This window comes from Silene latifolia, chromosome 4, assembly GCF_048544455.1.
Source record: "Silene latifolia isolate original U9 population chromosome 4, ASM4854445v1, whole genome shotgun sequence".
NCBI classification, from domain to species: domain Eukaryota; kingdom Viridiplantae; phylum Streptophyta; class Magnoliopsida; order Caryophyllales; family Caryophyllaceae; genus Silene; species Silene latifolia.
Genome location: NC_133529.1, coordinates 110,761,630 through 110,905,808, shown reverse-complemented (window position 1 = coordinate 110,905,808; position 144,179 = coordinate 110,761,630). Strand labels below are relative to the sequence as shown.

The 144,179-nt window shown below is 38.7% G+C and overlaps 10 protein-coding genes across 12 annotated transcripts in view; 3 read left to right on the top strand and 7 right to left on the bottom strand.

Moving 5' to 3' along the window:
* Positions 1-63,880: 63,880 nt before the first annotated feature.
* LOC141651928 (uncharacterized) lies at positions 63,881-64,683 on the bottom strand. Its single transcript, XM_074459618.1, has 2 exons — positions 64,548-64,683; positions 63,881-64,230 (listed from the first exon to the last, which is right to left on the bottom strand). Exons 1-2 carry the CDS (start codon positions 64,681-64,683, stop codon positions 63,881-63,883), a joined length of 486 nt encoding a protein of 161 aa, XP_074315719.1.
* A 10,516-nt stretch (positions 64,684-75,199) lies between these two features.
* Positions 75,200-78,548, top strand: LOC141653826 (uncharacterized). The gene is made up of 3 exons (XM_074461689.1): positions 75,200-75,382; positions 77,707-78,205; positions 78,440-78,548. The coding sequence occupies exon 2, from the start codon at positions 77,733-77,735 to the stop codon at positions 78,174-78,176; it is 444 nt and encodes a 147-aa protein (XP_074317790.1). The 5' UTR covers positions 75,200-75,382; positions 77,707-77,732; the 3' UTR covers positions 78,177-78,205; positions 78,440-78,548.
* Positions 78,549-79,345: 797 nt separating this feature from the next.
* Positions 79,346-79,756, bottom strand: LOC141651927 (uncharacterized). Its single transcript, XM_074459617.1, has one exon. It carries the CDS (start codon positions 79,754-79,756, stop codon positions 79,346-79,348), a length of 411 nt encoding a protein of 136 aa, XP_074315718.1.
* A 7,025-nt stretch (positions 79,757-86,781) lies between these two features.
* LOC141653824 (uncharacterized) lies at positions 86,782-91,283 on the top strand. Of its 2 annotated transcripts, none has more exons than XM_074461687.1 (8): positions 86,782-87,607; positions 87,888-88,008; positions 88,121-88,228; positions 88,600-88,772; positions 88,866-89,186; positions 89,497-89,619; positions 89,742-90,288; positions 90,728-91,283. In XM_074461687.1, exons 1-8 carry the CDS (start codon positions 87,011-87,013, stop codon positions 91,003-91,005), a joined length of 2,268 nt encoding a protein of 755 aa, XP_074317788.1. In that variant the 5' UTR covers positions 86,782-87,010; the 3' UTR covers positions 91,006-91,283. The 2 variants fall into 2 exon arrangements, with proteins under 2 accessions (XP_074317788.1, XP_074317787.1); XM_074461686.1 differs by having other exon boundaries at positions 86,933-87,607; positions 90,707-91,283.
* A 44-nt stretch (positions 91,284-91,327) lies between these two features.
* Positions 91,328-92,354, bottom strand: LOC141653825 (uncharacterized). Its single transcript, XM_074461688.1, has one exon. It carries the CDS (start codon positions 92,309-92,311, stop codon positions 91,619-91,621), a length of 693 nt encoding a protein of 230 aa, XP_074317789.1. The 5' UTR covers positions 92,312-92,354; the 3' UTR covers positions 91,328-91,618.
* A 7,392-nt stretch (positions 92,355-99,746) lies between these two features.
* LOC141651926 (uncharacterized) lies at positions 99,747-101,832 on the top strand. Its single transcript, XM_074459616.1, has 5 exons — positions 99,747-100,202; positions 100,301-100,655; positions 100,741-100,760; positions 100,974-101,453; positions 101,767-101,832. Exons 1-5 carry the CDS (start codon positions 99,747-99,749, stop codon positions 101,830-101,832), a joined length of 1,377 nt encoding a protein of 458 aa, XP_074315717.1.
* A 2,268-nt stretch (positions 101,833-104,100) lies between these two features.
* Positions 104,101-105,295, bottom strand: LOC141653827 (uncharacterized). Its single transcript, XM_074461690.1, has one exon. It carries the CDS (start codon positions 105,252-105,254, stop codon positions 104,319-104,321), a length of 936 nt encoding a protein of 311 aa, XP_074317791.1. The 5' UTR covers positions 105,255-105,295; the 3' UTR covers positions 104,101-104,318.
* A 1,140-nt stretch (positions 105,296-106,435) lies between these two features.
* LOC141653828 (bifunctional protein FolD 2) lies at positions 106,436-118,240 on the bottom strand. 2 transcript variants are annotated; one of them, XM_074461692.1, is made up of 6 exons: positions 117,999-118,240; positions 115,952-116,135; positions 115,298-115,455; positions 114,945-115,157; positions 113,817-114,065; positions 106,436-106,664 (listed from the first exon to the last, which is right to left on the bottom strand). In XM_074461692.1, the coding sequence occupies exons 1-5, from the start codon at positions 118,107-118,109 to the stop codon at positions 113,835-113,837; spliced, it is 897 nt and encodes a 298-aa protein (XP_074317793.1). In that variant the 5' UTR covers positions 118,110-118,240; the 3' UTR covers positions 106,436-106,664; positions 113,817-113,834. The 2 variants fall into 2 exon arrangements, with proteins under 2 accessions (XP_074317793.1, XP_074317792.1); XM_074461691.1 differs by lacking the exon at positions 106,436-106,664 and having other exon boundaries at positions 113,576-114,065; positions 117,999-118,232.
* Positions 118,241-119,168: 928 nt separating this feature from the next.
* Positions 119,169-125,850, bottom strand: LOC141653823 (F-box/LRR-repeat protein 17). The gene is made up of 11 exons (XM_074461685.1): positions 125,232-125,850; positions 124,645-124,746; positions 121,833-121,977; positions 121,566-121,750; positions 121,170-121,274; positions 120,963-121,060; positions 120,427-120,635; positions 120,202-120,268; positions 120,023-120,108; positions 119,819-119,914; positions 119,169-119,583 (listed from the first exon to the last, which is right to left on the bottom strand). The coding sequence occupies exons 1-11, from the start codon at positions 125,744-125,746 to the stop codon at positions 119,521-119,523; spliced, it is 1,671 nt and encodes a 556-aa protein (XP_074317786.1). The 5' UTR covers positions 125,747-125,850; the 3' UTR covers positions 119,169-119,520.
* A 17,142-nt stretch (positions 125,851-142,992) lies between these two features.
* LOC141651925 (uncharacterized) overlaps positions 142,993-144,179 on the bottom strand; it is a 1,755-nt gene continuing 568 nt past the window's right edge. The window contains exons 1-3 of the mRNA XM_074459615.1: positions 143,921-144,179; positions 143,603-143,760; positions 142,993-143,513 (exon numbers count right to left, since the gene is read on the bottom strand). The exon at positions 143,921-144,179 is cut by the window's right edge and continues 568 nt beyond it. Of these exons, the coding sequence (XP_074315716.1) occupies positions 142,993-143,513; positions 143,603-143,760; positions 143,921-144,179 (938 nt within the window). The remainder of the gene's footprint in view (positions 143,514-143,602; positions 143,761-143,920) is intronic.

The window sequence follows — 144,179 nt, the reverse complement described above, 5'->3', positions numbered from 1 at the left end:
AACCTGACGACTATGGCGACGCGAGGCGGCTCAAGGGGTCTGAGCCAAGGACCTGTCGTCGGGAACATTTTAGAGTATGTCGACTTCCGGGGAGGGTCGTTTAAAGTCCATTAGACTACGTAAGGAAGCTCGCCAGCCATAAGAAGAGACCATACCTGAGACTTCTTTCTCGAGATGCTTCTGGAGGTGCATAGGAGCTAAGGGTAAGCGTAGGAGCTAAGGGTGAGACCTAAAAGTTATGTAAGGATTTGTGCTAGGGTGTGGGGCCCTAAAGGAAAGCATCGACGGAAAGGAGGCCAAATATAAGTTCAACTTAAGGGGTAATCAAGGTTTGGGTGTAGGAACTCTAAGGAAAGGTGATCCTAAAGGAATATGATCCTAAGGGTAGAAGTGATTCTAAAGAATATGATCCTAAGGGTAGAAGGTGATCCTAAAGGAATATGATCCTAGAAGGTATAAGGTGATCCTAAGGAATATGATCCTAGAAGGTATAAGGTGATCCTAAGGAATATGATCCTAAGGGGAAAAGTGTATGAACTCTAGGGAGTTTGGGAACCTAAAAGAAGCTAAGTGTGTGAACCTGGGTATATGAAACTAAAAGGACGGCTGGTATGGGAACTTAAAGGCTTGTGAACCTAAAGGAATTGGGATCCTAGGGTTAAGTTTAGGAACTGCTGGGTTACTAATTCTTGTTTTAAACGCGTGCGCTTAAGCTTTCTGAGGTATGAGAACTCCAAAAGGATTTATGGGTTTATGAACCTAAGGATGTTGGTGTGGGAGCTTAAAGGTTTATGAACCTAAAGGAAGCCATTTTGGGATCTAAGAATCTAGGGGGTAAGAATCCTAACTTTGGGTTTACGAACCTAAGGAAGGAGGCGCAGGTTTGGGAACTTCTGGAGAACGACACCTTTGTCGCACTCCGCGGGGAAACAAGAAATATCAAGGGTAGCAGGACATAGGCAGGAACTGCTGGGGAAGCTGCTTGGGTCGTCTTCAAACAAACTTCAGAAGAATGTAGGGTCGATGGTGATCTCCATGTCTCGAGAGGAAGTGACTGTCGGTCGTGAACTCTCGTTGGGGAACATAATCGGGATTTTATTTCCATGTCTTGAGAGAGATTGTCTATCCGCTTACTCTCGCTTGGGGAAATATAATGAAGGCGTGTCGAAACACCTGTCGGGAAATACTCGCTCGTTGTGACAAGCAAGGTCTTGATAAAGTACTGCTTCTAATACTTACCTGCATGGTTAGTAGCCACACAAGAATACAATCTAATATATGCACGTAAGCAATTATCACATGGACCTCGAATGAGGAAACACTACTACAAATACAGGCAACCACAAAGGCCCTTTAACAACGCTTATTCACGAAAATCATCAAAACACGTTGTAGAATTTATTCCGCGAATTTTACCAAACTTAATTACAACGGTTATGTGTTGTTAACCGTTGTTATTGGTTTTAACAACGGGTCATACTTAAACAACCGTTGTTAATGAAAAAACTAATAACAACGGTTAAATTTTAACCGTTGTTAATGGTTTGGCGCCAAATTAGTGAAAAGTAATCACAACGGTTATATTAGAACCCGTTTTTAATACGTTTTAACAACGGTTGTAGACTCAATAACCGTTGTTATTAATATTATGAAAATCTTAAGAACAACATATTGCTTTATTCTGCTATACGCTACAAACACAAGCTAATACTGCTACTATATCATCCTCCATTCCTCCCGATCGTCTCTCTGTCTTCATCTCCGCATCCTTTGTCACGTCTTCTCTCCCTCATCGCGCGTGTTTATTATCAATCAGGTATATATATGTTTCTTAGCAACGCTTATAACTAGATATAGGATTTTTTGGGTTATTATCTAATTTGTTGATAATTTAGCTTAATTGCTTTCCTGAATTTCGTTTATTTGTTTGCCTATTATTGTATTTTCTGAATTAGTTGCCTATTATTACGAATGTAGAATAATGACTCGAACTTGGATGATTGATGCAAATATGAGTGACCGCACCTACAAGGATGGTTTAGCTGAATTTTATGAATTCGTTTCGAACAATTTGAAAGGTTCTTCTAGTATTGCATGTCCTTGTGAAAGATGTGGTAATATTAGCTATATGGCTTTTCCGGACGTTAAAATACACCTAGAAAAGTGGAGATTTAGTCGATCCTATACACTTTGGATTTTTCATGGGGAATCATTAGAGGAAGAGAATAACTCAAGAAGATGATGTTGAGGTACACGAAAGGCTAATCGATGATCCCGAGTTTGCCGAGTTTTTTGAGTTGGAAGAGTTGGAAGTAGAGAAGTTGAATGTTGGGTCTATAGATAATGAAGAGAATGATGATGAGTCCATTGCTTTTGAAGATGTAGGTGATGACACTAGTAATTGGGATGACCTTAACAACATGTATGAGAAGTTGTGTGAGTCTGAAGCACCCTTTATCCTGGTTGTAAGTTCACAAAAATGTCGGCTGTGGTGAAGTTGTATAATATCAAGGGGGCAAATGGGGTGAGTGACACGTGTTTCACTAGTTTTTTAGCCTTGATAAAGGAGTTGCTTCCTGATGGTAATGTTCTACCTGTTAAGACATATGAGGCGAAAAAACTAATAAGAGGAGTGGGTATGAAATATGAGAAAATACATGCTGTAGATACCTCATTTCTGCACCTCCCGCAAACCACCCGGTGATGATTGGGCCGCATGTTTAATGCGCGGAACGATTTGTGACAGTTCGTAAGATTATCGTCAAGTGATTGCTCAAACATTAATGTCTACCTCTTAGTTGTTATCTACGTGCCGTTACGGTCGTTTTGGCAGTAATTAGAGTACATTTGGAGTCCGGGTCAAAAACCGTCCCCATTTTCTCGATAATCATTAAATCCAAGCGAATGTTCTGGAATGTTCCGGATATTTCTATTCCATATTTCTCAAATTTTATCTTTTGGCAAATAATATCCCGTAATATTTACATAAGATATTAAAGATAATCGAATTAATTCCGTCCTACCATAACTTAAACACGGAAATCTTTCTTAAGCAGGAGGAAACCTCCTGGGAATAGACGCAGCAGTCTTTGCGCCTCTTCCAAGAGACGCAGATGGCTGCTGCGCCTTTCCCGTGCCCTTCTTTGCATGATTTACGTATCTTTTTATATCTTTCCGAGATTCACTTCCAAAGAGTCTCCGAAACCCTATTCCTCCGTGTGATTAGTATAAATAGGAGCTTTCGTTCCTCATATTTCTCACGCGAGTGTCCGCCCTTCTCTTCTCCCTTTGCATTCTAGACTTTGTTCTTACTAATTGGCGCCTACGTGCTTGGACTTCCGACCACGTAAGCTCGGATCTTCCGGTACCACCTCCTCTCGTTGCATGACCGACCAATTTGACCACTACACTCAATCAATCTAATTAATCAACTTGTTAAATCGTTTTCCTCTTTCGAGGGCACTCTTTCCTTGCATTCGCGTCGAGCATCACTAATCGATCTTCTTAGTTCATCTCGTTCCGTCAACATGTAAGTCTGAGGGTGTATTAATCTCTCTTTTATTTATTGTATTTTTAATTATTGTATAACAATTGTAAGGTTTATGCCGAAAGTACCTCATTAAAACCGATTTCTAAAACCGTCTTTCAAACTCGTTTTTACGGATTTCCGAGAGATGAGACGTCGAGAAAAGACGCAGCAATTGCTGCGCCTCTTCTTGAAGGAGCGCAGCTTCTGCTGCGCCTCTTCGTGAGGCCGCCGCAGCTTCCTTTCTTTTCTTCTTCCTCCGTCCTCTCGTAATTCGTATCAAATTTATTTCTTTTGTTTTGTTAAATCATTAATTCTTCATCATGATAGTTTAATAATTCATATGTATATTAACCATCATCATTAACATGTTTAAATCGTCATAAATCCGACTCAAATCCCTAATAATCAATATTTGCGGGTTTTCGTCATTAAATTCAATTCGAGTTTTAGGGATTCAATTAGTTCATGTTGAGTTTAAGGATTCATCGTTGGTATATTTTCACCTGTTTGTTCATTAATCCGTCGTCATTCATCATGTTTAGTCTAATTCGTTTAGTTAGTTAGTTTAATTAATCATTCATTAACATCGACCCTTCACATAATTAATCCGTTTATTTCCGTCTCATCCATGTTTTACTGTTTTATGACCTCAATCATATGTAAATAATTCATTAATCACTTTCATCCGAGTCTAATATCGTAATCAATCCTTAAAATTAACAAATAACATTAACGGTTTGCGCTTCAAACTTCACACCTGAACTCACCCTTGAATGACGCAAGAATCGCCGCGCTCTTCCAAAGGGCGCAAAGTTCTTTGCGCTGTTCCAGGGTGAATTCTGTCCCTGAACTCCTTTTCTGCCTTGACGTAGTTTAATTAGCTACGTATTAATCAACTAATATCTGTATTATCACCTTCTGATCTATTCGTGTTTTATTCTTATTTCTTTCCTCAAATTATCCGTTTTAAAGGTATTTTCGATATAAATCGCCCATTCCAATGTAATTATTGTAATTTATATTTATTATTATTGTATTTTGTATCATTTGTATGCTTCACATGTAAATGAACCTTAAATCTCAACTTCGACCCAATTGTTTGCTAATTACATGTCAACCGACTTAGTTAATTTTCACATGCTAGGATTAATCTATGGATGTTGCATTGCATGCATATAGCCGACGATATATCGAGTATAAATGACTTCCCTAATCATTAGTAGAGGCCGCTATCGAGGCGGGCGGGATTAGGTGTTCGATCAAAAGAGCTTCCTAATACGTACCCTCACCCCTTACTCCAGATCTCCGTGAGCACCCGTGTTCATTGGCATCCACGAGAGTCATTCTAGACATAGAATGCTAAGGGTAACGATTGCTTAGTGTTCATGTCACTACTTTGTGTCTTGACATGATGCGAGGTATTCGAACGGTTCCAATTTCCCATAAAAATTGGTGGCGACTCCATACAAAATGCAAACGCTTGTTTTCGAGCCCCTTCACCAAGCGCCCCCGTGGGCGGCCCGCTGTCCACGCTTTGGCGACTCCATGGGAAATACACTTACGTGTAGCTAAGGGTGAAACTTGAACAAGGTTAGGGAATAAGTTTGTACAAGACAATTGTCGGTTTTCATAACTCGGTCTTCCTAGACCGTTTAAATCGGCCTTCCTAGGCCCAACCCAACCCATTCGACCAATCGTCCCGTCTAAACGGTCCTAATTCTTATTTGGGCCTAAAGATGGATAGCGATTGACGTCATCCATACCATGATGCTTACTCTTGTTTGTATCAAGGGCCTTCACTACTTGAGGAAATGGACTAGGAATCGGCCTTACTCTTGTTTGGCACGAGCCTCTCCACAGACTTCGGGTTTGATGGTTCGGTATGGCAACCCACCCTTTAAACCAAAACCCTTCTAAATGCACTCAGCATCCCGTTATAATGCTTGTATAAATATGTAAACCTTACATGATCACCATTTCAAAACAAATCTTGACGAATTTTCAAAAATCAAAACCCAATTTCAATCAAGAATTTCGAAATAGGGCCTTTAATTAGCACAAAATCCGGTCAAAACTCTGTCCGTTTGTCGTGTCAAAATTCGGGCCACAAGCCCATTTCAAACCTCACCTCGAGTCCACTCCTACAACTACACTACAGTTGGCTAGGACACACATTTTCAAAGACCTTGTCTTTCTTCAAAACTCACTCAACACAAGTGGCACACACCCACTTCACGAGTCAAGTCTTTTCCTCTTTTAGCAAGTGTGATGGAATGGTCGATCGTGTTTTGATTCGTCGCCGATCTCTTATCCAGTTTCCAAGATGCCTGGTCAAGTGATGATACGAACCTCCAAAGAAATTCAAGAAAGTAATGATCGAATCCTAGTCGCGATAGCCCAAATGCAAATTACCCAAAACCAAACCTATGACCGCCTTGAGCTCATCGAAGGCCGTATCTTTGATGTAGAGGGAAGGTTGCCTCCCCTCAAAAGTGAAGTACTACGCTTTTCCGATGACGAGTCTAGAGACGAGAATCCTATCATAGGGACGACTGCAGCTGAGAAAAGGCTCCAATACCTAGAGGAACAATTAATGTACCTTAAGGGGGATGACATTTATAGGGAAAACAATCGCAAGTATGAAGCCGTCAATTCCAAGTTGCCAACTAACTTTAGCATGATGGATATCCCTAAGTTCAAGGGGCACGAGAACCCTTTAAACCACATCCGAGCTTTCAAGGATTACATGTCTATCAAAGGCATCAAACCCGAGATGTTCTTAAGGATCTTTCCTCCATCTCTTGACACCATCCCGAAGCAATGGTTCTACACTTTAGATAACAAGAAGGTCGCTACTTGGGAAGATGCCGCAATCGAGTTCTCAAAGCAATATGCGGATAATGCCGAAATCCAAGTCAATATGCGTACTCTAGAGGTTCTTACCCAAAATGACAAGGAAGGATTCACCGACTTCCTAAGTAGGTGGAGGAAGACTAGTACTCAACTAGTTGAACGCCCGGATGAGGCCACTCTTGTGAAGAAGTTCGTGGACAATCTCAAGCCCATATATGCCAACCATTTGAGATATCAAAATATCAAGACTTTCAAAGACTTAACCGTGTTAGGGACACGAATTGAAGATGACATCCGCAAAGGACTCCTGTCCAAAACGGTAGGCCGAGGATATCAAGGGTCCACAAGTCGTTCATACGGCTCTACTAGCAAGACCGACGAAGTTAACCTTCTCGAGCCTTCCAAGAAAACTAGCCCACCAAGGAAGTTCACAAACCTTGGGGATACATACTCCAATGCTCTAAAAAGGCTAATGAAGCAAGGCAAACTCCAACCCTTTGGACCTACTCCCGAACCCGAAAGGAAGTCCAAGTTTTGGGATGAAAATTCCTACTGTGAATACCATAGGGGCAAAGGGCACGACACAGAAAAATGCTACAAGCTGAAACACGTGCTTCAAGATATGATTGAAGATGGTCGACTTCCAATCCCACCAGGAGGTAAGCCCAACAACACTGAGAATCCTCTTGGAGTTCTAGTGATTACAAGTGACGAATCTACCTTAGATTGCTCACACCTCATCTCTCCCACCGAAAACGAAATCCATGCAATTGAGAAAGAAAAGCTTTACTCCACTATCTCCCCTGCAATCTCCGACTTCATCGCATGGGCAAGGAGTGTAGATAGGCAAGTGTGGGAACTAGAAAACATGGTAATAGTCTTACGCAATCCCAATGCAACACCTAAAGAACGCGTACCATTGATCTTCTCTCCAAATACCACTATGCAAGAAGTAGTCACCGCGGTCGATAAACTAGTCGATCAAATCATACGACTAGAAAGCGATATCATGAGAATGAGGGAACTAGCTGCAGTTAATGGGGTTTGGGCCGATGACGACGAGGACGAGTATCTCATCGAAAACTCCTTAGTCAAAGAAATAGTCCAAAATGGTGAAGACCAAGATGTGGATCACCTAACTCGCTCGGGTCGTCCATACCAAAGCACTACTCAAAACGGTCCAACCAACGTCATCACACCAAATGACAACGAAGATGACCCCACTGATCATTTGCTCAAGCAATTACAAAGAACCAAGGCTGATCTTTCAGTCTGGCAACTAGTGGCAAGCTCCTTTCCACACCGCCAAGCTTTACTGCAAGCTTTGGCCAAATTAAATGTAGCACATAACTCTACTCCTGAAGATGTAGTCAACTTGGTCTTCCAAGAATCCCCCAAGCTAAGTAATCCTATTACTTTCTCAGACGAAGACTTGCCACCTTTCGGCGCCAGTCACAACCTTGCTCTATACATCACTATCATCTGTCTAAAGAAAAATGTGCCAATGACCTTGGTAGATGATGGCTCCGCGGTCAACGTCATACCCCTCAAAACGGCATACAAACTAGGCATGAAAGAGTCGGACTGGACCCCTACAAATCAAGGTGTACGTGCATATGACGGTACACGACGAAAAGTGGTAGGACTTGCTAACCTAACCATAGCAACGGGACCAATCGAACGAAAGGTTAACTTCCAAGTAGTGGACATCGAAGCTTCATTCAACATACTTCTGGGAAGGCCTTGGATTCATGCTTCCAAAGCAGTAACATCCACCCTTCATCAAAAGATTAAGATCCCACTAAATGGCAAAGTTGTGACGATCACTTCGTCACCCATCAAGGCCATAATCGAGAAGCAATTAAATAATCAAGTCCTTGCGGATCCCATATACGAACTTGGGGGCTTCCAAAGTGTAAATGTCATAGAAAGTGAGTTGGCACCCTTATACTATAATCCCTACTCTAACTTGGTGGTCAACCACATACTCAAAAATCGGGATACTTCCCGGAATGCCTTTGAACCCGATTCGGAAGAACACCTTCGCGCCATACAAGAAAGGCAACTCATCGAGAATACCACTTGGACTAGGTACAAACCCACAACGTAAGAAGTTCTCGAAATGCTTGCCCAAGTCCAAAATCGCAAGTATGTAGGAGTCCAAATGAGGCCATATCTCCCTACCTTGAATGGATACTTCGTTCAAGAAGGAAGTTCGGAACTCTTTCATGGATTTCCCGAACCTTGGCATTACCTCGAGAGGAAGTTAGCCGGAATCGAGATCTTTCACGATTGCTACTTCATCCCTCCAGAAACGGTTCCTACCGTCAAAACCCGTCAAGCACCTTGCTTAGACGAGCAAGCTGTTAGCCTTTTGTTTGGAGAGGACCGATTTGTTAAGGCCGCGCAGGATGAGATCATTACTACGATACTTCAAGACGATCGCTTCAACCCCACCGCATTGATCACGAAATCGACACAAAGCAAAGCGTGAAAGGATGGAGAAAATCAATCAAATGGACCAACAATCAAGGAAGACTCTTCAAGCTCACCACTTGAGAAGGAGAGATGTTCAAAGAAGAACCAGAAGACGACGAGTTCGAATCGAATCGAGTCGGAGTCGGTCGAGTCGAGTCTAGAGAAGTCATTAGAGAGTCTACTCCCGTCGTCATCCCCACTCCCTTCGTTTCTCCTAGCTTATTTTCAAGTAGCCACGAGTTCGGGAAATGCCCCAATTATCCCTTTACCACCACTGACCATGGATCAGTTGGCTTCTTTGTTTCAACTTTACTCGAATCTTAATATGAATAAATCAGGTTCTGCTTACTCTTCGCGTTATCTTGAGTGCAATTCTGTTTATGATGATACTGAGGATGACCAAGACCCAGACTTGACCGAAATACCTCCCTACGTAGCCAAAGAAATACTACAGGAAGGGGAAGGGGGACCAGTAATTGAGGACACCGAACCCATCAATGTAGGAACCGAACTAGAACCCAAAGAACTTAGGATAGGGACTACCTTGAGCTCTACCGAACGGGCCGACCTCATAGACCTCCTAAATGAATTCAAAGACGTCTTCGCTTGGTCCTACAAAGACATGCCAGGGATCGACAGGGATATTGCCGAACATAGAATTCCGATTAAGCCAGGTTTCAAACCTGTGAAACAGAAGCTCCGACGAATGAGAACAGAGTGGGCTCTAAAGATTAAGGAAGAAGTTGACAAACAATTCAAAGCCGGGTTCATCAAAGTTTCCGAGTATTCTGACTGGGTAGCTAACATAGTACCCGTACCCAAAAAGGATGGGAGAATCCGAGTTTGTGTTGACTTTAGGGATTTGAACAAAGCGAGTCCAAAAGATGACTTCCTCCGCCTCACATCGACATATTAGTGGACAATACCGCAGACCACGCATTACTATCCTTCATGGATGGATATGCGGGTTATAACCAAATCAAAATGGCCATGGAAGACATGCATAAGACCGCGTTCGTCACCCAATGGGGAACCTATTGCTATACAAAGAATGCCGTTCGGATTGATCAACGCCGGAGCTACATACCAACGCACCGCAACTACACTCCTACATGACATGATGCACAAAGAAGTAGAGGTATATGTAGATGACATGATCGTCAAATCCAAGGAGAGAGAGGGACATATTGCGAACCTTCGCAAGTTCTTCGCAAGGCTACGGAAGTACAACATGAGACTCAATCCTCAGAAATGCACATTTGGGGTAACATCTGGCAAACTCCTAGGATACGTCGTTAGCCAACGAGGTATAGAAATAGATCCTTCCAAAATCAAAGCTCTGATTGAAATGCCACAACCTCAAACAGAAAAAGAAGTCAGAGGATTCCTGGGAAAAGTTCAATACATAAGTCGATTCATATCGAAACTTACGATGATTTGCGAGCCTATCTTCAAGAAACTCAAGAAAACAGACCACACCATGTGGGATGATGATTGTCAAAAGGCGTTCGACCGAATCAAGGAAATATTGGCTAAACCACCAGTGCTCATGCCACCACAACAAGATCAACCTCTTGGTTTGTATCTCACGGTAACCGAAACCGCCATGGGTGCCATGCTAGCTCAAACCATAGGAAGTGAAGAAAGAGCTATTTACTATCTAAGTAAGAAGTTCTTGGAATACGAGTGCAAATACTCACAACTCGAAAAGACATGCCTCGCTCTTGTGTGGGCAACGAAGAAGCTACGTCACTACATGCTTAGCTACTCTGTCAAGATATTCTCCAAAATGGATCCAGTCAAATACCTCTTCGAGAAACCCGTTCTCAACGGACGTCTGGCAAGATGGACCATGATGCTCTCGGAATTTGACCTCAAATATGTGCCACTGAAAGTTATAAAGGGTCGCGCCGTCGCCGAATTCTTCGCAGAAAATCCCATCAACGACGCACAAACTATAGATACTTGGTCATTCCCCGACGAGGATATACTTCAAACAGATGTAGACTCCTGGGATCTATACTTGATGGGAGCATCAAACCTAAGAGGATTTGGGATAGGAGTGTTGCTCATTTCTCCCGAAGGTGAGCATACACCGATCGTCACAAACTCGACTTCGAGGTGACAAACAACGCCGCAGAGTATGAGGCTTGTCTAATTGGACTACAAGCAGCAATAAGCTTAGGCATCAAAAACCTCCGAGTGCATGGAGATTCATCACCGATCATCAACCAAGTTACGGGATCCTGGAAAATCCGAAGTGAAAGCCTAGCACCCTATCGGGCTAGGATAGACCAAGTCGCTCAATTCTTTGATCACGTAACCTACTTACACCTACCTCGAGAAGAAAATCAATTTGCAGACGCTCTTGCGAAACTTGCATCTTTGATAAACATGCCAGATTACATGATGGAAATGCCTTTGTGTATCGAACGACGGTCGGAGCCGGCTTATGTCCATCAAATTACCGATGAAGAAGAAATCGCACAGGAACCCTGGTTCCAAGCAATCCTGAACTTCAAGCTTAATGGTACCTATCCACCAGATATGGACAAGAGGGGACAACGAGCTATACGCCTATTGTCTTCACAATACGTTCTCATGCAAGGAGAATTATACAAAAGAACACCTCTTGGTGTAGTCCTACGTTGCCTTGATCATTCACAGGCACGAAAGGTGATGGAAGAAGTCCACGACGGGGAATGCGGTCCTCACATGAGTGGACCTATGATGGCAAAGAAAATCACACGTCTAGGGTACTATTGGACCACAATGGAATCCGATTGCATCAAATATGTGAGACATTGCCACAATTGCCAAATCTTCGGGAATGTACAACATGTCCCTCCTTCGTTACTATACACAATGACATCTCCTTGGCCATTCTCCGCATGGGGAATTGACATAATTGGGAAAATAACCCCAGCCGGAACAGGAGGTCACTGTTTTATCCTAGTAGCAATTGACTACTTCACCAAATGGGTAGAAGCGGCTTCCTACACCGCTCTCACGGCTAAAAATGTGGCAAAATTCATACAAAACAACATCATCTGCCGATATGGTTGCCCACATGAGATCATTAGTGATAATGGGTCCCACTTTCAAGCCGAAGCAGAGCAATTGCTAGCCAAATACAAGATTAAGCATCATCACTCCTCGCCCTATCGACCACAGACTAACGGCGCGGTAGAAGCGGCTAACAAAAATGTCGTCACGATCCTCAAGAAAATGACTGACAATTATAGAGATTGGCCAAGCAAAATACCCTTCGCTTTGTGGGGGTATCGTACATCAGTTAGGACGCCCACTGGGGCTACTCCTTTCTATTTGACTTACGGCATGGAAGCCGTACAACCAGTCGAGCTAGAAATACCATCCTTGCGTATTCTGCTAGAAAGTCAAATCCCGGAAGCCGATTGGAAAAGGGATAGATACGAAGAACTCATCCTCCTGGATGAACGTAGGCTACGTGCCTTACATAATGTCCAAACATATCAAGCACGTATCAAACGAGCTTTCAACAAAAGGGTTAGGCCAAGAAACATCAAAGAAGGGGATTTAGTTCTCAAATCGGTCGAGCTCTTTTACCCGACCCAAGGGGAAAATTCAAACCTAATCTGGGCCGGTCCATATCTAGTCAAATCAATACTCCCAGGGGGTGCGGTTAGAATCACAGACCTAGACGGGAATGAGTTCTCAAACCCCACAAATCTCGACCAACTGAAACGATACTATGCCTAGAATAGGAACAAAAACGCGCCTCGCGTAAACCTACGTGTCGCTCTTGTGGCACTAAATAAACGGCCCCTGGCCCATTTGAATGTCACTATGCTCTTGCATCTTGGCAAACTTGTCATCCTCATATCATCAAACAAACTAAATTCGCACCTCCCGAGTAAGCAAAAGCTCATGCTTATTTTCTATGTTCATTACAAGCTCTTGCTTCGAACAATCATTCTTTTACATTTACTCGAACTACGCGCAAGGGTTTGATTTCGCTTTTTTTAAGTGAATACGTAGGCAATCCTTCACGGGATTCAACCCACCATTATATTTAAAATGTAAATAGAAGGACATTTGCATTGCATTTGAAATTCGACAAGAATAATTAAAGAAAATCACAACGGTTTCATAACCACTTAACCTTTTTACTTCATTCAATTTCTAATAATAATAATACGGCAAATAATAAAAATAGACTAGGCTAGGATTCTAAAAATCCCTCCTTTCTTATTACAACAATAATAATAATAATCAAATAATAAATAAGACTTGGGCTATTCCTCCATCTTTCCCTTGCCCTTGTCGTTCTTGTCACGACCTCGAGCCGGGCGCTCTTGCACCACTTCAGACCTAATCACCAACGGTCTTTCTCGAGGCCTGACTCTTCCATTCTTGCCAACCACCATCTCTGCGACAGGAGTAGTCTTCGATTTCTTCGAAGGATGAATGACTTGGAACCCGGCTTCTTCTTCTCCTTCATCGAGATGCTTCTCCTTCTCTTTCTCTCCCTCGCGCACCTTGTAGTCAACGGGCTCGCGTTTCCTCGATCTTTCGCGCTCTTCCGGCTGCAGCCTTCCTCCACCTCAGATAAGAGTCCGACACCCACAAGGCATTGGAGGAGAAGTTCAAGAACCACATGTTTCTTTGGGCCCACTTCATAGCCCACTCTCTTCGGCTCTCTGTAGTAAGCGCCATAGCGATCATGAACGGTGTCAAGCCTAGGGATCATCTCGCTTCAACCCGACTTGCCTCATCAATCTCTCGGAAAGATGTATACCATAAACTCCAATCCAAGAATGCGCACGGACCTAGTAGGATCCAAAGAAGACACTCCGGTGACAGACTTGAGGTGCCACCACGGAACGACCCACCGGATCGGGGGCCATCATCATTCTTGACTTGTTCTTCCAATAGTCGCAGGACCGGGTGAAGTCCACCATGTACAGCCGTGTCCTCATCGAAATCATACGGGCATGATAGGAAAGTGCATGAACTGGGGGCTCGAGCAATCGGAGCCGTTCCATAAGCCAAACCTACCAAAAAACAGGTATTAGACACCCGCAAAAAAAAAAAAAAAAAAAAAAAAAAAAAAAAAAAAAAAAAAAAAAAAAAAAAAAAAAAAAAAAAAGAAAGAAGGGTGTCTTTTACCTGTAGGATAACGGGACTCCCCAAAAATGGAAGATCGCGGTTGGATTTCCTATTGTCCAAGCCCAAGATAATCTCCCTAAGCATAGACAAGTCGGGCTCTGCTGCTCCATTTGCTCAATAAGACCCAATAGACGGGGATCACCTCGCAGCTTCTTCATCAACATGTCCCCGAAAGACATAAACATGAAGCAAACGAAGCCAAATGCTCTCCTCCTAGCAACATAAGAGACAGAGGGTCGGCCTGTTGATGAATCGGTCTATAAAGTCTAACATTCTCACGCCTTTCGGGGTAACTAAGCGATCCACCTCAAGTCTGGTAAGTCCAAGCAAATCTCTAAACTTGCTCTTATACCCTTGAGCAGTAGAAGGGATGGCAGGTAAATGTTCGGGGTCCCACCCGCCAATAGCAACAATTTCCTCCTAAAAGGACAAATATCACCTCCCGGGAACGCAAAAACATGATAATTTGGGTCCCAATAATCAAGGCAAGCATCCAAGAACGGTTTTACAACCTTAATGAGTTTCAAACTCAATAAAGACCCAAGGTTATAAGCACCCATATCATGTTTCTCAATGTTTGAAAACTCATTAGTCCATTCCTTTAAGCGAATCTCCAAAGTATTCATGATGATAATTTTCTCTTGAAAATTTATTGGGAGTTTTTATGTGTGAATCGACGAAGAAGAGACGGAAGAATTATATGATTTAAAGCTTCGTCGACGCTTCTATTTATACTAATTCTTTGTTTCCAAAAATCCGTCGAACCGACACTGCTTGGGAACAGGCGCGGCACTGGCGCCTCTTCAAAGGGACGCGACTCATGCTGCGCCTCTTCCCCACCTCACTTCACTGTGATTTCCGCGTTTGGATCTTTCCTAATTCTATAAACGAATAATTTCCTATTCCTACGGGATTTTATTTTGGTAAATCCGAGAAATTTACCATGCTTCAGGTTTCCTTAATCCGCGAACGCGCATTTCGAGGCGACATCGACATTTTCCGCCATTTTTTCTCACACTTTTATATTTAGTTTTTATTTTAATTCTTTTTTTATTTCAACATTTACTTAGTCATTTCATTTTCTTAATTTCTATTTTTTCCATTTTCTAACTTATAGATTTCTCTTTTTCTTTTTTTTCGGGGGTAACCCTCCCTACCGTCCGGTCATTTCCGACAAAATTTTTGCATTTTCACGTCCTTTCGAGTCTCATTTTGCACTAATTAAAGGCCCTATGTGTATATAAAAATGTATGTGTTACGTGATTTTCTATGTAAATTCCTGACATGACGGCATAGACCGTTGTCTACCAAACCTATTCAAAAGCTAACCCACAGTACAAACAACACCACCCGAAAGAAAAGGCACTCGGGCCGTCGTGTATACAACAAAAAAGCAAATATACAAGCAAACCGGGAGGCTTCGCCCAAACAAGTCCAAATGTACAATCGGGGCTCCGCCCAAACAAATCCAAATCCAGAATAAACTGGGGGCTTGCGCCCAAAAAAGTCCAAAATGTTTCAAAAACAGATGTCCAAATGTACACAAAAGCTACTGCCGGGCACCCTCCCGGCTCGCAACCCTCGCCATAAGAGCGGCAATCTCGGCGTCCCGAAACTCGAGCTCCCTCGACAAACGAGCCGTCTCCTCCCGAGACCCAGGTAAACTCTCGCTCCACTCACGACCGGCCTGTGGACAACAAGAAACTGGCTCATGTCAATCAATTCAAACAAAACTGAAAAACCAAAGATCAAGGAAAAACAAGTGAGGTTCATACCTGACGACCCCGACCACCGATGAGTGCCTCGATGGCGGTAGCTCGCAGCCGGTTGGCCACCCTCCATAGTGCCACAAACCGAGATGGCGCGACCTGCATTTCAAAAGAATTCTCAGTAAACTGAACAAGTTCAATCAAATGTGTTCTTACACGAAAACTATGCAAAATGGGAACTCACCCTCCGAATCGATCTTGCCGATCATTTAGGCCAAAGATCCGTCACAGCCACGTCAAAGTCACGCAGCTCGGAGATCGTCGTCCTCCCAGTAGCGTCAGTGTACTCAAGGGTCTCGGGGTACTCTGGGGGCTCGATGCCCGCCGCCTCAACCTCCTGCAAAGACAAATGGCCCTCGTTAATCGATGATCTTTCGTCGCAATTCTCGAAAATCAAAATCCAACAAGAAAACAAAAGATGCTCACCACTACCGGCCAATACGCCAACCTCCCGTAAAGGAACGCCGAGTAATCCTCGTCAGGGAGAAGAAGGTCGTCGCCACTAGCACCGCCCAAGTCCGCCTCCCTCTCGGCCTCGAAGGCTCCTAAACATCGTCTGGGAGGATCGACGGAACCGTCAACGCGCCCCGAAAGCACCGACGAGCTAACCGCTTGCCCGGATACCACACAGACCCATCGACGTCCACAACGAGCGGCCGACTCGAGCTCCTAGGTCGAAGGACCTCGGCGACGAAGGGAGGCGCTCCAGCGTACTCCGCCCAGTGTCCGGCACCCACTACGACAATATGAAGGTAAAGGTCATTCCTATGATCAATTAAAAACAAAGTATGAGAAGAATAAGTGCATACAAATAGGATACTCACGCTCGGTGAAGAGCGTTCACATCCCGCCGGTAGACATTGTGAGAAGAACGCTTGCTCTTCGTCCGGCACATGACCCAATCCCTTACCACGGGGTAGGCCCTCTCCAACGCTCCGTCCTCTTGGGCGCGAGGTCCTAGGAAAGTAAGAGTACACCCACGCCCGTAAAATGCAGAATAGTCAATGACGATCTTTCGATCTTTGATAAAAGAAAGGAATTTACTTTGGTCTAAAGGAAGGTTCATACCTCCAACAAGAGCCTGTGTCCGACGGCGCCGGGAGAAGTCCCCTTCTCCATCAACTCCCGACGAACCATGGCCCTCATGAAGCGGATGAGGACCGCAAAACCAGCATGACCCGGTCCAACGCCCTAGGGAGCTCGGTCGAAAGAAAGGGGAGAAGCTTCGTCGACAACCTCTCACCCTTGTCTCCGAGGTAAATCGAAGACAAGAACCACCAAAGCCACGACGAGCCCTCCGCACTGTACAAGGAGGAGGAGCCGTCTCCTCCCATCGATCACCACCGATCTTGGGGTCTTCCCCGCAAAGTAATCTCGAACGTAGGAACGGGTACCAAACCCGCACCGCAACGGCCTTCCGGCGACGGTTCCACCGATCAACCTTCGCGCCTCGGCCGAATCCGCCCTCATGCCGCCTCCGGCCACACCATCTCCTCGGTCCCACACGGACCCGTAAATCATGCCGTAGTCCTCCAAGGTGACTCCCACCTCACCAAAAGGCAGGTGAAACGTGGAAGTCGTATCCCAAAATCGATCCAAGAAAGCGCGGACCAGGCTAAGGTTGGCCCGCAACTTCCTCTTCACGATATCCCTCCAGACCTGAACCAGAGGACCGAACGCTCCACGCTCAATCATGGCCCTCTCCTCCGCCGACAGCCGCTCGTAGTGCTCCATCGCCGTCGTGTACCCCGAGAACGACCGGATGTTCCCAGCCTCCTATTATGATTCGAAACAAAGCTATCATTAGTTTTGAGTAAATTTGAAAGAAAATTTGAACAAAGATAGAAAAGGGTAGGTAATGAGTTAGGGAATTCCTATTTACCAAGCTCTTCACCGTCCTGTAGGACAAGTGACCCTCTGCGCCCACACAAGGTGCCTACTCTCCCGGTCTCGGCCACGCGGAGCTCCTCTCGGTGACGACCCCCTCGTCCGAGGTGGGCCCGTCTCGGAATCTCCTCCTCATCGCGCCTCCTCCTCGGGAACCTCGTCTGCAGCGGCCATCACCGCGGCGGTGAAGGCACGCTCCAAAGCCTCCTCAACAACGGCGGCGTCTATGTCCATAGGATCTCTCCCAAGTAGAAGCATCGTCACCGCAAACGTTAAAGCAAATTCAGGCCGCGTCCCATGACGACAAGCCTTTGTTAAGAAGTTTTCGAGCCTTCAAGGCCCCGGAATTCCCCATTTCTGGCCATCCTTGGCCATATTCCCACCAATTCAATCACTCATGTGATGAGTTGAGTCAAGTCAAGACAAATTCAAGGCCTAGTCTCGGGCTCGAGTCGAAAATTCGGCAGCATTTCGCTATAATGGCGGTTATGCCCTAAAAAGTGTCCTGAAAAAGTTGTCACAAACCAAAATTCCAAGATGGTAGAAAGTTTACCCATCATCCAAGGGTCCCAAATATCAAGTTTCATCACAAATGGGCAATCCTAAGGCCATTTTCGAAGCAATTTATGATCTAGTTGTGAAACCGTCTCAAAATTCGCTCAAGGGCTCAAAACTCGATGAAAATTCAAAGCAAATACATGGTTATGTTCCTAACATTACCTATTATCCATTCCTAGCATCAATTTGGCAAGACAAATCCATTTGGGGGAAAAGCCCTAAATTTTCGATCAAAAGGGTCGAAAACCCTAATGTTCGCGGCTCAAAATTCGACAAATATGGAAGATTAATGCAAGATTAAAACACATACCTCGATTAGTCATGTTTAAAGCAAGCTTTTGAATCAAACCTTGGCGGAAATGGTGAAGATTTGAGAGAGAAATTGCAAAAATTGTGTTTCGAATAAAATGAACATAAACCTTCTGACTTTCGCGTTTTTACGCGAGTGCTTGAATTGGGAAAAGACGCAGGCGGAGTCTTTGCGCCTCTTCCAAGAGACGCAGATCTTGCTGCGCCTCTTCCTTTGTTTCCCTCCATATGGATTTTCAAAAATCCGTTATGGGTTCGTTATTCGTGGGCCCATCTTTGGTGCGCCTCTTCCTCGATGACATTTTTATCATTTTGGTCCGTTTCGACGATTTCCTTTCGTTCCGGCCCACGTTATGTCCAGCGCAGTAGTATTTTGCAGTACTGCTCACTCAAGACTTTCTTTCGCGATGATTAAGATGTTCCTAGTCGTCTGTCCCCAGCGCAGTAGTATTTTGCAGTACTGCTCACTCAAGACTTTCTTTCATGACGATCAAGATGTTCCTAGTCGTCGACATATTCTTCAACCTAGAGTCCGCTTGAGACCGACGCAAGCAGATTCAACCTCCAAATTTCGCCAGAGTTCGCTTGAGACCGACGCAAGCGGATCTCCGGCGAGCTTTCTACCGACGTCCTGCTTGTTTTCAATATCTCTTGTTTCCCCGCAGTTCGATTAAATCTCGGTATGATCTCTTCTTATGGCTGGCGAGCCTCCTTACGTAGTCTAATGGACTTTAAACGACCCTCCCGATAGTCGACAGACTCTAAAATGTTCCCGACGATAGGTCCTTGGCTCGGACCCCCCTTGAGCGCCTCGCGTCGCCATAGTCGTCAAGTTGTAATCTTCGATTGACCTGATGGCTATACTTTGACTTTCGCCTTGTCCAAGCCTCAGTCAAAGTGGGGGCTCTGTAGATACCTCATTTCTGCACCTCCCGCAAACCACCCGGTGATGATTGGGCCGCATGTTTAATGCGCGGAACGATTTGTGACAGTTCGTAAGATTATCGTCAAGTGATTGCTCAAACATTAATGTCTACCTCTTAGTTGTCATCTACGTGCCGTTACGGTCGTTTTGGCAGTAATTAGAGTACATTTGGAGTCCGGGTCAAAAACCGTCCCCATTTTCTGATAACTGTTAAATCCCGAGCCAGAATGTTCTGGAATGTTCCGGATATTTCTATTCCATATTTCTCAAATTTTATCTTTTGGCAAATAATATCCCGTAATATTTACATAAGATATTAAAGATAATCGAATTAATTCCGTCCTACCATAACTTAAACACGGAAATCTTTCTTAAGCAGGAGGAAACCTCCTGGGAATAGACGCAAAGGCCAGTCTGCGCCTCTTCCAAGAGACGCAGATGGGCTGCTGCGCCTCTTCCCAGGCCCTTCTTTGCATGATTTACGTATCTTTTTTATATCTTTCCGAGATTCACTTCCAAAGAGTCTCCGAAACCCTATTCCTCCGTGTGATTAGTATAAATAGGAGCTTTCGTTCCTCATATTTCTCACGCGAGTGTCCGCCCTTCTCTTCTCCCTTTGCATTCTAGACTTTGTTCTTACTAATTGGCGCCTACGTGCTTGGACTTCCGACCACGTAAGCTCGGATCTTTCCGGGTACCAGCCTCTCCGTTGCATGACCGACCAATTTGACCACTACACTCAATCAATCTAATTAATCAACTTGTTAAATCGTTTTCCTCTTTCGAGGGCACTCTTTCCTTGCATTCGCGTCGAGCATCACTAATCGATCTTCTTAGTTCATCTCGTTCCGTCAACATGTAAGTCTGAGGGTGTATTAATCTCTCTTTTATTTATTGTATTTTTAATTATTGTATAACAATTGTAAGGTTTATGTCGAAAGTACCTCATTAAAACCGATTTCTAAAAACCGTCTTTCAAACTCTGTTTTTACGGATTTCCAGTAGACAGACGTCGAGAAAAGACGCAGCAATTGCTGCGCCTCTTCGAAGGAGCGCAGTTCCTGCTGCGCCTCTTTGTGAGGCTGCCGCAGTTCCTGCTTCTTTTCTTCTTCCTCCGTCCTCTGTAATTCGTATCAAATTTATTTCTTTTGTTTTGTTCGTCTGTTAATTCTTCATCATGATAGTTTAATAATTCATATGTATATTAAACATCATCATTAACATGTTTAAATCGTCATAAATCCGACTCAAATCCCTAATAATCAATATTTGCGGGTTTTCGTCATTAAATTCAATTCGAGTTTTAGGGATTCAATTAGTTCATGTTGAGTTTCTGAGATTCATCGTTGGTATATTTTCACCTGTTTGTTCATTAATCCGTCGTCATTCATCATGTTTAGTCTAATTCGTTTAGTTAGTTAGTTTAATTAATCATTCATTAACATCGACCCTTCACATAATTAATCCGTTTATTTCCGTCTCATCCATGTTTTACTGTTTTATGACCTCAATCATATGTAAATAATTCATTAATCACTTTCATCCGAGTCTAATATCGTAATCAATCCTTAAAATTAACAAATAACATTAACGATTTGCGATTCAAACTTCACAGCCAGAACTCACCCTTGGAAACAGACGCAAGAATCGCCGCGCTCTTCCAAAGGGCGCGATGCTCTTGCTGCTGTTCAGGTGAATTCTGTCCCGAACTCCTTTTACTCGCCTTGACGTAGTTTAATTAGCTACGTATTAATCAACTAATATCTCGTATTATCACCTTCCTCGATCTATTCGTGTTTTATTCTTATTTCTTTCCTCAAATTATCCGTTTTAAAGGTATTTTCGATATAAATCGCCCATTCCAATGTAATTATTGTAATTTATATTTATTATTATTGTATTTTGTATCATTTGTATGCTTCACATGTAAATGAACCTTAAATCTCAACTTCGACCCAATTGTTTGCTAATTACATGTCAACCGACTTAGTTAATTTTCACATGCTAGGATTAATCTATGGATGTTGCATTGCATGCATATAGCCGACGATATATCGAGTATAAATGACTTCCCTAATCATTAGTAGAGGCCGCTATCGAGGCGGGCGGGATTAGGTGTTCGATCAAAAGAGCTTCCTAATACGTACCCTCACCCCTTACTCCAGATCTCCGTGAGCACCCGTGTTCATTGGCATCCACGAGAGTCATTCTAGACATAGAATGCTAAGGGTAACGATTGCTTAGTGTTCATGTCACTACTTTGTGTCTTGACATGACGCGAGGTATTCGAACGGTTCCAATTTCCCATAAAAATTGGTGGCGACTCCATACAAAATGCAAACGCTTGTTTTCGAGCCCCTTCACCAAGCGCCCCCGTGGGCGGCCCGCTGTCCACACATGCATGTCCAAATGATTGCATATTGTATCGGAAATTATATCAAAACTTAACCAATTGCCCTAAATGTTTGGAGTGGCGTTATAAGGATAAGGAAGGGATCCCGGCTAAGGTGTTGTGGTATTTTCCATTGATACCAAGAGTCATAAGGATTTATGCGAATCCCGATGATGCAAAAATGTTAACTTGGCATGAAACAGGAAGAATAAATGATGGAAAGCTAAGACACCCGGCAGATGGTAAGCAATGGAAATCGTTCGACGCTAAGTATCCCGAGTTCGGCAATGAACCTAGAAACTTACGTCTAGCGCTGTCCACTGATGGAATGAACCCACACGGAAACATGAGTAGCCAACATAGTACTTGGCTAGTAGTGTTGGCTATTTATAACTTACCTCCATATGTGTGCATGAAAAGAAAGTATTTGATGTTGTCGTTAATTTCCGACCTAAACAACCTGGAAATGATATAGATGTATATTTGGAACCTCTTCTAGATGATTTGCGATTGTTGTGGGATAGTGGGATAGAAGTATTTGATGCATATAAGAACGAAACTTTCAATTTGAGAGCGATGTTATTGTGTACAATAACGACTATCCCTAACTTATGGCGACCTTTACGGGCACACGGTTCATGGGAAAGAGGCTTGTCCATTATGTGGGGAGGATATCGAGTCTGAATACTTGAAGTCTTCTCGTAAGTATGTGTATATGGGAAATAGGAGGTTCTTGTCTCATGACCATTGTTATCGCAAGATGCAGAAAGCATTCAATGGAAGACAAGAACTTCGTCAACCTCCTAGAATTTTGAGTAGGCATGAAGTTTATCAAAAAGTAAAGCATATTGAGATAGATTATGGGAAGAAGAGCGGCTCTAAATTGTCTACTCGTGGGTATAAGAAAAGATCCATATTTTTTGATAAACTTCCATATTGGCCGACACGAGGTCGAGGCATTGCCTCGATTTCATGCACATTGAGAAAAATGTCTCGTGATAATATTATCAATACCCTTCGAATGTTCCCCGGTAAAACAAAGGATAACGCCGCAGCTAGGGAAGATATGAAAATGATGGGTATTAGGCTAGAGTTGGCACCACAGAAGAAAGGTAATCGTACATTTTTACCGCCAGCAGCTTTTACCCTTTCACGGAATGAGAAAAAAGAGTTTTGTGCATGCTTGAATGGAATAAAAGTGCCACATGGCTATTCGTCGAACATCAAAAGCCTAGTGTCGATGCAAGACCTAAGACTCACCGGGTTAAAGTCACATGATTGTCACACTTTGATGCAACAATTACTACTGTGGCTATTCGTTCCATTTTACCTGAAAAGGTAAGATATGCTATAACTAGAATCTGTCTCTTCTTCCAGTCCATATGCGAGAAAGTCATCGATCCCGATGACGCGGATTCATTGCAGGACCTCGTTGTAACCTCTCTTTGTCAGTTGGAAATGTATTTTCCACCCTCTTTCTTCACTATCATGATTCATCTGACCATTCACTTGGTTAGGGCGATTTTGTACCTTGGGCCCGTGTACTTGAGATACCATTATCCTTTCGAAAGATTGATGAAAGTCTACAAGGACTATACATCTAATCGGTATCGTCCGGAAGGCTGTATTGTTGAACGCGCTATTTTAGACGAAGCTCTTTCATATTGTTACGCTCATCTCTCCCCTGAGGAGTTGATTGGCGTTCCTAAGAATCGTCATAGTGACTGGATGACCGGAAAAGGTATTAGGGGCCGGGTTGAAAAAATTGTGACACGTGAAATGTTGCATTTAGCACACATGTATGTGCTAGACAACGAAGATGAGGTGCAACCTTATATTCAACAACACAAAGATGAGCTCAAATACGATCACCAAAACAAGACCGAGAAGTGGATTGCGAACGAGCATATACGAAGACGTTTCCAGTGGTTTAGGATTATTGTCTTACGATGTCTTGATCAAACTGGTGATGACATCTCTCCTAGGTTACTACGTCTTGGTTTAGGTCCAAATGCCATGGTCACCTTTTACAACAGTTTGCCATTAATGGATATACTTTTTACACCCGCGAGCAAGATGAGGTGAGCACAATGCAAAATAGTGGCGTGAGTTCTGAATTTGAGGCAATGCACTTTGCTACTTCAAAAGATAAAAAGCCTATTTGGGGAAAATGCCTTTATTATGGTGTTATTCAAGAAATATTGGTACTAGATTACATTGATTTCACAATGCCTTTGTTTCGATGTAACTGGGTTGATAACAACATGCATTGTGTCCGAAAGGATAAGATGGGATTTACGTTGGTAAATCTGGGTAAGGTTGGCAATAATAAGGATGATCCTTTCATAATGGCATCCCAAGCTAAACAAGTGTTCTATGTCACCGATCCTATGGATAAGAAGTGGTCATTGTACCGTCTATAAGGAAAAGAAGGAGTAGTCCATCCGATAATGATGATGATGATCGGGATGTCGTTTTTGAGGGAATGGATCGAGTCTACCACTTGTATCTTATTTCGACGATGTTGACACTGATCATGAGGACACCGAAAGCATCTATATGCGTGATGACCATGGTGAAGGTATTTGGGTTAACGAAGAAACTATGACATCCAAGAAACGTCCCCGATCCCGAGATAGTTCATCGGGACACATACGATATGCATGCATCTTTGGTGTAAGTTGTCTTATTTTCTTGATCTTATTATTAGATGTGGATCTTTGGTGTTGAAATTGCTTTGAATAATGTTGCGGTATGTATTGTTACAGTTTGGACCGTAATGGAATTCTGATAATTTAAAAAAAAGAGGTTCAACAATAACAACGGTTATATTTAAATTACCCGTTGTTAATACTTTCAACAACGGGTGTAGTACCTCTACCCGTTGTAATTATTTTTTTGACATATTTCATTTTGGCGCAAATTTGGTGAAAATATATTACAACGGGTATATTTTAACCGTTGTAATAAACTTTTGACAACGGTTTACTTTTATTGACCCGTTGTTATTAACATATAACAACGGTTCTTCTTTGAGCACCCGTTGTCAATAGTTTGTCTTAATAAAAAACTAATATAGAAACCCATACAGCATGCCATACACAAACACACACAACATTATTATTAGTTCAACCGTTGGTATCCTGAGTTAATTCTCCTCTCTTCCTCGCTTTTTACATTCTCGTCGCGGGCCGTCGCCCGATTTAAAGCCCGATTCCGTTGCCTTCCCTTATCATCCTGCTCGTTCTCTTTATCATCATCATCAACAGGTATGTTCACTTTAATTTTGTGTTTCGTCATTAGGGTTTTAAGACGATCATCTTGTTTCTTTTTCATGCATCTGTTTGTTTTTCGTCTTCTTTGTTATCTTTATCATCCCGCATCATCTACTTTACTCCTCTTATCAGGGTTTAGGATTTTAGAAGCTCAATCTGTTGTTTTAAATTTTCATTCCTATTAGGGTTTAGGGTTTTAGATAATACTCTGCATGTACTTTGTTAAGTTGTTCATTTCCAGCTATATCATTCATATTTGGGTTTTAGGATTATCATGGGTGAAAAACGTAAAAGAAGTCAAAAGAATAATGAGCCTGGTGATAATAAGCCTGGTGAGAGGGGTGCTACGAAGTGCAAGAAAGTCCGTGCAGCTATAGCCGCTAAACAGCCGTTCCAAATAACATGGAGTGAGATGGGTTTCCCTACTGGTCCAAATGCGGGTCTTTTCTCCACTTGGCTCGTGTAAAGGAAGGCTTTATTATACCCGATAAAAGCCATGATGAGTATTTAATGCATAAGGCAGCGGATGTCCACAGGTAGTGGAAGTGTGGCGTTGCTAGGGATTGGTTGTATGTGGACAAGGCAACGGGGGAGATGCGTAAGAGCCACCGGAAAACAAGTGTCCCACCATCAAGCAGGAAGAATGGGATCTTTTCAAAAAGATGAGAACTACTGAGAAGTTTCAGGTTAAATATCCTCGCCTTTTAACGATTTACCTATCATTTTTTTAATTAATGAGTCCTTTATATAATCTTTTTATTATCTCATCTACTTGCGCTTTTATATAATTATTTGAAGGCCGTTAGCAAAAGAAATCGTGCTAACATTTCATGCAAGAAGGGGAAATTCTATGGTTCTCGAGGGATTCTGAAAGATAGAAGAGGACCTCGTAAGTAGCATGCATTATTGCCCCGTGAGACTTTATTTTTTTAATCACACTTGGACTTGCATTGATACACATTTACGTGTATAAATGTTACCATGTTAATGTGTAGGTGGCAAAGGGAGTGAAAGAGGTGGATCGGCATGTAACTTATAAACATGGGCACACGCCTAAAGGATCCCGGTCGTCGCATGACAAATACGATGAGGAAGTTTTGGCCAACATAGTAAGCATTATTTTATTAAGACGAGTTCATTACTAACTTTATTATTTTAGTCACAAATGTAATTTGAATTTTATTTAATATATTATAGGATAACGTATTGAAAGAGGTAGAAGAAGGGAAATTCACTCCCAATGGTCGTAATGACGTTCTTGCTAGAGCGATCGGCCGACCCGAACATCCGGGTCGTTTGAGGGGCGTCCCGTTACGAGGTTGGAGTAACGAAATATTATGGGAAAACGCCGATAAAGAAGAAAAGGAAGACTAAGTCCGAGAACGCGACATGGTAACATTTATTCTATTATTTTCATTTAAGTTCAATTCACATGTTATTGTTGGGATAAAAATTGCTGACACATTACATTCTTGGCAAGCGACTTGATTAATGGCATCCGTACTACTAAAGCTGAATCTTTGGAGGTAAGCTTTCCGAAGAAGAAGTGAAGATGATGGAGGATGTCATTTCTAAAGGGGGTAATAATAAGGTACAACAGATTGGTGAAGAGGCCGCTACTACCTTGGCAATACATGAGAAGGAAGTATCGGTCAACGAGATTCGAAAAGATCGGTACCTAATAATGCTTCGAAGTTGTAACAACTAAAGCCGATCAGGTACCTAATACTTCCTTATTTTTCTTTTGTTTTTTTCTTTGGGTAAGATCGGGGGTGTGTTCACTTTGCCAACTTCGACATGGTGCCATTGAATTGGTTAATTTTATTAGGTAAATAATGGGTCCGAAAAGGAGATGCAACTTGATGAGAAGACGGTGATGGAAAACGAAATACATCCCCTTCAAGTCGGTTCCTGTTTTACGATAAGGTATGCATGAAGTGTTTAATTAGTTAAATTTATATGAATGCTTGAAGTTTGTGCAAAAATCGGCCGAGACAAAAAGCGTTTTGCAAAATCTTTTGAATTTTGAAGCGTTTTTGCAAAGATATAATAATGTATGTGTATATTCTTCAGCCGTAAAAACAAGAGGCCGATTATTCTTGTTGACCCTAATAGAATCGAAAAGCCACATGTGCGTGTTGGCGGGGTCTCGTAGAAAAAAATCTGCGGCGTGAAATCGTAGTTCATGGCGAAAAACTTTTGCCGAATCATAGAATAGTAGAGATAACTACGGTCAATCCAGGCCATGAAAACTTTCAATTGCTGTCCCGATTCGTGACGACATTACCATTACTGGGAGATGCGCTTGGAAGTTTCATCCAATGGCTCGATACTCACATCTACTTGGCGAAGATATCTCCACTTGCTTTGAGCAATGAAAAGCGATTGGGGTTAGAAGAAATACCTTTATATATATATATATATATATATATATATATGTTACATTTTTAATTGTTGAATGTTTTTATATGTTAAATTTATATGTTATTTTTTTTTTTTTAGGGAACAAAAAAGGCGGCTTTGGCGGATAAGCCTAAGTCCACAGACATGCCAACGACCTCGACTTCACAACAACTTGATGAGGTATTTAATTAACTTCTCCATTTTTTTAAAAATTAACCTCGCTCCCTTTATTTATATTTTGTCTGTATTTATAAAAAGCATGGTAATTTTGTGTAGGGGACAAAATCAAAGACTCATTCTTTCCCGGACCAGAAAGTTATTAGGACTTTAAACTCCACACAATATAAAGGGAAGGATTACATGCAAAAAGTAAGAACGGTGATGATGAAGAGACTGCATGAGGAGGCTGGCCATCGCATAGCCACCGAGCAATTGATAGTTATTCCGCTCGAAGAGGATATTCTAGGGGCTGAGCGCCAAGCACATGTATCATGGGATGTGCTAGCCGTATGGGTAAATTTGCCTAGACAGTTGATGTCCAACACATATTTGTTTGGATGAAGTAAGTTTCTTAATAAATAATTTCATAGTCTAATATTCTGACTACTAGATAGTGTTTTAAATACCGGAATTAATACCGTAATAATGTAGGATATTGAAATTGAGAGTGATCCCCGAGAAGAATATTCCATCTGATCTATACGGATTCTTGTGCCCCTATGTTTTATCTTTATTTATTCCGGATTTCACATTCCAACAACGGGTAGATTATATTGCTCAGCAATTGGCGACAACCAAGAAGCTGATTTTTGGCGCTTATAATGAAAAAGGGTAATAAACAAATTAATATTACGTTTCCCCCTACAATTGCATTTTCATACCTAATATATGTACTTGTTATTAATAATGATGATGTCTCTTGATGTAGGACTCATTGGGTGCTAGCGACCATCATGCCGACAAGGAATAAAGTTTTACGTTGGACTCTTTACATCATCAACCAAGCGAGACTTTTAAGCACTTGATTAATATGTAAGTTTATAATACTGATTTATTTATAATAACATTTTCATTTTTTATTTATAGAAAAAAGCTCTTTCATATTTTTGCCCCTAAAAAAATTAGTTTATGCCTCCTTTTTTATTTTTTAAAAAAGGGCCTTTAAGAAGAAAAGAGCAAACGAGCGGGGATCAACCCACGGAAGATTCGATGTTGGCCCGATTTTATTACGATAACAAGGGTACGTGCTCAAATACAATAACATTAAGTGCAAAATCTGTGTTTAATACTAATTAATACAATACCTAAAGTTCAAGATTCCGATGTGAGCCTTCTCTCGTCTGTTTTTTTTATGTAATAATAGGCCCCTCGCTTGACCCGATAGCATACAATGTGGATACTACGCTTGTCGGTTCATGTTGGAGATTATTAGGCGAAGATATCTCGTTATTCCGCACAAGGTTAGTAATAATTTAAACATGTGTTTATTAATTTTTTTAAATTAGAGCTAATGTTGTCTTGCTTGCTTATATATACCATAATGTTGCTAATGTTGTCTTGCTTTATTGCTATATATACCATAATGTCTTCTCTTTGTTTTTTCCGCAGTATGCAATCAACCCGTCACAACAGATTGAGCAGTACTCAAGTGTAGATATAGACGAGGTAAGAGACATGTGGGGCAACTACGTCTTAGAATATATTTAGAAATGCATGATACTCAGAGTTTAGATTAACTTATTAGTAAATTTTTTGTTGAAGTTAGGGAATGATTATTAGTTCATGTAAATTCAACTCCTTGTAAGTATATATATATGATGCAGCTGCTGCTGTTGTGGTTGAATTGAATCTATTGAGTTCTGATGAACCCGGTTGTGATTTATCTTTGGTCTTTGGTGGTATATGGTGTCACTTCTTGACATATGCGAGTTTTTGAATGGCATGAAACAAATTTATTTTTTCAAAACATTAGGAGTTTGTAATAAAAACGGTTACTAAAAAAAACCGTTGTGAATACCTTTCACAACGGTTAATAAAAATAACACCGTTGTGAATGACATTCACAAATACCCGCGCATAATATTCAACAACGGGTATTAAACAAAGAACCGTGGTTAAAAGTCTTCACAATTTTGGAGGTAAAATTACAACAATGGGTATTAAACATAGAACCGTTGTTACAAAAAATTTCAACAACGGGTATGTACCATAAACCCGTTGTCAAAAGACTTCACAATTTTGGAGGGAAAGTTACAACAACGGTTATACATACGACAACCGTTGTTATATTATTCCCTCCAAAATTTTGAAACACTTTCCACAACGGAGAACACCCAACAACAACGGCTTTTAACCGTGGTGAATACTTTAGACAACGGTTTCACTAAATAAGCAAACCGTTGTAAATACCTTCTACAACGGCCGCTTTAACAACGTCCGCTTTTTTATTTTACAACGGTTTTTACCCGTTGTTATAGGCTGTATCTGTAGTAGTGAAACACATAGGCTGTCTCTTTATAAAAGTTGTTTAAAACTTGTTCAAAGAAGTTTGTCGTTTGTAATGCGTTATGCATATTCAATGGGCTTTAGACACGTGACTGACGCGACGTAGACCTTATGCGGACGTGAAAATTTAGACTTGGCTTGGACTGACGCGACACAGGGATGACTCTGACAGACTTTGCTTAAGTATGCGCAACCCCTAGCCAAGTGTGGGTGACAACGCGTATCAGTTCCAAAGGTATAAAAATTGCGAGAAAGATGGGGACACATAAAAGCAAGGCATGAGCCATAGATCAGCTGTCTACTTGGGCATCTTTCACCACCGTTTGCTGTAAGGGAGACACCTCTTGAGGCACGATGACTTGGAGGATCGATCTAATATCTTTGTCATTGTCTGGACCGAGTAAAAGCTAGACTTAGAGGAATAAAGGAAGGGTGGCATCTTGGAAGAAAAGCCCCCAGGATGAGAAGATGACTCTGGACTTTGGTAAAAAAGAGACTGGGCGACAATAAGGAGCCCCCAGTATAGAGGTGTTGGTTGTGGAAGGGATGTTAATTGAGGTTGGAAGGTTGAAAATTGTGATGGTTGAGATGGTTGTGTCCTTGAAGACTGCCTACGTATTCACGTGAGGTGAAATCAAACCAGATCGTAGTTCTGAGGTTTGGTTAATTTTATTTGGGTGTTGTGGTTGTATCCTTCTTGTGTAAGAAAGGACTGCCTACGTATCCACTTGAAGAGGTGAAATCAAACCATGCTCGTAGTTCAAGTGTGTGCCTAAGCTATGTTGTTAGGACCTTAAAGTGCAGGGGTCACAAGGGTATATCCTTTGGTGACTCGAAGAATCGATTTGAGATAACTCCCTCTGATCATAGACCAAAGAGGTATAATTAATTTTGTACAAATTTCCTTGTTATGTGAGCACACCTAGTGGACCCTACGGATGAATATGGGTATGTCCCGTCCTAGGTAGCAAAGTATTTGAAGACTCAGTGTCTGGGTTAAGGTAAAACTGGATTGGATATTTGGAATGTGGAGCTCGGCAATAAGAGGCTTTGATGAACAAATCTCTGGAGCTTGATTTTGTGGAGTTAAGGCTTGATGGGGTTATGGCTTGTAATGTGGCTTGGAAATGGGGTCTCTTGGCTTGATGTAGCCTGAGCACATAAAGGTAGGTTAAAATGACGTGGGATCAAATTTCCATGTCTTGGCCCTAAAGGATGGGTATACTTGACGAGCTTGAGAGGATTCTCAAAATTCCTAACTATCTCCCTGTAACGGTCTCGAGAAGGACTTAGGGTGTGTGATGTGTGAAAGGCTAAGTGAGGGTGCTAGCTAACCATCTTGATTGATGTCTTGATTCTATATAGACTTCAGCAGTATTTCGTTCAGCATTTGATTTCAGACTTGTTCTTGATTCAGACTCAGATTCTTGGTCTAGGGTATATCTTGGATTTCTGCTCAGATTTTTGATCAGGTTTTTGAGGATGACTTTAACTTTGGATATTGACACTGACTCGCTTGATTGAGCCTTGTTCTTTTGACTCTTTTGTCTTGGATTACGGGTATAACTACGGCCTTGGATATTGGTCTTGGGTTCTCTTTATTGAGCCTTTGTCTTTGATCACGGCTCGTATCGTCTTGGATTTGCTTGTTACCATGGATTCGGGTTAGACTAGCACCTTTGGGTGTGAAATGGGTTGGTCTTTAGTAACACAGGTTGTTTATTGTGGGGATTGGGCTTGCCTTCCGTCATGGATTGTCAACAAGGGAGACGGTCTGGATTCGTCCTAGAATCTCTTAAGATATGCTCGTCCTAGACTAGGGTTATATTGTGGTTTCTATTGCCAGACATGGAATAGGTAAGGAAAGAACACGGAGTTTCGGGTCCTCTACAACTTTGAACGGATCATCATTTAAGTGCACTCACATTGACTGGGAACGTGTGGTTATTGTCATTTTAAAAAATGTCTCAAACCAATTCTTGTTGTCACAGGAAAAGGGTAGAGGAAGAGATATGATAGAATATGTGGATTGAAAAGTGTACTTTTATTGAAATGAATAATGAATGTATTTAACATAGACTCGAGAAGACATGTGACTCGTGGGACAGCCCCCAGGTTGTCACTAAAAATGGAAATGGACACAAAAGAGACATTAGAACAAATATGAGATAGAAAGCCTAAGACTCGGACTCGGACTCGGACTTTGACGCGATCTTAGATCCAGACTCGTAATCATCGGCCCATGCTTGAACATTTTCTTTTCCAGCAACTGGCTTCGGCATCTGGCTTTGAGCATTCATCCATTTGAGCTCCTCATCCTCATCATTGGGAACACTGGAAGGGTAAAGGCCCAAGAGACCTTCCTGTCTTTGAAGAGTAAGACACCCACGAGGGTCATTCTATTCTCTTAACGGATCGAGGGTCGATAAAGATATCTTGCCGTGATCGAGCATATAATGGATGGTATATTTGAGTTTGGAACATTCTTCAGTGTCGTGTCCATTACCCCTATGGAATAAGCAATATTGAGAACCGTCCCAGAAGCGACCTCTCCTCTCGTACCTAGGGTCTGGGGTTGGACCGATTGGTTGGATCAGTCCTTTGGCAAAGAGTCTTTTAAAGGCTACCGTATAAGGCATGCCTAAATTGGAGTATGACCTTGAATGTCGAGTTCCTCTTTCTGGTGAAGGTTCGATAACCTTTACGTCGGTAATGTAGATTGTTTGATTGTTGGGTACCTGCGAGTCTGTTTTCCTTCTTTTCACCAAATGATTGGTGGATCGCTCCTCTTCTTGATTATCTGCGATGTTGAATTCCTTATAAGATCGCTTAACTTCTGTACCCAAATAACATTTCAGGAGTGAGACAGAAATCCTACCATCCTCAATCCTATCTTGTATGACATGCTTGAGATTATAACAATCTTCTGTACCATGCCCCCTACCCCTATGGTATTGACAATATGAATTGCCATCCCACAATTTAGATTTCTTTTCTGGATCTGGTGTGGGTACTATTGGTTGAAGAAGACCTAGAGAGGATAATTTGTTCAAGGCTAGGGCATAAGGAATTCCTAGATTTGTGAATGACCTGGGAGAGTTGTTTAATTTCTTTGACGAAGGCTCCATGAGGTTGCCGTTGATTTTGACTCCTGGATGAGAAGAACTAGGAATAGATCGCTCACTTTTTGCTTTCTCCTCGAGACCATGAGGTTGAGGGTTTGTCTGGACATTCTTCATCTTGAAAGATTGGGTCTCAAGCTTCCTATCCATTTCAGTAAATTGATTCCCCATGTGGGAAAGCCGAGAGTTTAGAGTATCAATGGCTCCCTCTATCTTGGAAAGCATGAGCATTCCACTTTGGACATCGTCCTCCTTCGGCGCTTTGATTTTTTTGTCATCACGCGGATCGAGGAGATGAGAAAAGTCTAGGAATGATCCTTCATCGTATTTAGTGTTGTTAGACCCAAGAGGGTCGGTCCCATCGAATTGCTCCACAAATGCTGGCGTTGGAAGCTTGCCCTCTTCTATCATATCTTCGATGGTGTGTTTCAAGAGAAAACACTCTTCAATATCATGGCCTCTACCTTGGTGATATAGGCAGTATTTGTGGCCCTTCCAGAGGTTCACCTGTTTCTCCAATGGTGGATCCGGAGTCGGCCCTATTGGATGTAGCATGCCTTGGGCAGAGAGTCTCTTCAAGGCATCGGCATAAGACATGCCTAAATCGGTAAGCACCCTTTGATGCCTCCCAGGTTTCCTTTTAGCTGTTTTCGGCTTTCTAGGACGATGGTTATTGCAAGAGGTAAGCTTTAGACGACCTAGACTAGAGGTTTCTCTAGGTGGTGTGTTCTTTTCCACCATTCCATTTTCAAGGGTGAGGACGCGAATGCTCAAATTTTCCACTGTAGCTTGAACTCCTAGGACCATGGCATAAAAGTCTTGGAGAGACACGGTGATTGTGGCTTGATCTGCTTTGTGACCTTGCTGATCGACAGGACTTTGCTGGATTCCTACTTGACAGAAATGACGCGCATTACACTCGGTTCGACATGGGATCACGCATACTAAGGCAACAAACAAAGGAAGGGACAAGATGACAAATATAGACTTGACTTGTTAATTCGTGAAAGGTCGTGAGCGACTTCTCGTGCTTGAATTCACGGTGCTTGACTTTAATTTTAGACTCGAGTGTTAACTTTGACGGAGTGACATTTATACAGTTGACCTTATTGACGGGATTGAAGACACGTGTTGATTCTGGACTCGAGGTTTGCTTATAGGTGTTAAGAAGACTGCTCTAGTTTAGACTCAAATATGAGGCGCATTGAGACTCGTGTGTTGAGCCTCGGAACGTGTGAGTCGAGTGTTTAGATCCTAACGGAATTGGGGTAGGGGGTCCAAAATGACGGCGTGACGCCTTAGGACTTGACTTGAATTTTGAAAAGACCCAAAATGTAAAGGAAAACGAGTTTATGACCCGACAGAGTTCCGACATAGTCGGTTTGAACTTTGACTCTAACTTAGCCCAATTGAATTTACATACTTACATTTACACGGTTTGAAAATATTTTGAATAAAACGTTTTTTGGTTTTTTTTTTTGGATTTTTTTTTTCGGACTTTTATTTGTTTTTTATTTGTTTTTTTTTTTTTTTGAAATGGGTTTTTAGGCCCGACGTTTGACTCGACATATGGACAGAGTTTTGGCTTTGTCTTGCGCTATTTTGAAAATGTTTATATTTTAAAAAGGATATTTGATTTTACAAAATGGTTTTTTTTACAAAATGGTGATCACGTATGATACAAACATATATACGGGCATTATAACGGGATGCTGAGTGCATTTAAAAGGGTTTTGGCTTAAAGGGTGGGTTGCCATACCGAACAATCAAACCCGAGGTCTGTGGAGAGGCTCGTACCAAACAAGAGTAAGGCCGATTCCTAGTCCATTTTCTCAAGTAGTGAAAGTCCTTGATACAAACAAGAGTACGTACCATGGTATGGATGACGTCAATCACTATCCATCCTTAGGCCCAAATAAGAATTAGGACCGTTTAGACGGGACGATTGGTCGAATGGGTTGGGTTGGGCCTAGGAAGGCCAAATGAAACGATCTAGGAAGACCGAGTTATGAAAACCGACAATTGTCTTGTACAAACTATTCCCTAACCTTGTTCAAGTTTCACCCTTTTGGCTACACGTAAGTGTATTATCCCCAGCGGAGTCGCCAAACTGTGGACAGCGGGGGCCACGGGGGCGCTTGGGAAACAAGCGTTTGCATTTTTGTAAGGAGTCGCCACCAATTTTTATGGGAAATTGGAACCGTTCGAATACCTCGTGTCATGTCAAGACACAAAGTAGAGACATGAACACTAAGCAATCGTTACCCTTAGCATTCTATGTCTAGAATGACTCTCGTGGATGCCAATGAACACGGGTGTTCACAGATATCTGGACTAAGGGGTGAGGGTACGTATTATGAAGCTCTTTTGATCGAACACCTAATCCCGCCTGCCTCGATAGCGGCCTCTACTAATGATTAGGGAAGTTATTCGTACTCGATGTATCGTCGGCTATATGCATGCAATGCAACATCCAAGTTTTAATCCTAGCATGTGAAGAATTAATACTAAGTCGGTTGACACGTAATTAACAAACAATTGGGTCGAAGTTGGATTTAATGCTCATTTACATGTGAAAACATACAAGCGATAAAAGAAATACAATAATTATAAATTACAATAATGAAAATTACATTAATTACATTGGATTAGGTGATTTATGTCGAAAATACCTTTAAAACGGATAATTTGAGAAAAAGAGATAAAAGAATGAAATAAATAAACGAACGGGAATTAGCGTGATATTACGGATAATAGTGAATTAATACGTAAACTAATTAAACTATGTCAAGGCAGAAACGGAGTTCAGGGACGAACTCGGCCAGAACAAAGCGCAGCAGAGCTGCGTCCTTTGGAATAGGCGCAGCAGACGCTGCGTCTGTTCCTTGGCTCAGTTCTGGCTGTGAAGCCGTAATTGCAAGCGTCTAATGTTAATTGGTGAATTTAATGATCGATTGATGATATTTACTCGGATGAAAGTGATTAACATGTTATTTAACATATGAATGGGTCGTGAAAATAGTAAAACATGAATGAGACGGAATCGAACGAATTAATTACAAGATGGAATAATGACAGAAGTGAAAAATATTAATGAGTCGAACAAATTGATGAAATTAATTAAGTTAGATATGATGGATTAATGACGAATATACGACGAACGTGTGAATAAACAGATGAAAACTATATCAAAGACGAATCCCAGAAACCCAATATTGATGAATTGAATCTCTACAACCCGGAATTGAATTTAATGACGAAAACCCGCAAATATTGGATTATTAGGGATTTAAGTCGGATTTGTGACGATTAAAACATGTTAATGATGATGATTACAATATACATGTGAACTATATGTTATGATGATGAAGAATTGACAAACAAACGAAACAATCAAAAGAATTTTGGAACGAATAACAGAGGACGAACGAAGAAGAAAGGAAGCAGGAACTGCGGCAACCTCACGAAGAGGCGCAGCAGGTACTGCGCTCCTTCGAAGAGGCGCAGCAGTTGCTGCGTCCTTTCTCGACGGTTATCTACTGGAAATCCGTAAAAAGTGGTTTTTAAAGCATGGTTTTAGAAATCGGTTTTAGCGGTATTTTCGACATAAACCTTACAATTGATGATACAATAAGTAAAATACAACAAAATAAAAGAGAGATTACACCCTCAGACTTACATGTTGACGAAACGAGAAGGACTAAGATATCGATTAGTGATGCTCGACGCGAACGCAAAGAAAGTGCCCTCGTAAGAGGAAAATGATTAATTAATTAAGTTGATTTTTGTGTAGTTGGTCAAATTGGTCGGTCATGCAAACGGGGAGGCTGGTACTCAGAAGGATCCGAGCTTACGTGGTCGAAAGTTCAAGCACGTAGACGCCAAAAAGTAAGAACAAAGTCTAGAATGCAAAGGGAGAAGAGAAGGGCGGACACTCGCGTGAGAAATATGAGGAGCGAAGGCTCCTATTTATACTAATCACACGACGGAATTATGGTAAGACTAGGATACGGAAGGAAAGATCCGGAAATAACCGACTTAGGTTAAACACGGAAACTTGGACAAAAAGAAAACCCCGGAAAAGGCGCAGAGCATCGTCCCTTGGAAGAGGCGTAGCACCTGCTGCGTCCTTTCCTGAGTAGGTTCCTCTGCGCGTAGAAAACGCGTTTGACAGCCTATCGTATTTTAGGCATAACTTTCTCTACAAGACTCGGAATAAGGTGATTTCGGTGGCGTTGGAAAGCTAAAAGAAAGATCTAGAACTTTCTGTGAAATAGGCCTGACCCAAAAAACTCGTTATGACCTCGTAAAACGGGCCTAAAACTCGAGTTGTCATTTTAACTAAATGAAATGCACATTTTGTAATGTAAACTTTAAGTTTAGCCTAATGAAGTGACATGTGACCCAAAATGAGATATAATCTCAACATTTTATGACATAATAACCTTAAGTAGACAAGCACATTTCTTTTGACTCGGGATTTGACGGTTTTTAGGAAATGAAGACGGTTTTTTGACCCGGACTCCAAATGTACTCTAATTACTGTCAAAACGACCGTAATGACACCTAGATGACAATTAAGAGGTAGACATAAATGTTTGAGCAATCACTTGACGATAAACTTACGAACTGTCACAAATCGTTCCGCGTACCAAACATGCGGCCCAATCATCACCGGGTGGTTTGCGAGGGGTGCAGAAATGAGGTGTCTACAGAAGCCACTCCCGCAAGTGACTCCACTCAGCCGAGGGCGCACCTCGCGAACCACAGACAACCAATCACAACCAACCATATTATACAACAACAATTACCAATTACCAATTCCAATATAATACAAAGCAACAACAATGATCAACCATCAACAATACTATATAAACAATAACCGAGTAGGGAAACCCTACCTGGAATAAGCAACCACAAGACCGTCACACGCAGCTACTCAGTAATGTTCCTCTACGAATCTTCCTCCTATAACACATATTCATATAATTATCACCTAATCAACATAATACTCCCAAAACCCCCAAATATAGCCAATTAGGGTTTTAAACAAACTCAACGAAACATTATAAAAATTATACAAGAATCTTACCCTTAACGCGACGAACTCAACGGTGTAAAGAACACGACAATCCGACGATCCTAGCCCTTAGGATTTGCTAATAACGCGACGAATGAAAGCTACGTAACTTCTTTTTCTCTTTGAAAGGTTTTAGAAAAGTTAAAACTGATTAAAAAGGGTGACGGAACCCTTAAATACTAATCACGCGTTATTAACAAAACCCGACTAAAAGAACCCGTGAGACCAACTTACTCGATCGAGTAAGTGACTTACTCGATCGAGTACCCAATAGGCAGACTACTATTTTATATAAAAACATACTTACTCGACAGAGTAAGCCTCACTCGATAGAGTACCCATAGACATAGAAAACCGTAGTATTACACGAACGAGTACCACTTAGGCAGATGATAATGATTTAGTCGTATGGTCTATATAAAAACAATTCTAAATTACTACTAACTGGTAGCTAGTGGCAAGAAAGGGTCGAATCCACAGGGAGGCATTAACGTTCTAGTTCGTTTTTATCTAAGTTCGTCTTAAAGTAGCAGTTTTCTTGAAGGGATTTGTTTGTTGATTTCTAAACTAATTGCAATAAATTAAAAGACAAATTCAATAATATTAAAGAGTCTAGGGATTGTGTTCACTAGGTCAGCCATCCAGAGGTGAGATCTAATTCATTGATTGGGCAATTAGATTGTTTAAGGTCATAAGATCGGTCGATTCTATTATGTCCTTTATATCTAAACTTAACATGCGGTCGTTATCATTAAGTCAGTCTATTCAATTGTCGCAGCCTATATTAGTCTTAGCCCGTTCGGTGAAAATCCTAGTTTGCAAGACTTATTAACTAATTCTGATCAGTAATTAATCAATTAGAAGTAAGACAACTGTAATACCCGCCCTATATAGGGACCCGTTGACTGACCTTTTGACCAAAGGAGAGCCTTAGCAAGGGATAGGGGAGAGGTTAGTAAGACCAACGTAACTGGTTACTCGACCTAGTTAGGGTCACTCAGCCGAGTAGCTAGAATACTCGACCGAGTAGGGCGTACTCGGCCGAGTATGCCTATACTCGGCCGAGTATGCCTATACTCGACCGAGCACCACGTCTGTTAACACGTTATTATAAAACGCGAGATCGTAAACCTCATTTCATTTTCGACGGTTCCTTTCTCTTTCTAACCCTAATCTCCCTCTCTCCCATTTATCCCTCATTACCCTACACTCTCACATGGCCTTGACACTAACCCAAGAAGGGAGATGGTTCATACTTGAAGTCATCGAGTGGGATTGTTGCCATTGTCGGCATCGGTCTGCGTCTCAAGGTGAGTTTGTGTTTCGTCGTCATCTTTCAGTAGGTCTTGAATAGTCTAGTAATAGCATGTGGTTGATACTTGTAGGATTCATCTCGGAGTCTTGCTTGACTTGTTTGTTGGATGTACTCTCATGGAATAGCGAAAAGGTAGGGTTTCCCTACTCAGTTGATTGCATAATTAATTTAAGATGTGGTGATTGTGATTTTATTGGCATGTTTAGCATTGTTGTTGGTTTGTATTTCTTGATTGTTGGAGTTGTGGTGGTTTGGCTATGTTGATGAGGTGCGTCCTCGGCTGAGTGGAGTCACTTGCGGGAGTGGCTTCACACCCTTGATTCGCCCCTTGTGGAACTCGCCACTAGGGGATGTGCACATTAAAGGAACATGGGTTGTTGCTTGTTATGATGAGCGGGGCTTAGGTGGGCAAGACTGCGGTCCCCCACTGGCGGTGTGGAATAACTGTTGCGGCGGTAATTTGGCAGGACTACACACTTAAGTGTGTAGTCAGTTATGAGACATGATTAGAAATGGAGAATGATTGTGGAGTTGTTGTCATCGTTCTCTTGTATATTGTTTATCTTAATTACTCAGTGAACTGACCCCGTGTTGTGTTTTCAAAACCGTGGTGATCTATTCGGGGATGCTGAGCATTTGGCTTAGCAGGTACAGCTAGTTACAATGCTTGCAGGACATGAAAGGGAATCGAGTCATCACGCTACCGAAATAGATGTCGTTGTCACTCTTGTCTAGTAGTTCTTCCAGTTGTATATGTTGTATCTTCTCACGTTGATATATATTGTGTAATACCACTCAAATTTTACTTTGTATTTATTTTTTAAACTCGAACTTCGGGGACGAAGTTCTTTTAAGAGGGGAAGGTTGTAATACCTCAAATATTTTTATTATTTTAGAGTGTTATTTTTATAATAGGTATTTTTACGAGTTTCAAAATAATTATATATTTGATCTTTAATTTGAAGTTTGGAAAAAAAATATGTTTTATTAATTTCTTAGGGAGTTATTTTTTTTAAGCGTCTATTTTCCTAAACACCTAAGGAAACTAATTATAAAAACTAGGTATACGTGTTGGAAACCCTTTATTAATTGCCTTGATTCCCTTTCAATTTGCTTTGCGGCTAACCTTGTGCATTACCTTCAATAATTTACTTTTGCTTATAAACCCATCCTCTCTATTAAATCATACGTGCTCATTATCACATACACAATTGTTATCCACATGTTGAATAATTGTTGGAGCTTTACCATAGCGCTTTTTCGCCGAACCCTTATTTTTGCACCTTTATATTTTAATGGTCTGATTCATGGCATAATTTCAGAACGTCTTTGAGGTAACACGATTCTACCGATCCTAGTACTCTTATTATTGTTCGGGGTTATGTGGTATATTTGGTAATTGTTACACTACAACAAATAAGGTAATTGGCGACCATATAAGGCGACTGAGAACAGTCGCCATTAAGAATAAAGCGACTAAGACCCGTCGCCCGCACTTCGTAGCTGGGTTTGGTCGCTTTTGGCGACAGGCGTTCGTCGCCAATTTTGGCGACTGAAATTGTTTAAATCGGGCGACCAAAATTCGTCGCCAAATTGGCGACTGTCATGAGTCGCTAAAAAGGCGACTGCTATTAGTCGCTTTCCTAAAATCCACGTCATCTCCATATTTTTTAAAAAGGCGACGGATTTTAGTCGCCATTTTGGCGACAGATGTTGGTCGCCATTTTGGCGACAGCTTTTGGTCGCCAAAACCACTGTTCCCCGTCGCCAATACCCATAAAATTAATTCATGATCAAGACTTAGCGACGGTTTCCCGTCGCCAAATGCCCAGTATCCGTCGCCAAATTTACATTTTTTTTAGCGTAAAAATCGTTTTTGACCTAGCCAAATACGTAAAAACCTGCAAATAAACCAACATTTCCAGCAGAGAACACATGGGAAGCCAACACAACCAAACTTGATAAAGAAAATCATGTTCCATACACACAACTACGAGTTCTACGAGTTTTGGTCATCTAACATTATCCGGGAATAACATGTTTTCTAAAAAACTACATAACAGAGAAACTTGCTCCCGCTCCACTACCACCTCCATGATTAGGATCTCTAGGATCCTTTGGTTGCGGGCGCCACCCAGTGTTGCAATTGGCGAAGAAGGAGTTCATCCGTTCCATTTCCTCCTTCGTCCTCCGAATTTCAGCATCTCTCTCGGCATCCCGCCTCTCCCTCTCGGCATCCTGCCTCTCCCTGGCGGCTAATTGAGCTTGGAGCACACTCACGACACTTGGGGTATAAGGTTGTTGTTGGGAGGAAATTGACCCTCTTCTTCTTGTAGGAGGGTAGAAAATCTCCTTTGCCGACCCGGCTCCATACACATCTCCTCTTTGGAACCCCTCAACAAGATCAAACCATAGCTCATTGTCATCAATTTCCGGGTTGTTCTTCCTACGGACAAGGAATTGTTCCTAAAAAATTGATAAAACATTAATGGTTAGAGGTTACTTATCTAAAAATTGATAAAACATATACTTTAAAAAGCTAAGAAATTTTTATTTTTGACACTTACATATAATCATTGATCTTTTTCCTTCGCGAAGATCAACTTGCCCTTGCTTGTCTTCTTTGCGTGAGTGTCAACAAAGAGATCAACAATCGTGGGTACCTTACCCTTATTCTTCTTGGTCTTCCGTAAAAAAAACAAGGAAATTGTTACTCAAACATGATAATTAATGAGACTAATTAAATTAGAAGACTATTAAATTAAAAGCTAAGACAAATAACTTACATCTAATACCACACGATCATGAAAAGATTGAGACCCTCCATAATGAGTAGGCTCAACTTCCGTATCCTTATCTCCTCTTTTCCCGTTGATCTTGTTCCGGGCCGATGCTTCCTTGAACTCAGGACTGTTCCGGTACTTGGTATATTCCTCATATGACGAACCCGTAATCAATAAAATAACAATTATTAATTAATATATTTTCAAAATATGTAATGAATTTTAACTAATTACGGGTATAAAAAGAAACTAAATACCTTTCATGAAAGATGGCGCCTTCTTCCTCTTAGACACCTTATACATGTTGTCCCTTAGCCTCTTCTTGCCAATGTCATTATACCTTTGCCAAACTAGGCGCTCAAGGTTGGTTGGCCAATAGAACACACGCTACAAAAAGTAAACACATAGATGAGAAACAAATTAATAATAAGGTAAAAAGAATAAATAAATTATATTTAATAATATATATTTTATAAATAGATATCCGGAAGTTGTTGAACCACATCTCCTTATCTTCATCACTAGCGTTACTCCAACAAGTAACGCCGTGTGTCATGTTCTCTTGGGTGCTATTAGTCACACCACGAACAACTGTTTGACTTCTAAACCTGAAATCAAACATGTTAAAAACATAATTATATAGGAAAAAAAAATAATGTATAATTAACATATGTCTAAAAAAAGTCATTTATTACTAAATAAAAAAATTACAAAATATAATGAATAAAAAATTACCAAAGACCATTCGGATCAAGGATCATCCTGTTGTCGGTATGTCGGGTATAGCAACCTCCTCCTCCTCCTCACTCACCTCCGTAGTAGAACGGTCAACGTCCTCCTCCCGCTCTCGGAGCTACTACCTCCCTCACTATAGCCTCCGCGCTGCCTACTTCCTCCAGGAGCCATGTGTACTACAATTGAATAAAAAGTGTTAGCAAATATTACAAGATAATTATTATAAGATACAAAAAAATAAAACCTAATAAACAAGTATAAAAGACAAAATAAAACGCTAATAATTGTTTCCAAATTTTGATATGTATACTTTTAATACCTTCTCTTACTCATCATCATCATCATCCTCATCTTCTTCTTCTTCTTCTTCTTCTTCTTCTTCTTCTTCCTCTTCCTCCTCCTCTTCTTCTTCTTCTTCCCCCTCTTCTATCCCATCCCTCTCCTTATCATTCTCTTCTTCTTCCTCTTCTAACTCCTCCTCCGCTTCTATCTCATTTGCATAAATAATTTCATCATGATCAACTGGGGACAAAATCATTTCGATACAACCTCTTCTTGGAAAAAAGATGTATCAACTTCTGATCGTGCCTTTGTTTTAAAAACGGCCCACCATTGCTTTTGTTGTCTATCATTGCTTGTGCTCGGAAGAGATGCAAAATAAACTTGATGAGCTTGTTGTGCAAGTATAAATGGGTCATATTGAGAGTAGGTTCGAGTATGATTCACTTCCACGAGTTTGTAACGATCATGGACTCTCGTTCCAGCTACGGAATTATCCCTCCATTGAATCTTGAATAAGACGGTTTTATAACTCCTATCCCGGCCATTGTAGCACAACTCAAAGATATCCTCTAATATGCCATAATAATCATTGCCATCAAGAGAAGAAATAGTAACGCCGTAGTTGCATTTAGCCTTACTTTTGCCATAGTCAAATGTTTGAAACTTAAACCCATTAATTGAATATCGATTCCACGTCACAACCTTTCGAGAAGGACCCAAAGCCAAGCTTCTTATCACATCATCTTGAATATTTAGCTTACATACATGCTTCCGAAAACCAGTGCTGAAATTGATCCTCATGCTTATGCCAAACATCCTCTCTGTTCACATTAGGGTGATCTTTAATGAAATCTGTCACAAATTGAGCTTCATATGGCTCCAAAACCTCACAATTAGATAGCACATAAAGGTGGGCACGGTTATACTCCTTGTCATCCAGAAATCTTGTTCCCCCAACTGATGAACACCCTATTTCATCCTGCATTTGGAAACACTTGGGTATACTTGTGTCTAGTTCATCCGCTTCATCAATATTCAAGTATTTTGCTTTGGTCTCAATATGTTTTTCAAAATAAAGAGAGCAAAAATTGGCAATCTCTTCCGTTAGGTAGGCATTGCATATAGAACCTTCCACACGAGCTTTATTACCAATTTTTTTCTTCACATGATTAAGAAACCTTTCGAAAGGATACATCCACCTATATTGGACGGGTCCACCAACTTGGCGACTGTAGTATGTCTGTCGCCTTTATCGTGTTTTCTTGTAGTGTTATTGTCTTAATTGATTTATATGCTGAAATTTGGGTGGAGGTATATCATTGTTGTTGCTATTACTTACTTTATGTTATTAGTTATGAGTATATATTTTGTACCCAGTATACAAGACTTTTTGTGAGATGGGTTATTGAGAAAGTTAAGGATTTCACAGGTTAGAAGGGATTTAAGTTGTGTTGGCAGAATATAATGAAGTAATGGTTGGAGAGGTTGGTTCACTAGATGCACGCACGTCAATATATGCATGTGTCGAGGAGCGGGTGTTATTTTAGGCGTATGTTCATGATAAACTTTAGAGTGAGTAATGGTGTACATAGTATTATACGTTGGAATGTGGGTGAAAACCATAGGCTGCAATCTTTATCAATGCATTAAATAATGGAATTCGAGTTAGAGATTTGGATAATGGATTTTCGTATTGTATTTAAATTGTTGTTTAATTTCCTTTGATCTTGACTCGCGGGTGAGTAGCTTAGAGGAATAGTCTAAGTGTTGAGCAGTTCCTTTAATGGAATATTTGACGATATTGATATTGAAATTGAGATGGAAATTGGTTACTGGTATTGAGTTATGAGTTATGGGGCCTTTGTACCGAGTTATGTTTACGGTCCAGTGTGACCATGGTTACTGAGTTATTGAGTTATTTGAGTTTGAGATCGATATTGAGATAGAAATATTGTTTTGCGGTCTTATTCGACGGTTCACTCACCCCTTGTCTTTGTCTTAGGATCGACGATGAGAATTCGATACGTGATTACATTGGATTATTATATATGAGACGAAGTAATGGGTGAGACGGAGTAGTGAGATGAAGCGTGGTTAATTGTGGAGGAATGAGATAAGAGTTGTATTAAAGGAATAATATGGAATAAGTTAGAGGTTGAGATTAGTTTATGGGGAGTGTTTTTATTATTCTCTCTGTTTATTTTTATTTTTTACATGTCTGTGTTTCCACGCCATGACCAAAAACTATTCTGCTTATATTGAGGTATTATCTATTACTCAGCTTTCCGGCTGACGTGTTTTCTCCCTTTGGGGCTACTCGTCATGGGGGTAGTTCCTTTCTGTCTTCGGATTTTCTTTTCAGGTGACTTCCGCTGCTGTTCACAAGGATTTTATTTCAAGTCAAGATTTATTAAAAGTTTTGTTAAAGTTTGTTTACATTTTGTATTATTTCATATTTAAAAGGATTTGTAATAAGAGACTTTGTATATTAATTATAATATCCTTGTATTTCGGCCATTTTTGTATGTAAAAGTTAGTTTTAATTTAGCTGAAAATCAGGGGTGTTACAATTGGTATCAGAGCGGGTTCTTTCTTGGTTAGGTGTTGAGATCGTCACATCTTGACGCCGCTAGTTTCACTTTTAAAACTCTTCTTGAATTTTTTTAGTCAAATTATTTTGAATTTTTAAAGTTCGAGGACGAACTTTGTTTTTAAGGTGGGTGAATTGTAATACCACTGAAATTTTACTTTGTATTTATTTTCTAAATTCGAACTTCGGGGACGAAGTTCTTTTAAGAGGGGAAGGTTGTAATACCTCAAATATTTTTATTATTTTAGAGTTTTATTTTTATAATAGGTATTTTTACGAGTTTTAAAATAATTATATATTTGATCTTTAATTTGAAGTTTGGAAAAAAATATGTTTTATTAATTTCCTTAGGGAGTTATTTTTTTTAAGCGTCTATTTTCCTAAACACCTAAGGAAACTAATTATAAAAACTAGGTATAAGTGTTGGAAACCCTTTATTAATTGCCTTGATTCCCTTTCAATTTGCTCTGCGGCTAACCTTGTGCATTACCTTCAATAATTTACTTTTGCTTATAAACCCATCCTCTCTATTAAATCATACGTGCTCATTATCACATACACAATTGTTATCCTCATGTTGTATAATTGTTGGAGCTTTACCATAGCGCTTTTTCGCCGAACCCTTATTTTTGCACCTTTATATTTTAATGGTCTGATTCATGGCATAATTTCAGAACGTCTTTGAGGTAACATGATTCTACCGATCCTAGTACTCTTATTATTGTTCGGGGTTATGTGGTATATTTGGTAATTGTTATTGTCTTAATTGATTTATATGCTGAAATTTGGGTGGAGGTATATCATTGTTGTTGCTATTACTTACTTTATGTTATTAGTTATGAGTATATATTTTGTACCCAGTATACAAGACTTTTTGTGAGATGGGTTATTGAGAAAGTTAAGGATTTCACAGGTTAGAAGGGATTTAAGTTGTGTTGGCAGAATATAATGAAGTAATGGTTGGAGAGGTTGGTTCACTAGATGCACGCACGTCAATATATGCATGTGTCGAGGAGCAGGTGTTATTTTAGGCGTATGTTCATGATAAACTTTAGAGTGAGTAATGGTGTACATAGTATTATACGTTGGAATGTGGGTGAAAACCATAGGCTGCAATCTTTATCAATGCATTGAATAATGGAATTCGAGTTAGAGATTTGGATAATGGATTTTCGTATTGTATTTAAATTGTTGTTTAATTTCCTTTGACCTTGACTCGCGGGTGAGTAGCTTAGAGGAATAGTCTAAGTGTTGAGCAGTTCCTTTAATGGAATATTTGACGATATTGATATTGAAATTGAGATGGAAATTGGTTACTGGTATTGAGTTATGAGTAATGGGGCCTTTGTACCGAGTTATGTTTACGGTCCAGTGTGACCATGGTTACTGAGTTATTGAGTTATTTGAGTTTGAGATCGATATTGAGATAGAAATATTGTTTTGCGGTCTTATTCGCCGGTTCACTCACCCCTTGTCTTTGTCTTAGGATCGACGATGAGAATTCGATACGTGATTACATTGGATTATTATATATGAGACGAAGTAATGGGTGAGACGGAGTAGTGAGATGAAGCGTGGTTAATTGTGGAGGAATGAGATAAGAGTTGTATTAAAGGAATAATATGGAATAAGTTAGAGGTTGAGATTAGTTTATGGGGAGTGTTTTTATTATTCTCTCTGTTTATTTTTATTTTTTACATGTCTGTGTTTCCACGCCATGACCAAAAACTATTCTGCTTATATTGAGGTATTATCTGTTACTCAGCTTTCCGGCTGACGTGTTTTCTCCCTTTGGGGCTACTCGTCATGGGGGTAGTTCCTTTCTGTCTTCTGATTTTCTTTCCAGGTGACTTCCGCTGCTGTTCACAAGGATTTTATTTCAAGTCAAGATTTATTAAAAGTTTTGTAAAAGTTTGTTTACATTTTGTATTATTTCATATTTAAAAGGATTTGTAATAAGAGACTTTGTATATTAATTATAATATCCTTGTATTTCGGCCATTTTTGTATGTAAAAGTTAGTTTTAATTTAGCTGAAAATCAGGGGTTTTACAATTGGTATCAGAGCGGGCTCTTTCTTGGTTAGGTGTTGAGATCGTCACATCTTGACGCCGCTAGTTTCACTTTTAAAACTCTTCTTGAATTTTTTTAGTCAAATTATTTTGAATTTTTAAAGTTCGAGGACGAACTTTGTTTTTAAGGTGGGTGAATTGTAATACCACTCAAATTTTACTTTGTATTTATTTTCTAAACTCGAACTTCGGGGACGAAGTTCTTTTAAGAGGGGAAGGTTGTAATACCTCAAATATTTTTATTATTTTAGAGTTTTATTTTTATAATAGGTATTTTTACGAGTTTTAAAATAATTATATATTTGATCTTTAATTTGAAGTTTGGAAAAAAATATGTTTTATTAATTTCCTTAGGGAGTTATTTTTTTTTAAGCGTCTATTTTCCTAAACACCTAAGGAAACTAATTATAAAAACTAGGTATAAGTGTTGGAAACCCTTTATTAATTGCCTTGATTCCCTTTTAATAAGCTCTGCGGCTAACCTTGTGCATTACCTTCAATAATTTACTTTTGCTTATAAACCCATCCTCTCTATTAAATCATACGTGCTCATTATCACATACACAATTGCTATCCTCATGTTGTATAATTGTTGGAGCTTTACCATAGCGTTTTTTCGCCGAACCCTTATTTTTGCACCTTTATATTTTAATGGTCTGATTCATGGCATAATTTCAGAACGTCTTTAAGGTAACACGATTCTACCGATCCTAGTACTCTTATTATTGTTCGGGGTTATGTGGTATATTTGGTAATTGTTATTGTCTTAATTGATTTATATGCTGAAATTTGGGTGGAGGTATATCATTGTTGTTGTTATTACTTACTTTATGTTATTAGTTACGAGTATATATTTTGTACCCAGTATACAAGATTTTTTGTGAGATGGGTTATTGAGAAAGTTAAGGATTTCACGGGTTAGAAGGGATTTAAGTTGTGTTGGCAGAATATAATGAAGTAATGGTTGGAGAGGTTGGTTCACTAGATGCACGCGCGTCAATATATGCATGTGTCGAGGAGCAGGTGTTATTTTAGGCGTATGTTCATGATAAACTTTAGAGTGAGTAATGGTGTACATAGTATTATACGTTGGAATGTGGGTGAAAACCATAGGCTGCAATCTTTATCAATGCATTGAATAATGGAATTCGAGTTAGAGATTTGGATAATGGATTTTCGTATTGTATTTAAATTGTTGTTTCCTTTGACCTTGACTCGTGGGTGAGTAGTTTAGAGGAATACTCTAAGTGTTGAACAGTTCCTTTAATGGAATATTTGACGATATTGATATTGAAATTGAGATGGAAATTGGTTACTGGTATTGAATTATGAGTTATGGGGCCTTTGTGCCGAGTTATGTTTACGGTCCAGTTTGACCATGGTTACTGAGTTATTGAGTTATTTGAGTTTGAGATCGATATTGAGATGGAAATATTATTTTGCGGTCTTATTCGCCGGTTCACTCACCCCTTGTCCTTGTCTTAGGATCGATGATGAAAATTCGATACGTGATTACATTGGATTATTATATATGAGACGAAGTAATGGGTGAGACGGAGTAGTGAGATAAAGCGTGGTTAATTGTGGAGGAATGAGATAAGAGTTGTATTAAAGGAATAGTATGGAATAAGTTAGAGGTTGAGATTAGTTTATGGGGAGTGTTTTTATTATTCTCTCTGTTTATTTTTATTTTTTACATGTCTGTGTTTCCACGCCATGACCAAAAAATATTCTGCTTATATTGGGGTATTATCTGTTACGCAGCTTTTCGGCTGACATGTTTTCTCCCTTCGGAGCTACTCGTCATGGGGGTAGTTCCTTTCTGTCTTCTGATTTTCTTTTCAGGTGTCTTCCGCTGCTGTTCAAAAGGATTTTATTTCAAGTCAAGATTTATTAAAAGTTTTGTAAAAGTTTGTTTACATTTTGTATTATTTCATATTTAAAAGGATTTGTAATAAGAGACTTTGTATATTAATTATAATATCCTTGTATTTCGGCCATTTTTGTATGTAAAAGTTAGTTTTAATTTAGCTGAAAATCAAGGGTGTTACATATTGTAAAAGATAAAGTTAATTAATAAACATTCTATTATTGTTTATTTGATCTACTCACCTCGGGCAACCGAGATGGTACCATCTTTCTCTACTGGGGTAGTCCTTGGTAAGGCACCTTGGTATGTGGGGGTGTTACAAAGTGGTATCAGAGCGATGAATTTGGAACCTGAACCAATGAACCAAATGAATGTAGGGTGTCAAATTAAAATGTACCTGGTGTATGTGTGTTGGGAGCCCCTTATGTCGGTTTTGGGTGAGAAGGCGCCCTCATCTCAGTATAGACTACTCGGCCGAGTACCCAAAAATCGCGGTCCAACTCGTTCTTTTTCCGAAAACCCTATCACTCCTTTAAACTCTAATTTCCGCCTCCTACCTTCACTTTTATACAAAAAGTCTTCAAAATTTCTCTCTCAAAAACACACTTGGGTGATTTTTTGTTGAACTTGATCTTGGATTTACTCTTGCTTTGTTCTATCTAACCAATCTTCAACTAAGGTAATGTAACTAATCAACTTTCCTTGCTTTTAATTCAATCAATGGAATACTTCCCCCAAAATCTGAAATTTTACTCTTGTAATCCAAGAATTTATATTTCTATAGTGATATTTTGGTTGTATTTGCTCTTGAACCGTAATACTCCGTATTTAATAATTATATAATAATAATATTTTATTGTATTTATACGAGTTATGTTTAGACAGAATAATATAATAATATAATAATCATAAGATACATGTATTATATACTCCCACCTACCATTCTACCCATATATATATACCCCCACCCATACTACCTTATCCCTCATCTATTTCATTTGCATTTTTCACCACACAAAATTAGAGAGAATCTTAGAGAGAAAGAAGAGAGAAAAAGATAAGGAAAGGAAGATCGTCTTTTGTCCCTCCGCCTTGAGATCGTAAGGTAAACCGTCTTATACTAGCCTTTATATTATTATTTTTATACCATTCACCCATTCCGACCTTGACCCAAATTTGACCCGCCTTTGACCACCAATGGACTGCCGTTGACCGCCCATATAAGGCTTTGACCGAGTAGAAAAAAGGAGTTTTGGGGGGTTTTGGTGACTCGGGTTAGGGCTGCTGTTTTGAGGGTGTTATAGGTCGGTTTAGGTCCGGTTATGGGCAGGTCTGGGTCGAGGGTTGAGGGGTGAGTTGAGGGGTGGTCATGGGTGGTTGATAGGGCGGCTGTAGGTGGTGGAAATGGGGGAGAAAAGGGAGGTGTCGGGTTGAGGTTGTTGTTGTTGTTTGTTGATTGTTGTTGTTGTTGGGTCAGGTATTTAGGGTTGTTGGCGGCGCGTGGGGTGGTGCCATGGTGGCCGGGAGTGGCTGGGCCACCGTGGTCAGTGGGGGACTCACGGTGGTGGGTGGGTGGTTGTTGTTGTCGTGTTGGTTGGTGTTGTTGTTGCTTGGTGCGGGTCGTGGGGTAGGGCGGCCGTAGGTGGCGACTAGGGCTGACTTGGGCAGGACGGACCCACCATGGTTGGGTGGTGGCCCACTGTGGGGAGGTGTGGCGGTGGTAATTGAATTTGAGTCGCGTTTTGGGTAGTTGTATAAGACAAATTTAATTAGTCGTATACGTATTTGTATATGTATTAGATTAGTATATTTATACATATTTGTATACGTATTAGATTGGTATATTTATATGTATTTGTATTATTATCGTATTTTAGGAAATGGATTTTGTGAGACGGTTTTACGAGATGGGCGTAGCTTGTGTTTGACGGATGGCTTATACGGATTTGCTGTGAGGTAGGTTTATCCTACTCAGTTTCATTGTTGTATTTATTTATTAAATGAGTATTTTATCATTTAGTTGCATTGAGTGAGTCGTATCTCATGTTATTGGTTTCAACGACTCGACGAGTCGGGATATTTGAGGAAATGGTATCCATGGCATGTTTGGCATGTCATGGTGTATATTGTCTGTCATGCATTTCATATTGTGACGGCTGTGATTGTATATGTTGGAGGATTTGTGTTGTTGTGTGGAGACGTAAGACGGTTGGGAGACCGTCTTACACTTAAATCACCTCTTGGAGTTTCCCACTCTAAGAGGGATTTGCACATTAATGGCTTGAGTTACGGAGGGACTCGTGTGGTTGAGACAGGACATCTGGCAGGGGATCCGGTTGGCTTCCGGACCAGGTACTTCTGGGCGTGTCCCGGACCTGTTTGTGGTTATCGGTATGTTTGGGCGTGTCCCGGTACCAGTGTGGTTGTCGGTATGTCTGGGCGTGTCTCGGTACCGTGGTAGTGGTCATTTGATATCATGTCACACACTCGAGTCGAGTCACACTTTTTTTATTTATTGAAGCCGACGTTTGTTGTGTCTGTGTAATTGTCACCTATTTCCGGGGTGGCCTGTGTCGATCCATATGATATTTCCGATCATATGGGGAGCAGGTTAAGTACAAGTTGTTTGGATAGCACGCGGGAGAGGGGACGAGCTTGATGAGTCACGAGACGAGTCTAGTTGGCTAGAAGAGTATAGATGTCACGAGTTGTACTTTTATTCATTTGTTTATGTTTATGTAATTCATTAAACATTACATTAATAAAATGTTCTTTGATTGAAGTTTTGAAACCCTACCTCAGGAAACCAAGATGGTAACGCTCCAATTATCTTGGCCGGATAGTTGAGATGCTACATGAACATCGACTTAATAATGCAAAATACAGATTTTAAGCTCAAAATCATCGATTTAATGTCGAAACTTTTCTAGGGTTTTACCTCAAAGTGTTATTTTCGGTCACCTAGATTGCCTCTAGCTAGGAGAGGCAGAGAGGTGAACCGGCGGTGGAGGCTACTCATCTGGAGCATATCAGGGAGCAGGGACATCTGGTACCAGGGGTGGAGAGGATATGGAGAAGGATGCAATGCGGACATTTGAGCTCCGTTTTGTTTTCTAGACTTGTTTTTCCAGACTTGTTGTCGGATCGATATTTGTTAAACTTTTATCGTACTTCTTTTCTTTTTGGGTGCTTGTAATTGGCCATAAGGCCACAACTTGTTTTCTTCGTATTGCTATTAGGTCACCAAGACCATGAACGTTGTGTTGGTAGGGGATATGTAGTGTGTTTTGCAGGTTAATATTTTCATGTCATAAACAAGGATTGCGAAAATCGAGTTCTGGATTCGAAAATTCGGCCGGGCAAGCTGATACTCGGCCGAGTATCACGTACTCGACGGAGTACTCTTAGATACTCGACCGAGTATCTGGATGTTGCATTTGTTGTTGTTTAAGCTTGTTGTACAATAAACTTTAGTATTTGTTTTCCTGTGTATGTATCCTCGGGTGTCCTAGTATAGGTTTGAATCTTGAGTGGTATGAACATGGCTTCTATGGTGACGATACATAGTTTGACCTGGTGTTGAGACATTAATGATATAGGAACTGGTGTGGATGGCGGCATGACAATTGTATCATAGTAGTTAAAGGAGGTTGATGGGCGAGGGTATAGAAATGGATTGTGCCAAAGCACGAATGGATATGTGAGGCTAAGACGGTAGTCGCAGCTACACTGCTAACCAAAACCAAATCTATAACATTGAGCATAAATGAACACTCACTAGAGAAATCATCTTATCTTTGACAACATATGAGAGATAAAAGAACCACTCTCCAACAATGCATTAAACTCTAGTAACCATCCTTCTGTTCCCTTAATAAATGACAATGAAGCAACTCTTTTTTTTTTTTTTTTCTCTTTCTTTTTTTTTTCTCCTTTTTTTCACTTTTATTTTCGAATTTTTTTTTTTTCCTTTTTGTTTTGGTTCATATTTTTCTTCCTTTTCCTACAAAAGAGATACAACACAATTGCTAATAAATTCTCTAACCCACAAATTACAATAATAGTCTCAAGCCCAACCATAGTAGCAAAATAAACATGATAAACAAGCAACTGTGACTGTCCCGATGAGGTAGGCAAATTCTAGGAGTGTAGTTATTAGAAATAGGATATAAAATGGCTACAAGGGTTCAAACGGGCTAAACAAAAGGTAATGTAAGACTTATTTGAACGGTAAGAACCGCTTATCCTCATGTATTTCATCATATGAACGCGTAAAAGCACTAAGAAACTAATGTCACACTTATGAAGTTTGATATTACATATTCCACAAGGAGAACCACACTCAAGCCTAATTGACAATGAGACCAGTTTATTGATGTTTCTGGTCTAGGAAGCTCTGTAGACCTCAGAATTTAAGTAGTTTACCAACATAACTTTGTCAAATCTAATTAATATAAGGCATGTCCGATCAAGACTTGAAATATGAGCTTTGTTTTCATAAATAACGGGTCAAAACAATGTAAATGCACAACTAGATGGGATTCAAATACAAAAACAATGCAAATTATCATCACTGTTATTCAATTCATCAAGACTTAACCTAAAACAAAGGAAAAACATGTTTTTGATTTTGAAATTTTTAATTTTTATGAATTTTTTGTTTTTAAATGCACACAACAATAATTAAAGCACACAACTGAAATTAAATCACACGGCATAAATAAATACTCCCCCAAACCTAAATATCACAGTATCCTCACTGTGACATCTACAGCATAGCAATCGCACATAATAAATCACCATCAACCTAAAGGACACATCTAACACAAGGAAAGGAAAAGAGCTAGAGATAATACAATAAAAGTAGATACAAGGAAAGAGAATACCTGGTAAAAGCTGAGGAGTTGCCCCAAACCAGCTGCAAAAATAGGGGAAAAGGACCAACCGCGCAAATCCATTATCATCAGACCAAAAACCAATGATACTCGATCGAGTAGGGCTGGACTCGATTGAGTATTCAATAGACGGACCAGTTTCTACACTTTAAACCAAGTGCTCACCCATGGCACGGTCAAAACAACTCAAAGCTCGCATTAGTAAATCGAAAAGTTGCGCATGTGCTACACAAAGACATGAGTAGCACCAAAAGATAATACAAGCAAATAAAATTAACATTGAATAATGTTAGGGCTCGTCAAACTCAAAGTCTAAGATAAAAGGTAAACACGGTCGAGTTTTAGAGTTTTTATTTCGGTATAGAGAGGAAGGAATTTTAGAGTTTTTATTTCTCTAAACTTCTCTAAGTTTTTGGTTGTGCAAAGAATGAATAATACACTAGAGAATGTCTTAGTGTAGATCACAATATAAATTGTAAAAACCCTTTGCCTTTGCTCTAGGAAAACCGGGTATAGGGGGTGGCAAAGGCCAATGCATGACCAAGATGCTCTTCACAAAAGCAACTAGGTTTGCATGGCTATCAATTAGGTTTAATGATTATGCTTCTTATATAATATAAAACATAATACAAACCCCAACCCACCCCATTATTTCGGTACATATATTGTAAAATGGAAAGTCCATTTTACAATTTATTTGTCAATTTGTCACATATAATATGTTCCATGACATTATGTGTATAAAATGTATTTTTAACAATTAAAAATCAACATATTAATAAAATATGTCACTTATAAAATTAACCTAGTAATTCATAATTACTTGTACCAAAAAGTGTTTCCGAATTATAAACTACAACATTCTGTATTTATAATAATTTATTCATTCCGTTTCAATTGTTTCCGTAAACAATAATTTCATCTAAGTAATAAAACAATTCGATCACTTAGACCGTATCTTATTTAATCAAATTACAATGAGACACGTAAATATTACTTCCAAAATCGTGCGTCAATTTTAAGTAATTTAATTAACTCGTATCGTCATACGATCAATTAAATATTCAATTAAGAGTGTTACCCTTTAGGTATGACCAAAGGGGATCAACTGATCACCACCGTCGCACGACAGTAATGTCAAACTCTAGTCAGCCAATCATTACCGATATGTGTGGACCAGTTGACTGTAAAATATTACATCCCACATGTATTCTTAAAATGAGATTTAAACATGTGATCAACATGATCGACAGTTGTGATCGCCTTATTGTCGGAGGACACATATTCCAACAATCTCCCACTTGTCCTCGACAAGTGTGCGTCACCAATTCTCTTGTCCTACTACTATCTCCCACTCAATGCAAGGTGTCTTTCGGGTCGTACTTGCAAGTGATTATATCGAGAGTGGTTTCCTCGATCTGGAGAATAACTGATTGACCGGAATTATCTACCATAGATACTTTCCGAGCGTGACCACGCATTTCCAGTTCATTACTCCTCGAGTGGCCCTAAGATATTGTTATAACCCTGACAAGGGGTGGACAATTCCTATCGCACTTATTCCCTTTGACTAGCCACAGCCATCATAACCCAAGATATGCCCATTTGACCCCATTTACGAAGGTCGCAGTAACATAAATCAAAGTTAATCTGAAACTGTGCCACCTTAGGCGAACAGTCTTTAGTCAAAAGAATCGACTCATTAGAATACTATAGTAGCTCTAGCCACGACCAGGCTATATAAATTTGCCAGAACTCTATAAGCGGTCATTAGCCCGACAAAGTGTTCCTAACAGTTTGCCTATGTGATCGACTAGTCATCTCACATGACTCCATGGCACTTGAACTTGCCATCAATAGCATCACACTCTAGTCACTTCGAGACGTCACTTCATGTAAGTGACTATGGGCGAATACAATGCTAATCCGTGTTCACTTTAACGGGGTTCAATTGTCTCTACAACCCGTTTGGATGTAACAAAGTATAAGGTGAGTTAATAATAACTCAAACGACGAATGTCGACATCACATTTGGGTAGTCAATGTCATATTACACCCTTGTGATGTATATCGTGAGTGTGTAAACACTAGTCGATTGCAATAGAAGTTTAACATACCATGTGTCCATGTGTTCATACTTCTTGTATTGCACTTTCCTTTACATTCATATTATCTCTCATAGCATGAACCTTACCAAGTACACATCTAGGTTCCCAACCTAGGTTAAGGTTCTTTATCTTGAAAGAACTTTCTTGTTGTTTATCACATAACCAACAAATTGTGGTGGATAATATAACTTGCACTGGTCAAGTGTTCTACCAACTCGCAAAGTACTAGGTATACGTTTTGTAGGGTCTTGCAACAATTGTCATGACAATTAGACTAGCACTTCTCATAAGTCCTAGCATATTAGAAAATACTAGTTTGAGTAACTTCTTACTATAACTAAGTATCTTTCCAACTTCTTATTTCTCTTTAAGCTTAAATAGCTTAGGATTTTCTTAAATCCTTACGTGTTTTCGAATTTCAATATGTGAAACTTCTCGTCACATAACAGAGTGTTCTGTCAAACACTAGAATAGCTCATTAGTTCTCCTCGAGAATTCATGACGATTCTTCTATGGCTTACCAATGAGTCATCATGCTCTTAAGCATATGATTCATTATTGGACATGTGCATGATTATTCTAATGGCGGAAACATTAGTAATTTTAATCATGTGATCAATCACTCTTAGGTTCATTGAATGACCATGACTGCTTATGGTAATTCCATTTTCATCGATATGAACAACCTACGTTTCTCGTTGATTTGATGTGTATATCTCAATACCTATCCAACATCTCATGATGTGATTGGATTCATCATAGTCCATTTTCATCCAGAATTGAAAACTCAAATACTTCTTTGTAAGGATAGTACTAGCTCATCATTCTCAATGAGTAATGAGTTATAAATTTTACAAGATGATTGCTCCCACTAAATTCCATGTCTTCACATGATAATTTCAAACTCCCACTCAATTCCACATGTTTCGCAATTTACTACTCAATCGAACATTTCAAGAATTGAAATACATTTTGCTTTGCCAAGTTATTAAGATTAAAATCATATATGTTCCCAGCATATCCTTTCAAGATATCTATTTTGAAAAGGTTTCAGTCTTAAACTTATGGAAAGAGATTTTAATCTCTAACTCATTCATTTTTATAATGATGCGTAGCAATCTCATTGTTTAAAAGTGAAATCCCATTTAATGTATGTCCTTCTCAAAATACCCTTTTCAGAAGGAGGTTTAACCATTTTATTTTCATAATGAGGTTAAGTAATGACACTAGCGTGGTTAACAATTAACTTAGCTTTTGTGGATATCGGCATATCTTCCTTTGCAACTTTTAATCATAAATCTCATTTATTTTCAAGGATGCAACTTTGTTTCATTTAGGCTCTTAAGTAAATATCAATATTGAAACTCTTGGTCATATGTTGTTCATAAACTAGTTAAATCTCTTGTTAAGACTTTCCTTTAGTCATTTTCTTTCAAAACTTTCTTTTTGTCTCCTCGTGTAGTTATCTTAGGAACATATTCTTTTGATTACTTCACTTGGTCTCTTTTGTCATGTAGATCTCATCTATTCGAGACCATAGATCTCATCTATTCGTGTATACTTTCTATTTAGGTATACAAATCATTCTTTCTTTCATAGATCTCATTTACTAAAGTATACAAATTATCTTTGTATTCTTTGTGTCTTCATTTTTCTCCCACTCTATCTTTAGAATAAATACACTAGATATTCAAAGATAGCTTATGAGACACAAATAATGATTTTGAAGTATAAGGAGGACTATCTCATAGATTGACTAATAGTTTTTTATGAGTGTACTTGGTAATTGACATTCCTTTAGAAGAGTTCATCAACTCAACATCACTTTATAATTGATGATACACAAGCTTTAAGCTTGTGGACATATAATGAATCCCATCATTATAGTTGTCTATTGGATCACTTTAAGTAGATGATCTTAGGTTTCTATGTGCAAGCATATAAAGACGAATTTTTAGAACAAACAAATACGATAAAAGGGGTGACTTGGGTTGCAAACCAAGCCACCATAATCCAAAATACAACCATTGTTTAGAAAGGATCAACCATTTCCATGTCGAACACGGAAATCAAAATAGTTCTAAAAATCTGAAACTCAACTTAAAATAAGACAATAATAAAAAGCCAAGCTTCATTGGTAGCTACTCCTAGCTCCTTGATGATTTCTCAAGCTTGCTTTTCCTTTCCGTTGTCTTTGCTTGGAGGAGGCCCTATTTACAACAAAAAGGGGATACATTATCACAACTTTGTATCAAAATACCATAGTTGAATTAGAAACATAAAAGAAAGGATAGTCATTTACCTACTGGAGTGATTTTTCCAGCTTTGATGTCACCAAGGTACTTGGAACAATTCCTTTTCCAATGTCCAACACCATTACAATAATGACATTTATCAAGAGGATCCTTCTTGGCCTTGGAAGTGCTAGCTTCAAAAGTCTTAGCCTTGGTGGACATGGGAGCTTGCCTCTTACCCTTTTTCCCATTCTTCTTGAACTTCTCCTTGCTCTTGGTGCTTATGTTAAGCACATCCTTAGGTGGGTTAACATTTAACCCCATGTCTCTTTCGGCTTGCACAAGTAACTTGTGCAACTCTTCAAGAGACACGTCCTTGTCTTGCATGTTAAAATTCACCCGAAATTGAACATATGCTTTGACTTTGGATAAGGAGTGTAGAATCCTATCTACAATGAGTTCTTTGGGGATTTCAACCTTTTGAAGTTTCAATGTCTCGACTAGCTCCAACAATTTGAGCACGTGAGGGCTAACCTTTTGGCCCTCCTTAAAATCGAGATCAAAGAATGCCGAGGCCGCCATATTGGACGATCCTCGGAGCTTGCGAAAACATTGTCACAAGTTTGGAATAGATTTCATAAGCGGTGCCCATTTTAAAGGCTCCTTTGGAGATCCGCCTCCATCGCAAAAATTAACACATTTTTCATAGCGGCGGACTCTTTGTGGTAAGCCTCATATGCTTCCCTAGTGGCGGCACTCGAACTAGCATTAGGTTCGGGTGGAGAGGCCTCGGTGAGATAACGAAGCTTGTCGTCACCTTGGGCGGTTAATTTGAGTTGGGCATCCCAATCGGAGAAATTTGACCCATTCTTTTCAAGTTTACAACGATCCATGAAGGATCGGAGCCATGAAACATTAGTGAGAGGTGCGGCGTTGGTGTTTGGTGCGGCCATTTGTTATGAGAAATAAAAGTGGTCTACAAAACGAAAATAGAAGGAATAAAACATTTGTCGTTTTCACAATAATAATAATACTTGTAAATTTAATTTAAACAAGTTTTATTGCATTTATCTAGTGACCTCTACCCAACTTGATAAATGATTCCAAGACCCAAATTCATATCAACTTGAGATACGGTGTGCCGAAATACCCTTTATTAACATAACTTGGTGGATTAACTCTTTAATCGATTCTACTTTTAGAACTCTTGGTCGATAAAATTACATTAATGTTTATCTCTAGCCCGAAACACATCCGGAAATCGTCGTGAATACTTTCGTTGAGTTCAATCCAAATTTCGAATAAATGTGTCCATGATCCAAACTCATATTAACTTAGGGCACGGTGTGCCGAAATACCCTTTATTAACATAAATTCGGTGGATAGACATTTATCATCCACTTCCCCTACGTAGCAAGGTTTGTACCCCGGTAAGGCTGAGTGCACTCCCTCACGAAATAGGTTTTCATGGTTTCTACTTTTTGGTAAGGCTAAGTCTCAATTGTTTATTTTAGCGAGAGGTCATGTCAATTTATTATCTATCACGTTTTAAGTGAACTAAAGCGGTGAACTACGATAATTGTAATTGACACGGTCGATAAACTCGATAAAATGATAATGCATGTTTTAGTTATGGCGATTTAGCGATGCATGCAACATATAAATAAAATGCAAAGCATAAATAAAATCCTAGTATGGCCTTCCTAAAATATTAAATCTAATAAACTATTACAAATTCGAAAACCAACTCCTTTGGTCCCTTGAACTTCGGTCTTGGCACGCATTTTAAGGCAACACTTTCTTTGATGAATCGCCTTCTCGAGTGGCACCGTCTTCAAGGAACTCCGGAATAAATAAATTACATAATAAATTACATAATTTCCTATTATACATTTGTAATTAAAAATAAAAATAAATCTATTAAATTACAAAACGGTGATACGAGATCACAATAAATTACAACCGAATCGATATTCCCATACATTTCGGGTAATATCAATTAAAAACTAAGGCCATACTAAGTAAAATTACATAATTCAAAAATTACATAAAATTAAAATATGACAATCTTAAATAAAATGCAGCATTATAATATGTATGAACATGCCCAATTTTATGCTAAACCGCCTTTAAGGAGCCAATATCGTATATTAATCGGTTTTTACGGATTTGCGTGATTTAACCTTTTAAAATCACAATAATTACATAAAATCATATTTATGTACAAGTTAATTACCCTAACCATATTAGGACTCAAAATTAGTCTCCACTAACATTTTGACAATAATTAACCTAGATTTCTTAATATTGTTCATAAATGGACCCAAAATACAAAATTATGCCATAAACTTCAAATTAAATCATAAAAATTTTAAATAATTTCAAAATTTGAAATTTAAACTCATGAACATTCTGGAAAAATACCATGACACTCATAATGCTCAAAACCATAGGTTAAAAAAAATCGAAAATTTATCGAGAAAAACAATGTTGTGGTTTATCGGATTTATCAATTATTACCATAAAAATATGAGAAAAAAAAATTTTTATTAAATTTTCACTTTTAGATCTGAAATATATGATAAAATGCAACATGTGACATTTTTCCTTAGTCATGAAGTATGTTTTAGCATTTTTTACTAATTAAAGTCACTATTTATGTGATTTTTCATCAAAAATTCATAAATCATGCATAAAGACTTCATTATAGCCAAATATTTTACACACATCTTGTAAAATTGCATGTGACAACATACTAAATTTTCATGACCAGATTCGAAATATAACTCATATTAACCTATTTTCTTATTTAAATACGATTTTAATTTGAAAAATCTATATTTCGAGCATAACAACTCATTTTATTATGAAACTTTACAGGACATCAGCAGATAATATATGTGAAAACATATCCAAAAACCACTGAAAAAATCGAAGTTTAGCTATTTTTAGTCCAAAAATGACATTTTTATCATAAAAATCACATTTTAATGCCATTATTATATAAAATGAACAATAAAATCCATAAATAAACCAAAATATCCTAAATACATTTTAGGACCAGAAACTTTAACATTCAAATAAATTTCGTGATATGTCATAATAAACACAAACTTATAAGTTTTGTTTGTTAATCTTATAACTCGGAAAAACAATAACCGATTCGCATGCAAACAACCTAAGGCTCTGATACCACTTGTTATAATTATTAATCTCATTATTTGACATATTCATATATGTTACAATTTAATTTAGTCATAAAATTAAATCTAGATCTTATGCATGCAAACATAAATAGAAATAGAGAAGAAATCGTTATTCTTACTATGGATTTTCGGATTAAAGGGCACAAGTAAGATCTCCTTCTTACTTGTTCTTGAGATTTCCTTATATGGATGAACAAAGATTCAAGCTTAGAATCCCTCCCAAAGATGAATACCCAAGATAACCTCTTAAAAGACTATTATTACTTGATCTAGAATAATTATAATCTTACTAAAATGACCCAAAACTATTATTTTGATCTCTATTATTTCGGTATAGAGAGGAAGGAATTTTAGAGTTTTATTTCTCTAAACTTCTCTAAGTTTTTGGTTGTGCAAAGAATGAATAATACACTAGAGAATGTCTTAGTGTATATCACAATATAAATTGTAAAAACCCTTTGCCTTTGCTCTAGGAAAACCGGGTATAGGGGGTGGCAAGGGCCAATGCATGACCAAGATGCTCTTCACAAAAGCAACTAGGTGTGCATGGCTATCAATTAGGTTTAATGATTATGCTTCTTATATAATATAAAACATAATATAAACCCCAACCCACCCCATTATTTCGGTACATATATTGTAAAATGAAAAGTCCATTTTACAATTTATTTGTCACATGTAACATGTTCCATGATGTTATGTGTATAAAATGTATTTTTAACAATTAAAAATCAACATATTAATAAAATATGTCACTTATAAAATTAACCTAGTAATTCATAATTACTTGTACCAAAAAGTGTTTCCGAATTATAAACTACAACATTCTGTATTTATAATAATTTATTCATTCCGTTTTAATTGTTTCCGTAAACAATAATTTCATCTAAGTAATAAAACTTATTTAATCAAATTACAATGAGACACGTAAATATTACTTCCAAAATCGTCCGTCAATTTTAAGTAATTTAATTAACTCGTATCGTCATACGATCAATTAAATATTCAATTAAGAGTGTTACCCTTTAGGTATGACCAAAGGGGATCAACTGATCACCACCGTCGCACGACAGTAATGTCAAACTCTAGTCAGCCAATCATTACCGATATATGTGGACCAGTTGACTATAAAATATTACATCCCACATGTATTCTTAAAATGAGATTTAAACATGTGATCAACATGATCGACAGTTGTGATCGCATTATTGTCGGAGGACACATATTCCAACATCTATCTCATCTACTTCCTTGCTCTATGGTCCTGACGCAACAGCAGGGGCGTCAGACTGATTCCTGTCCAAACACAAAGCAAATGAATCATCAAAAATATAATCAACAGTGTTAATCATATGACATGTAGCTTCTAAATTGGGATGATAGCATATGCCTTTTCGAGAATTAAAGTGATAGTGTCATCCCCAATCTTTAGTGTAAGACTACCATCCCTAACATCTAAGACCGCCCTCGCTGTGTGTAGGAATGGTCTTCCTAGAATAATAGGGACTTGGGAGTCCTCAGCCATATCCATAACAATAAAGTCAACTGGAATAAATTATTTACCCACTCTAACTGGAACATCCTCTAAAACACCTAGAGGGCGTTTAAGAGATCTGCTAGCCATCTGCAAGGTCATGTTAGTAACACGTAGTTGACCCATATTTAACTTCTTACAAATAGAATACAGCATAACACTAACGCTAGCCCCCCAATCGCAAAGGGCTTTATCTATAACAATACTACCAATATGACAAGGAATAGAGAAACTCCCTGGATCCTTAAGTTTAGGAGATAAATTGATTTGCAATGCGGCATTGCACTCTGCAGGGAACGTGACCGTCTCCACATCATTAAAAGGCCTCTTCTTTGTCAATATCTCCATTAAAAACTTCACACAAGCCGGCACTTGAGTGACCAATTCAGTAAATGGCACACTAACTTAAAGATTCTTCACTACTTCCATGAACTTTCCAAACTGCTGATCAAGCTTGGATTTCTATAATCGGTGTGAAACAGGTAATGCAATTTTAATCGGCTCGGCTTCTTTCGCTTTACTCGATGTTTTTGAACCACCGTCATCAATCAGGGGGGTTACTCGATCGAGTCCAGGGGTCACTCGATCGAGTACCCTATTTTCTCCAATTGACGTAGCTGAAAAACGAGAAACAGCGTCATCAGGGTGGGATACTCGATCGAGTTCAGGGCCACTCGATCGAGTATACCCGGTATTTTCAGCTTTTCGACTTTCTTCTTGCCTCGTGTCTTAGCTTTGCTCAACTCATTCTCGTCATCACTCAACTCCAGGTTACCCAATCCCTTAGGATTCATGTAGAGGACCTCATCTTCAACAATAGGCATCTTTGGACTTTTATAAGTAGTACCGCTCCTCAGAGAAATAGCATTAACTTGTTCATGTGCTTGCTTACCTTGAGGTGGAAGCGTTCCAGGCTGTTTTGAAGGATTTTAAACTGCCAATTGAGCAGCCTGCGTATCCAACATCTTATTATGAGCCACAAGTTCGGCTTTTGAGCCGTCTACTTTTATTGCATCATCAAGGTTTGTTGCAACATAGCCTTCATCTCTGCCATATCATTATTCGGAGGTTGCATCTGCTAAAATTATTGACCTCATTGGTTTTGCTTAACAAAATTCCCTTATGGTTGATAACCACGATTCTGAGGAATAATATAGGCATTCTGCTGCGAGGTTTGATTAAATACTTTCTAACTTCTTTCAGGGAAGAAGCCGGAATAGGGAGTACCTTGCTTAAATGATTAAAAGGCATGCACTTGTTCAATTGTACTCATACATCTGGCCGCAATATGACCATCAATACCACATCTTTCACAAGGCATCTTCTATTGAACCATGGCATGAACCATTTGCTGCTTTCCCAAGGACCGGGATGTCTTCAATTCTGCTACTTAGGCAGTTAAGGCCTCCAACTGTGCTGCAACTGCACTATCACAACCATTCCCTCTCGTACTTCTCCTTGGGTTACCATACTCAACAGTGTGAGTAGCCATCTCATCTATCAATTTCCAAGCAGTATCATCATTGGTGTTGTTTTGGAATCTCCCATTGGTAGAGGAGTCAAGAAGGGCTCGGTGATCATCATATAACCCATTGTAGAATTGGTTGCAAAGGAACCAGATCTGAAAGCTATGGTGGGGAACATAACGAACCAACCTTTTGAAACGGATCCATGCCTCATTAAGGTCTTCAGTAAAACCTTGTTTAAAACTTGTAATCTGACTTCGTAGTGCATTAGTATTTTGAGGTGGGAAATATCTCTTGTAGAATGCAAGAGCTAAGGTATTCCAATCAGTAACACCATGTGATTCCATGTCCAAGTCTCGGAGCCATTCGGCCGCCCCACCTCGCAAAGAAAACGGGAAAAGGACCTGCTTCACTTGATCTTGTGTTACTCCAGCAGTTAGTGGAATGGAGCAACAATAATCAGTAAATTTCTCCATATGCTTGGCATGATCCTCATTAGCTCCTCCTCCAAATAAGTTTCGCTCCACTAAGTTGATATAGGATGGACGATTCTCAAAAGTGCCTTTATCAGTAGTAGGAAGCTTGAATCTCTTGGGGATAGAAGCCAAAGTGGGCTCGGAATGACTAGCAAGAGTAGGCATATTTATTGGATTTGTGGCATAAATTGGCTTATCCTCTTCTAAGGACTGATCTTCTGCAATTGTAAAAAGCTCGTAATAGGCATCAAGTGTACTCAAGTCTTCCACCTGACTAATTTCTCTCTGAAAATTCCGTCTGTACCGAAAAGTCCTCTCTGGTTCGGGATCAAAAGGTATAATCTCTGACTTGTTAGACATGTGCATACACAGAACTAACAAGAAAAATATCAAACTGTCTTAAGGAACTGATGCTCCTTATGGACATGGGCCACCTGCGACGCCCATCCGATCTGCGGACATGGCAGCAGTCTGAAAGCCACGCACGGTGGCATAAAAATGCTTTCGACCGGATCATTTTAGATCGGTCGGTTTCGTTTCGGCAAGGGTCTCGAAACGATGTAAGAGACGTTCGGAGTCGCCACCAAGCATTTGTGGGATGCTTGGAACCCGTTCGAATCCACTTTATACCTAGGTCAACCAAGGCAAAAAGCGGTGTTTGACATAGGTACTAAAGATAAGGAGTCGTCCCTCTTTAGCATCCTATCTTTAGAATGACTCTCGTATGCCCTGGATAAGGCCGTTCACTATCCAAAATTTATGAGTAAGAGGTGAAGGTACATATTGGGAAGCCCTTTAATTGAACACCCAATCCCGCCCGCGGTAGCGGCCACTACTGATCGATCTTGGTTGGTTAAATGCAAAAGTTGATAAAACGGGTAAATGCATGAATGCGCATCCACAAGTTTAAACCTAACATGTGAGCTTTCTATGTCAGTTATTTATCCAAATATCAAGTAATTAATGTCAAGTTGGATTAATGTTGATTTGCATGCAAGACGGAAATTAAACATCCATTTACCGAGTTAGGTTTATGGTGCATAACGTGATCCATTTATCTTAGAAAGGCGTTTTGCAAATACGGTATAAAAAGGGCAGACTTGTCATATGATCCGTCCTGTATTCGGGTTAATCGAAGTCGGGATCGTCCTAGACAAGTGCTGGAAAAGAAGCAGGGTCTGCATCAGGCAGCCTATTAAGGCGCGAGCCGTCAGGCGATGTAAGCAGACCTGTCCTGGTTTGAAAACTGGAAAATAGTTGGCCTGTTTAGGCGCGAGTCAGCAGATTGTCCAAGGGACGTCTTATGCCTGTTAAAAACGTTTTTAAAATGGTTTGTAAAGAGGGTGTTTGAACCCATCTTTGTTTGAAAAGGTCGTTTAGACCGCTTTTGTGTTAATGTGAGAAACGGGACTTGAATAATCACCATTGTATTGACGATATTCGATGTCGGGTTCGGTTTTGCAATGACATGAATAGTTTTGAAAAATAATTATGAACTAATTGTATTAAGTTCATTTTTTTGTAATTAGTCAATGTTTACCATCGTACTCGGATTTAAACCGACATGGTATGTGGAACCAAGGATGACTTTGCATGTATGACTAATATGTTGGTTTTGAAATGTAAAGAAATGAAATAAAAGGTTTTAAAATACCTTTTAAAGTGTAATTAACCAAATATTATTACCGAAACACGGATTAAACCGTCATGGTATAAGGAACCAAGGGTGAAAATATTTTATGGTTAAAAATATTTATCATAAAAATGATTTGAAATGGTAAAAACCGGTTTAAAAAATGGAAAGAATGAACTCAAACACGTTTGAGTTCTGACCAGGGCACCCCATTGAGGCGCGAGGCACCTAGTGGTGTTTAGGGTCTTCTGTTTTCGGTCAAAACTCGATTTTGGCTCATTCGATCCGTATTTTAGACCATGTTATGCATGTTTTAGCATGTTAAGGTCATAAAACAGATAAGAGACATGAAAGCAGAGGATTATTACACCTCATACTTACTTGCTAGGCTTGAGACGAGAAATCGACAAAAGTGTAACAACTTGTTAGGTCGGAAAACTCGGTTGAAAACCGTTTTAGCAATGTAAAGAGTGTTTTGTTAAGTTTAGTGATGGTGTAGTTGGTCGAGATGGTCGGTCAAGTGATTTAATGCACGATGACGGTACCAAACAATGTGTATGGCTTGTATTTTCGATCGGTAGGTCGAAAATACGTGTCGGTTTGTGACTTAAGAACACTACAACAAAAACGCGGCATAGTGACGGTCATACCGACGGAAAAAACAAGTCGTCAGAAAACTTGGGATACTGACGGATTTTTGACGGAATTTCCGTCGGGATCAATTACTGACGGATTTCCCGTCACGAGTAATTGGTGCGTTGACAAAGTCAATGGCGCTAAAAAACATGTGACGGAATATCCGTCAGTATTTCCAAAAAACTGACGGAAATTCCGTCATTGGCTGCCACACCCAACAGTGCATGACAGCTGTATGGCAATTGGGAAAACTGACGGAAATTCCGTCAGTAAAACACAAAAACTGACGGAATTTCCGTCACATGTTTTATTTTTTTGAACACAGGTGTGTGACAACCTGTCACAATAATTGTCCCAGTGACGGAAATTCCGTCAGGATTTTGAAAAAACTGACGGAATTTCCGTCAGTAGTCTAAATTAGATGACGTGTAAAATTGATGCGTTATTGGTCTGGTAAAGTGCGCCTATGACGGAATTTTCGTCAGTTTTTTAGAAATCTTGACGGAATTTCCGTCAGGAATCCTATTTAACTGACGGGATTTCCGTCAGTCCTTCCTCTTGTCTCAAATACGGGATCCATTCAATATCACTTTACCAATTTTCCCCCAAAATTACAAATCGCCAAACCCTCCTCCACCACCTTAAAACCTGACACCACCACCACCCTCCTCCACTTCCGGCGCCGCCACCACCACCAACAACACCACCACGCCGTCGCCATCAATATAAGGTAAGTTTTTGTGTTTTTCTTCTTTTCTCCTTTCTCTTTTTCCTTTTCCTTTAATTGTTTTTTTTTTCTCCATAGCCTCCCGCCGCCACCTCCTGCCGCCACCACCCCTGCCGCCGCCCCTCCTGCCGTCGTCACCTTTCCTCTTTCTCATCCTTCTTTTTCATTTTTTTTCTTTGTGGAGCTAATTAGGTATTTGTCTTTTATTTTTTTTTTTGTTTAATTATCTTAATTGAATTAGAATATTAGTTATTGTTTTAATTATTGTTGAATTATTGTTGATGTTGATGCTTGCTGACTTAGGATAGAAGCCAATTTTATTTAAATGTTGATTGTGACGGTTTTAATGTATGCATCTAATTTTTTTGTTAATTAGATTATTGTTAAATTTTGTGAAATGTTAATGTTTTTAAAATGATAATTAGACTAGATATGTAAATTGAAAAATTATTCATGTTAGTTTTTAAAATGATAATTAGACTAGATGATATGTAAAATGAAAAATAAATCATGTTAGTTTATGTTAATTGAAAAAGTAGTCATTGATGTATGTTTTGTTTTTAATTCTCTTTTGTTGTCTATTGATTCCCGCATTAGCGGTCGACGTGAAAATGGATTCCCGCATTAGCGGTCGACGTGAAAATGAATTCCCACTTGGCGGTCGACGATTGTATGTGTTTTGCAGGTTTTGGTTATATTTGAAACGATCCAAATAGGCATCGTGGCTGTATTTGAAACGATGCAAAAAGCATCGTCGTGGGGCAAAAGTCAGTTTTTTTCCAGCCTGGTTTTTATTAAAACCGACAGAATTTCCGTCAGTATTTTGTAAAAACTGACGGATTTTCCGTCACTACCTATTTTCCCCATTTTTCCAGAAATCACATGAAAACGCCACGTGTCAGCAAAAACCGACGGAATTTCCGTCGGTAATGCAAAAAACTGACGAAAATTCCGTCAGTTCTATTCTTTTAATATGATTTCAGAAAAACACATGAAATGCCACGTGTCAAGGAATACTGACGGAAATTCCGTCAGTAATGATAAAAAACTGACGGATAATCCGTCACTTCCTAGCTAGAAATAAAGACGGAATTCCCGTCAGTGATCCGTCAGTGTTTTGAAATACCGACGGAAATTCCGTCGGACGGGTTTTTCTTGACGAAATAAGCGACCACTTTTCCGACCGAATTTCCATCAGTAAATGGAAATACCGACGGAAAAGCCGTCAGTATGGCCTTAAATTTTCCGTCGGTATCCCGCGTTTTCGTTATAGTGGAAGTCGAGTCGAGAATTTTAAGGGAGAGATGAGGGGCGGATACTCGCGTAAGGATTATGGTGTGTGAAGGTGGGTATTTATAGAGAAATGGGTGGTTGTGTGCGTTTTGGGCGACGTGGCCGCATTGGCTACACGAAGAGACGCGAGCCATTTTGCGAGTCTTCGAGCTGTCTTGTCACTATCACGCAATTGAAATCATGATTTGTTCTATCCTATGTTTTGGATGGCATGATTTGTACTTAACCATTCAAGTATTCCGGAAATACATAACATGGAAGCTTTGTGATGTTTGTTTTTTGTGTTTGACTCGGTTTGACTCGTTGTTGGAGTCGGGATTTGAATTTTTGAGTCGGTTTTTGATCTGGTGTCTGTTTTGACTGTAGTTAGTGTCATTGCGACCCCGTCGTCGTGCATAAAATACTCCAGGTACTTTTGAAATATTTTGTTTTCGAAATCGTTTTGAGTTTTTCGACGTATAGTTATACAAAACTGTCGATTAAACGCTGCGATTCCTAAACATGTTGTAGTCCGATAATTATCGGGTGTTTGTTGGGGATTCAACAAATACTGGGTATCTACACTCCCTGAGATGAAAGACAAAAATAAATAAAAATAAACAGGAAAATTGTTGTCTCCCCGGCAACGGCGCCAAATTTGATAAGGATTTAATCGTGTGGCCAATATCAAAATAATCCTAAATTACTACTAACTGGTAGCTAGTGGCAAGAAAGGGTCGAATCCACAGGGAGGCGTTAACGTTCTAGTTCGTTTTTATCTAAGTCCATCTTAAAGTAACAGTTTTCTTGAAGGGATTTGTTTGTTGATTTCTAAACTAATTGCAATAAATTAAAAGACAAATTCAATAATATTAAAGAGTCTAGGGATCGGGTTCTCTAGGTCAGTCATCCAGGGGTGAGATTTAATTCATTGATTGGGCAATTAGATTGTTTAAGGTCATAAGATCGGTCGATTCTATTATGTCCTTTAGATCTAAACTTAACATGCGGTCGCTATCATTAAGTCAGTTTATTCAATTGTCGCAGCCTATAGTAGTTTTAGCCCAGTCGGTGAAAAGCCTAGTTTGTAAGACTAATTAACCAATTCTGATCAGTAATTAATCAATTAGAAGTAAGACAATAATTGAACAACAATTAAGAGGAGTTCAACAATCAATTCATTAATTAACCCCCTTCTAACAATCTAGATTCCCTTTCAACCTAGATAATGAAATTAGCTACGTATACTAGAAGAAATAACAACAATAATATGAATAATAAATATAACTAAAGACATAAGAGATGAATAATGAATATTTGAAAGAGATTTGAATGAATACCGTAGTAAATCAGGGATGAACAAATTCTAGATTCGAAAGTAATGTAAGCTAAACTAGTCTAATGGTTTTTGAGAGACTTTAGTGTAAAAGTGGCGTAACTAGGTAAAATAAGACGTAAAAATACAATAGAGTACGAATTGGGTATTTATAATAAACATAAACCGACTTAGGAAACTTGCGCGAAAAGTCGTCAGAACAATGTATCCACGATCGAGTCCATGCTTAATCGATCGAGTACACCTCCACTAGATCAAGTACTCCCAGACTCGATCGAGTATACTAATCCTCCGCATGATTTCTTCGTGTATTCTTCTCTTTTCTCTTGTCCATTCTTCTTGGTTTCCGTGCCATATTTTTAGTGCTCTGTCTTGCCGACTTCGCGGTGTTCATTATCATCCACTTGTCCACAAATGCATCTATTCTTCATTAAAAACACCAAAAGGCGGAAGTATCGACATTCTAGCAATAACGTCATATAATCATCATATAATAGAACAAAACCGTTACAAAAGCAACTAAGGGGAGGCGTAAATATGCATATAATTATGACTCGTCAGCAGGCTAAGGTTTAAACTCACATCCTACTCGGTCCTCAGCCACTCAAACGAGTAAGGCCCACTCGGTCGGGTACTGACCCCTACTCAACCGAGTAACCAACTAGAAATTCAGAGTATTACACTATAGATAGACCTTGACTTACCCAATTCATTTTGATTAAGTTAAGTAATATAAATGTGTTTGGTAGACCCGAAACAACGAACTATCACCTGCAAATCACACTCCTCAAGTTGGTCACCCTTTCTATTGAGGATGAATCATCTTTTTATCCTTAAAAGAAATAAAGGTTCATTTTATCATCTAACAAGCCACATATAAGTTTTTAAGTCAAAACTTATGGTCCTTAAATTGCTTATAAACTCAAATTTAGTTTAGAAAACGAATCTCAATATATTCAACATCCATTTCATTTCCTTTTAGAACAACATAATATCACTCAATAAAATAAAAGTTCAAATATATTTTACCGTAGACATAACCTTAAACTAGTAATCCACAACTTATTCTTTGGTGGTTCATGTAGAACTGGCAATTAGCACATGTAGGCCTGACCAAGCCACTTAGGTCTCCTCATGGCCATGTCTGGGTGGTCACTCTAAGACCAGGCCCAACCCGTCCTCGAACCTGAGATGATTCCGGGTCCCAATTTCTGGACCCTAGCATAAATAAGTAATTTGATTTAGCACACCTGCTCTGACTGGCCCAACCCAACCACAAGTTGATTGATCCCAAGCATGGGACACTTTGCTTATGCCCGCCGAGCCCACCGCGTGCCATCGGTAGGTTCAAAGCCAAAAGGACATAGTCCGGACCGACCAGAACCTAACTCGTGGCCACCTTTAGTACTTCTAAGTATTCATGACAAACAGGTCATTTGACTCAATTTTGAATCGGATTCAAATCAGATTGATTTGATTCTGGTAGTGTAATACCCACGATGTTTAAAGACTCTTTTGACCGACCCTTTGACCAGGAAAGACCTTAAGAAGGGATAGGTGAGAGACTAGGTTAAGATAGGTACCTTACGAGAGTGTTTGTACTCGACCTAGCAGGGACCACTCGGCTGAGTATTGTTTATACTCGACCGAGTATGGCTGCTGTGACGCGTCGATATAAAAAATGCAAGTTCGCAAGATTTATTTCATTTTTCCCATTTTCGACAGTTCCTCTTCCTCTAACCCTAGCCTACCTCTCTCTCACCTATCACCCCTACCTCCACACACTCTCATATAAGTAGCCTACACCTCAACCATGGGAAGGACGGGGTTTGCATAGGAAGGATGCGTGCGTGGTCGTCGTCCGTGTCACCGTCGGTCTGCGTTATTAGGTAAGTCGCTGCTTTGTAGTCTCTTTCAGTAGATTGTTGGAAGTAGTTGTATAATAGGATGTGTCATCATTGTAAGATGCGTCTCGGAGTCTTGCTTGGCTGTGTGTGGATGCATTTTCATGGTTGGCGATAAGTTAGGGTTTCCCTACTCAGCTACTGTTAATTGATTTAAGAATGTGATTGTATTATGTTTTACTGTTCTCTGCTGATCATCGAAGTGTTGGTGGTGTGGTGGTGGTTGTGACGATGTTGTGATGGTTGTGGTGGAGTCACTTGCGGGAGTGGCTTCACGCCCTAGTTCGCCCTCTGTGGAACCCGTCACGGGAGGGGATGTGCACATTAAGGGACAGGGTTATCGCTCGTTGATGAGCGGGATTTTGGTGGGGATTGGCTGCGGTCCCCCACTGGCGGCGTGGGCTACCTGTTGCGATAGGTAGTCTGGCAGGGCTACACACTTCGGTGTGTAGTCGGTTACTGTGTGAGATCGGGAGACCGGAGATGGTGGATGATCAGCTGGTTACTTATCATATTTGTCTTATTTTGATTGTTCAGTAACTGACCCCGTGTTGTGTTTTCAAAACTGTGGTGATCCATTCGGGAATGGTGAGCAGTTGGCTTAACAGGTACAGTGGTTGTTGTTGTTGGGCATGAAGGGAGTCGAGTCATCACGCTACCGGCTTAGATGTTCTAATGTACGAGTTCCATAGTAGTCATAGCTATCACTTGTAATCAGCTTTGTATTTGCTTGTAAAGAATTAAAGTAATTAATTTATAAATGTCCTTTATTATCTATTTGATCTACTACCTCGGGTGACCGAGATGGTAACACCTTCATACACTGGGATGGTACTTGGTAAGGTGTCCTGGTGTGCGGGGGTGTTACAGGTAGACCTTAATTTCAGTTTAAGTTTGATTTCGGTTGGGTTCATTTTGGTTAGCCACCAAAATCAATTTGTCCTATCTTGAGTTGAGTACGGTTGAGTTTCGGGTCATAATTTATAAGCTGGATTTCAGTAGTTTGGATTAACATACATTATATTTTTCAATTCAAATATAATCATTCGTAGTATCTTTGTTAAATAAAAAATAAATGAAAAACTCCTAAAGTAGATTTGTTTTGTAATAAAATACATATTTTTAATTCGAGTTAATCGGTTCGGTTAATATCACGTTCAAGTGTATTCAGGTTTGGGTATCTCTCGATTGTGTCTTAGCTTGGTTTAGTTTCGGTTCAATTCATATTAAATCAAGTGTCAGGTACTAATTCAGTTTGCCAAAGACTACTTGCAAGTAGACCTGTTAAACGGGTCGGGCGGGTCGGGTCCCGGGTCGGGTCATACGGGTCGGGTCAGAATACGGGTCGGGTCAGAATACGGGTCGGGTCAGAATACGGATCAAGAAATAATTTTTAACGCCTTTTTTAAACGATTTTTTTAATTCTAAAAATATATTTTTAAAAATTAAAATATGTTTAAAATTATTATTTTAGTCATATTCATCATATACAATAATTATATTGATATAATTATTAAAATAAAGTTTTTTTAATAATTATTTTATTATTAAATATTATAAAAGTTATATAAAATTGACTTTGTAGTTGAATTTTTAATTTTAAGTAATAAAAAAATAATTTTTTAACTATATTTTCAAATATAATATATAAATAATAATATTTTTAATAAAATTCATGATTTTCCCTTGACCCAACGGGTCGATTCCGTTGGTCGGGTCTCGACCCTAAAATAACGGGTCATTTCGGGTTCGGGTCAAACGGGTCGCGGGTCGAAAAAACCGGGTTTGTAACCCTAAGAAAACGGGTCGGGTCGGGTCGGGTTTTCGGGTCGGGTCGAGTTTTGACAGGTCTACTTGCAAGTAATTAAACCAACCTTCTGGTCACTAAATCCTACAATGTGCATTCGGACATCAACCTCCAACTCCCAAGACCCAAGTCCAAACCTTGTTCAAATTCATAGAATTTGGAGTCAAAATCTCATTTTATTTCATCATCAGTGACAGCTTCAGCCTTCAGCTTGCTCATCACATTCTTCTCAAATCTTCAATTCACACCACCTGTGTGTTGTGTAGGTGAGCATACATAATCTCTCTACTATGTCTTTCATCTTCTTAAGAGTTTCATTTATTGTTCTCGATTGATTACATTATCCCTGCAGTCTGCATCATTTGATAAATTTCGTTTATTTACTTTGAAATTCAGCTCAATCCCCTTATTAAGTGCTTAAATCAAATACCCAAATCAATTTTCATTATTTTTTCTGTGTTAATTTGTTTAAATATGATTTTGGTATATATGTTTGGTTCAATTATGTGTGCTTTGAACTCTGGTTATTTTTGGTGGCAAGCTGAAAGTTCTGTTTTTTTTTTAGACTTCAATTTAGGAGCTTTTTAGTGGGATGAAGAGGAAATCTAGGGTTTATTTTGGTCTGGAAATTTTCAATCTTTTTTACTGGGTGTTGTGTAACATTTGTTAGAGCTCATCAGGATAGTGATTAGAGTTCCTATATGATCTTCAACTAGTTGGATGATCTTGGTGACTGAAAGAGAGTGATCTTATGGATGAACCAGTGTAATTCGCTGACCCCGCCATTCAAATAGACTGTTTACATTTCTCGAAATTTCCATACATACTTCTGAAATATTGCAGGAGTTGTTTGAAATGTGTAGCATTGTTTGAAATTAAGCATTATTCAGCTAAGAGATACATAGTCACATAGAGTTGTTAGTTCATGAAAGGGAAGTTGAGTAGGTAATGACATGGATATATCTACTTCCAGAGTTCCAGATGGGTTATGTGAGGCATTAAATGAGTGGATGGCTAATATGTTATAGTGGTTGCTCACATTTCTATATACGGAATTTATGTGTCTGTAAACTGTATCTGATTTGATCGTTATAGATGTTTAGATTTCACCAAAGCATTTTCTATTTTCTAAAGATCCGTATGTAACCTTCTGTAAGAGGTACTCGGAAAAGTGTAGTATCGTATGTAAGAGATATTTTTTGCTTTCTCTGAAATTTGTAACCCTGGCACTGTCCAGGATAAGTGAAAGTGAAGAACTGGTGGTAGGTACAATTTTGTTGCACACTCCCTAGCTATGTTGCTCAGACTCGTTTAAAAGTATCCGACACGGGTACGTGTCCAAGTGTCGGACTCGACCAATTTTATGAAAAATATGCATAATTTGGCTTATATATTTTGGGTCTCAATTTATGGATGCAAACCAGCTGCATGTATGGTCTATATGCTTTGATTGCTTTTTGTGTGAGACTATGTAAAGAAAGTAGGAGTAGCTTACAAGTAATACGCATTTCTTGGGTTAAACTAGAAAATGAAAGGAGGATAGAGCGAGAAGTAATTCTTTTGATGTTTTTTTTTTTTTTTGTGAATTAGATATTCCTTAATGATTCCACATTTTTCTTACAGTGAGCTTCTATTTGACATCAAAATGTGCTCATATTCCGAGTACGTATAATTCCAACTAGGCTCCTAAGTCTTGTATCCAGTGTACTCTTTTCCGACCTTAAATACTTGAAAACCTTTCAAGCAGGTGAAACCATAAGTTTCACTGAGAAGAGTCCTCCAACTTCATTAGTTTGAAGTCACAAGGAGAAGACTGCGTGGAATTTGATCCACAAAAAACATAATTAATGTTCTTTTCCAACAATGTTTTTTGTGTCGTAACTAGCTCACCCTGTGCTGGAATATATTGCACTCTGGGTATTAATAAATGTGTATCTGTACTCGCCACACAAAAAAAGTATTTCTTTCTATTCAGCATACGCTTTTTTTTTAAATAGATTTCCGATTTCAGTAGCTTTCGCCCATCTGTCAACAACTCTATTCAAGGTGATGTGTCTCTGTATATATATTTCGAAAGAGATGGAGAAATTATATACTGTCTTAAGTTCACAATCAGTTTGATGCAACGTAACTAATCAACAACAGGATACTCGTTTAATACATGTACTGTGTACATTTGGCATGATGGCATTCCCTTTTGCTTTAGGAGCCATTGTTTTCTTCTTTTATTTCGGTGTAATAAATTAGGTTTAAGCTGTTACTTTGGTAGGACCCGAGGGAAATAAAGCTCTCCCTCCTATTTTCTATTAGTGCTGCATTCACTGGAATTCGAACCTCAGACCTATGGCAAAGCTAGAATGCTAGATAAACTCCTAACCCGTTCATCTAGGTTTCTAGGGGTGCTTCCGAAGCCTGTTTTGCTATGGTAAAGATTATGCTGTCTACGTCTACAACAATTTACATTACCTTCCTTCTTTACTCTGGATGTTCCCCAGTCTTCTCATTACATGAATCTAGCTTATTGAATGTATCTCCACATACTCGCATACTAGCATGATATCCTTAAGTTTTAACACCTGTCTCTCTAAAGGGTGCTTATAACAGGACCGCTGTGTTATGGAATCTCCTAATCCAAACGAAATTGGCATTAGCTTCAATGATGTCATGAACCGTCGGCTAAAAAGCCGAGAACGGCAACGTAGGTACAGGGAAAAGAAACGCATTCGAACCGATTCCAGCAAGCTTTGTGGGACCCAACAGTCATCCCAGATGCAGATGATTGTATTGCCAACAGATGTACCTGTAGTTGAAGCTGTAACTCGTGTACATTGCAAGCGAGATTGGAAAAAGGATGCCAGGAGGGCTCACCTTCATACAGTTAAGCAAGAAACAATGTCCAATGGAATTGCTTCAACTGGCCTGTCTTTACCTGGTGCCGAACAGTTGCCAAATTTTCATTCTGGCACTTCCGAATCAGAAAAACCAAGCAATACTGAGAATGTGAGAAGCAAACTAGGGAGAAGAAACTGGAAAGCTGAGGCTAGATTGAAGAGGAACTAGACTTTTACTTCCCAAGCACATCGACAATGGTAAGTGGAATGTTATATGTATAAATTCTCATACGAGATGGTCACGTTATAAAATTACCCCTGAAGCCGACACATATTACGTGGTAGTTCTTTCTTGTTTTCGGTTTCTAGCGGGTAATGGCTATGTGGATGGGGATTTTAGTTGAATGGTCTCAGATTATGATGATACTAGACCATCTCAACCCTGCTGCATTTGCCATTTGGTTCCTCACTGTTAAATCCTTCAATATTCAGGATGCAGATTCGGGGTTGCAGTTATCCTGCTTCGTTTAGTTATCTTTGATTGGAGCTGGTTCTCAATTTAGTTCATTGCCTGGACGATTAGATGCCCAAAACCGTTAAGGAAGATAGAATGCCAAGAGATTATGTTTACATGTATGGAGGTCCAGACAACCAACCGAACTGATTAATCTGCTGCTGTTTATCGTAGGCGGCTTTTGTTTGTTGTACCATAACTGATGTCCTAATAGTTTGTTCTTGTCACTTGTTGAAGCTCCTCTGTGATGAGGGATAGTGTAAATTTATGTAACGATCTTAAGTGAGAATCTATATTATACCAAGTTTATGTTCGCAAGATCTTCGTCATTAGTAGCACAACCCACGAAAAAACTGCTACCTAAGCTCGCAAGGTCGTTAAGCATAATGTAACCAAATTTTGTAACTACGCATTTACGCTAGCTTACGTCGTAAACAAAAAAAAAATGTGAATTGCAAAAATAAATAGGGATAATACATAATATATATTACAAGTAAATAGCAAAATGGAAGCACATAGACATTGCATTTGCAAATGAAATCACTTGCTTTCACCAAATCACAACTATGGAAAAACCATCACACCATTATACATACGACTGAAGAAAAGTGATCATCTTATAATAAACAGTGACCATTTTATGTTAAAAAGTAATCACTTTTAAATAAACAAAAGTGATCACCTTTTAACATAAAATAGTCGTTATTTATCATAAAATGGTCACTTCTCTTATGTAGTACTATACAACGGTCGCACACAAGACCTACCGTTAGTCCGTTATACATGATAGTATACAAGTTATAATACATATTTTGAAAAAGATATTTTAATTAGGTTATATATATGATTGTACCATGCAACAAGGGTTATTTCCAAAAACTTGTTCATTTTTGTCTCTTGGCTTCCCTTTGTACAGCATCCAAATCCAAATCCAAATCCTCAAAGCTCCAATCCCTTCTTCTTCCGACACTCCTCACCAACCTTGGCCCGGTTTCAAGATGATCATCCACCTCGCGGTGGTATGGCATTGCGCCCACGCTCCCTTGCCTATGAAAATGCGCAAATTTAACTTTCTTTTGAGGATGCAAGCAATCCTCTGATTTATTGGCATTGTTACAAGAGGCAGAGGGTGGCATTAGGTTCCCTGACCAACTTCTATTAGCCAAGGCATTGTAGCGAAGACGCTTCTTTGCGACATATGATGATATATCTTTATCGTCATTGTTACAAGATTTATGGTTTCTTTCACAATGGGAGTTCAGCTTCTTCAGAAGTTTGCATTTTATACAATTCATGCTCAATTTTCTCGCGAAATGAATTATATATATTTAGTTATGTTGATATTTACGAATTTAGATGTGTGGGTTCAAGATAGTTTTTTTTCCCCTGAAAGGGATGAAAATTAACTAGATTGAAGAGAAAAAAGGGTAAATATAAGAAATAAAGAATAGGTATGAATGTATGATTAGATGACAACTTTTTATCAAATGATGTACATGTAAGCATAGGGTGTAACTAAATGAGGAAATCAAGCTAAACAAACTGTAATTTAGAGAATTGGAGTTGTTTGGTGACTTTGGTCAATGTATTTATGTATATGATATTTTCTTATTATTGGTTGATTTATTATATTAGTTTATTTTCGCAACACATTTTTATTTAATTTAATAATTTTTCAAAGAAACAACTAAAACATATAATTGATCTTTCTACCATCTCTTAAATAACACCGATTTCTCAATTATGAATGAGATTTGAATGTTGAATATATATTTAATTCACTAATTGTATAATCAAATTTTTTCTTTTGTTTTTTTTGTTTTTTTTTTAATTAAGGTTTTTGTTACAGGTATTTGAGTGAATATTTTATTGTTAATTGATTTTTTTTTATAGTGGTGGTGTGGGTGAAGGACGGCAAGAGTAGGGCGGCACAGGCGGGGGGTGCTTAGGGTGTCGTGGCGGGAAGGGAGGTCATGGGTTAAGGGGAAAGGGATACTGATCGGAGGCAGGGAGAATGATGTCGGTGAGGAGATTGAGGTGGCGGGTGAGGTGTTGTCAATGTCGGGCGGGGTACTGGTCAGTGCTGGGAGAGTGGGAGGGTGTAGGTGTGCTTTTGGGGTGAATTAATGGTCGGTGAGATGATGTTGACAGGGGTTGGCGGTTATCGTTGTTTGGAAGAGGAGGTCGACGATCACATGCGATGTGGATGGGAGTGGAAAGCGAGGAGGGGTGATCAACAATGGTGGTAAAGGGGTGGTCAACAGTGGTGGTGGTGGTAGAGGTATGGGTTTTTTCTCTTTTCTTTTTCTTTTCAATGTAGTATACACTATACATTATGTTTGTAATATGGAAGGGTCGAAATGTTTAAATGAGTAAAATATATACTGCATAAATCAACACCTTAGTTTTTAAATTTTACGTGATTTTTTTTGGGGATTGCGAAACGTCGCCGACGTTTTGTAACAAATCGTCGACGTTCTTTTTTAAAAAAGACCATCATACCCTTACTCTCTCTCTCTCTACTCTATTCTCTCTCAAATCTTCCAAAACAACAAAATTTTAAAAATAAAAATAAAAATTAAAGACTTTGTTAATCTCATTCAATGTCAAACAACGAATCATCAAAATCGGTAAGTTAACTAATTAAATGACAAAAAAGCGTTTTGAAAATAAGATGAATAGAGAGAAAATTTATGTTAAAGTTTATCTCTCTATCTTCTATCATTAATCATTAATTAATTCACTATAATCAACTTCAAGCAATTTTAACCGCACGTGGCATTCCTTAATCAAACGTGTCATTTCATAATCCTACGTGGCTTTTCATAATCCTACGTGGCTTTGTCTACGTGGAGTTTATGAGTCATTTTAGCCTAGGCTTTTAATAGTATTTTATAGATAACTAGTTTTGTGACCCGTGAAATTCACGGGATCTTTTGTTTTTTACTATGATATTTTTAGTGAATCAAATCATAACATTCTACAATATGATTTCATGTTTAAGACTTCTATAAAATCAAGACAAATTAGTTTTTTTGTACAATAGTTTTATGTAAAATCAGAAATTAAAGTGTTATATAGTAAATACTTTTAACAAAACCATGTCATTATTTGACGTTCTTTTATGAGGGTTTTAAATGGAAAGTGGTGTTACTCAAATCCTTTTACGTGCTTTGTGATATGTCAAATATGCGCAAATGAAAGCTGATTAAAATCAATTAATAATACAATATTCGCATATTCGAAAATCAAGTAACTCAATGGAAGCTGATTAAAATCAATTAATAATACAGGTATTCGCATAATCACATTACATGAAACCATAATATTATCAAACAAAGATCGCCAAACATGCAACACCCTCACTAATTAGATATTAAAATTTTATCAACAAATCCGAAATTAATATAAAACACACGATTAGAATTGTTGTGACAAAAACTAACATTTCACAGCACCCATAATATTGTAGCTAGTACTATAATAAATTGCGGAACTAAGAATTTGAAAGGAGCAACTCGTAATAATTGGATCATTAAGTCCCTATACTTCATCCATTAAACAATATTAAGCAAAAATGTGCTTTGACATTTCTCCAAATTTTCTACCTTGGGGATTCAACCGTATACTTCAAAATAGATAAACTAAGCATTCCACTCAATCATGTTTTCTATCAAAAGCCATTTTGAATAGGCATGTGTCTCATGTGTATAATTAAAGAAAATGAAAATTAAATTTAAGGTGTAGATGTAAATAAACTTTTTAGATTTCTCTCATCTTTATAGTTATTAATAATTGATAATTAATTCACCTCACTAATTTAACATCTAACTCCTTTCTTAAATGATAATTTTTGGGCTTTTCACTCCATTATTTATGCTACCTATTATCCATGTCAATAAGATTGAGATCCTCGCAAATTCAATTTCATTCTATGAGTGTTATTTTTCTAAGGAAAAATGATGATTAAAAAACAACACATATCAAAATAAAGCATACATTTGAAAGTTTTTGAAATACTAATTTTTTTATGAACCTAAAAACAATTAGTCATTTACATTCATGTTGTCAATCTTATAGTTAGTTTATAATATAGTATTGAGTCGAATGAATAGAGTATTTGTTTAAGTAATTCTAATATTTCTCTTCTTAGTCTTCTTTCTTCAATAAACCATCCCTACATAAAAAAAAATCACTTAGTCATTAATTTTTGTTATTAATTTAAGTTTCTCTTAAATAATGGAAGAAAGATGACATTGAGTCTAAAGATGTAAGTATATTTACCTTTGAATAGCACAACACCACAAATCTCAATATCCCTAAATAAGAAATAAACAACAAATATGCGAGGTTAAAAATGTGATGTACTTCATAACCAATGGAAAATAAAATAAATAAATGAATTCTTAATTTAAAACCTTAATACATTTACCTTGATCTTTGATACAATGATAAAAAAAAAGTTAGTGACATATACAATTCTTTTCGCGATAGCGGTACAAAAATATTTACTTAAATGTTGTCTCACAAATGTTGTCTTCCGTCAAAAACTTATAGTCAATCTTGTAGTTAATTTATAATATAGTATTGAGTGGAATGAAGGGAGTAATTGTTTAAGCAATTCTAATATTTTCTTTCTCCATATAGTTTTTTTTCTCCAATGAACCATCTATAGAGAAAAAAAGGACAAAATCCATCGAGTAATTAATAAGAAATAAAATGGTGAAATTTGATTTACGTGATATTAATCTTATCGTTATTAATTTAAGTTTTTATTTAAATAATAATAGAAAAAGGGCATTGAGCCATAAAGATGTAAGTATATTTACCTTCGAATAGCACAACCCCACAAATCTTGATAGTTCCTACATAAGAAAGTTTTAAAAAGTGATGAGCAACCAATTGAACTTGAAAACAAATAAATGAATTATTATTTTAAAACCTTAATACATTTACCAAACCTTAATACATTTACCTACCACAAATCTTGATAGTTCCTACATAAGAAAGTTTTAAAACGTGATGAGCATTTCATAACCAATGGAACTTAAAAATAAATTATTAAATTATTAATTTAAAACCTTAATTCATTTACCTTACCTTAATACACTTACCTTGATGTTGATATACTGGTAAGATTTAAAAAAGACTATTTACATATACAACTACGATTTTATTGGCGATGAGGGCAAAAAAATATTGGCGTGAAATTTGGCTCACAAATTTTGTCTTACATCGAACATTTATATCCAATTGAGGATGCATGTTATGACTTTTGGGTGTCTTTTTATTATTATTATCATCAAATTTAATATATATAATAATTATGTAGTAAGGTTTTATGACTTTTGAGCATTCTTTTTCATTATTAGCAAATTTAATATAAACATAAATATGGAGCAAGGAGAAATGAAATGTTAAAGGTTTGCTTTAATTTTTATTTTATTTTTTATTTTTTGTTGACAAAAGCCACCTTGTTTAATGTTAAATATGTTATTATTTACTCTTAATATCAACAAAATATTTATTTTTTTAATAAACGGAGTAAATTAGAATTATGTGATATTTATTTGTTGCTTAAAATATTCTAACAATAAACGTCGAAATTTAAAATTTAATATGAATTTTGATTTGAATTGTTGTTTAATTTATCTACAAGCTTAAAAGTCCAAAGTATAATATTTGTAATGCTATTTGCATTTAATATTTCTTTCCTTTTTTCTTTTTTACTTTTAAAATTAGAAATAATGATGTAAACTTTGGTGTAAATTTTAATTATAAATTATGAAATTTTGATGTAAATTTGAAAGGGATATATAAATTTTGGAAAAAAAATATATTTAAATTAATGTCATATAATAATAAGTTGATGATTTATACCACATTAACTCGCCATGTCATATTAAAATTTGACATGTCATGTGTAGTAAGTGACGTGGCTTTTTGGTAGTGTAAGGTGGCATTTATGATGTGGCATTTTAAGTTCCCCTTTTAATAGTATTATATAGATTTTTATTCTTTTGAATCGGACATTGTCTAGTATGAGTATGAGTCGACTATGAATGTGGTCATTGAAATAACCTAGTATGAATCGAAGTGTAACCAAACCGTCCCTAATGGACCTAGACGTTGAATTTACACGTCCAGAATGGACCTAGACGTTGAATATACACGTCCATAATGGACCCAGACATTGAGTATGTACGTCCTTAATGGACTGAGACAATGCATATGCACGTCTTGGATATACAAGTCCATGATGGACTAGGACGTGGGAAATAATTGTCTACTTTGGGCTTGGACGTGGGATGTCCTCGTCTCACTTGGGCCTGGACGTTGGGTATCAACGTCTGGCCTGGTGCTGGACGTTGATACTCAATGTCCCGTCATGGATTTCGAAATTTAGTTTTCGTTCTTTTATTTAATTTTTATCGTATATTTAGGTCGTTTTAAGTATTTTAACATCTAATCATTATTAAACACAAAATTGACGGTCTAAACAAAATTAAAAGTCAAATTATGCAAACTAAATCTATTTTAATTTAAAAGAAAAACCGACTTATTTGAGAATAAGAAGGGAATCGAGAAAAGTCGGTGCTGCGGTGATGCGTGGTGTGGCTGCGGTGGTGGTGCAGGTGCTGCGGTGGTGATGATGGTGGTGCCTGGTGTTGATGCGGCAGTGTGGTGCGTTGAGGGTAAGGGGAGTTACAGAGAGTAAGATTGAAGGAGGGAGTAGTGAGAGAGAGAGTGAGGAAGGGTATGTGTGTCTTTTTTTTTTTAAAAACGTCGACGATTCGTTATAAAACGTCGACGACGTTTCGCAATCCGGTTTTTTTTTTGGTAAAATTTTGTTGTTTAAGGTAATAGGTAAAACTTTAGAATGACTTTTGATTGGAGGTTTATAAGAAAGGGAAAGGAAACAATGTTATTGATTTCCTTTGTTGGTGTTTGTTTGACACAAACAAAAAGAATGAAATTTCCTTCCTTACCCCCAATCCATCTAATTCCTTACCCCTCACCCCCTAAGGTATGAAATTTCATTACTCTTGTTACTCTTCAACCACCTTATTTACCTACCACCACACTTGCGACTCCCACCACACCAGTCACCATTAAAACGCCATCGCCACCACCACCACCACCAAAACCACCACCACAGCCACCCGATATAAACCACCACCACAACACCACCGCCACAACCACCATGACGCCACCATCACCACCACAGTCACCCCACTACCACCACCACCACCACGACGCCACCGCCGCCACCGCCACCATCACCATCACCACCACCACAACCACCCCACCTAAACCACCACCCACACACCAAAACAAACCACAACCCACCACACTTCATTTTCTTGATGTAACCAAACAACTAGTTAAATTTTAGGTAATCTCTTACCTTTCCTCCTCTTACCCTTTCTAATTTCCTTTCCCTTTCCCTTTCTCTAAACAAACGCCCCCTAATAATGACTAGTTTTGGTACCTAGCCTATTTATCATTGAAATTTTATTACATAAGACTTTGTCGAACTCATATATTTACCGTTTATGATACTCACTCCAAGTTTTATCAATCTTCCCCTTTACTTTTTGCAAAAAATAAGGAGTAGGGCTTGAGCAACTTTAGGCCCGGACCGTAAAAATGGACCGGGCCACACATTTAGCCTGAACCAAAATCGGAAAAAACTTTGAAGGAGTATTTTTCTACGACATATCTTAAAATTATGATGAAACGTAAAATTTGTCGCCAAATAATTATGAAAATGAAAAGATAGAAAAGACAAAAGTTGACATTAGGTTGAACGTTAAAACACGTAATTAGTACTCAATATATAAGATGAAAGTGAAAAGATAGAAGTCGGGTTGGGTCATATCGTGTCAGCTAACCCGTTCGGGTCGTTATCGGGTCGAGTTATTTCCGGCCAAATGATGTATCGGGTCAGTTTGAGTTGAGACTGGTTACTTCATCAAATTACTTCAATTTTTGACCATTAAATTTAAATTTTAACCATTATTTGGTTTAATTATTTCAGTAATAAGTCAAACATATCAATTTTTACACAAAATCACTTTCATTTTGATCAATATTAAGTTTAATAATTGTCGGATCATCAATTTAATCGGATCAGTATCAGGTCGGGTCTGGGTTGGGTTCGGGTCATTGATCTCCGGGTCACGCGTCGTCATCGGATTGGGTTGGGTCAATTTCATGTTGCAATATTCCCGAATTCTATCGGGTCAAATTTACTCCGATTCGAGTCGGATAAGACTTGCGAGCTCTAGTTAAGATCATGGGTTCCACATTACCACCCGTCATCCGTAGTCCGTAGTTATCTTACAAAAACTCTTTTCAACTCCTTCCAAATTATCAAACCCGCCAAATGAGCCTTTCAAATCAATCTTTTGATAATTTCCCTCCAAAATTCACACAAAATCTCACTTTTAAAACTCATTTCTCAACTTTCCCTCCATAGTTTTTGATATCTTCGTCTCAAATATTTCCTCCCTCCTCTTCCTTTACTTAAAATCTGCACTTCTTTAATGGAGGAAGAACAAACCCTAATCGATTCCAAATCCTCATTTTCCGCTAAATCCGAGGAAATTTCACAAATTGAACTAAACCCACTTCCGAAAACCATGGATCTTGAAAACCCATCTCCAGATTCAGCTAAATCTGATGAAAATGTCGGTGGGTCAATTACTATTACCCCAGAATCTGTTCAAGTTCCTGCAATCGACGAAACCCTAGAATTTGGGGAAATTGAGGGTAATGTTAGAAACGAGAATCCAGTGGTGGGTTGTTGTAAATCTAGTGATACTGTTGAGAATGATACCCAGGTAAACAAAAATATAGAAGAAAATCGAGAAATTAATCAAATTGAAACCCCAGTTTTTAGCTGTTCTGAGAAGGAGGAATGTAATACAGAAAAGAGAGAAGAATTTGAGAATATTTTGTGTGATGAAATCCTAGATTCATCTGGCAAAGATGTGGGTAAGTTTAGGGGGCCTAATTGTATGGAAGAAGAAAAAGATGAAGAAGTTGAATGTTCTCGATTTTACGGTCGAAGAGTTACGCAAAGAAGGAGTGATTTTGTGAATGAAGGGTTTAAATGGTCTGAACCCGAGCCGTGTCCTGTGGTATGATTTGCTGTTTCTAAGTTTACTGCACTTTCAATTTATTTATTTTATTTTATATTCGTTTTTCCGATTGTAAATTGAGTACGATTAGTTTTATGCTGACGGGTTTTAATTTGTAAGTTCGTGTCATGAGTACTGCTCTTCTGCTGTTCATTAACTTTAACAACTAAGCTAGCTGACATTTGCGCCTTTTTGCGGTCTCTGTGTATTTGTCTTGTTGATTTTAAGCGTGCAGTACTACAGCAGTAGTAGTTTTATGTGTCTTTTATGTGTCATGCAGGGTGCTGGTCTCTCAAATTTGGGGAGCACTTGTTTTCTTAATGCAATAATGCAGTGCTTTACACACACTGTGCCCCTTGTTGAAGGGATACTATCAATGAAACACGACGCCTCAAGTCACGGTAAAGGCCTAATTTTGATTGTCCCGGAATTTTTAGTCGCAGCTGTTTAACTGAGATAATTATCTGATGTTTTGGTGTTAATTGTTTTAACTGTTTTTGAATGTAATTGCAGGGAAAGATGAGTTCTGCGTTCTTTGTGCTGTCCGTGATCAAATTGAGCAGTCCCTTAAATATTCCGGAAAGATTCTCTCTCCGTATAACCTTGTGGATAACTTGAACTGTATCCTATGCAATAGTTTCATTATTATTAGATGCTTTTGAGTTGTGGATTTTTTTTAACTTGGATTCTTGTGATTTTATTTTTAATGCTCTCTTGTTTTCTGCTTGTAACTTGGTGTTTGATCGGTGTATCGTCGTCCATTAATACATATGGCTAGTCGGTACTTCTTTAACATCTAATTGGTAAACATACTAATATAATCTTAAAGAGGAACATTTTTTCAGGGGGGTGACAACTGACAAGGGAGTTATGTTTATAGAATGTTTCTATATTCAGGAATTTGGGGTTTTGGGGTGGTAAGTAGATGGATTGGAAGTTGGTACTAGTTTCTTGAATGAGCATGTTGTGACTCCTTGACCTAAAATTTCAAGATATTTCATCCTTTTTCCGAAGATATCAGCAAGAGGATGCTCATGAATTTTTGCAGTGTTTATTGGACAAGCTTGACGACAACTGGTCTAAGCATGACTCAAATGTAAAGAAACTGTCGCCATCTCATGATTCGTTGGTGAAGCAAATATTTGGTGGGCGTCTTGTAAGCCAGGTCGCTACTGAATTTGGATTCTCTGAATGAACTTCTCTATTTCCTCTAGATTTTTGATTATGTGTTACTAACTTTTTTTGTCTATTTCTTCAGTTGCATTGCTGCAAATGTGGCCATAATTCTGATAGTTACGAGCCGGTGATTGATCTGAGTTTGGAGATTGATGATGTTGATGATTTAGAAAGTGCTTTTAGATCCTTCACAAAAGTGGAAAATCTTGAAGATACATCAAATTGCGATAACTGCAAGGAGAAGGTGCAAAGAGAGAAGCAACTTTTGCTAGATAGGACTCCTGCTATAGCTGCATTGCATTTGAAGAGATTTAAGAGTGATGGAGAGAAAATCGATAGGATGGTGAAGTACCCTTTGGAGTTGGAGCTGGACTCTTACACCAAAGATCCTAAAGTTGACGATGTATGTTTCCTTGTGCTTGCTGATTTGTACCTTTTTTGAACTGTTTAATTGCAGTCAGCATTCACAGTTCATTACTTCCATTATATGAAATATTCGGTTGGTTATGTACCTACATATGCGGCAGCTTTCATAATATGGTGACTATCGATGATATGGATTCTAGGCCATCTTAATGAACCACTAACGATTTAGGAACGTTTACTTAAAATAATTTAGGAATGTTTCCCATATGCAGTGAGAACATAAATTTATTTCAGATGGTTTGATGCGGTGCTATCTTACTGACCCCTGTTTTTGGGTTGCCTTGTAGGAAAATTTGAAGTATGAATTGTATGGATTTGTGGTGCATGTTGGATCATCATCTACTTCAGGACACTACTATAGTTACATACGTACTTCCCCAGATGCATGGTACCGGTTTGACGACTCAAAGGTGTGCTTGATTTGATATTTTTTTGTAGTTCTCACTGCAATTTACCATTACTTGAAATGCTGCACTTTATTTTTGTCTATCAAGGTATAGCTAAAACTGCAAAAAACATTGTGCATTTTCAGGTGTCTAGGGTTTCTGAAGAAACTGCTCTAAATCAAGAGGCATACATTCTATTTTATGCAAGAAAAGGCACACCTTGGTTCAGTAGTTTGCTCGAGCAATGGAAAACAAACTTGGAAGAGAAGTCAAACACCTCCCCAAAGTCTGTTCTTGATAGAACAGATGTCACTAATTCAGTTACTCGTGTAGATCCATTGAGTTGGGTAAGTCTTGCTGAGTTTGATGAGGACGATTCCGTTGCTGTACAAGAGTCAACAGGAGCATCAACTTGCCTAAGATACGGTGATGATGTTGTGAGAGAAAACCTCAAGAACGAAAGTACAAGGACTGGTTTGGAAACGTGCTCTTTGTCAACAGGAGCAACAACTTGCCTAAGATACAGTGCCGATGTTATGAAAGAACATGTCAGGGTTGACACTGCAAGGACTGGTTGCTCGGAAAACAACCTTTCCTTTAAATCCAAGTATGATCATGAAATCATTCGGTCACCTTCTCCCGCACCTGGAAGTCCGGACATATATGCAGACGCAGACGAGAAGCCTGACGCAGGTAATACAAGATTTTAATCCAGTTTTATTTCCTATTTGATGGGTTAAGATTTGACTCAAATCCGTAGGGTTAATATTTTACTCGTATTTTAAACAAGATAATATAGGGTTGGGGTCTTAGTAGAGTAAGTAGACCCATCAAAACCGAATAGTTTATACTTGAAGTCTTCAACAAAACAGACGAACCGGAGTATGATCTGAAATGAGTGAAATCCAAATCAACCTGGCCAAAAATTTGTTGGCCCCAAAAGTACTCCCTTCAATGACTCGATAATAGCAGACCTTAAACATACCCAAATCTGCAATAACTCAACGGGAATACAAACATACTTGACACGATCTTGATTCCTGACCTGACTGCTGTGACTAGTACTCAACTCAAACCTGTTAACCATTTATTGTTTGAGAACTAACTGTAGGCGCTTGGATGGAAATTGCAGAACCTACCTTTAAAATCCCAGTGGGTCACCTGAAAGTTGAAGAGAAGGCAACACTATCGGGAAAGAGAAAGGCGAAACAAGATTCTGAAAGAAAAGAGGCAGCCAAGTATTTAAAATTCTCATCGATGCCTATTGGTAGACGGCAGCTTCTAATGGCTGCCATTAGTCCTGACAGTTCCAGCAAGAAGAAACCTAAACAATCATCCATGACACACCAAGAAAAGCATCCCAAAGTCGGTCCTAAACATCCCCTCCGGACACTTGCTGCTTCTGTTTAAGCTATTCAAGGATAGTTACCCTTTCATCAGTCATGCTCCCTTCTCTTATCTGTCATCTGCCATGAGTCATGGCCTTTAATTATTTGTTCTTTAGCTGTCTTAGATTGTTCATAGTAGATAACCAAGTATTTTCTTGGATTCTAAGTGAGTTTTGGAATATTGAAGCAGTATTAGTTTTGCATACGAGTATATTGCAATTGTGAGATTATTTTACGGATCCCTTAATTTTCTCGAGTAATTTTAGAGCCTAGCTCACTTCTTTAGTGTTGTATTTTCTCTATTCTTTGTTCCTTTTAAGTTACTTTCATACGTTTGTTCCAAATTTCTTGCAAGTATATATTTTGAATAAACATATAGAAATGATTTACAGACGGAATGCGCTTCATATGTTGTCGAGTCACTCGGAAATTAAATATGCTGAATAATAGTACATACACTTCACTTGCTTGCTGATCAAATACAGAAATACATTTTAGTTTGCTGCAAATTTCAGCATCATATATAACAGAACATTAATACACACATAAATCAACCATTTCATCATTAACAACCTTATTATACTTTTACTTTACTAGCAGTGGTGACTGGTGCATCATGCATGCATGCATGCAATTCAAGGAATGTATCCTCCTCCATGACCACCTCCAGCACCTTCACCAGCACCGTATCCCCCTGCTTGGGCCCCACCTGCATACGCACCTCCACCACCTGATCCACCGCCTCCACCCGCACCCCCTGCATGTCCCCCTTCACCTCCATATCCACCGCCAGCTCCACCCCCACTTCCGTAACCACCTCCTGATGCTTCACCTGCACCGCCACCATAAGCACTACCACTGCCACCACCACTTCCTCCACCACCTCCACCAGCGGCCCCACCAGCCCCACCACCAGCATACCCAGCTCCATGACCTCCACCTTCACCGCCACCATAACCACCCGCATGGCTACCTCCAGCCCCATACGCGCCACCACCACCACTACCACCACCAGCACCACCACCGTATGCTGCAGCACCACCAGCAGCACCTCCTCCTTCGCCACCGCCGCTTCCATATCCACCAGCATGTCCGCCACCTTCACCAGCCGCGGCACCTCCACCACCACCACTTCCACCTCCCCCTCCACCAGCATACCCTCCTAAACCAACACCAACACCGACACCAGCACCAGCATGGCCTTCTACAATGCCAGTGCCATGCCCAACAACTCCTAGCTCATAAGTAAGGAGAGCCCGAGTAGCCGAACATATACCTACACCCAAAACAAAGAAAACAACACAAGATAATATTTTATGAGAAGCCATTAAAAGGTTTGTTTTGAAGTTTCACAAAGTTGTGTAGTGAGAAGTTGTGTAGTGAGAAGTTGTGTTGCATGGTATTTATAGGAATGCGATTATGATAAACAAAGCGCGTTAATTGCATATTGCTAAGTGGTATGGATAAAAGGGAGTTTATTAATGGTGATGAATATTAATGGTTCGTCGTTCCCACAAAGCCGCAATTTTTCAAGTTGGATGGTGTTTCGAGTAATAATACTGTCATTTCACTAGTAGTGTGCTTCTCTGCTGTATCCCATATTTTAATTAATCTACATTCCTTTTGTTCATTTGTTGCTTACTATTTCTAACCAGTGACGGAGTTAGGATTTCCAGTTAGGAGCGGGTAGTGGCGTATCCACCTTATGTACAATTGTACTGATTTTTGACTACGTAAGACCTCTCTATTTTATGGGTAGTTATTAAATTTATGTTAAGACCCCATTGATCAAATTTTTCTGGCTACGTGTCAAGGTTTAGGGATTTGTGCCGGATCGTGGTGCGCACCCTTGCCCAACTCTAGGGCAAGAATGCAAGAACAAGGGTCTCGCACTAGTGAGGGATCACTAGCACGTTTCTCGGGACTCGGGGTGTGTGTCGGGAATCCTAGTCACGATTATCAAAGTCCAGCACACGAAAGCAATAAAAGTAAGCAATACAATTATTGTAAACAAGAGACAAGCAATATCAAGCAATATCAAATTATAAGATGTATTTTAATCAAAAGTAAATAAATAATCGAGAGGAAAGAAAATGTCTGTCACTAACATTTCTTTGACGTGACTATTGAAGGAAAAGTAATATTGATTCATGTTTTATTTTCATTAAAATGAAAGGTTATAGTATCTCGCACACAATGATACAAAATAGTCTTTTAGAGGTGAACATATAAGAAATTTAGACGGTAGTCTCTGGTTCTCTGCTAACCCACCCTCGTTTTGCTACTGGTAGAAGTAGTAGTAGCCTTTTAGAGCTCATAAGCTAGTTAGTTCCTTGCAGATGTACATCCGTGTTCAGCTTGTAGAGACCTAGATCCGACAAGTTAAGCTATAACGGAAAATGAGACAGCATCACCCGATGGCACCAAGTTCGGTAACACAATACCCACATATATATACTCCGTAGAATATCTTCTCTTTAGTATACGCGAGTTCATGTTGCTACATACAGAAAAGCGAATAAGAACAAGTATGCTCTGCTGGAACAAAAACTTATTTTAGGAGTACACTTTTCTTTTTCTTTTTTTTTTCTTTTTTTTTTTATGACGAGGGGTTGAATCCCCCGGGCCCATGCGTTCCCGCACCACCACATGGACCATGTAAGCCACCCTTTCGGGGGCTGCAGTGGCCAAGTGATCATCGCCCAAGCTGGTAGTCGAACCCGGCACCTCTCAACTCCTGCATTTCTGCAAGTTTCAAGGTTTAACCCGGCTACTACTGGACTAACACCACTTGGTTGAGTAGACCTCAACTAAAGATGTAGGATTAGGCTAACAAGCAAGCCAGGATGAGTATATAACTATTAGTCTCACTATAAACGGATATATCCGTTTAAAGTAAAAGACGGGTCAAATATGCTTAAAGTAGTGACATTTTTAGACCCCACTATGCAACTTGTTGTTTGTCTTATGCTTAAAGTGAGTGAATATTTAGTCCGTTTATAGCTATAGACGGATATCTTCCGTCTATAATAAGAATTTGTGAGATATAACTGCTAGTGAAAGTATGAAAGGAAATTAAAGGAGAAAAGTAGTCATAGCAAGATGAACACCACTAACTCCAGTACTCCAATCAAATAAATAAACAAAATGGATCCGTTTCTAAAAACGACCAAATCAAGGCGATTAATTTTAGTCGCCAAAATTGGCGACCACTGATCTAGTCACCAAACAGGTAATTGGTGGCTGATATTAGTCGCTAACCGAGAAAGACTATGTTTGCCAAATTGGCGACGGTTTCCTAATTTTCAGTCGCCAACTTGGCGACCACTATCCTTCTCATTCGCCAATTTGACGACAGATAAGCAATCTCCAAATTTGTTTCAATCGCCAATTTTGACTGGGGAGGTAGTGTTGGGGATAATGTTGCCAAAAATACATTTTAGTCACCAATGATACTTCTTTTTTGGCAGAAAAATCGGGTCGCATACGAGCTAAATCACAATCAAACCTAACCTGCATACACTTACAAAATATCAGCATGCAACACCAACATCAACATCAACACCACCACCAACATCAACACAACCAACATCTCATATATAAAATATAAACTTTCGATCACCAAAGCTTAAATTCAGTCTCCTGCTTCAATTATTGTAGGGAAATGGGTGGTCACCAATTTGGCGACTTATATTAGTCGCCCATGTGATGATTTCAGTCCCAATTTGACAACTGTTTTTTGCAGTCTCTAAAAGTAATCACCCGTTGTGTTATTTCTTGTAGTGATCACCGAAGTTAGGTTGAGATTCAAGTCACTCTGCTCTTAATTAAGCGATCATATCTTGAGTGTCAATGAATAAGAGGTCAATTTTAGGCTATGCTATTTTAACCCAAGTCGCTCAGCGTGTCAGTAACTTGATGTAAAGTTGCCTAAGCGCGGCATATCTTGGGTGTCAATGAATAGGAGGTTAATTAATCGTGTAGGGGAATACTTACATAGTTACACAGTTACAAAGGGATTGAATGATAATGTATTCACTGAAATGTACACGAACATAATTTATCAGCGGGAGTTGAGCCCCCTCGCGACACAAGGTAGATTATATATGCTCCACTGAATCTTACAGTGTAATATCCGGATATGTTAGAACCCGCAAAGGACCCTTAGGATGCGCGAGAGGACCCTCAGACTTGACGAGAGAGTAAGGGGTGATCGTACACTAGACCAAGTAGGACCCAGACTAGACCTAGTGAGTGTGCAGTGGACCGAGTGAAGGCTTTAGTGGACCGAGCAGGTGCCACTCGGCCGAGTACAAGCGGTACTCGACCGAGTGGGTGACATTCGGCCGAGTGGACTCAGCACTCGACCGAGTGCAGCTCATCAGTAGGCGATAAAACCTATGACGGGATCTTATTTTCAGCTAACCTTAAATCATTTCATTCTTTCTCCTTATCACTCCAAATCCTCTTTCTTCTCTCTAAAACCCTCCTAAACACTTCTCCATGAGATTCAAGCTTGGATTAGAAGATTATGCACCTTATCCTTCTTCCTTTCTACTTGTAAGTAAAGATCTACCCTTATTCCTTTTCTCATGAACCCTAACTTTTAGGTGTTTTGTTATGGGCAATTAATTAGTGATTAATATGAGTAATATGGGTAATTAAAGGGTAATAATAAGGGGTTTTGTGTTGTATAATAGTATAGGACATATTGTGATAGTTATTATGTAATTTGTGTGGGATGAGACGGTTTTGTGGGACGGACCTTGCTTGCCTTGGATTGCATAATGAGTATACTAAAAGGTAAGTTTATCCTACTCGGTTTTAATGATAGATGTGAGTACTTGTTGTGTGTCCATTATTCATGTTTTCATGGTATAAGTCGGTTTGCATTATGTTACGATATTGAGATTGTTGGGAGTCTCATGTTGTTGTAGGATATGCATATTAGCATGACATTGAGTCATGGCGACTTAAAGAGTCGGGATACTTGAGGAATTGATGCTTATGACATATTTGAAAAGTGTGTCTCATGATGAGTTATATTGGTATATTATGTCGCACATTGTATTCACTGTGGTTGTCGTATATGTTGGAGGAGTTACGGTGATGATACGTTATTGTTGAGGAGATGTATGGCGGTTGGGAGACCGTCTTACACTTGGGTCGCCTTTTGGAGCTTCCAACTCCAAGAGGGATCTGCACATTAATGACTTGAGTTATGGAGGGACTCGTGTGGTTGATGCACGATGTCTTGCAGGGATCCGGTTAGCGCCCGGATCCGGTACCATGAGTGTGTCCCGAGTACCTTGTTACGGACTGCGGTCCGGCTCTTTGGTGAGCGGTGCTGCGGTGCCGTCATCGGTTGTGGTACCGTGGGTGTGTCCCTGGTATCGGTGAGTTAATTGTGTAGTTGTTCTGGATATGGAATCGTGTCTTGTGCATTCTATGTCGAGTCGCATATTTATACATTTGTGTCGTGTTTAAGTATTTGTATTATTGAAACTGACGTGTGTTGGTTGTGTGTAAATTGTCACCTATTTTCGGGGTGGCCTGTGTTGATCCATATGATATTTCCGATCATATGGGGAGCAGTTTGTATACAGGTTTAGTTTTGGTATCACGCGGGAGACTGGACGAGCTATGGAGTTGGAGTCGAATTGCTTAGACCATTCCCAAGCAAGGTCAATTGCTTGGTCATGACCTTGCTTGGTCATGGTTAATTAAGTAATTAAGGTACTTAATGTGTGACCAAAGGTGGTCAATTTGTGACCAAACACAAGAAATGGTCAATTTGTGACCAAGGTTGGTCAAAAGAGTTGGTCTTATTGACCTTCTATGTGTCAATTTCTTATTGGTTGAACAATTATAAAACAATAAAAAAACTACTCTACACTACTCTACTCTACTTTCGTAACTAGAATTTGGGAAAACTTTCGTAACTAGAATTTCCTTTTAATGCATTTTATCATTTCGTATTATTTAATGTTTTTTTAAAAAAGGGATTTTCTACAAGGTAACCCTTAGTTTTTTAGAATCTTATAAGGTAACCCTCTATTTAATGAATCCCACACTAATAACCCTCTACATCCTAAAAAGTAATTAGCGTGACATTAAGGTTTAATTCCGTTAACTTTTAACGTTAAGTGCTGATATAATTCGCTGACATGGAAATGAGGTGATGAATAACTAATGACTAAGCATTTGACATGGACATAAAATAAAGAATTATGATCGATCGATCATTCAGAAACCCCAAAACCCTTTCACATACCCCATCCCCCCTGTTTCATTTACAAAACCATTCACCCTTAATCTGTCAAACTAGGGTTTCTAAACCCACAATTCATCGTCTAATCAAACCCAAAATTTATCGATTATCTTTCATCAATAACTTGTATTTTTCATCCTTCATTTGTGGGTTTTCAGGTATTCATCTTTCTCCCTTTATTTTTGTTTGTTATTAACACAATATTGTTTAATTTTGTATAATCTGATGTTTTTTGTTATTTGTATAAATATTTGGCCAAGTTGAGAACTTTTAAGTATAAAGATGCTTACTTTTCAAATAAACAGTAGTTAATTGCTTGAATTCATCCTTTGAAATTCATAATTTGATTGGGAAGTAGCATCGGTAGATGAAGTGCTTGGTAATTTGGTATAAAGATGCTTACTTTTCACATAATCAGTATGTGTGGATGCAGTAAAGTGAGGCAATTTGGTATATTATTGACCCGTCTAAAGTTTAAGACGGATAGTGTTCGTCTTAAATGAAAATTTGTGTATTTCCACCTTCACTCTCTGTAATTTCGGTAGCATAGTTCGAATGATTGATTCTAAATTTTACGAACAGTCAAATGAAAATTTATGCCATTCGAACATTGGTAAGCTAGACCATCATTTGTACAGAAACTTTCAATCGAGTCTGAATGACATATTAAATGGGAAGATGAAGAAATTGGCATGGAAAACAATCTAAAACAAGAAAGTAAAAGTCAGGAAGCCATACTGTTAGCTTGCTCCCTTTATCAAAACCGCAGGGAATTAAAGGCACCATTTTGATGTCTAATTCTTATAACATGTCATGTTCTTCCCATACTTCTCTGTTTCATATCTTTATAGCTTAATGCTTGCACTTAGACAGATGACATTAACACCACCCGGAAGGTACAATAATTTGTCATACATTATTAGGAAGGATCGTCATTCATTGGATTTGAAATATGATTGAAAAAAAAAACAAAATGATCAAGTAAATTAGTTTTGCATTTTTTTTATGCTGAAGTACAAATCATTAGATGAAAGTTAAAATTTGTTCATGTTTTGAAACTCATAATTTGATTGTGGTAATGTTTGGATGCAGTATGGAGAACGTCTCGTTAAAGCTTCATTTTAGGGCTAACTTTGTTGAAGTAGTAGTTGAAGATACAGATAAGTGTTTACTTATGGATATTATTAATGACCTATTTGATGGAGCAGAGAAAGAAGGTATACCTCTGCCCAAACATCCTTCTTTAGCATACTCTTATAAAATGAAATCTATCACTTTAAATGATGATAAAGATCTAATGGAAATGTTTAGTAGATTTGTTGGCAAGAAAATTATTGACATTTGGATTGGGTGTTTAGTGGAACCTTCTCATATCCTTACTTTGGCTAGGCAACTTAGGGCTAATAATAAAATTGTTGAGCCTGTGATTTCAAAGGTTTCAAATGCAGCCATTACTGATGTTTCAAAAGCGTTTGAAGGTTTTAAATGCATAGGTGAGAAACTAACTTGCAGGAGAAATATTTCTAATTCAAAAGCTACAAGCTCTGTTGCTATAACTCAAATAGCATCTGACTCTATCCCTGCTGAACCTACTTCACCCCTTCATACCCAACAATCTGAGTTACTGTTAACTCCAAGAAGATCTCCAAGGTTCAGTCAAAGGTCTTTAGCCAACTCACCCATTAAAACCATTGCAATGGTTGCTGAACCTACTTCCCCCATTAATATTGAAGCATCCAATGTGGCTGTCAACAATAGAAGGACATCTCCAAGGCTTAAGTTGCCCTCGGTCAACCAATCTTCAGAAAACAAGTGACAAATGTGAAGATGGCAAGGACAACGGCTTTAAAAATGGGAGTTTATGTTCCTAAAGTTAGAGGGGCCTCAAATGCTTTGGTGGTAAGGAGTGAAAGAGTAACAAGGGATGAGGAAGGAGGTGAGCAAGAGGAAGGAGGTGAGCAAGAGGAGGGTTTATCAGATTTAGAGGAAGAGAATGAGGGTGTGCCAGCCTTAAATTATGGTGGTTATAACCCATATAAGGAACCTGAGTGGAATGATGAAGGTGGAGGGTATTCTGAGAAGTTATTTAACAATGGTGAACTCTATCAGACCAAACAGTTTGGGGCTATTAGGTTGAAGCCTTGGCAACTATTTATGGACAAAGAGCACTTTAAAGATGTTCTCAGAGACTATTGTGTTCAAGAAGGTTTTTACTTGGTGGTTGTGAAGTCTGAGTGGAATAGGTACACCGCGGATTGTGCCACCGCGATTGTGGTTGGAGGATACATGCTTGATCCTTCCCGATGAAAGTACTTGGGCCATTAAGTCAATTAGGTGTCCCGACCATGGATGTCTTTGGTGTGAGAACAAATAACCCTATGGCTAATTGTGTTTGGGTGGCTAAGAAAATGATAGAAGACATAAGGGCCAACCCGATCATATCTCGCAAATGATCAATTAAAGACTTGTTAATGAAAAGATATGGATTGGAAATGGCAAGTAGTTCAGTGTACAAGATGAAAGAAATAGCATTGAGGGAAATCAATGGAGGACATGATGAGTCTTATAAGCTACTTTGTCAATATGTTGAAATGATAAAACTAACTAACCCAGGGAGTATTGCACATTGTTCTGGAACATACATGGGTAATCCAGAGAAGACTCTCAAGTTCAAGTCAATCTTCATATCTTTTCAAGCTCAGTTTGTGGGGTTAATTAGAGGCTGCAGGAGTTTGATAGGGGTTGATGGTGCACACCTCAAAGGAAATCATGGGGGTGTATTATTATCTGCAGTAGCCCTTGATGGGAACAATGAAATGTTTCCTGTTGCAATTGCAGTAGTTGAAGCCGAAAATAAGGACAGTTGGTGTAGCTTCTTTACATTCTTAAAGCAATGTGTGGCTGAAAGTGGTAGGACAAACTGGACAATAATTTCTGATAGGCAAAAGGTAAAAAATTATTATTCTTAATAATTACTACTTAATATTCTTCTTTACATATTCATAATCATTTTTTCTAATTACTAAATATTCTCCTTTGTAATTAGGGCGTTGAGCCAACCTTGGACATGGTTTGGCCCGATGCTTATAGAAGGTTTTGTGCTCGACATTTATGCAAGAATTTCAAGCAGCAATATCCTGGATTATTGTTGTACAAACTATTTTGGATGGTTGTAAATGCAACATCAGAGTACACATTCAAGAGAGCTTTAGAGCAAGTTGTTCAACATGGAGGAAATGGTTGTGCAAGATGGTTTCTTGATTTGGGGGACAAAGAACAATGGACTAAGCATAAATTTGATCCAGAACTTTCATGTGAAGATAACACAAGCAATTTTGTTGAGAGTTTTAATAGTACTCTTGGAGTACATAAAACAAATCCAGTTCTAAGCTTACTTGAAGGTCAGTGTGCAAAGCTCCGTAAACTTGAAGTTTTTCAGTTTACTATGAGTTTGATTAAACTCTAATGTGTGTTACATGTTAACAGGTGTCAGAAGAATGACAATGGTAAGGAATGCTGCAAGACAAAAAGCAGCTCAATAATCATGGCCCGATGAAGGAATCTGTCCAAACATATTAACAAGGTTGAAAGAGCTCCAAAAAGAGTCAAGATTATGTTATGCTCATGCAAGTGGAAATGGTGAAGTTGAGGTTCAAGATGACGGATTCCACTTCCCCGTCTCTTTGATTATGAGGATCTGTTTATGTGGTCAATGGCAGATTAGTGGGATACCCTGCAAACATGCCATTAGGGCAATTTTAGAGGCAAAAAGAAATCCAAAAGACTATGTTAATGATTGGTTTTCTGTGAAGAGGTACAAAGAAGCTTATGGGTTGTCCATTCACCCCATAGCCGATAAAGCGCAATGGCCAGTTTTTGATGTTCCTTACTTGGAACCTCCAACCCTAAGGAGATCCATTGGTAGGCCATCAAGAAATAGAAGAAGAGAACCAGGGGAGGAGCAAAAGAAGGGCAAAAGGTCTGTAACTGTCAAGTGTACAAAGTGTGGGTGCTTTGGACATAATAAGAAGACTTGCAAGGGTGGATACACTGCAAAACAAAGGCAAGAACTTCAAGGAAAGTTTAGTAAGAAACCCGCACATCAAGGGTTAACCAAAGCATCCACTTCTAATTTTGCTTCATTGAATGACTTGGAAACAATAATTATGGGAAGTGCATCAACATCAACTCAACCACAGGTAAGGAGAGGAAGGAAGAGGTAGGCTACTACCTAATGGATGTTAAAGAAGAAATATGCAAGTGACGACTTTTTTGCTGGTTATAGTGGCCGTATTTTGCAACCCGATGAAACTGTAATGACTTATTTGCTGTCTTAATGGCCTTATGTAAACCTCTGATTGTTATGGCCTTTTTTGTTTTGGCAAGAAGAAAGATACCTTGCTTTTTTTGTGATGGAAAACATAATGGTAAGTTTGCCAATATATATAAAGGGGTTAAATGCTAAGTTTTGTTGTCCTCTTTTTATTTCATATTTTTTGTTGGTCTGTTTAGGAAAAAGGTGGAACACAAAAAGCTGATGTAAAGGAGTGGAGGAAAATTAAAGTGAAGAGAATTTAAAAGGAGAAAGGAGGTGTAAAAGAAGTGGAGGGAAAAAGATGTACATATTTGCCAAATAAGAAGTAACACCAAAAGGAGGAAAACTAACTAAAGTGGTCCATGTCACCAAGTTAACAGCCACATCACAAGTTAACAGCCAAAATTTAACGGATTGCTAATTTAAGGTCATGCTCATTAGTTTATATAGAGTATAGGGTTATTAGTGTGAGATTCATTAAATAAAGGGTTACCTTATAGGATTCTAAAAAACTAAGGGTTACCTTGTAGAAAATCCCTTTAAAAAATATATGCGGTATTTTATATGTCGAATCATATTTTTCAATAAAAAATTTTAATTGTTAATGAAATCGTCTAATAACTTTTCAAAATTATAACGTTGTTATTTAATATTTTTTTCGTAAAGTACAACATAAGATTAATATAGTCGTAAAATATTGGGGTAGTTTTCTTTTTCTTATTAAGATACTTACAATAATAGAAAAATAACTATATTTATAAAATGTTAGGAAAAATAATTGTAAAAGTAAGAGAGAGAAAAGTGGGGTAGAGAATGTTGTAAAGTGGATAATAATTTGGTTGATGATCTAGGTCGCGACCTTTTACTTGGGAGAGTGAAAATGGGTCAAGGTTAATAAGGTGGGATTAAGAGTAAAATCGGGTCGCGACCTAGTTAGCGCGACCACTGCTTGGGGATGGTCTTAGTTGTTTTTTTAGTTAGCATAGATGTAGTAGTAACAAGCATAGAGATCACTTGTATTATTCACTTATTCATTTTGTAATTCACTAAACATGTTAATTATATAAAGTGTTACTTAATTGTAGTTCCGATTCACTGCCTCGGGAAACTGAGAAGATAACATCTCTCAATTACCTTAACCGGGTAAGTAGGGGGTGTTACATACCGTCTAGATTAAGTAGACCATGGCACTATGGCAGTGATGGCACTGATAATTAAAACGGGCTGGACCAAGCCGAGATAATTAGATTGTCAATTTTATTTTGCACTCTTTAATTATACGCCAAGAATGCAAGTAAACTATTGTTGGCTAGCTTTAAAGAACGCAAGGACCATATTATCATCATTAATTACTTATTATCATTGTACAACAACAACATTATACCAATGTCTCAATGACTCCTGTAAATTGTGAGGTAATGAAAAATCGGATGTATGTAGCCTTATCCTTATACTTTTAGCATAAAGAGACTGTCTTTAAATGATCCAAGATAAATTGCCTTAAAATTACAAGCTAATATTCTCATTCTTGATAGTGTCTTATAAAAAAAACTCGGTAGCATACATTGTGGTTGTATTATTCAGCTATTCTTGATATTGATGTGCTCTGCCAGAAAAAGAATATTGATGTATATATGGTGACCTTCTGTTAGATAGTGACCAATTGACGATACAACCAATGTCTAATAAGAATGAGTTTTGTATTAGATTGTACTCTCTCCGTTCCGGTCATTTGTTATCCTTTGGTTTTGGCACAAAGACCAAGGAAAGAGGAGATGGCTAATAGCTAGATGACAAGTGGAACAAATTGAGTGTGAATGATCAAATTACTCATCAAGTTCATTCTTAAAATAGAAAGGACAACAAATGACTGAGACACCCCAAAATGAAAAATGACAACAAATGACCGGGACAGAGGAAGTATATACTATGTATTACGGGTTTTAACCAAATTTAGTACTATTCCATACGTACGTATTATGAGTTGCTCATTTAACTATGTTAATTTACGTAAAATCGTCTTATATGAATTTTCGAGAATATAAGAGAAACACTTAGAATACTAAAGGGAATGAAACGGAGTATACGATATCTGACAGCTTTAGCTTTTGCAGTTTTGCATACAAGTCATTCATTCATATGTGACAAATTGACGATCACAATACAATAGTAACCATGAAGTGGCTGCATGGGGAGAGCTCGTCGTCCAATCATATTACAGTTTACACCATATATTATTATAGTACTTACTTCCTCCATTCAACTCCACTCTACCACTTTCTTTTTTCACGTTTGCCAACGCGTGTTTTACGCGTTAAATATCGTTAGCTACGTATTTGCAAAAAATATAAAAGTTAGATATTTTTAATATACTTTAAGTAAAGGCAATCAAACAAGATCCCACATGAATATATTTCCACTTACGTATCGAGAGAAAATCGAAATTGAACACACAAACGTGAATAGTGTACGAAAGGGAAATAGGTAGAGTGGAGTTGAATGGAGGAAGTATAATATAGGCAACATTACAATTTACTAGTTTCATCACTTTATATCAATCAAAGGAAACAACACCAAACCATTTGTTGTAGAAAATGACACAACATTATAAGCATGAATTATAAAGATAATAATAATAAAGAGTAAATATAGTTGTCCACAACACCTCTTATCAAATGACCTAATTCGATCTTAATCTTATTAAATATTAGATGATCACAAAGCAACGCTTAGGAATGGGAACATGTGTTCAAGGGATATATCCACCGTGTGAACCACCTTCGCCACCTCCGGCACCCCCACCGTAGCCACCTGCATGGGCACCGCCTCCATAGGCACCACCTCCGTAGGCGCCGCCGCCACCTTCACCACCTCCGCCACCTGCCCCATAAGCATGTCCACCTTCTCCTGCACCACCACCTGCTCCACCTCCATAACCACCACCAGAAGCTCCACCCTCATAACCACCATGGCTAGCACCACCGCCGCCGCCACTACCTCCACCACCACCATAAGCACCGGCTCCACCAGCAGCGTATCCTCCTCCTTGACCTGCACCTTCACCACCACCACCTCCGTAAGCACCACCATGTTCTCCTCCAGCACCATATGCACCACCTCCGCCACTACCACCGCCGCCGCCGCCACCATACGCACCGGCACCACCACCAGGGTACCCTCCGGCACCTCCATGACCACCTCCTTCACCACCACCACCTCCATAACCACCAGCATGCTCTGCCCCACCGCCATATGCACCAGCACCACCACCACCACTTCCTCCGCCACCGCCACCGGCATAAGCACCACTACCACCATATGCACCAGCACCTCCATGGCCACCCCCTTCACCACCACCACCTCCGTAACCACTACCATGTTCTGCACCACCGCCATATATACCGGCACCACCACCACCACTACCACCACCGCCTCCTCCAGCATAAGCTCCAGCACCACCATATGCAGCAGCGCCTCCGCCTCCTTCACCACCACCACCACCATACCCTGCACCATGCTCACCGCCATATCCATACACCTCTCCACCACCACCGCCACTACCACCGCCACCACCACTAGCATATCCTCCTAGAGCGCCATAATTTAGAAGCGCTCTGGTCGCAGAGGAAATCCCTACACAAAGAAACAAGAAGAAAACAACAGAAGAGATTTTGTGGGATGCCATGTCTAGGAATGTTTTTTGGTTGTGAAGTATGGGTAACAAAGATAGGTATTTATAAGAATTGGGAGAGGGTCCAGTAGCGTGTTATTGGCACTAGGAGTGGTTAAGCACATGGTAAAAGAGAAGATGATATGTCCAATGTCCCCACTATTTGGTCCATTAACTTTTACTCTGAGTGTAGACGTGTAGTAGTTTTTAGTACTCACTTTATGCTGTCTTCAACATTCAGCCCATCATCACCGGCTCACTCTCTATCTGCCTATCATTTCTAGTTTCTGGACCTCATCAACAGAGACACGGGCAAAGAGGATCACGGCTCCGGTAAAGGAAAAAAAAGTCGAAATTTTTACACGAAGTTCCGCTAATTTACTGTAGTTCAAGCGAGCTGATTGAGTACTAATTATGCCCCCTCTATCCCGGTTATCTATTTACAATCCAGTAAGCGTGTTTACCATTTGTTTTTATCACAAAGACCAAGAACAAAAATTAGACGATTTTCGGCAATTGCTTGGAAGGTCGGCGGATTAAATTGTGCATGTGTGTATCAGAACGTAAGTAGATGAGCAAACTACGAACCGAAATGATTAATTATCAAAATAGAATGTTTAACAAATGATTTTTGATGATGAAATATGTAAACAAATGAGAAGGCCAAGGGAGTTCAATTTTATTTTAGATTCACTATACATTTAAGCAATGCTGAAACACTATTACAGTATTACTGCAGTACTTTAAAGATTCACGCTAGTGACGGAAATGGAGCCTTTATCTCTGGTCAAAACACGAAGAACAATTCCGGATAACCAACAATAAAAATTACGTCAAGAATCGCATCGGACCACTTTGACCAATAATTTTTTTACAAATAAATATCATGAGCAGAGGTCTGGATGTCTGGTTCTCCGAAAATTTATCAGATCAGAGTAGATACAGCCACCATAAAACACCAATATTACCCTGGTGTCTCCAGTACTCCCGCATATTGCAGATTTGCGGGTAGGAGTGCTCGGGTATACACAGATAACCATAAAACACAAATGATAGATGACAATAATTCGTAACTACTGCGCAATTTCAAGAAGAGATGAATTGAAGGCAGTAATTAATAAATAATAAAAAAAAAAAACAGTCATACTCATATCATTCATGTCCTGGCAGATCTTTGGTAGGGTAAGATTTAGGACTTTAGGTTCAAAACTTCATATATGAACCAATTTTGAGTTCTTCATGTTTTTACCATGTAATACAGTTTACAAGTCGTATTACTAAGTAATTGAACTAAGGAGGGAGAATTTCGAGACTTTATTTGGTAGACAGATTTCGATTTCCTGTCGTTCCATCATAGCCTTTAGTCCTTTACGTTTATAACATTGATGCAGTGCCTTTGTAATATTGCAGAGTTCTTCCAGGCACCTGTAATTCAGGAATAGAGTTGCTAAGAGCAAATTCAGGAAATAATTGATTGAATGCAAAATACTTGAAAATTAGGTAAAAAGCGGAACAAAGCAAGGATTGCAGGCTCTTCAAAACACCATTTCGACTCCAAATTTATTCAAAAACAATCTCTTTTTATTTTTCATTGAAAGGAAAGGAAGCATAAACTAATCCCCTCGCACCACTATTATCATGGAAATAGCAGTGTCGCCCCACAAAAATATACAATTGGTTTGCCTATACTCAATTTGTGCCTGAAAATATATAATTTTCATGTATAATGGCATATTGCTTATCATAATTAATGGAAAACAGGTGTTAATCCACCAAAGCAATATTGCCAATTTTAAAGTCAGTCATGAAGAATATTACATACCCACAAATGATTTTCGACTTTCTTCTCTCATACTCGCTCCTTTCAAGTCATTTTTATACGTTTGTAAAATGTCTTCCACAATTTCTTCCAGGTATTTTGAACAAACGTATGGTAATGACTTGAAAGGAGCAAGTATAACTCAAGAAAAGAGTTCGTCTTTCTATCTAGTAAGACATAAGGTCATAAACATTACCTTAGTGACTCAATATCTCTTGCTATAAGGAGGGCAAAAGAGTTGAAGCCTTGAAGGTACAACCTACTCTTACATTATAAAATACAGAGAAGTTCAATTGACCGATAATAATTGCATCGAGAATTGCACTGTCTTACCTCTAATTCACATTATAGGAAGTGCAAAAAGTTTAATGTCACAGAGTAGCGATTCTTTATACCCACTGAACATTGGGATCTTTATATATTACATCTACAAAAGTAGAAAATAATATAGAGGAGAGTTATCTTGACAAACTAAAATTTAGATTACAGGGAGGGAGGCATACTAAGTACACAGGAGTGCAAATTGTGCAGCAAAACAATACCTCAAGCCAATCATCACAAGTTAAGGATGTTTCCAGTTTACATCCCGAATGGAAGTGTCGAAAACTAACACAGGAAAGACTCTTTCGGTCAAGTAAATATAACATAGATAACAATATTACCCAACCTGTAGAACCTGTGGCAAGTTTGTTTGTAGACAACATAAATTGAATCGAGAACTACATTGACCGACTAAAGTTTCCTAATAACTAATAAACACATACTCACTCAATGTGATAAGTTAGAGAAGTTAAATAATTTTTCCGACAGATTCATGGAAGAATCATCTGTTTTGCCACCAATTCTAGTCATAACTCTACAACCAAAGTGCATCACTGCAGACAGATTGACCTAACCAGAAAAACACACAAAAATATAAAAAAAGATTGCAATGTTGCATTGTGATTGTGCCTCCATTATTGACCTGAGGCTTGAGCTTAGCATTTAGCAATACCTACATAAATACATGAATAATAATAAAAAGGGTTATTTTACAAAAGTAATCCAAACTATGGGCGGTCTTCTTATAATACTCCAAACTTCATTTAATCCCATAATAAATCGTACTATTAACCTCATCTTCTCCTAATGCCCTCGGTAACCAGTTACCTGTTTGTCAGGTCATAACTAAAAAAAAAATAAAAGATCATTAACCACAATGCTTTTAACACTTCCATCAGCACCATCACAATTCACAAAAGATCAAACACCGAAAACACACCCTCATCACCACTTCACCGCTCCCACAGGCCTACACCACTGAACCACCTTAGCATCACCGTCACCATTTTCGCAGCACCTTAGCACCACCGTCACCACGACATTATCTGTAACTCCCAACCTCACTCCAAACTTCAATCCTCGCCATCACACCCATTTCCTTCGTTCATCTCCGCTGTCCCGTCTTTGCCGCCACCACCATCACATTTTCCTCACTGCTCGCGGCAGTGATACCACATCTGAACAACCACAAAGTGAACAAGAAACCTTTGGATCATCAACCCATCAACTCAATGCTTTCTGGAATTTTAAAATCAATGTGATTCCTGCTAAAATCAAGAATTTGAATAGATTTAAACTGAAGAATCTGTTATGAGATTGTTCCGTAAAGGAAATTAGTGCTGAGATTAGGAAGAAAATATTGAAACTTTGCTTCAAACTGAGAAGATGAATTGTTTAATTGATATATTCAGATTGATGAGGATATTTCACCAGAAATATTGAAACTTTGAACATTAAAGTGAAGTAACAATGAAAGGGGGAGGGTTTGTATAAGTAATTCCATCCTAATTTTAATGGTCGGAAAAAGAGGAATTTGACTAGAAGAAAGAAAGTTTGAAGAGTAAAAGTGAAGAAGGTTGAGTAGAATGCCAGATTCAGTTATTGAGGAATTGATGATGGGAATTAGAAATGTGATGGAAATAATAAATGATCAGAGTAATTTGAAGAGTATTTGGACCTTGGAGGTAGTTGGTGGTGAGCTAGGTTAAGGGTGGTAGAGTGGTGGTGGTCTTGATAAAGGAGGGCTATCGGAGGAAGAAGAAAGTAGGCTTAATAAAATATGAGATCAACCTGTTGGTTTACCGGGTTTTACAGGTAAAATATGGCTTAAGTGTAGTCTGAGACAAGGGTAGTAAAAGTACGGTTTATTTTGAGTTAAATTAAAGTTCGAATTAATATGAGAAGATGGTCAATAGTTTGAATTATTCATATCAAATAACCCTAATAAAAAAAAGTTCAGAACTTGGTCCCACACCATGAGACTTCACCTCTTATCTTCTCACCACCATTGCAAAGCTAGTAACCTCACCAAACTTGGGAATAATTAGCATACATTAACAATAACATCTCTAGTGGGATATCACATGCTACAGAAATCCTTATATGTCTGGGTCCCATCCATCTTGCTTTGCCTGCATAGTGGTTTTTTGCTCTTTTCTTTCTTCATGCTTCAAGTTTTCACACTTCACACACCATCACATATAATCATATATCTTTGGATTACTTATTGCAGTTCTATTTCAATTGTGGAAGGGTCAAGGATGTGATTGCCATTAATGGCATACAGTACATTCAGGAGTGTGTACGAAGCGACCAAATATTAGTTTTGTTTTTCTTTCATAATTTCTTTCTCGAAGGAGACTTGGGTAGGGCATTTCAGTATCCCACTTACTGACTTGAACCTGGTGGGTTTGAACCTCATAACCCTTCTATTGGAGGATCCCTTATCAAGCCTCTACTGGTGACCCCCTTATCTATCTAAGAAAACCAAATATTTCCTTGTCGACACCAAACCTTAAGGTCTTTAGCACTATCAGAACATTATTGTCCTAGCGCCTTAAATGGCTGGATGCATGCAACATCACATATGTTAACAACACTATGCCACACGGCTGACCCGCAGTAAAATCTACATCAACATACTACAATTTCACATTAACATAAAAGCTCAACAAGTTTAATGAACAAATTTGCTTTAATTCATCATAATAGTGAGCCTTTGCCTACATTCAAAATGAAAACAGCCAAACATCAACATCATTTCCGGTTTCCGAGATACAGTCATCTTCTCAACATGAATATAGTACTCTCAACTAAATCCTTGCACATAATCCCTCAACTAGACAACTATATTGTACTTCCTTCATGACTAAATTGGCGATGCACCATCTATGTACCTAAGCTACTAATCACCGGTACAGCTTGTTGCAGGTCATGCAGGATCGCCTTACCAAAGCTTTCATATCTCAAACTATGTAAGGAGAAACTGTTAAGCTACCTAGACATGTTACTAATACTAAGCACTAAAGTAACAATTCTCAACCAAAACCTCCTCTAGTCTCTCACTTTGAGCCGTTAATGACTTAATGGAGAATGTTTGGTAAAGGTTCATCAACATAATCAAATCCAGATATTGAGATGCATAGCACTTAAGATGAATCAGAAACCACTTTAACAATTTAATTGTGGATAATAAGCATGTGTCCATTACCTAGATATAAATTAATTTACTACGCAGCACAAAACTGATCTAGTATTAGTTATTTATACTAGGATCATTCTTTTATATGAGTTTTATATTCACAAAATTTAAGATGGGACATTAAGTCTGGTGGATGCAGTGTTAAGCAGCCTATCAAATTCAATGTTAATGTGGAATTATGGAAATCCAATCATGCCTCCATTTGGCATTAATGGACTTTTTGTGAAGCAAATGAAGCAACATTTTAAAAGACAGCCTATATTAGTCTAGTAGAAGCACTTTGTCCTGCTACATTCATTGGCAGCTGAAGATCAGTAGTGTTTTAGTTTAGGATTGGCTTTTCGTGCGATAGTAAATTAGTAATAGTAGTTAAGGTGGTCGGAATTAGGTCCTACTTAGAACTGACGAATCAGGGGATCTCCAGATTAAATCGAGGATCATAGGCGATCCTACAAATAATTTTAATAAATAAGTTCCATAAACAAATCAGAATGATATATTAGTATGTATAATATAATGTTGAAACTTGAAAGGGTACAAAATGAATGAAATCTCTACAATAATTTTTTAAAAATATTGTTCTTGCGTGTTAATTAGTAAAGCTCAACACCAATAACATTACTCAATGTCTCAAGGACTCCCACAAATGACATGGTAAGGAGGGTTAAATGTACACAGCCGTACCACTCTCATACACTAAGAAACTGTTTCAAGATAACCCCAAAATGAAATTGTGTTGGATATTGCATCATTGACTTCTAGTCCACAATCAAAAGACAATCAATTTAGTGAGTCTGTTTGTTTTATTCCATCAAAATGTATAGTTACAGAACAATGAACTGTCCGATCACAGAAACGAAAAATCTTGGGTGTTAATTTATACTGTACTCCAACAACAACAACAACATCAGAGCCTTAATCCCAAAATGATTTTGGGTAGGCTGACATGAATCATCCTTTAGAACCGTGCATTGGTGGACGCACACCTCAAAATGCGAACAAAACAGTTTTCACTACACCCGGTTCTAAGAAGTGCAGCGCGTCGCTTCTGAGGAGACGCCCCAACGATGTTCAAATTCCGATTCATGTCCATAATTTATACTGTACTCCGTACCTTTTAAATTTGATAAAGCAAATAAAATCACAGTTAGAAGAATGACCCTACCGATGTCTCATATGATCCTACTCTATTATGAACGATCCTATAGCAGTTTCACCATCGATACCATCTTAAAAATAATCTAGATCATTTTTCTTAATTTGGATTGTAGAATTGTACAATCTCAGATGCGTATACTCATTCTTACAACTACTCCCTCCGTCCCAATCATTTGTTTACATTTGATTACAATACCTCTCACAATGAATATAAAAGGTAAACAAATGACTAAGACGAAACGAGTATATAGTATGAGAATTCTTTTATATTATCCTTATTGTACTCCTAGGTTCTTCACTATGATTTTCCATACAAATTACTATGTTTTTCGCCCTTAGACGGGAAAAGGCAGCTCAACAAGACGATCATAGCTCAATCTTTAATCCTGACATTATGTTCATCGGAGAAAAACTGGACAATTTATAAGAAATCCTTACTCCGGTCTCTCGTGTATCAATCCTAACTCACAATCCCAAGACCATGTTTATTGACGAAATTTAGTAAAGCCTTTGCCATAAAATCCAAAGAGGTCTTAACTACCACTATACGGGGCGAGTGAGGTGCACCTATACTTGGATAGATACTGTATCAAGGAATACATACTCCTGATTCCTAAGTCCTGAGTGAACCTATTATGAACTACCAAGCCTGGGAGGTTTACAATCAGTCAATCAGTTTTCCTCAGCATCTGTCAGACAGTCCAATACCCAAGTTTAACAAATAAGGTTTCATGATTTGGCATTTGACTTCAGAGTTACGGAGTAGCAGTCAAGCTTCAGAGCCAATCCCCTCAACAAACGCCCAAAGAATTCTGAACAAAAAGAAGTTTAAAAATGCCTGGGATAGTGCCTGATAAAGAATTAGTGTAGATTCTGCAAAATTAACCTAATGCTTCTAAGTACATCAAACTGTCTCAACCTATAGAGCAATCTTCCCACAGGACTAACGTCTTTTAAATACCCGTCGGCCAAACCCATCAACTTCTGCCAAATAAGTTTAAACGAGTACGTCAAGTACCTCTGTTCACTGGTACCCACTACCAAGTGTCTTGTCTTAATGGTGAAGCACTAGTGCTTTTCATCAATTATTCCTTTTGTTTGTTGTAGAGCGATTACTTCTACATACTACAAAAGTACACAACTATGGCTTGGAGATTTAGACAATTGAAAAGAGTAAAGGGATGTATGGTATGAAGTAAAGTACTCTCGGTCTCCCTCCATTTATTTGGATTGACTACATTTTCCTTTGGTACTCAACCAATTCACTACATTTTTTCTTTTGGGCAAATCTTAGCTATACAGCAAAAAAATTATCTTCTAAACAGTCTATAGTATACTATAGGATCCATTATCCATCCACTGATCCACTTGACAAATATGTGGCCCTTTTGAAAATTAGTAAATCATTTCCATTTCCAATGGACCAAAAACTCCTTATACTTTGGTTTAGATTATGATGGAATATAGCAAAATGGCTCACTAAACTGGCAGTGCTTCTTTTTATCGTGAAGTGGCAGTCTTTCACTCTTTTGATATAGTTCTAGACGCAATTTTCATTCGGAAACAGCCTTTATGTGTTGCTAACACAAGGGTAAGGATGCGTACATCCGATCCCCCTTACCCGGAGACAATTTGTTGTTTGAAAATTAGTAAATCCAATTGAAGGAAGGAAGTAACTTTTCGTAGGAGCTATTAGTGAAATTTGTTCAAGAAGTGAAAAGAACTATAAACTAACAAAGGATCCTAATGGCAAGGGCTTTTCTACCCTTTTAAGGGGCCTGAAAAATAAATTAAAAAGTAAAGCAAAAAGGCATGCATACTTTGTACTCACAAAAGTAACCGAGATAATAACCAAATGCGTTAAAACCTGTTGGCATCTGCCAAAACTGAAATCTTTATTCTGATAAAAACATAAACAAATTGAAAAAGTAAGAGCTGTGACACTTCAGAAAGAGGTCACGAGAACATGTTTCAGTGATTCCATACAGACAGCATAATAATAGATGCACCAAAAACAGAACAATACTCATAGATCCAACTTCAATTAATTATTGAGAAGGAACAGCATGAGACATGCCTTAGTGAAGAACGGAGATCACTTCTGAATCACACGCTTGGCTCCATCAACGGTATTCCTCAGCAGCATGGCTACTGTCATAGGGCCAACACCTCCAGGAACAGGAGTTATACATCCTGCCACTTTGCTAGCCTCATGGAAATCAACATCTCCAACCAGTCTGTAGCCTGACTTTTTACTTGGATCATCAATTGCATTTGTCCCTACATCTATTACCGCAGCACCAGGCTTAATCCAGTCGCCTTTAATCTAGATTGAGGGAGAAAAATATCAACCATTAAAGTTGTGAAGAAATGTAAGGAAGATCAGCGCACTGGGGGCTAGCGAGCAAATTTTGAACTTTACAAGGCATTGCTAATTTACTTTTGACGTTTGGGATATAAGGAATGTCTATTTTAAAGGAACCAAACTACCAAAGACTAGATGCAATTGTTTTTAGGGGTCACCTGGAAACAGCCTTTCTGTGTTCAATACCAGAGGAAGACTGGCAGGCTGTGCATATCTGACCCCCTACCAGAGTATGGGAGGGAGCTTTTCAAGGCACAAGGCTAATATTGTTGTTGTTGTTGTTACTTGAGATGTAATGACTAGTTAAAAATAAAGGTGGACCCTGTCAGGCTATCACAAATATTGCAGGGAAATTTTGCCATCGTATACACTCCTTTTGTAGGACTAAAAATCGGCTGCAGGCAAGTCTGAGACTCAGTTAATCTGGGTGTTCAAAGAGCAGACAAGGGACTAAGCACAAAGAAATGAAAATTTTGATTTTTGATAAAAGAACCACTAAATTATTCATGGGCGGAATCAAGTTTAGAGTATGAGGTAGCCAAATTTTCATAACTATTTTTGTGTAATAAATAGAGTAAATGTTTGGTACGAAGGGAGGTCAAACCGTCAAGGCGGTCTAAACATAAGGACTGGAGTATCAAATCAAATAACTCAATAATATTCATCACAGCTTAATACTGCCTTGACTGAATATTGGCCCACAATACTCCACAAGCCTTAATAGTATCCGCATTATCCAGAGTTTGAGAGGCAAATTTTATTCCGTCACCATATATCAGAAACTTGCAACAAGTAGCTCGGCTAATGACTCCAAACAAAACAAGAGGCAAGGAACAATACCATCATGGCTTGTCCTGCTGCGGCGATGACAATATCAGCTTCACGAATGATCTGTTCAGGATCACTTGTACGAGAATGGACAATACTAACAGTTGCATCCGCTTTCAAGAGAAGGAGTGCAACTGGCAGTCCAACAATGTTACTTCGCCCTACAACAACTGCCTTCTTGCCTTTTATAGTGACACCACTCCGAGACAGCAGCTCAATACAGCCCTGTCCACAAACGACCTCCGTAAAAAATCTGGCTATTTATAGGCAGAAGGCTCTTACAGTCTTACATAACCTATTCCACAAAAAAAGGTCAAAATTCAGAATCATAAATATAAAGGCAGTGGCCAAACAGAACCAAGAACCTTTGGGGTGCAAGGCTCAAAGAGAGGATGTCTTCCTTTCATTGCAAGCTTTCCAATATTCAAAGGATGGAAGCCATCCACATCCTTTTCGATGCTGATTGCACTTAATACATTTTCTTCGTTAATATGTTTAGGTAATGGAAGCTGAACTAGTATACCTGCCAAACCACAACAACAAGAAAGCCGTCTTACATGATCATAGTCACAAGAATCACAACAAAATCATTCTTCAAAAGCATATGAGTACATGCTAAGACAGAGAGCTGATTTAATCAAAGAGGCAGACTAGTATACTCCAATAATTAGAAGACTCTTAAAATGAATCTTCAAATGACCTCACCAATCCCCCATTTTACCGCAGGGTGGCCAAATAAAAAAGAATACAGGGTAAAAAAAAGGTGAACCACTCCCAAATCTACCAATTCCTAATCTTCCTGTTAACCTTAACTTATTGCAGCAAGTTTGCTCATTGGGGCCACTACTGTGATTTGTGAAGGTGTTACTGCATAGGTTGTCATTTACACTTATGATTTTTCAAGGAGAACTATCTCTACAAACAAAATCATTTGGTATTGATAAAAATATGTGGAACTAAAGTAGATGATAGTGAAACAATAGCACAAATCACATGGCTTGGTTTCAAGAATTACAAACCGTGTACTTCAGGATTTGCATTAAGCTCATGCACCTTGGAGATCAACTCAGATTCAGAAACTTGCTCAGGAAGTTCAGCTTCAAATGACTTGATTCCCACCTCTGCGCATGCCTTCTTTTTCATATTCACATAAGTTTGAGAGTCTTTCCTCTCACCGACAAGGACTACTGCCAATCCAGGAACCTATAAAAATAACACATAAATGACACCATGCTTCAACTCTACAATCATTGAGACAATGAAATATCTGCCAAATTTGTGTCCTAGGGCCTTGGCAAATAATAGAGTAAGGCATATGAGTAAGATTTCAAAGTTTCAACTTGGCTCAAAGAGTAGGCTAGATCAGTTATGCACCGCCACGAATAACTCCCCGATAAATAAACAGAACAGTCTGTTTTTATAAGAAAAAGAGAGCAGTCGTTTGTTTCTGATTGATTCAATATAGTCTATATAGATATCCCCCAAGGGCCAAGATACCACATCTGAAACAATGCGAAACATGGCTTATGTAACAATACAGATAAAATTTCAGTAAAACCAAGATAAGGCACATCGACAACAAATACCTGTTGATAATCTGAAACCTCTAAGATCATGTTTAATAAAGACTGGGTCTAACAGTCTAGCCCTTAGACTTTGTTATCAACAGTAAACAAAATAATTGTATTGTCATACCACATCCCAACCATAAGTAACCAGACCTTAATAGCTTGTTGACTTAGTTTGAGAAGGAGTAACGCACACTGAGGCTGACGGGGTCTCAAGGCGACGAGGCACAAGGCGCGATGTGAAGGCTCTTGCACGCCTTATGGACACAAGGCACATTGGAGATCAAACAGACTCTTATATTTAGAAAAAAAAAAATTTTGTGCAACAATAGTCCCCTCTTTCCTCACTAGTTCCACCTCGTGCGCTTTAGGTGTGCCTTTTGGATCCCATGTGCCGTAGACACTTTCAGGCCATTTGGCTGGCACCTAAGTGCGCGCTTTTTTAAACAACACTTGTTGACTTATGTATATTTTCTACATTGATTGGTTTTAAGTTGTAGTCTTTACCTTATAGTTCATATTTTGAGCGTCTAATCATTCACACTTGGCAAGTTGACGTATTCAAAAAATAATAGGTGTCTCCGCCTTCTACAAGGATTGGGTTAATGGATTCACTTGCTCCTCACTCATCAGCTAATTGTGAGCATGTTCTATCGAGGTGCTTACTTAATATGTATAGAAGATACACTGTATAAGAATGTACATCATCTCGCATGTGGCGTAGGGCGGCAAGCAAAAGACAGCAGGAACTTCTTCATCACTAAATTCCTCTGTACCACCATTCATGATTGACCTAGGACATTGTAGATTTGTAGCCATCACGGTCCCATGTCTAGCAAAAGTGCATAAAAGTTTAACTAACAAGCTTAACATTTTCTATCTACCTCTTTTCCCCAGACCACCTAATCATTATCGTATCTTTCCTTTGCAATATAAATGAAGCGGTTTATAACTAACCCTTGGCTCCATATACCAACAAAACTGCAGAGTGCAGACAACTCAAACATAATTCGAAGAATCTCATAACACTTCCCTAATGATTTTTCCATTCATCATCATCTACAAATTAAACTCATAAGCGGTAAATGATACTAACTTAACCACCACCACCACCGGTGTGACCAATCAATGACAAGATTAACATGTAAATCACTACGCAATTCCTAATTATCGAGTGCTTCGCCCATTCTAGAAGTTATACTATTCTCCTTAACTATCAAATTTGTAATGTCAAAATTCTAAGCATCTTTTAAACTATTCCTCGCAATTAACATCACAAAATGCTAATTTCATCAACAATAAAAACATCAGCATTTATACGATTATACAAACTATATTATACGATGAGATTTACAATGTAATACATGATCGAAACATCGAAAAAACACAATCAATGTGTAAAATTTCATATAAAAACAGAGAGTTTACAAAAGGGAAAGACAATAATCAATGAAGAAGAAGAATATGTCGAAAAAATTGAAAGGAAGGAAAGCGGAACCTTGGCATAATTATCGGAAAGTTGACGAACTTCAATGGCGATTTCCGATCGGATTGTCTGAGCAATTGCTTTGCCGTCGATTAATTTAGCTTGATGCTCCGGCGTCGACATTTTTGTTGATTCTATCTAAGGCCAGATTCAACTGAGTATATGTGGATAGTGTTCTTTTTATTTAAGGTTCGGATCAGTTCGGGTGTGTTCTTATTGGGTCGGTTTGTGGTTGTTTCGAATGTTTTACCATCAATTTTTACTTTAGGTGAGTCTGAGATGGCCATAAATCGAGTTGGATTGGTTTAACCATGGTTAGAGTCGATTGTACAAGGATCACTTTTGTCATTTTAGGGTTTTGGGAGTTATCAACGGACCCTCCTCAACAACTTAGTTAAAATAACGCGGGTGTGGTGGAGGGGTGGATACTGGATACGGGGACTGTTTGTAGGGACGGTGGAGGTGCAGTTTTGTGGGGAATGGCGGTTGGCCGTGAGCAGGTCTGGGAGCCACACATTGCGGAAGCGATAGCGGTGGTCGATGGTTTGCTGGAGGCGACGAGCAGGGGACATCAACATGTGATTGTCTTCAAGTTGCTGATACTGTTCGAGAGAAGCGTCAAAGACGGAGCATGTTTTTGTTGATTATAGATTATATTATTTCTATTTGTAATGAGTTACTTCTGTTATTTGGTCACATACTAGTAGGATTAATAACTCAGTAGCGCATGCGCTAGCTCATATTAGGCCTCGAGTAATTGATAAAGCGTGTTTGGGGGATAAGTTACCACTGATCGGTGACCAAGCTGTATTGTTTGATTTCTCGTTATTAAAATATAACACCTCTGGGTGTTTTTCCACAAAAAAAAAAAAAAAAAAAAAAAAAAAAAAATTGATACAAATTTGGCAAATAACACAGCAATTATTTGCCAACTTGTTTGATTTCCCATATTGATGAATCCCCTGATTGTTTGGTAGTTGGTACGGTGGTGGGGTCTGATTGGTGGTGGTCGGCTAGTGAGTTGACCGGAGGGAAGGTAGGCCAGTGGGTGGGTACTTGGTTTTAAACGAGTGAGATACAGAAAAAAAAATTATAAGGATAAGTAAAAACCGTATGTGAAAGAGTAAAATACGTATGTAAAAAAACACAATCCAACATAAATAATCGACAACTCTTGTTTGAATTTTAAGACCTTCGTATAGAAAAGTTTCGTTTTATTGAATAAATGTATTGCTGCTAAAGGTGTAAAACATGCAAAAGAATTAACTCAAATTATACCTGAAAATCTGAAATTACATGGGATTTATTCAGTTTTATTTAATTCATAAACTACATAAAGTGACTTTCAAGAAAATGTTTCTCAAATGTCTCCCAACTCTAAAATCGCAAAGAGGGTTACTTCTGTAAATTTAGGGAGAGGCCGTTGACCCGATAGTCCCCAAGTTTAAACAATGGTTTGTAATTCTCAGTTTTCACAATGAAATACAAAGTTTTTGCAGTGATGTACATGAAACTCTCACAGTTTGAGGAGGATTCATCCGGTAGATACGATACATCTTCGTTTTCGAACTTCGCTCTGTTTGGTATCATCAGAAGGCTGCATCAATAAGATAAAACTCAGATAGTTCCATGTTATATTATATGTTTACACAAGTTTGTGCTTCTAACTCAGGGACACTGATAATTTTATGTTCTTTCCGCTCAAGAATTAGCATGGAAGTGATAGCACAAATATTACAGCAATTTGAAGAATTAGCTCATGAACCAATCGAGCAATGATGAATCTAGGATTAAAATTTAAATGCGTGTTGTGCTAAACGTAGAAGACTCACCAGCTGAAAGAGCATGTGAGGAATTCTAACGCGCTTAGAGCCATCAGCCATGCGCTTGCTTAGTATCTGGCTCTCTGTTTGATTATTATTATTAACCTGCAACAATGTCAGTAGAGTAATCTCAAATTAACATCATCAGCACTTAAAGAATCAATGCACATCTATATTGAGACAAACTGAGGTAGAAACAAACAGAGCTCTTACCTGAGTGTCGACTACTTCATGCAATGTTTTCACACAATTTGCAGCATGAATTCTTTCTAAGCTCGGGCATTCAAGAACTATCCTCCCTGAATAGAGCAAAGGCCTCGGTTATTGTTATTGCCTAAAAAGGTTGCAGTATGTTGCAACAATTGGTAATCTGATTACCCTAGGAGACATACCTGGATGCAAATTTCTACAGGAAATTAAATTCAGGTCTTTCAGCTCTGGACAATTCAAGTATAGGGCCTGCAAAATTATTATAAACATCAGATTGAAATAATAAAAAATGAATATCACATTAATAGAAGTATTATTAATTTCTTTTTCTCTTCTCCCTCATATTACATTCTGTCTTAAAAAGGGAAGCTAAAAACAACATATCTGTACGAGTCACAAAAACTCACGTCTAAACCAGAACAACCCCAGAGGCTAAGTTTCTTCAGTCGGCTATGTTTGACTATAAGCTTCTGGTAGATGTGATGAGATTTACTGCTTTTCTGCAGTTGTTGCTCATTACTTTCATTCACAGAGGCGTCATTTGGATCAGAGATGGACATTCCACAGTCCATTAGTTCCAGATTAGGTAATTGAGCCGTAGCAAATTGAATACCACCTGATTATAGTTCAAGATGAACAATTGAAACATGTTACTTTCCATATACATGAAACAGTTAATCTACTATCAGATGGTCACATATGCCAGACCATCTAAGAAAATTACGTGTTTCTCATTTCCTTGCAAGGCTAGTGAGTTGGTCTTACATGTAAGACTGTCTCATACAACTATACAGGTTTTTGTGTACGTGAAAAAACATATTAATTCTCACACAGAATAAATAATCGAGATGAGGAGCATTGTAAAGTGCAGTAGACAAGGTTCAGAATAAAGGACTGGAGAAAAAAATTTAACACCAAAGACAGTATAAGAGAAGGAAATTACTTGAAGTGACATTAGGGCAAAGTGCAAGGAGAAGTCTTGTAAGTGTTCGAGATAACACGTTACATATAATTCCAAGGCCACTATCACTGATGCTGGACCTGAACCAAAAAGATAAGAGACAAAATTTTCACGCAGATAAAAGAACATAATCCAGCTAGTCAATGATTAACATTTAGGAGAGACTGAAGAAGAAACATAGTAGCATACCCACTCAAGTCCAGCAACTCTAACTTTGTGAAGCTGTAAGCTATAGCAGCAACAGATGCATCAGTGATGCCCGACCCCAATACTAATGAGAGCATCCTCAATCCCCTGAAAGTTAAAACACCATAGATTAGATTTCATAGACCCTTGTGCATTGAGGGGTTCTACAATGGTTTGGGTAAGCAGATAGGGAGATTGTTTCCAATAACCCATAAAATTGTGATTTGCATCGAATAAGAGCTATATAGTGAATCATTTTGTTTTGTTCTATCATAGTCTAAAACCAAAGAATAGTAAAAGAACCTTTTTTATGCATAGTAAAACATGTGCACCATGCAACGTTTGTCATTTGCTACTATCAGCCTTTAAAAATCAGGAGTTGATGGTACAGGCACTTACTTCAGATTAGCACCGCTAAGAGCAAGCACGGTAGAATGAGATATTTTAGTTGATGCAATATGAAGATTCTGCAACCTTGGGCAATATCTTCCCAGATTATCCACCAAGGTTGTGATGTCAGTACCATCATCTTCTTGACGCACAAAATTCAAAGACACCTCCCTCAGATTTGGGCAATTGATAATCTAAAATATTGAGGGTCATTCAAATAAGTAAATTTACAGCAGATAAGATATCTTCTATGACAGAAGGGAAAAGAGTAATCACCGTCTTAGAAAGGGAGTGAAGATCTGAGAGCCATAATGTGGAAAGACTAGCTGAAGAAATTATAATTGATCCCATGCTAGAGCAGCCCTCCATCTTAAGACTTGAAAGACATCGTCTATCACCAACAAAACGACCCAGCTCATCTCTGCAGTTATAGAGAGGACGTCAGTGTAAATGGTTGGCTTACTTGAAAATGTGAAGACCTTAGGAAAGACACGTCGCTCTGCGAATAGGTCTTCTGTTATCAGACAATTATCTAAAGCAGAACTCAGAGAGGACATCAAGAAAGAGTTCCGCGGTAATACTGATTATTAGCTTTACACAAACACCTAGCTAATGACACATCATTGTTATACTTTGGCAAATCGCATATTGTTCTCAACCAAGAGAGCTTTACTCCAAAACTGTTGTCATGCATTCATGCCAAGAACATAGCTGTCTTTGTTACTCATCACACTTAATGACCGATGCTCATATTACTTCCAAAATTGACAAATAATGTCACTTCTCCGTGATTACTTTCAAAGTCGACAAATCATGTCACTTCTAGGAATCACGGAGAAGAGGGATCGTAGCTAAAATAATCTTATTGACATAAATGGTCCAAAATTGGGGTCCTGATGTGATTTTAAGGTGTCTAGGCCCTAGGGGTTGAAGTCACACCATGTTGTTTATGAGCTGACGCTACCACATTTGAGGCCATACAATATGATACACATGCCAAAATATGTGAACTGTCTACTTAGTTCATCGGTAAGTTAAATGACCGACTGCAACACAAAACACTATTTAAAAACTTTGGAACCCTGTACAAAGCTGATAGGACACTGAAGGCTATAATTCAAACTCATGGCTTAATTCATACTCATGGCTTCAGAGGGTAAGGTGTCCAAATCAAAAAAATTGTGAGAAACGCTCTTAGGTGTTTCAAGAGGGACTGATTTGAATTCATAATATGAATACACAATTTGCTTAAAATAGAGCATAATTCGATATTACCATAACTAAACATCATAATTAGCTGTAATTTTGAATATGTAATTCCTGAAAATTCATTTGCGATTCGGTTGGTGACTAACTTTATCCGGTAACCCTAACTTCAAATAGATGGGGATGGTAATTTAATTGTGCATCACTACCATGTGATAAGGGCACATAGGGTCTAACATCACCAAATAATTGTGCATTCATATGGCACAAAAGTAGTCCTACGGTTTGAGTTGGTATCAACTATTTCAACACCCCATGGTCGCCTATGGTCACCAAGTGTGGTCCACAAAACGCGAAGTTTGAAGGTTATCAAATATAAATTGAATGAAAATCGTTGACAACCATCATAAGGGTTCACATTGGCCGTGAGGATGACATTTGATTTCTTCTTAGAGAACATGGTAGGTGTATGACATAGACTTCTCATAAAGTGTAGGAACTAGGAAAGGTGTGCCAAATCACCAATGTTCGATTAAACCGTACAACCATATGGCACAAAGTAATCCTATGGTGACTGAATTGTTGTTAGAACTCAATATAACATGTACCTATGAATCTAAGATGGTCTAAAAAGGTCGAATTTGAACGTTATAACCTACTCTTATGGAAACTGTCGGAATCACCATGTGGAATTGATTGAAAACTGTTTAGAAGGATCCTAAGAGCATCTGATGAGGTTATATGACATGATACACATGCCAAATATGAGCACCATAGCACGTAACTGCAACTTGTATCAGTTGCGCATGTAATGGCATGTTATAGGTTAATTGGCGGTTCAAATGCTCAAAGCAGAACATATGTTGTAAAATGTACAACATTTTTAATCAGTGGCTTGGCCGGCCCTCCAAAAACTCCCGTAAATTTGAAGGTGACAGAGAATTTCAAAGCTATTATGCTTAACAAGGCACACTTTGTGGCACAAAAACTCAACTTATCTTGCATTTTTTTGCCAGAAATCAACATCTATGAGTTAGCTATCTACCCATACCCATTTTGAAGTTGATTACTTGCATGGGATAAGATCCAATGCAAGGATATAGCTCCCATTCCCGAGTCTGACACGCCTTTCTGGGACCAAAACTTGCACAATTACAGATGTTCTTTATTATAATATCAAGTACGTTAAGGTGTTAGCTTACCATACATAGCCTATTAAACTGAATTAACGTGTTCAAGGCATGAATTGTTGGGTGATTAACAGTCGACTTTATGTCACCGCCATTACTAATTACTCTATCCGAGTAGCATGTCCATTAAAATACAGTACAGACAAAAAATATATCAAGAATCCCCCCCTTACCTCGCAAGTTTCATCTTGGGTCATTCAGAAACAGCTCCTTTGTGTTAACACAGGGGTAAGGCTGCGTACATTCGACTGTTACAACAATTTGTGGGAGTCATTGAGGCACTGGGGTAATGTTGGTGGTATTGTTGCGGATTTGAAGTAGTTCATGTTAGTTATCTAACACACTCAACTTGCCATATAGAGCATGTTTTGAGCCGTGGGTAGGTTTAATGCCCAACTGTAACGAAAAAGCTTAAAAAACTTCCAAAGTAATCAATTAAGGTTTAGAGGATTCTATAGCGAAAATAATGGTCCAAACCCTAGTGTTTATCTGACTATATCCATATCTAGCTATCATTAACCGATGTCATTTGATAGAAAAAAATATATAAGGAAATTCATCTAGTCTAGCACAATTTTTATGAAAGCTAATACCATTGCATATTCATGAGAAATAAATAAATCGAGGCCCAACAAAGTAGCTATATATATAGTACCATTACAATATAAGAAAAGGGAGCTCAAGTTTTATACCCAGTTATCCGGTTGACTGATGACTCTGAGATCAATATCTCCAAAGACTCGAGGTTTGGGCACGAAAATGCAATACAAGCCAGCATTGTTGCATCAACATCACTGCAATCAAGCACAACACTTCAGAAGTGTACATCTCAAATTGCAAAAGCGAATTGAAAGTCATTACACATCAGTTCACTGATCTTGTACACCTTTTGTCGCACTACTAATGCAAAACCACAAAAACATTCTACATCATCATAGGGATTCCCTCAGTTCAGATCAGCAAAACAATCAGAAAAAATCAGCTTAAACAAAATTAGATTAGCAAAACAGTCTTCGCAAAATCGTAAGAATATATGCACCAGCAATTGACAGTACAACCTCACATTTTCCACATTTCCATCAGATCTTATTGGATTGGCACCATAGTCAAACCAAATTGCAAAACCTAGCCAAATCCGCAAATCCCATTTTTAAACATTTTACAAACAATCAACAGCTCCTAAACCCTAATTAATACTAAAGCGTGGATAAAAGTAGTATCAAAATCAAGAAATTGGTAGATCTAATCAATTGAATCAAACAAAAATTAATAACCAAACCTCTCGATTCGAAGAGAGATCCGAAGAAGCGAAGGGCACTTCTTCAAAAGGGATCCAACAAATCCAACCGAACCCGTATTCGGAACCCGAACACGGAGCTCTTCAGTGGCCTTCCAAACACGGCCAGCAACTTCTCTCCAGCCAACACAAACACCGGCGGCCGCAATCAATCCCAATGGCGGCAGCTTCTTCATAACCTCCATCAAGCATCCAGCAGGCCACCCTCCGCCGGCGTCGACCATCTGGGCGACCTGGACAAGCGCAGCGGCAGCCTCCAGCTCAGCAGAATCAGGCACGTCGGCATCATCGAATGTGAGAGCACGCTGAGGCCTCGGCGGTAGAGGACGTGGAGTAGCCGGAGATGAAGTGGTGGCTGTGTCGCACACGTGTCCCTTTTTAGGGACCCCACACCTGCCACAGTTGTAGCTGCCGCGCTTCTTCCCTCGCTTTGTTGAATCCAGGTAAGGCGTTGCTGGGGTGGATGGCGATGCTTCGGCGGCGATGTGGTGACGCATTTTCCGAAAGAGGATAGAATAAACTATAAAGTAGGTGAGATAGGTGAGTTATGTGTTGAAATGGGGTTTGATTTTAATAGGAGTAGTGAAAAATAGAGGTGCGCGGGGTAGTAATAAATTATTCGAGGGTTTTGGCGCCTGCGTTTTAAAATTATGGAGCGTATTTCTGCTCAAATTACCAGAATGGGTCTGTGATTGTGTATGGAGAAGGGGTGGGAATTCTGGGAAGGTAGATTGTGGAGGGTAGATTGGGTAATTAGGGAAGGGGTCATGTGAGGGTCACGTGCTGCTGGTCTCGAAAATTATTTGAACGTTGGCGGAATATTAGTCTATCTATAGATTAGAGTAGGAAATAGGGGGAATCAGGGAAGATTGACATTTTTATTTATTTCTTTATAAAATTTGTCTATTCTATACTGTATTGGGATGATTATGGTTCGGAAAATGGGGTGGATCTGCAGATTACTGTCTCAATTAATTGTACTTGTGTTGTCTTGAACGCAACGGTAATATTACTTCTATGGTATTCTAATGATAAAAGTAAATTTGGAAACAAATCGAATCGTGATTAACTTGCTTTTATTCGGTGGCAAACAATTCGAGGATTTGTTCACAGGGATGCGATTACGGATTAAAGATACAATATAATTACACTTTAAAAATATAAAAAGCAAGTTAGTATTAAGAAAAAAAACTATTAAGAAGTGTGTGTGTGTTTGGCCTAACTTGTAAAAATGTTTTTGGACTTAAAAGCACTTAAACACAACAATTTTTAAAAGTTAAAAAAAAAATCCCAAAAGCTAAAAAATTACTCTCTCCGTCCCGGTCAATTGTTGTCCTTTGGTTTTGGCACAAAGACCAAAGAAAAGGGAGTGAGCCATTACTAAATGACAAGTAGAACAAATTGAGCGTGAATGATCAAATTATTCATCAAGTTCATTCTTAAAATAGAAAGGATAAAAATTGACTGAGACATCCAAAAATGGAAAATGACAACAAATGACCGGAATAGAGGGAGCCAATTACTTCCGACCTTATCCAAAAACGATTGTTGGTTTTCCCCTTGTAACTTCCACCACTTGATTCGTGCCTCACCGATTATCTTCTCTTCCACAAGTCTCTCTTACTCCGAAAATCAAGCACCACTAGTTTGTGCTGTGTTGTGGCACTTTTCCCATGTATGACCTTGCAATCGGTGTACTCTTTCCTCCACACATTCCTTACCAAAAGGAAGTCAATTTGGCTAGCATTTTCTCCACTCCTATAAGTCACCAAATGAGAATGCCTTTTCTCGAACCAAGTGTTCATTATACCCAAGTCATATGCCAAAGCAAAATCTAATATGTCACTTCCTGCTTCATTTCTCTCCCCGAACCCAAAACCTCCATGAATGCTCTCGAAGCCAACTCGACTAGTACTCACACGCCCATTAAGGTCACCACCAATTATCAATTTCTCTCCAATAGGGACTCGTTCTACAACATTTTCCAGATCTTCCCAGAAGGCTCGTCGAAAAGAAGCATCCAAACCTACTTGGGGTGCGTACACTACTACAGATACAGGCTATAACAACGGCTAAAAACCGTTGTTATATAAAATAGCGAACGTTGTTAAAGCGTCCGTTGTAAAAGGTTTTAACAACGGTTGGTTTTCTTAAGCAACCCGTTGTTAAAACTATTAACAACGGTTTTAAGTATCAAAACCCGTTGTGGAAAGTGTGACTCAATTTTGGTGGGAAAGTTATAACAACGGTTAATTTACAAGGAACCGTCGTTATAACTAAAGACAACGGGTTGTATCTACATAACCGTTGTTGTTTGTTTTTACAAAATAAAAAAAAATTAAATTAAATATTACTAGATGCATGCATAATTACGGGGCCCGTTATAATTCCGATGCATGCATTATTACTTGTCATCCTGTCTTTGTGCATATGAATGGACAATATATGGAATGAGAAGGGTTTACATTAGATTTGAAGCAGGGAGATATGATGATTATGGCACAACTTCCTAAACATGCATATATTATATTAATTAAAAAATAACTCAAAGGACACATTACTTAGTATAAATACATACATTATCTCAACCACCATTCCATTATCTCACTATCTTCAAACCGTAACTGCTAAAACAATCTCCAACCTCTAATTAATCTTTCAAACAACTCCAAAGTTCATCAACAAAATGAACGATTACATCCTTAAAACTCTTACTATGACCGAGAACAACAACAGCTTCATCCGCCGGTTTCTCCACATCGAGGACAGTTTTAGGAGCTATCTTGTGGATGCTCAAGCCGCACTCAAGGACGCCAAAAGAAATGGCTTGACAGAGCAGCAGTTGTTGCAGCTATATGACGATATAGCAACTGCTGAACGAAACCTCCAAATAGCTAAGGAGGAGAGGAGGGATATCATAGAAGAGAATAAGACTCTCTATGAAAATATAAGAATTGCATTTTTAGAAATGTAATTTTTTTTTTAATTTATGTATATATATATATATATATATTAATGAATTATTAATTAAGTTTATCATGCATTCCTCTCTATCATCTTGCTTCTTCTTTGTTTTATTTTATTTAATTTGTTTTACTAGCTAATTAAGCGAATAATAACATAATAATGATCGATAAAAACCCATCATATATACATGCAAATGAAATAATTAAAAAAAGAAAACAATGACGATGAAACCAACAGTGACGGCGAGATTTACCTGATAATTAGAGAAAGTAAGAGACGATGAAACCAACAGTGACGGCGAGATGATAAAGCGACGATGAGAAAGAGAGAAAGAGAGAAAGAGACGACGAGAAAGTGTGTTTGCTGTGTTTGTGTTTGTGTTTGTGTTTGTCTGTGTTTGTGTTTGTGTTAGGTTATGTATGTGTTTTGTGGCTGTAGCTGATCTGTGTTTGTGTGGTTTATAGTATTGAAAGGATTGACAACGGTTGTTCAACAACAACCGTTGTTAAATAAGTTTTAACAACGGTTGTAAATCAACAACCGTTGTCAAATAAGTATTAACAACGGGTTTAAAAATACCCGTTGTGATTACTTTTCACTAACTTTGCGCCAATTTTGCGCCAAATTATTAACAACGGTTGTGCAAATTTAACCCGTTGTTAAAACTTATAACAACGGTTATATAACCATACCCGTTGTAATTAAGTTTAGTAAAAATCGCGCCATACATTCTACAACGTCTATTGTGATTTTCGTGCATAAACGTTGTTAAAGGGGCGTTGTAGTTGCCTGGATTTGTAGTAGTGCGTAAGCACTTATAATAGTCAACACCTCATCCCCGACTACAAGCTTAATGCTCATAATCCTATCACTCTTTTTCGATACTTCTACCACATCATAGATGTAATCTTTATCAATGACAATACCAATCCATTACGACTTTTGTCTTTACCCGTGTAACAAAGCTTATAACCCCAAGGCGCTATCACCCTTGCTTTATCTCCGACCCACTTTGTCTCTTGTACACACATTATATGCACTCTCCTCCTTTTCATAACCTCTCTTACCTCCGCTAATCTCCCTGTCAAAGATCCAACATTCCAAGTACCAAAACGTAACCTACTACCCTTCCTAAAGTCATGCCCTGATTTCTTTACCCGCTCTTGACCATGCTTCCTGGATCCAAACTTATTTGATACCACACCCATACTTCGAGGTGGCGCGCCGCTTTCGGGTGACGACCTAACAACCCTTACATATTTTTTCACTACACCCGGGTCTAGAAGATGTAGCGCACCCTTGCCTATTTGACACCACCCCCAGGTGTAAAGATGGCGCGTCGCTTCCGGGCGACGACCTAGCAACCCTCACATACTTTGGATCTACTTTTAAAAAACACTTTTGGAAAACTAAGCTTGAAAAACAAAAAGTCATTTTTGAGAAGTGAGGCCAAACATACTCTTTATTCTTTTCATATTGTCACAAATATTAACTAAAGTTGGCCGGTGTGAGTGATCAAGGCTCTCAGCTCTTGAACAAGTGGTCAGAGGTTCGATTCCTAGCTCTTGAGAATGAAAAAACCAAATTTGGTAGGAGTCAACACATTAAATTGTCGATTACTAGCTCTTGTGAATGAAAATGTCAAACTTGAAAGGAGTCAACCCATTAAATTGTTTTCAGTACCACGAAGGAAATTGTCTCAGCTATCGGTAGAGAATACTCCTAACTACTACCACGAAAAAAATATTGTCACAATATTAATTTCTATTATCCTTATTCTTAAAAACACATTATCAGTGGCCATCAAATACCAGCTCATTAGGATGATTACCCGTACATGCACAAGTACTAAATTAATTATTTCAAACTATTGTTATTGGATGATGGTCGATGGATATAAGGGTGTAACGGAGCTGATTTGAGCTCGAGCTTGGGTGAGCTTAGAATCGGCTCAGAAACCTGAACAATGTGAGCTCGGAATCAGCTCGGAATTTGCCGATCTTAAAAAATTAAAGCTCGAAATCGGCTCAGATTAGGCCCGAGCTCTACTCTAACCCGGTTGAAACATTATTTTATTTACTTTCTTTAACTTTTAAATCAAATTAAATATAATTATATTTTAAGAAATTTTCAAATATAAAATACTTATTAAATACTCCCTCCTATTCTACATAACCGTCCCATTGTGAAAATGGCGCAAGAATTAAGAAAGTGAGTTTAGACCACACAAAACGGACAATGGGGCAGTTATGTGAATAGACGGAAATGGAATTGAATTTGGACCACACAACACTTACCAAAAATAGACAATGGGACAGTTACCCGACTAGACGGAAATGGACAATGGGACAATTATCCGGAATAGGAGGGAGTATAATAAAAATATAATCATAAATTCTTAAACAACATTTTATTATGAATAAAATCAACGGTAAAGTATCAAAAATATATAAATAATAATAAAAAATAACCGAGTCTAAGCGAGCTTCCTATTCGAGCTCTAATCGGCTCGAATTTGATCCACCATGGCTCGAAATTAACTCGGACATTGAAGGTAGAAAACTTTTGATTTCTGTTGACTAAGCAATTATTTACTACCTTAAAAAAAAAAAAAAAACAGATGAATGCACCCTAATATAATCGAGTCATTTATATATATCACATTTGATGTTACACGAACACACCCATCATAAGTCTCTCCTTTGTGACCCCAAATCTTGCATATATCAGATAGCACAAGATACCATGTCTTGCTACCGAAGCACCGTTATTATTATCTTCACCTACTTCTCCATCCTCTCATCTTTCGTCAAATCCGACAATCAACGAATAAACCAATTATGCGGCAACACGTACGCGCCAAACGTGTGCAGTTCTTGCGTTACAAATAAGATCGGTAGCAACATCACGGATGTTCCCATCATCGAGGCGATGCTTCAATGTGCAGACGACGACGCAAATAAACTATACAACGATACAAGAAAGATTGTAGACGATATTTTGACGGATGAAACCGTAAGCCATGTACTCCATTTTTGCCAAATAATGTTTGGTGACATGTTGACAAATGGTGGGAAATTGCGAGACTTAGTTTCTCAGGGAAAAATTGCGGATGCTAAGTCTTCAATGGATGAGTTTATTAATCAGAAACTTATAGGGTGTAACAAATTGATGAGTAAATATGGAATTGAGATTCCTGGTCCTGTGTTTTCTGGGATGTTTATTGTTGAAGGAGATTATAAGCTTTCATTTCAATTGATGTCCTCTATTCATGTCTAAACTACTACTTTATTTAGTTATAAATAATGATGATTTTACTAATCTTCTTTTCCTATGTCACCGAAAAATCAATTGATGACCCATGGTACATAGTTTGATAATTCTTTGTCTATGATTATGATTGTTTCCTAATAAAATGTATATGACTGATTATTCAACCAAAAACATATATGACTATGATTATTGCCTAATAAAACATATCGACTTGATCATGTTCTTTTCGGCTCAAGTTCAAGTTAACCCATTTCACCCCATCTTGTTTATTTCAGCTCCATTCAGTTTAGTTAGCTCGATTCGTATCAGTTCAGTTTTATCTAGTCCAATTTAGCTAACTTCTTTCAGTCTCGTGCGTTAAGCTTCATTCCGTTCAATTAAGCTCATTTTAAATCAACTTAGCTAATTTCAACCCAAAAAATTAGGGTTTAGGATCGTTTGTTCGTAAGAGAATTATAGTTCCAAAGAAGTAACAATTCCCACGATTTTACATTTCATCTCAAATGGGAGAAACTTATTTTTGGGGAAAATAAGTGTATACTCCCTCCGGTCCAGACAGATGTAAACACTTTCCTAAAACAGACGAACCGGGTCTTTGGCATGAAAAATGACTATATTACCCTTACTTTCGTTACTTATTTACAACTTTACAATACACTAACACACTAAGGTCATGTTCTTTTGGACCTAAAGTCACTTAATTTAAGTTCTCTTCAGATCCTATAAGTTCAGTTCAGTTCAGATCAGATCCTATAAGTTCAGCTCAGTTCCTATATGTTCAGTTCAGTTCAGATCATATAAGTTCAGTTCAGATCAGTTTCTATAAGTTCAATTTAGTTCAGATCATATAAGTTCAGCTCCTATAAATTCAGTTTAGAAAAGTTATATACACAGTATTATTTTTAAAAACCGACGCAAAAACATTTGACATTATTAATTATTCGATAAATATACATTATTATTTTTAAAACAAAATGATCACTCTTCTCATTATTTTTTATTGTAATGTAACCGTAGTATAATGTATGAACAAACCAATGTATATAAAGCGGAAAAATGTTATTATCTTACCTTGTGTTTTAGACTATATTTTCTTATCAGTGTTCTCTCTTGGCTGCCCACTGTTTTCTTGTAAAATTTTTGTTTAATCTCAATAAAAGTTTGCGTTTTTTTATAATAATAATAATAATAATAATAATAATAATAATAATAATAATAATAACAACAAGAAGAACAATAGTAATAATAACAATAACAAATAATAATAATAATAATAATAATAATTAGTAATAATAATAATACTAAAATTTAAATTCGGATCGTGTAAGTTCAGTTCAGATCATTGTTGTCAGAATCCCGATTCGATCCTATGATTCTACGATTTTACGATCCAGAAATGCTTGACCGATCACAGATCCTACGATTCTATCATGTTTGTAGGATCTTACGATCCTGTCTATTCGAAATTTTCTAAAGGTAGGATCATAATACGATTCTATGATCTTACGATCCTACGATCCGACTCCATAGTAAACATATTAAAATATATTTTTATAAATAACATCGTAAAATCCAAATTTCATGTAATTTGTAGGAACATGTTCATGAAATGATACTAAACTTATTAATTATCAATATTTTGTGTATAAATAAGTGTTTTGATCTTCAATTATATATTTTACCAAATAAAAACTATATTTAGTGAATTTGTAGAATCTTACGAGTCTACGATCCGATTCTACCGATTCGATCCTACCCTCTGAAGGGTAATATCCGTATAAAACCCATAAATTGAAGGATTATAACGCAAATTTTATACGTGATCAATAGTCATAAACGAAAAACATAATGAAACGATAAAGATTAAGCAATAACCTCCGGTCCTAGTGCAATTCGGCAATGAGAGATCAAAGTAGATCTCCTCCTAATTGTTGCACCCAAGATTGTCCGAGAAATGCCCTTGTGCTAGAATTGAATCCTCTAATTGCCTTGCAATATTGAGAGGATTGTTTTGTGAGGTTTTGTTGGATGAGAGATCCGAATTTTGAGAGACACTTTTCTCAAAACCCTAAATTTTTAGCAAATGAATGATTAGGTTTCAAGTGAGGAGAGAGCTCTCCTTTTGTCTCCTCTCATTCGGCCAAAACCGAGACCATCAAGGGGAAGTGGGCTTCCACTTCCTCTTGGTTTTAACTCGTGGTCCGGTTCGTTAAATTCTAAATGTATATGATGCGGTTTCATTATAAATCATTATCATCGGTTATCGGATATTAAAGCATCAACTAATACCACGGATTAGTTGAATCATTAATACATGTCCGACAAAGACAATATCGTATAATTAATTCATCCAATATACATTAATCAAATATAAATCGCTTATATTTAATTTTACGAATTAACCGCTTAATTCGCCTTAGCCATTTTTATTTAATCCGTGTTAAATAAAATATCTCAACATCACATTTTGACTTATTATTAGTCAAATAACTCGGACTAACCGGTTAGTCAATATTGGCATCTACATAACAAAATTTTTCATACCGTCACATCTCTCAAACGTATCCTATAGGTGTGACTTTTAGGGACCAGTTGATCACCGCCATCTGTATGACAATAACGTCAAACTTATCTAGCAAGCCAACCGTTATTGATAAACGTGGACCAACTGATTATGATACAAAAGTATACCCTTTGATCCTTTTAGAGATTTATAAGTCCTTGCACTAACTGTAAAGGACACCAGCCCCAACAAGCTCCCACTTGTCCGTACAAGTGTATGTGCAATGACGTTATCCGCACTAACTGGAGGACACCACCTCCAACAAACTCCCACTTGTCCGTACAAGTGTATGTGCGATAACCGATTCTCATATTCATTTAAAATTTCTCCCACTCAATGTAAAACAATTTGCAGATCCGGATCCGCAAAGGTCGTATTTTACAATCGATCTGTATCTAGAGTGGTTTCCCCGACTAGAGAGTAACTTAACTGATAAAACGAATCCGTATCCGAGCATGACCATGCATTTCAGTTACAGCTCCTCGAGTGGCCCTGAGAAATTTCGAGTACCTGATAAAGGCTGAATATTTCCTTCAACTCGAACTCCTTCCGATCTAAGCACAGCATGAAATGACCCAGAAACAATCTACTTGGCCCCATGTTACGGATGACCGTGAGAAAGAAACCAAAGTCACCCAAAATCTGCCTTAGTCTCAAGAGACAGTCGATAGTCAAAAGAATCGACTCTTAGGATCACCATGGAAGTCCTATCCACGACCGGGCACCGAATGTTATGAAACATTTAGGACTCCACGTCGATGTCACAATTGTGTCCTACGAGATATCCGTATAAATCGCCTATGTGACTGGTCAGTCAACCGGTTGACTTATGGCTCGTTGAACCCACCATCAACCAACGTCACAAAATAATTGCCAGAGTTATCAGCTCATGTGGGCAATTAAGGACTGAAAAATATAATGTTCGTTCAGTTCACTTTGTGGTGTTCAAAAATTGTCGTACAATACCACATGAAAAAACAAAATATGTATAAAATATCAAAACGATGATGTCGTATAGAGTACAAAAGGGAATGAATCTAATCCATAAAAGAGTACTACAACTTAGGAACACGTTTAATTCCCATGGAATTAACATGCCCTTCATGCTTATCTTGTCGTAATGCTTTAGTGAGAGGATCTGCTATATTATCATCGGTAGCAATCTTGTCTATCACTACTTCCTTTTGCTCCACGTAATCTCGGATTAGATGAGCTTTTCGTTGTACATGTCTAGATTTGTTGCTAGACTTTGGCTACTTAGCTTGGAAGATGGCACCACTATTGTCGCAATAGATGGTGATCGGGTCATTCGAACTAGGCACTACAGAGAGCCCATGTAAGAATTGACGCATCCATATCGCTTCCTTTGTAGCTTCAGACGCGGCATAGTACTCGGACTCGATCGTAGAATCTGCTAACAGTTTGTTTGGAACTCTTCCACTGATCTGCAGCGCCATTAAGAGTAAAAACGAATCCAGACCGAGATTTCGAGTCATCTCGATCCGTTTGGAAGCTAGCATCTCACAGAACCGGTTGCGCATAGCTTTTGTTCGCCTCCATAAGTCAATGCCCAATCTTTAGTCCTCCGTAGGTACTTAAGAATGTTCTTGACAGCCAGCCAATGTGGTTCACCTGGATGCTGTTGGAATCGACTTGTCATACTCAATGCATATGCCACGTCCGGACGTGTGCATATCATGGCATACATGATAGATCCTATTGCCGAGGCATAAGGTATCCGTGCCATGCGCTCTTTCTCTTCCGGTGTCTCTGGTGCCTGAGACTTGCTCAAATGCACCCCTGGAGCCATGGGAAGAAACCCCTTCTTGGAGTTAGTCATGCTGAATCTCTCTAGGACTTTGTCTATGTAAGACTCCTGACTGAGAGATAGCATCCGTCGTGATCTATCTCGATAGATACGGATGCCTAGAATTCTTTGTGCCTCTCCCAGATCTTTCATCTGGAAATGGTTTTTCAACCATACTTTCACCGAAGTTAAGAGAGGTATGTCATTCCCAATCAGGAGTATGTCATCGACATACAATATTAGGAAAACAATCTTGCTCCCACTCGACTTGATATAAAGACATGGTTCCTCGACCGATCGAATAAATCCATTTTCTTTAATCACTTGGTCGAAGCGATGATTCCAACTCCGAGATGCTTGCTTAAGTCCATAAATGGAACGCTTAAGCTTGCATACTTTCTTAGGATGTTGTGGATCGATGAAACCTTCGGGTTGTACCATGTACAACTCTTCCTCCAAAAAGCCGTTTAAGAAGGCGGTTTACACATCCATTTGCCAAATTTCATAGTCATGAAAAGCGGCGATCGCTAAGATAATCCGAATGGAACGCAGCATGACTACGGGTGCAAAAATTTCATCGTAGTGCAAACCTGGCACTTGGGTGAAACCTTTAGCAACTAGTCGTGCTTTATAGATATCTTGTTGACCTTCCACAGAATGCTTTATCTTGTAAAGCCATTTGCATTGAAGGGGACGAACCTTAGCAGGTAAGTCAACAAGATCCCATACGTTGTTCTCATACATAGAGTCCATCTCGGATTGCATGGCCTCAAGCCATAGCTTTGAGTCGGAACTAGTCATGGCACCTTTATAGGTTGCGGGTTCACTACTCGTTAAGAGTAGAACGTCATCTATGTCATGTTCCTCGACCATACCAATGTATCATGCGGAGGAATAGAGACTCTTCCCGACCTCCTAGGTTCCTCAGGAATATTCACCGCAGCCGGGATTGAAGGAATAGGTTCCTCCAATAGATGCTCGGTACTTGGTTCTGGAATCTCCGACAGGTCGAAGGTTCTATCACTCTTTGCATTCTCGAGAAATTCCTTCTCTAAGAATGTCGCACTAGCCGCAACAAAAACACGTTGTTCGGTTGGCGAATAGAAGTAATGACCAAGTGTTCCTTTAGGATAACCTATAAAGTATGTCTTGACCGATCGCGGGCCGAGCTTATCCTCGTGTCTCCATTTGACATAAGCCTCGCAGCCCCAAACCCGTATAAAGGACAAGTTGGGGACCGTTCCCTTCCATAGTTCATATGGAGTCTTGTCAACAGCTTTAGACGGACTTCGGTTAAGTATTAGAGCGGCTGACAAAAGAGCATAACCCCATAACGAGTCAGGCAACACGGTGTGACTCATCATGGATCGAACCATATCAAGTAGTGTTCGATTTCTCCGTTCGGACACACCGTTCAACCGAGGTGTTCCAGTGGAGTTAACTGTAGGGCAATCCCACAGTCCTTTAGGTGTTGATCAAACTCGTGAGAAAGATACTCGCCACCACGATCCGAACGCAGTGTTTTAATCTTCCTACCTAATAGGTTCTGCACCCTATTTTGGTATTCCTTGAATTTCTCAAAGGATTCACTTTTGTGCTTCATTAAGTAGACATATCCATATCTACTTAAATCGTCCGTGAAAGTGATGAAATACCTATAGCCTTCTCGTGCGGTGATTGACATAGGACCACATACATCCGTGTGTATGAGTCCTAATAGGTCGCAGCCGCGCATTCCAACACCTTTGAAGGAAATTCGAGTCATCTTACCGATGAGACATGATTCACACGTGCCAAATGATTGAAAATCAAAGGCCGAGATAGCTCCATGTTTAATGAGTTGTTTTACGCGTTTCTCATTAATGTGTCCCATACGGCAGTGCCATAGATACGTCTGATCTTTGTCACCAACCTTTAACCTTTTATTCATTACGTGTAATATTTCGGTTGTCTGATCTAAAACATAAATTCCGTTCATGGAGACTGCCTTGCCATAAATCATATCGTGTAATGAGAAAATGCAAGTATTATTCTCTATTACAAATGAAAAACCAAGTTTGTCAAGTGCAGAAACATAAATAATGTTTTTGGAAAGACTGGGTACATAATAGCAATCATATAATGATAACTCAAATCCGCTAGGAAGCTGGATCACATATGTTCCCCTCGAGACGGCAGCCACTCTTGCTCCATTCCCGACACGCAGGTCAACCTCACCCTTTACGAGAGGCTCGAGATTTCGGAGGCCCTGCACATGATTACACAGATGAGAACCACAACCAGTATCAAGTACCCAAGTTCCGTAACTTGCGTGGTTAATCTCAATCATATGAATAAAAGTAGAAGAAGAAGACATACCAACAGGTTTAATGCGACCGCTTTTATGTCCTCATGATAAACAGACATGTGCGCCTCCAATGCCCGATCTTGTGGCGTGATGGCATTCCATGTTTTCGGTTTTGCTCTTTGTCGCGCCTGATGAGGTGCTCGACTCACCAGGTCCACTCTTACCTGAACCCGACTTCTTGAACTTCGCCTTACCTACTGCTAGGTTTGCCTGAGCTTTGCCCTTACCCTTTCCCTTGTTTGTCACAACGAGAACATCCTGTTTCATGCTCCCACTGAACTTCATGTCCTTCTCGGTCTGTACGAGGAGGGAGTGCAGTTCATGGGGAGTTTTCTTCAAATCATTCATATAGTAATTCGCTCTAAATTGCGAATAACCATCGTGGAGTGAGTGAAGTATGCGGTCGATCACAATGTTCTCGCTGATCTTACAATCAAAGGTCTCCAGCTTTTCGACATTCTCAATCATGCTGAGAATGTGTGGGCTAACTGGTTGGCCCTTCTGGAGTCTCGCATCAAAGAAGCGAGTGGTATGCTCATAGGTCACGATTCTCGGTGCTTTCGAGAATTCCTTGGTGAGCGTGGTGAAAATCTTGTTCGCACCATGGGCTATGAAGCGTTTACGCAAATTGGGTTCCATTGCAAAATGAGTACATTTTTAATCGCACCCGCTTCCATACGAAAATCATTAAACTTGGTGATTTCAGCGGACTCTAGCCGTGGGACCTGGGTTTGCCGGGATGGGCTCCAATAGATATTTGAGCTTCCGTCGGCGGCGCAGCATTCCGTAATGCCGCCTCCCGATCCGCGAAGTTTGATCCATCATTCTTCGATCGAGTAGACGATTCATCCGATTCATGAAGATCCGAAGCGGGACTCACGGTCTAATGTGGCACTTGGCATTGGGTTATCAGTAGAACCAGCCATTTGATATTAGCAGTTTAAAAGTTCGTGATCTACACTGAAAAAGAAAGAAAAACAAAAACGAAATAAGCAACTCATCGAGGTGATTTAAGTCTATTTAAAAATTTGTTTTAACGTGTAGACTCTCGCACTTGCATAATTGATCTCCCTCAAGAATGATACAAGTGATCCCAAGACTCAATTTCTGTAAATTGATAAGCCAACTGTTTAGCTAATTCTTCCGTAAGAACTCTTGGTCGATAGATTTCCGTAAATCCTATCTATAGTCCACCATAGTCACAGGATCGTACGAGTGACCATAGTGTTGAGATAAAATAGGTCAATCGGTTCCAACTTACCCGACGTTGAAGGGGTCATATTATGCCTACCGACGAAGAAGGGACTCATTGGAGTTTGACCTATAAAGACCGTTCTCAATTTTTGTTTATACGAGGAAGATCCCATCAACTAAATTATAATTCATATTAAGTGAACGAATAACTAGCGTCTGCGTGAATGAATTAATTTGGGTGATGGCTTAAAAATCGTGTGACATGAGAATGTCAATGAAAACTAACTCGTGACCTCTATATGTGTCAGTTTTCATGCAATAATTAGGTGGTTTGGTTTTTAGGCGGAATATGATGCATATTATCGTTACGAAAAATAAATAAATGAATGCAATACGTAAATAAAAATTCCTAGTGTGGCCTATCCTAATAAAAAGAACATAAAACAACTTTGGAATCCACCGTTGGACCCGAGAAGCTTGTCTTGATGTTCCATCTTGATCCATGTAGCGGGAGTGAGCATCCGGTCTCCATCTTTGGTCTTCTCAAAAATTACAATTTAAAATTACAAATATAAACCTATTTACATTCTAATTAAAACTGTAATTACAAGTGAAAAATCCAAAACGGAGATACGAGATCTCAAAATACAACCAAGACCGTGTTCCATCATTACGGTAACACGTTCTACTAAGGCCACACTAAGTTACAACTGATTGCAAAATAAGTAAATAAATACGTAATAAAAAGCATTCAAAAACATTCATAATCAACGATAACTAAAATGCATCAACTAAAAACAAATTCATTCGTGACATAATTCCGTAATTATGTGAAATTTATCCAAACCACCTTTTAATGATTAAAATTCATGTGATAAAACCGCTTCTATCAATTTAATTTTAATCTAATCCGTTACTTTAAATACGCTTTAAAATAACTTAATGGTACGTGTGTGAACCGTTTCACAATCATAGCGAGTGTACAATATCCGTATAAAGTACATATTAAGGCCAAAAGAAAATTTAAAACAAAAAGAATAAATTTTCAAAGCTGCCAAAACAGAATCCCTCGATCAAGGGACATAAGTGCTCGATCGAGGAACAAGAGGGCTCGATCGACTGAACTGCAAGTCGATCGAGAGGGTTGCCAAACAGAAAGTGCTCGATCGACTAAACTGGTGGTCGATCGAGTACCTTTATCAGCAAATCTGCTCGATCGAGTACGAGGACATCTCGATCGAGCAGAGTGGTTTTGAAAAGGGGTCGATCGAGTACAACAGGGACTCGATCGAGCAAAAACAAGACAGAAATAGCACTCGATCGAGTAGAAATACGCTCGATCGAATGCAAACATGGCTGAAAATTCCAAAACCCTCGTGAAAACAGTTTGACAAAGCAAAACCTACTTTGATTTTGATCAAAACCGCATAAAATCAATTCTATAAAATACAAAACTTGACATATTGCTATAATCTCCGTATAAAATAACAATATGTAAAAGAACAAATTGAAAACGTAAACAAAAACAAACAAAAACACGTTTGGCCGCACGGTTTTCAAAGCACGAAAACGCAACAGCAAAAAAAAAAAAAAAAAAATTTCAGCCGAGAGAAAAAGTTGCTGCCTCACGGTTTTCTAGGCAATCCGAGATCGTCTCAAATCGTTTTTATGAAAAATCACAATGAAAATTTACGTGGCCTCGCTCTGATACCACTTGTGGGGTAATATCCGTATAAGACCCTTTAAATTTAGGACTATAACGTAAATTTAACATGTGAAATATGGTCATAAACGAAATACAACAATGAAACGATAAGGATAAAGAATCAACCTCGGGTCCTTTGTAGTGCGGCGTAAAGAACAGAAATCAACAGAGATTCCCTCCTAATTGTTGCACCCAAGACCGTCCGAGAAATGCCCTTGTGCTAGAACGTGTTCTCCGATTGCCTTGCAATATTGGGAGAACTTGATGTGAGTTTTTCTCGAGATGTGAGATCTCGGTTTCAGAGAAAACTTAATCTCCAAAACCCTAGTTTTTCTGTAAATGAAAATCGCTAGGTCAAAAGGAGAGGGAGCCTTTCCTTTTGTTGCCTCGGTCCGCGGGTCATGAGAGGAGGGAGTGGGCTTTCCACTTTCTCCTCATTTAACTCGTGATCCGATTGAACCGACCCCACTCGCTAAAATGTATATGACGCGGTTTGTATTATAAATCGTCATCGGTTATCGGCTATTAAAACATCAACTAATAACACGGGTTAGTTGAAGTATTAATACATGTCCGACAAAGACGATATTGTATAATTTATTCAATATACATTAATTAAATATAATCGTTTATATATTTAATTTACGAATTAACTGGTTAATTCGCCTTAGCCCATTATTATTTAATCCGTATTAAATAACATATCTCAACATCACATTTTGACTAAATATTAGTCAAATAACTCAGACTAACTGGTTAGTCAAATTTGGCATCTACATGACTGTATTTTCATACCGTCACATCTCTCAAACGTATCCTATAGGTGTGACTTTTAGGGACCAGTTGATCACCGCCATCTGTATGACAATAACGTCAAACTTATCTAGCAAGCCAACCGTTATTGATAAACGTGGATCAACTGATAATAATACCAAAAGTATGCCCTTTGATCCTTTTAGAGGTTTATAAGTCCTTGCACTAACTGTTAAGGACACCAACCCCAACAAGCCGTACCCACCAAATCCCCGCTCATCATACCGAGCGATAACCCTGTCCCATTAATGTGCACATCCCCTTCCGTGGCGGGTTCCACGAAGGGCGAAACTAGGGCGTGAAGCCACTCCTGCAAGTGACTCCACTCAGCCGAGAACGCATCTCGAGAACCATAGACAAACAATCACAATCACAATATCAACAACCGTCTGCATCTATCAACAATGTATAATCACAACCGTCAAATCAATCAACCACACTAACTACAAAGACAATCACCACACATTATGTAAGTAATACTTTGAGTAGGGAAACCCTACCGAAAGCACAACAATCGACGATCTCACAAAATGATATCAAAAACTTCCTCTACGAATCCTCCTCCTAATATACAAACACATAATCACTACCAAGCATACAAACAACAAAACCCCCAAATCCCCAAACTAGGGTTTAACCAACTTTAAAGAAACATCATAAAAATGGTATATAGGTCTTACCCTCGACGCAAGGATCACAACGGTATAAAGGAAAGTGAAATCCGACCTTCCAAGCTCCGGGATTTGCCAACAATGCGATTAAAGCTAATAACGTAGTTTGCTTTCTCTTCTCACAGTGATTAGGTTTTGAAAAGTGATTTAGGAACAATGACGGAAGTATTATATACTCTAATCGCATTATTAACAAAATCCAAGAAAACAGCCCCCGTAAACCGGCTACTCGATCGAGTAGCTAAGGTACTCGATCGAGTGCCCCCTTACTCGATCGAGTATCCACGTTACTCGATCGAGTACCCAACAGGTCAGAAACTATTTTATTCCGCAACACGCCCTTACTCGACAGAGTAAGGCCTACTCGATAGAGTAAGGCCTACTCGATAGAGTACCCCAAGACTCATAAATACGTAGTATTACACCTAGCATGAGAAGTACACCTCTCAAGATGCTGCAATGCTAGGGAAGGAGAGCCAGCAATATCAAGAAGAAGATCCTTCATCTTAACCACATTGTTCCAATACCAAGAGTTAGAGATTGTTTGTTTAGCTGACCAGAGACTCTGCCCTTTAAGGACATAAGTCTGAACCCATCTAGTCCAGATAGAAAGAGGTTTATTGTGCAACTTCCAAACCCATTTAATCATTTGTGCACAATTCCAACTTAAAACTTCTTTTATACCTATCCCCCCCTCTAATTTAGGGGAGCATAGTAATTGCCACTTGAGGAAAGTATGCCTTCTAGCTCCATCAAATATACCCCACAGGAAGTCCTTACAAATCTTATTGATCTTCTTGATGACCACCTTTGGGAGCAAGATACTAGCCCCCCAAATGTTGTTTAAACCAAAAATAACTGAATTCACAAGCAATGTTTTCCAAGCATAGCTCAAGTTCTTGTTTGCCCAGTGCATACTGTTAGCTTTAAGTTTATCAAGCAAGAGCTGATACATGTCTTGGGTGATTCGTGCATTGAACAAGGCAAACCCAAATATCTGAATGGGAACTTACACTCACTGAAACCAATAGCAGCCAAGATAAGAGTCTTAACATCAGCTGCAACTCCTCCAAAATACAGATCAGTTTTAGCAGGATTTGCAACCAAACTAGAAAGAGTACTGAAGAGATCAAGGCAATCAGACACAGCTTTTACAGAAGGAAGATCACCTCTAATGAAGACAAGTAAATCATCCACAAAAATAAGGTGAGTAAGGTTCAGCTGAACACACTTTGGGTGGTATGATAAATGTTTCACCCTAGGAAGTGTTCTGAGAAGCCTTGATAACACCTCCATACAGAGAACAAAAAGATATGGGGACAAGGGGTCACCTTGCCTGAGCCCACATTTCCCAGGGAAAAACCCCATTAATCAACAAAGAGTAATAAGGAAAGGTAATACAGGCCATGATCCAGTCCACAAAAGCTGAAGGAAAATGAAGATAGAGCATACAGTCTTTGAGGAAAGTCCAATTTACTGAATCAAAAGCTTTCCTGATGTCTACCTTTAATAAACATCTAGGAGTAAGATAAGCACGACCATATTTAGAAACAAGCTCATGGGCTAACATAATATTGTCAAAGATATCTC

Bases quoted from the DNA above. Each gene is read 5' to 3' on its own strand.
- LOC141651927 (XM_074459617.1), bottom strand. From the start codon at position 79,756: ATGAATTGTATAAAATGCAAACTTCTGAAGAAGCTGAACTCCCATTGT.
- LOC141653827 (XM_074461690.1), bottom strand. From the start codon at position 105,254: ATGGCATCCCACAAAATCTCTTCTGTTGTTTTCTTCTTGTTTCTTTGT.
- LOC141651928 (XM_074459618.1), bottom strand. From the start codon at position 64,683: ATGCCTATTGTTGAAGATGAGGTCCTCTACATGAATCCTAAGGGATTG. The intron at 64,231-64,547 runs GTATACTCGATC...TGGTCACTCAAG, and splicing joins CGAAAAGCTGAAAATACCGG to TGCCGGCTTGTGTGAAGTTT.
- LOC141653824 (XM_074461686.1), top strand. From the start codon at position 87,011: ATGGAGGAAGAACAAACCCTAATCGATTCCAAATCCTCATTTTCCGCT. The intron at 88,009-88,120 runs GTAAAGGCCTAA...ATGTAATTGCAG, and splicing joins ACACGACGCCTCAAGTCACG to GGAAAGATGAGTTCTGCGTT. The intron at 89,187-89,496 runs GTATGTTTCCTT...GTTGCCTTGTAG, and splicing joins AAGATCCTAAAGTTGACGAT to GAAAATTTGAAGTATGAATT.
- LOC141653823 (XM_074461685.1), bottom strand. From the start codon at position 125,746: ATGCGTCACCACATCGCCGCCGAAGCATCGCCATCCACCCCAGCAACG. The intron at 121,275-121,565 runs GTAAGTGCCTGT...TTTAACTTTCAG, and splicing joins CTTAGCGGTGCTAATCTGAA to GGGATTGAGGATGCTCTCAT. The intron at 120,636-120,962 runs GTAATTTCCTTC...AACTATAATCAG, and splicing joins TTGCCCTAATGTCACTTCAA to GTGGTATTCAATTTGCTACG.
- LOC141651926 (XM_074459616.1), top strand. From the start codon at position 99,747: ATGGCAAGTAGTTCAGTGTACAAGATGAAAGAAATAGCATTGAGGGAA. The intron at 100,656-100,740 runs GTCAGTGTGCAA...ACATGTTAACAG, and splicing joins AGTTCTAAGCTTACTTGAAG to GTGTCAGAAGAATGACAATG. The intron at 100,761-100,973 runs GTAAGGAATGCT...GGTCAATGGCAG, and splicing joins GTGTCAGAAGAATGACAATG to ATTAGTGGGATACCCTGCAA.
- LOC141653825 (XM_074461688.1), bottom strand. From the start codon at position 92,311: ATGGCTTCTCATAAAATATTATCTTGTGTTGTTTTCTTTGTTTTGGGT.
- LOC141653828 (XM_074461692.1), bottom strand. From the start codon at position 118,109: ATGTCGACGCCGGAGCATCAAGCTAAATTAATCGACGGCAAAGCAATT. The intron at 115,456-115,951 runs GTTTGTAATTCT...GTGGTTTGGCAG, and splicing joins TGCAAATCCTGAAGTACACG to GTATACTAGTTCAGCTTCCA. The intron at 115,158-115,297 runs GTTCTTGGTTCT...GTTTGTGGACAG, and splicing joins TTGAGCCTTGCACCCCAAAG to GGCTGTATTGAGCTGCTGTC.
- LOC141653826 (XM_074461689.1), top strand. From the start codon at position 77,733: ATGGAATCTCCTAATCCAAACGAAATTGGCATTAGCTTCAATGATGTC.